General features: G+C 59.0%; 5 protein-coding genes across 15 annotated transcripts; 1 reads left to right on the top strand and 4 right to left on the bottom strand.

Annotated features, from left to right (window-relative positions):
• Positions 1–10,181: 10,181 nt before the first annotated feature.
• Positions 10,182–22,042, bottom strand: CAPN10 (calpain 10). Its single transcript, XM_081242749.1, has 12 exons — positions 21,798–22,042; positions 19,384–19,515; positions 18,049–18,245; positions 17,044–17,261; positions 15,375–15,516; positions 14,705–14,871; positions 14,227–14,447; positions 13,261–13,463; positions 12,920–13,175; positions 11,120–11,319; positions 10,817–10,862; positions 10,182–10,536 (listed from the first exon to the last, which is right to left on the bottom strand). The coding sequence occupies exons 1-12, from the start codon at positions 21,921–21,923 to the stop codon at positions 10,507–10,509; spliced, it is 1,938 nt and encodes a 645-aa protein (XP_081098875.1). The 5' UTR covers positions 21,924–22,042; the 3' UTR covers positions 10,182–10,506.
• Positions 22,043–29,472: 7,430 nt separating this feature from the next.
• On the bottom strand, positions 29,473–39,501 carry RNPEPL1 (arginyl aminopeptidase like 1). 5 transcript variants are annotated; one of them, XM_081243363.1, is made up of 11 exons: positions 38,868–39,501; positions 35,365–35,505; positions 34,689–34,822; positions 34,066–34,182; positions 33,651–33,886; positions 33,311–33,424; positions 32,786–32,928; positions 32,327–32,435; positions 31,161–31,391; positions 30,946–31,088; positions 29,473–30,417 (listed from the first exon to the last, which is right to left on the bottom strand). In XM_081243363.1, the coding sequence occupies exons 1-11, from the start codon at positions 39,393–39,395 to the stop codon at positions 30,124–30,126; spliced, it is 2,190 nt and encodes a 729-aa protein (XP_081099489.1). In that variant the 5' UTR covers positions 39,396–39,501; the 3' UTR covers positions 29,473–30,123. The 5 variants fall into 5 exon arrangements, with proteins under 5 accessions (XP_081099489.1, XP_081099487.1, XP_081099488.1 ...); XM_081243361.1 differs by having other exon boundaries at positions 34,689–34,840; positions 38,868–39,500; XM_081243362.1 differs by having other exon boundaries at positions 29,473–30,463; positions 34,689–34,840; positions 38,868–39,499.
• Positions 39,502–42,345: 2,844 nt separating this feature from the next.
• Positions 42,346–45,157, bottom strand: DUSP28 (dual specificity phosphatase 28). Its single transcript, XM_081243182.1, has 2 exons — positions 44,443–45,157; positions 42,346–44,286 (listed from the first exon to the last, which is right to left on the bottom strand). Exons 1-2 carry the CDS (start codon positions 44,833–44,835, stop codon positions 44,158–44,160), a joined length of 522 nt encoding a protein of 173 aa, XP_081099308.1. The 5' UTR covers positions 44,836–45,157; the 3' UTR covers positions 42,346–44,157.
• ANKMY1 (ankyrin repeat and MYND domain containing 1) lies at positions 44,494–71,544 on the top strand. Of its 7 annotated transcripts, none has more exons than XM_081243177.1 (6): positions 44,502–44,581; positions 60,389–60,557; positions 61,462–61,934; positions 63,622–63,838; positions 64,138–64,384; positions 71,025–71,544. In XM_081243177.1, exons 2-6 carry the CDS (start codon positions 60,426–60,428, stop codon positions 71,099–71,101), a joined length of 1,146 nt encoding a protein of 381 aa, XP_081099303.1. In that variant the 5' UTR covers positions 44,502–44,581; positions 60,389–60,425; the 3' UTR covers positions 71,102–71,544. The 7 variants fall into 7 exon arrangements, 4 of the variants coding, with proteins under 4 accessions (XP_081099303.1, XP_081099304.1, XP_081099306.1 ...); XM_081243178.1 differs by having other exon boundaries at positions 44,553–44,592; positions 64,138–64,302; XM_081243180.1 differs by lacking the exon at positions 64,138–64,384 and having other exon boundaries at positions 44,553–44,592.
• Positions 71,545–72,131: 587 nt separating this feature from the next.
• On the bottom strand, positions 72,132–101,825 carry GPC1 (glypican 1). The gene is made up of 9 exons (XM_081241959.1): positions 101,427–101,825; positions 79,423–79,581; positions 76,944–77,335; positions 76,186–76,351; positions 75,298–75,428; positions 75,092–75,211; positions 74,859–74,992; positions 74,323–74,498; positions 72,132–73,958 (listed from the first exon to the last, which is right to left on the bottom strand). Exons 1-9 carry the CDS (start codon positions 101,590–101,592, stop codon positions 73,723–73,725), a joined length of 1,680 nt encoding a protein of 559 aa, XP_081098085.1. The 5' UTR covers positions 101,593–101,825; the 3' UTR covers positions 72,132–73,722.
• Between the last annotated feature and the right edge of the window lie 35,619 nt (positions 101,826–137,444).

Below are 137,444 nucleotides of genomic sequence, written 5' to 3'. Positions count from 1 at the left end.
TACAAGAGACAAGGAAGGACACTATATAATGATCAAGGGATCAATCCAAGAAGAAGATATAACAATTATAAACATATATGCACCTAACATAGGAGCACCTCAATACATAAGGCAACTGCTAACAGCTATAAAAGAGGAAATCAACAGTAACACAATAACAGTGGGGGACTTTAACACTCACTTACACCAATGGACAGATCATCCAAAATGAAAATAAACAAGGAAACAAAAGCTTTAAATGACAAAATAGACCAGATAGATTTAATTGATATTTATAGGACATTCCATCCAAAAACAGCAGATTACACTTTCTTCTCAAGTGCACACGGAACATTCTCCAGGACAGATCACATCTTGGGTCACAAATCAAGCCTCAGTAAATTTAAGGAAATTGAAATCATATCAAGCATCTTTTCTGACCACAATGCTATGAGATTAGAAATCAATTACAGGGAAGAAAATGTAAGGAACACAAACACATGGAGGCTAAACAATACGTTACTAAATAACCAAGAGATCACTGAAGAAATCAAAGAGGAAATCAAAAAATACCTAGAGACAAATGACAATGAAAACACGATGATACAAAACCTATGGGACACAGCAAAGGCAGTTCTAAGAGGGAAGTTTATAGCTATACAAGCCTACCTCAAGAAACAAGAAACATCTCAAATAAACAATCTAACCTTACACCTAAAGGAACTAGAGAAAGGAGAACAAACAAAACCCAAAGTTAGCAGAAGGAAAGAAGTCATAAAGATCAGAGCAGAAATAAATGAAATAGAAACAAAGAAAACAATAGCAAAGATCAATAAAACTAAAAGCTGATTCTTTGAGAAGATAAACAAAATTGATAAACCATTAGTCAGACTCATCAAGAAAAAGAGGGAGAGGACTCAAATCAATAAAATTAAAAATGAAAAAGGAGAAGATACAACAGACACCACAGAAATACAAAGCATCCTAAGAGACTACTACAAGCAACTCTATGCCAATAAAATGGACAACCTGGAAGAAATGGGCAAATTCTTAGAAAGGTATGAACTTCCAAGACTGAACCAGGAAGAAAGAGAAAATATGAACAGACCAATCACAACTAATGAAATTGAAAGTGTGATTCAAAATCTTCCAACAATAAAGCAGAAACTAACACACCATTGTAAAGCAATTATACGCCAATAAAGATGTAAAAAAAAAAAATCTTCCAACAAACAAAAGTCCAGGACCAGATGGCTTCACAGGTGAATTCTATCAAACATTTAGAGAAGAGCTAACACCCATCCTTCTCAAACTCTTCCATAAAATTGAGGAGGAAGGAACACTCCCAAACTCATTCTATGAGGCCCCCATCACCCTGATACCAAAACCAAAGATACTACAAAAAAAAGAAAACTATAGACCAATATCACTGATGAATATAGATGCAAAAATCCTCAACAAAATACTAGCAAACAGAATCTAAAAACACATTAAAAGGATCATACACCATGATCAAGTGGGATTTATCCCAGAGATGCAAGGATTCTTCAGTATACGCAAGTCAATCAATGTGATACACCATATTAACAAATTGAAGAAGAAAAACCATATGATCATCTCAATAGATGCAGAAAAAGCTTTTGACAAAATTCAACACCCATTTATGATAAAAACTCTCCAGAAAGTGGGCATAGAGGGAACTTACCTCAACATAATAAAGGCCATATATGACAAATCCACAGCAAACATTATTCTCAATGGTGAAAAACTGAAAGCATTTCCTCTAAGATCAGGAACAAGACAAGGATGTCCACTCCTGCCACTATTATTCAACATAGTTTTGGAAGTCCTAGCCACGGCAATCAGAGAAGAAAAAGAAATAAAAGGAATACAAATTGGAAATGAAGAAGTAAAACTGTCACTGTTTGCAGATGACATGATACTATACATAGAGAATCCTAAAGATGCCACCAGAAAACTACTAAAGCTACTCAATGAATTTTGTAAAGTTGCAGGATACAAAATTAATGCACAGAAATCTCTTGCTTTCCTATATACTAATGATGAAAAATGTGAAAGAGAAATTAAGGAAACACTCCCATTTACCACTGCAGCAAAAAGAATAAAATACCTAGGAATAAACCTACCTAGGGAGACCAAAGACCTGTATGCAGAAAACTATAAGACACTGATGAAAGAAATTAAAGATGATACCAAGAGATGGAGAGATATACCATATTCTTGGATTGGAAGAATCAATATTATGAAAGTGACTCTACTACCCAAAGCAATCTACAGATTCAGTGCAATCCCTATCAAATTACCAGTGGCATTTTTTACGGAACTAGAACAAAAATCTTAAAATTTGTATGGAGACACAAAAGACCCTGAGTAGCCAAAGCAGTCTTGAGGGAAAAAAGCGGAGCTGGAGGAATCAGACTCCCTGACTTCAAACTATACTACAAAGCTACAGTAATCAAGACAGTATGGTACTGGCACAAAAACAGAAATATAGATCAATGGAACGAGATAGAAAGCCCAGAGATAAACCCACACACCTATGGTCAACTAATCTATGACAAAGGAGGCAAGGATATACAATGGAGAAAAGACAGTCTCTTCAATATGTGGTGCTGGGAAAACTGGACAGCTACATGTAAAAGAATGAAATTAGAACACTCCCTAACACCATACACAAAAATAAACTCAAAATGGATTAGAGACCTAAATGTAAGACCGGACACTATAAAACTCTTAGAGGAAAACTCTTAGGAAGAACACTCTTTGACATAAATCACAGCAAGATATTTTTTGATCCACCTCCTAGAGTAATGGAAATAAAAACAAAAATAAACAAATGGGACCTAATGAAACTTAAAAGCTTTTGCACAGCAAAGGAAACCATAAACAAGATGAAAAGACAACCCTCAGAGTGGGAGAAGGTATTTGCAAACGAATCAATGGACAAAGGATTAATCTCCAAAATATATAAACAGCTCATGCAGCTCAATATTAAAAAAACAAACAACCCAATACAAAAATGGGCAGAAGACCTAAATAGACATTTCTCCAAAGAAGACATACAGATGGCCAAGAAGCACATGAAAAGCTGCTCAACATCACTAATAATTAGAGAAATGCAAATCAAAAGTACAATGAGGTATCACCTAACGCCAGTTAGAATGGGCATCATCAGAAAATCTACAAGCAACAAATGCTGGAGAGGGCGTGGAGAAAAGGGAACCCTCTTGCACTGTTGGTGGGAATGTAAATTGATACAGCCACTATGGAGAACAGTATGGATTTCCTTAAAAAACTAAAAATAGAATTACCACATGATCCAGCACTCCCACTACTGGGCATATACCCAGAGAAAACCATAACTGAAAAAGACACATGCCCCCCCAATGTTCATTGCAACACTATTTACAATAGCCAGGTCATGGAAGCAACCTAAATGCCCACTGACAGACGAATGGATAAAGAAGATGTGGTACATATATAAATGGAATATTACTCAGCCATAAAAAGGAACGAAATTGGGTCATTTGTTGAGACGTGGATGGATCTTGACACTGTCATAGAGTGAAGTAAGTCAGAAAGAGAAAAGCAAATATCGTATATTAACGTATATATGTGGAACCTAGAAAAATGGTACAGATGAACCGGTTTGCAGGGCAGAAATTGAGACACAGATGTATGGATGTATGGACACCAAGGGGGGAAAGTGGCAGGGGGTTGGTGGTGGGATGAATTGGGAGATTGGGATTGACATGTATACACTGATAGGTATAAAATGGGTGACTAATAAGAACCTGCTGTATAAAAAAATAAATAAATAAAATAAAATTTAAAAATTCAAAACAAAAAGAAAAAACCCCATAAATTACTAATATCAAGAATGAAGGGGCTTCCCTGGTGGCGCAGTGGTTGAGAGTCCGCCTGCCGATGCAGGGGACACGGGTTCGTGCCCCGGTCTGGGAAGATCCCACATGCCGCGGAGCGGCTGAGCCCGTTAGCCATGGCCGCTGAGCCTGCGCGTCCGGAGCCTGTGCTCCGCAACGGGAGAGGCCACAACAGTGAGAGGCCCGCGTACCGCAAAAAAAAAAAAAAAAAAAAAAAAAGAATGAAGGAGGACACACCACTTAGATCCTACAGACATTAGAAGAATAATAGGGAACATTATTAATAACTTTATGCAGAGACATTTGACAACTCAGTTGAAATTCACAAATTCCTTGAAAGTCACAACTTGCCAGAATTTGTACAAGAAATATGAAATTTGAATAGCCTGTACCTATTAAAGTTGTTGAATTTATAATTAAAAATCTTTCCACAAAGAAAACTCCTGACCCAGATGATGTCACTGGTGAATTCTATCAAACATTTAAGGATGAAATAATGCTAATCTTAAACACTTTCTGAAAATAAGGAGGAACACTTCCCAACACATTTTCAAAGACAAGATTTACCCTCATAGCAAAACTAGACAAAGATGTTATTACAAGAAAACTACAGATTAACATCATGTATGAACGTAGACACAAAAATCCTTAATAAAATATTTTTAGCTGATTGAAGCCAGCAATATAGAAAACAAATAATCCACCATGCACAAGTATCCCAGGATTGTAAGGTTTATTTTAACATTAGAATGTCTATCAATATAATTCGCTAGATTAATAAAATAAAGGAGAACATAACCCTCTTAATAGGTGCAAAAAAATCATTTTACAAAATTCAATACCCATTTATGATAGAAACTCTCAGCAAACTAGGAATGGAAAACAGGTATGCTCAAAACCACAAAATATTGCTGAGAGAAATTAAGCTGTCAAAAATGGATAGCTACACCATGCTCATGGATCGAAAGGTCCCAGTTCTCCTCACGTCCATCTGCATAACCAAACCTATTAAGTAAGCATCAAACATCGCGTCCTGCGGGCTTTGTTTGCCAAGCAGCCCACAGCACTGCCCTGTCTCCTCCGCGCCCCCCGCCTGCCGGGACACCCTCCTGTCTCGCTTGCAAGAAAGCAGCAGCCTTCTGGTTGGTCCCCTCCCCGCAGTCATTCCTGAGACTTCAGCCAGAGACAGATGTCAAGTAGGCACACATGGGGCTCACTGCCCAAGACGCGAGACCCCAGCTCCTGGAACGGCCTCGGAACCCTCACATGCTTCTCCAGCCTCAGCTCTTGCCTTGTTCCCCGAGCCCACTCCCCGCGCTGCAGGCACAGAGAGCTTCTTTCCACTCTCTGAGGGTGCCCGGTTCTTCTGCCAGCCCCTGCCCTGCACCTGGCTGACCCCAGGCCAGTCAAAGACCACCCAGCCCCACTGCCACCCCCATGCGTCACCTATCACCTCATTGTCATGACTCTCTGGGTGACCTGTGTGCAGACGGTCCAACCTGAGTAGCCTCCATGCCTGGAGCTGCACATGCTCACAGAGGGGCTTCAGAATGAAGGGACTTGGGGAGAAAGGTGGTGGACAGGGATCGCAGATGCCGGCGGGTCCCATCCGTGGGGCTTGGGGGACGAGGGCTGAGCCCACAGGGACATGCACACGTATGCCCCGGCACCCCGGCATCCTATCTGCCCAGGCCCCGGAACCTGCAGGGGACCTGGCCCGGCGCTCGACAGCGCAGCCCCAGCCCAGCCCAAGCCAGTGCTGGCTCGTCAGCCGGCAGCCTCACCTCCTGGGTGATTTGTGAAGGGACCAGGAGTCAGCTGAGGACAGGTCCTGGCCCTGTGTGGGGGGGGGGGCGGGGGGGGGACGGGGCAGTGGGGTGGGAGGCGGGAGGCTTAGGAAATCGTGCACACGAGTGCCCCTGACTAAACCTCCACGGCCACTGGTCCCAGGGACCCCGAGTGAGCAGGCTCCCAGGCCATACTCGGGGCTGTGCAGTCTGGGCAGATGCAGCCTGTACTTGCCAGAATCAGAGAGGAATGGCCTGAAGGTCGCTGCACAGACTGGACCACCTCCGGGCTGCAGCCAGAACCCTGGAGACAGATAGGGCCCCAGAGCTGCCGAGCTGAGTACCCCTGGGACTGGTGGGCCCAGGCTGTCCCCAAAGCTTGTCCTCTCAACTAGAAAAGACTCTTCCTCTGATGGAGCAGCCATGTCCTAGGCCACGTGCTGTGGTCATAAAAACTCCAAGTGTCCCCAGGAACAAAGTGACTTTTCCCTTCACTTCAAACGGCAGTAAAAGTTAGGTTAAATCTGTTAAACATCAGGGAAGAAAAAAAAATCAGTAAAACTAAAAGAGGCACATGGGACACGGAGCAAGGCATACTTATGAATGGAGAGAGGGAGACAGAGAGAGAAAAGGGCCTGGAGCATCTGAGAGCCTTGGCCCTGGCCTGGCTGGGCCTGTCCAGCTCACTCTGGCCCCATCGTGCCTCCTGCTCAGGAAGCCCTGCCCCGCCGGGCCCCCTCCCTGACAATCTGCTTTCAGAGCACCAGGATCTCGATACTCACCCCAGAAGCTCTGCTGTCCCCAAAGCTGACCAGGCCTAGGGAGGGAGGGAGGATGGTGAGAGAGAAGATCCAGGATCAGGGCTGAGTAGGACTCGGTTCCCACCGAGGAGGCACTGCCTGCTATGCCTGGAGCAGGAAGTGATTACCACAAAACTCAAGCAGGTGGCTCAGGGCAAAGTCTGCTGGGAAAGCCTGGGAAAGGAGGCATCCTCACCTGCACACCCCCTGGCCTGCCCATCTGGGTCATCCAGGGCCACAGCACATGGGAGGGAGGCGGTCTTTACCCAGTGGCATGTCCACAGAACAGGGACCCCAGGCAGGGCCTGGCTCTGGACACAGCCCTGGGCTCAGCACAGGGCACCCAGCTTAGTGTGGGTTCCATGGAGCCCAGGTGGGCCCAGAGTAGGGTCCCAGTCTGTGTCAGTCAATATAGTGGAGGGTTGAAGCAGCAGTGGGCGCCCCTGGGGGCCCAGGCCATCCCAGAGCCTGCGGGGGCCCTGCCTTCTGCAGTCCCCCCTCAACCCGGGGGATCCTGCACTGGGCCTGGGGGGGCCAGCATCAGACATAATATTAGACAAGGCCCGAGGTTTCTAACTCATCAGGAGCCCCACCATGGGCGGGAGGGGGCACGGCCACCGCAGCTGGACGGGCTCAGACCCTGGAAGACCCCAGGGAGCAGGTCCCCTGCCTTCACTCCCCTCGTCGGCAGACCTGGGCTGCGCCGGACCCAACCAAGCAGACGCATCCAGACCCAGGACTCCAGGGCAAACCGTAAGGCCAGAGCACGGACACGGGACACCTGTCAGTGTGGCCAGAGCCTGGACAGCGAGGACACTGGAGCCCAGAGGACAGAAGCTGCTCTGGCGGTGGCTCAGCCAGGAGGTGACCGTGTGGAGTGGAACTGGGCCTGCCTGGCTCCTGAGGCGAAGGGCCCCCTTCAGCTCGGCCGGTGGGCGGCCACTGTTAAGGGAGGATGTAACAGCTGGCACAAGCCTGGGGCCGACGGCAGGAGGGCGCCTGGTGCTTGGGGCACGGAGGGCACCCCCGATGGCGCCCTGCCTCTCAGCGTCCAGATTCTGCTTCCTCTGGCTCGGTAAACAAGGCCAGCGCCCACCATGCCAGCTGTGGCCTAGAAGCCCAGGTGGTGGGCGCCTTCCCATCTGCAGCGGCCGTGGTCCTGGCCTTCAAACGACCCCGCCGTGGGACCCAAACGGGGCCCTTGCCCAGCGAGGGGCCACGACGCTCCCCAGATGGGCACAGCGAGGGTGTCCGGCTGAGGGGAACCGTGAGTCACCCCACAGGCTCCTGGGGAGAAGCTGGCAGCGTCCCGCCCTCTGCCCCGGGAAAGGCCCACCCCTGCCTTCTGGGGTTCTGGGAGCCCTGGTGCCTTGCGCAGGGTGGGAGGCCGATGGTGTTGGGGCAATTGGCAGCATTTTACTTTTCAGGCCCCTTTGGAAGGGTGGAGCTCCGCAGGGCCCCTGTCTGAACCCTCACGGGGTGAGACAGTGCGCTGGCTTTCCCTATTTTCACGTAAATGAAGTGCCTCGAAGCGAAGCAAGTGGGGAAGGGAAGGGGGATCAGTGGATGACAAGAGTTCAGACGCGGTGGCCCAGCTCGAGTGCGCCCCCTGGAGGCCTCCCCAGACCGCCCCGGTGGAGCAGGGAGCCCCAGGCTGGCCAGAGGGAGAGGTGTCCGGCACACAGCAGGGCCATCGGGTGAGCTGGCCGACTGCAGAAGGGCTTTGAGGCTGGGCAGGGACGTGTGGGTCTGGAGGCACCCCTCCACACCCCAGCCGATCTCGGGACCGAGCTCTTCAAGGCAGTGGCGGCTGCAGAGAGCACACGCACCCTGTGAAGGCTTAGAGAGAAAGTCCACTCCAGGGAAGCCTGCGGCCGTGGCTCAAGAATCAGGAGCAGCCTGTCTCAGCCGCTGCCAGGACAAAACACCGCAGGCTCGGAGGCTGAACCACAGACATTGATTTCTCCCAATTCTGGAAGCTGGAAGTCCAAGGTCAAGGCACTGGCCAATTTGGTTCCTGGCGGAGGCCCCCGTCCTGCCTTACAGAAGGCCGCCTTCTGTGTCCTCACGTGAAGCTCTGCTACCTCTTTTAAGGACACCCAAGTGGTAACCTGCCGGGGACACTGAGCCGGGCGGGGTGTAAACACCCTGCATTTAAGCCCCATGTGGGACTCTGGATGCACGTGTCAGACCTCCCCTCCTTCCCTTATAAACATCCTGCACCCAAACTTGTTTTCGTGTTGGCCTCCGAGGTCCAAGAAGAGTTGATACCGTGGGGTTTGGAGCTGGATCACCCACTGCGCCTGGCGACAGAGGCCTGCCTCTAGTGGCACAGGTGGTAGGCTCATACCATCCGGGGGTTTGAGATACACGGACAGCAGGGTGACAGGGCAGGTGGCTGGGGGCCAGGTGTGAGGCCGCCTCTGGTCACTTATGAAGAAGCTCCAGCTGCCGGGCAGAGAGAGCCAGGCCTGGGCCCACTGACTGCAGAGGTGGCCGGGCTCCAAGAGGAAGGACGCTCCCCCAACAGCAAGTGTGCACAACAGACTCCCCCAGATGCCCCCACCCACCTGGCCCTTAGGCCGTCTACTCCTTGGCTGCGCTCAGGGAGAGGGAGGGGACGTCCAGACATCTGAGAACCACTAGGCATTCAGGTCCTGAGTTGACACTGACCTCTGGCGCATCCTCATGGGCCCTGCCAGGGTGGGACACAGGAGGCTGTTGACAGTGGAATCTTGCCAGGACCGGCTCCCAGCAGGCAATGGCATCACTTCCTGGTCTCCAAGCATGTAACTGGGATTCAAACGTGCAAATGACCAACACCCTCTCTGGGGTCAGAGACGCCAGTCAGGAAGGCCAAAGGCGAGACTGAAACCATCACCCACCCCAGACAACAAATCACAAATGGTACCTTGGGGGAGGGTGGAGACTGGGACCCCCCGTTTGAGTCTCCGAAGACCCCGGGGTGGTCCCGTCAGGAGTGGCGGCCCCATCCCAGCTCCACTTGACTCAGAACTCAGGGTTCCCAGGACAACTCCTGCTCCCTGAGGGCAGCATCAGGCCCAGCAGCGCTCCGTGATGGAGCAAGTCAGGAAAGATGAGGAACAGCCCACGTTTTTGAGGAATGGAATGGGCACTGGCAGTTTTTTCCAAGAAACTATGTTGTAATACAGGACAAAGAGACCCAACTGGCTAGACGCCCCAATCATGGTGACAACACGGTGTTGAAGTCAGAGGAGCAAGATGGGGCAGGAGAGAAACCAGGCCAAGATCGGGGCACCAGAAACGGTTAGGGTTGAGGGGTCCAGGGGCCAGAGGCCTGCGGGCTATCCCCTCCCAAGTCAAGAGCAAAGGACCTCATCCTGCACCTCCTAGAAGGAAGCAGGAGGCTGCTGGGCACTGGCAGCAGCATTCGCACCAGAGCCCATCGGCTGGTAGGCCAGATGACTAGAAGGCAGCCAGACGGGGGGCCCAGCGTGGACGGGGAGTCAATGGCACTGTGCTGCTTCGGCCACTTGTGGACTGCCGTGTGCTGCCCTCCAATTGTCCCTTCTCACTACCCACCTCCTCCTTCCCTACACCAGCCCTGCCCCTCTCGGGCCACCTGGTCACCCATCTTGTCTCAGCAGCCGGGCGGGAGCCCCTCACCTGCTCCCCCAGTGACAGCCAATGAAGCTGGCTGCCTGAACCAGGACCCAGCCGGAAGCTGCTCAGTGCTAATGTTTATTTATAAAGTTACATCCTAAAAACGTTTCTAATAAATAGTTTTAAACAAGATCTGTCCCGATGCGCCGTAAGGCCTTTCTCCGGGGCCAAGGAGACAGGGCGTGGAGGATTTCAGGGAGGCTCTGTTGGCTCAGCGGCATGGAACGAAGGGGCCCACCCTGAGTTTTTCTTGCCCTTCCTGCAGCACCTGCCGGGACGGGGGCTCTTTGCCAGGACCCGCTCAGGCCCAGCCGCTGCGGCCCTGGCGTGTGGGCCACTGGGAGCCCCTCAGACCCCTGGTCACCGGAGCCGACACGCAGGGTCACCCGGTTAGGCTTTCATCACTGCCACGAAGGAGGCCTGTGGGAGGAGATGGAGAGGGCTGGCGGCACTGCCCTGGTTGGAGGGGTGAAGGCCCTCCCTCACGTCCTCCGGGGGCTGTCACTGCAGCCCCAGCTTCTGGGCCCCGAGAAGCTCTGCCTGGGGCTCTCAGGGGAAGAGACCAGGGCACCTCGTGTCCCAGGGCACAGCCTAGCCTTCAGGGTGGCCGCTGGGAGGAGCTAGGTGGGGGAATTAAGACCCAGGGCACTAGGAGGCCCCAAAGCAGAGTGAGCTGGGCCCTCTCAGGCCCCATACGTACCTCCTTGAGAAGCTGCCCCAGCATCTCCTGGCTGTGAATGGAGCGCCTGTGGGAGAAGACACCGCTGTCACCCCTCTGGGTCCTCCCCGCGCACTTGGAGAGGCAGCCACGCTCCAGGCCCGTCTGCTCTCTAGACGGCGCACTCTCCTCCCACAGGCCTCTGGGCTCTGCCAGGACAGTGAGAGCTGGGGTGTGTGGGGCAGGTGGGCGAGAACCAGGGGCACTAAGATGCGGAGGACCACGGCCCCCCGACCGACACACACACACACACACACACACACACACACAGCCCCGGTGCCCCACCTGTCTATTCTGGTCTCTACGGTCACTGTGAAGGCCCCCTCTGTGTCCGGCTGGTAGGTGGAGGGCACGATCCAATAGGTCCCCTCGGACAGGTGGCAGAGCCGGCTGACCTCCTGGGCGTAGCAGTGCGGCACACAGCTCAGCAGAGGCTCCTGGAGCAGCCAGGAGGGCGCATCCTGGCCCCCGCCGTCCGCTGGGACCTGGGGGAGGCCCGGGCTCAGACCGGGCGGCCTGCCCGTGGGCGGACCACATCGGCTGTGCCCGCCAGGACGGCGAAGGCAAGTCCCCTATCTCAGCCTTGGCCTCGCTCCCTTCCCAGGCAGCACCGCCCTGGGCTGGGAGCAGCCCGGTGCAGTCTGCTTGGACCCCGTCACACATGCCAGGCCCCCGAAGCTGGACTCGCCCGCCGCTCACCGGGCCCCCACCACCCGAGGGCCCCAGCCTGGGGATCAGCAGAAGAAGGCCCTCCCTCACGTCCTCCGGGGGCTGTCACTGCAGCCCCAGCTTCTGGGCCCCGAGAAGCTCTGCCTGGGGCTCTCAGGGGAAGAGACCAGGGCACCTCGTGTCTCAGGGCACAGCCCAGCCTTCAGGGGGGCCGCTGGGAGGAGCTAGGAGGGGGAATTAAGACTCAGGGCACCCAGGCCCCCACTGCACAAGCCCCTGCCCTGGGACTCATCTCTTTGGCCCTGGCACCGGCACTTTTTCGAAGCGCCGGGGGGGGGGGGTGCCCCAGGGGTGGCCTGCGGTGGAGCGAGGCTCCAGAGTGCGTCCTCAGCCGTTGGGATCCTGAGGGCACAGAACCTTCCCAGAGGAGAGCCGAACCTCCCCTCCCCCACGTCGTCTGTACCGCAGGCTAAGCGTGCCGAGCCCCAGGACGGGCCCCTGATGGCATAGCTCCGGGCCATCCTCCAGCCCATGCCCTCCTCGGGCACCTGCTACTGCCCAAGCCCATCTTGAAGCGGGGTCCCCAGGAGGAGCAGGGGAGCCACGCTGTCACCATGGGATCTGGGTTTGCGACCTCGGACCTCTGGCACTTCACCTCCCCGCTTCCTCCAGCTACATGTGCGCTAGGTGCATCCTGCTCACGTGCCAGGAGGGGAAGAGCAGACTGAGGCCGGGGAAGGCGCTTGGGGCGGCGTTTGTGACTCCCTGGTGCTCGCCTGGCCTCCACTGTCTCCTGCCACCCGTAGGTAGAGCTTCAGGCCCACGTGAGCCCGGGGGGCAGCCTCTCCTCTGCGGGGACAACCGGCACACTCCTCCGAGCTCCCGAAGGCCGCCCCCCACTCCTACTGCCTGGGACTCGGTCCCGCACCTCGGCCTCGCTCTCAGCTCCTACCCCCAGCTCTGTCTTCTCTTTCTGATCTGAAGACCCTCATTCGGTGGCGCAACCGTCCATCGCGTCTCAGCGGGCGTGGGCCTCCCCTCCGTCCCTTTCCTGCTGGTCCCCAGAGCCCAGGCCCTCGCTGGTTCCAGACTCAGGCATGGGATTTGGGGTGGGAAGGATTCACGCGGCTTCAGGGGGCTCCTGCTGGACAATGGCACCCTCTGCGCCCTGGCGGGCCTCCCGGCTGGAGGTGCAGTGCTGGGGGCAGCTTAGGACACAAGTGTCCAGCTCTTCTGAGCCCGGGCGATTGGACGAGGGGCTGCCTGAGCTGAGCTGTGACCCCCAGTGAGCTATGGACTTTAGGAAACCTAGAAATGAGTCTTGCGTGTGACTGGATGACGTGGACAGACCCCGGGGGGCCTCTCTCCCCGACCCTGGCTCACCCCACCCGGACGCCCGGGAGCAGGGGCGCCTACCTGGAAGATGTGGAAGCCGATGGGGAGGCCCTCGTGGTCACGGCAGTGCTGGCGCAGGGTGACGCGGACGCAGCGGGGGCCTGCGCCCTCCGGCACCAAGAGGGGGAAGCGGGGGTTGGTGGGGTAGGAGGCAAAGTTCCGGCTGCCCCCCGCCGTCCGGCCGACTCTCCAGGAGCCACGCAGCCTCACGGTCTCCCACTCGCCCACGGGCAGGGCCTCCCGGGGGGCAGTGCTCTGGGCTGCCGGCTGGATGGCGCTGCCGGGGAGACAAGCACAGGAGGCGGCCGTGGCGCGAACGCACGCGGCCCTGCCCCAGTCCCTGGCCCTCCCGCCGCCCTCACCTGAGGGAGACTCTCCCACTGGAGAAGACCCGGAGCAGGAACCGCCCTGGCATGTCCTTCAGGAAGGTGCTGGGCACGGCCAGGTAGTAGCCCGGAGCGAGCTCACAGCGCAGGTGGACCTCGCGGTCGTACGCGTGGCACGCGGTGCCCGCCACAGGGGGCACGGACAGGGCCCTGGGCAGGCTGACCCGCCGCTTCTCCACCTGCAGGGGAGGCCCGCGTGCACCCGTCACGGAAGGGCCCCCCTCGAAGCACCCAGGCCTACAGGTCCCCCCAACCCCGGTGAACCCAGGGCTTCCCCTCAGCCCTGGGGCCAGCGGCTCCGTCCCACACGGGAGCCTGCAAGTCCTCCTGCTCTGGGAGGAGACAGACAAATCCAGACAGGGCTGCGCCTGCAAAGGCAGGTGGCTGATGCAACCTGGGGACTGCCAAGCAAACGGCTTGCCAGCAGTTTCTGCACGAGGAAAGCAACGCCAGGCAGGCCGTGGCCGCACAGGGACGGGGAACAGTGCGATGTGAGTTGTCAGACCCCGTCAGGACATACAGGGTTAAAAACCAAGCGACTGGGCAAGCCAACAGGCAGCGCGGTCCTCTGTCGGCCACCCTCCTGTCCCCTCAGTCTCCATCAGGAGCCACAGACCTACCCTCAGACAACCTACGAGAGCACAACAGCCCCATCCCCGTTTTGTAGGGAGGGGACCGAGGGAGGTCCCGGGCTGCCCCCGGCAGCTCTCCTAACACCTCTGCCAGCTCTGCTAACGGCTGCTTCTGTGTAGCTTGCCTTTGGTCAAAGGGTACACCCTGGGCCAGGCGGAGGGAGGTGAGTCCTGTGGACTCAGATCTGAGCGGGGTCTGTGGGAGGACAGCCGGCGGGGGCGAGGGGCACGTCGGGGGCTCCCAGGGCTCAGGCCTCCTCACCCCGTGCCTGCATCCCACAGAGTGGGGTGCCAGGCCCGGGCGGGTTACCTTCCAGATGTGCAGGCCCACGGCCTGGTAGTCCCTGCCTGGGTGGCCCGCCGTGCGCAGCTGTGGTCTCTGCAGGACGGCCATGTATACCTCGCTGGGTTCGCAGACCCGCAGCCAGAACTTGGGGTTGCTGGGGAAGCCACTGTTGTTCCGGCAGCCTCCCGCCGACTGGCCCTTGACCCAGGCCCCGGGCAGCTCCTGAGTGTGGCACAGCGCCCTTCCTGGGCGGGGACCCCCACGTCAGCCGCAGGGACAGGGTCCCCCTCACGCCCCCTGCACTAGCAGGGGCCCCCCACCCTGCCACCTGTCCCCTCAGGGCAGGTGGGGATGCGACCATCGCTCCGCCCTGAAGAGAAGCCGAGGGGCAAGAGGGGTGCCCAGGCGCCCCGCGGTGCCTGCTCACCCCGACTTCAGAGGCCAGTCCGTCCGGGCCACTGCGGCCCCACGAGGGCTCCCCCGGGGCGCAGGCCTCCCCTACCTGAGTGGAGGCTCTGCAGGTGGCCAGCCTCCGTGACAGGGAAGCCGATGGTGAGCTCGTCGAACTCCCGCAGGAACTCGTCCTCCTCCACCCAGAACTCCCCGTCCTGGAGCTGCGACAGCAACTCAGACTGGGCCACCGACTCCACCCGGCTCCACCCTTCACCCCTGGAAGGAACCTCCCTTCAGCCGAGGCCTCCCGCCTGAGAGCCACAGCAGCGCCCAAGCAGCAGGGCGGGAGGCGCCCCTGCCGGGCTGAGTGGATGACAGGGCGGCATGGGGTGCTGGTCCCGCTCTGCGACCCTGGGCCGGGCAAGGGGAGCGGTCCCGGGCCAGGTCTCGAAGCTGAGCTGAGGACTGGGCGCGGGCGTTCTGTGGGTCTCTGTCACCCGCCAGTCCGTGGGTGCCCTCAGGACAGGCCCCGACCGCCCCGGGTCGCCTGGGTCGCAGGGCCCAGCGCTAAGCCGGCCTCAACAGGCCATCTGGGGCTGAGCACAGAGCACGGTGGCCCACGAGCAGGAGAGCAACCAAACCCTGTCCTGACCACGGCCCGGCCTCGGACACCAGGCGCGCATGCCGTCAAGGCGGCTCTGGGCTGCCCCTCGGGCCCCACACCCCTCCCCCCGCAAGGCCAGCACGATGACCCAGAGCGCACCCTCGCCCGCACTCACCCCTCTCTCCAGGGCCCCTGCCAACACCGCCGGCCCCAGGGGTTCTGAATCCGCAGCAGCAGGATGCTCTGACCAGCCTGACCCTGGAGCTCTTGCAGGTCCGAGACAATGAAAGCATGAAACTCCCCCAGCGCCCTGGTACCTGGGTGAGGAACAGCCAGGAAGTCCTCAAACCGAGCAGACGCACAGGTCCGCCTCCTTCCGTGGGACGCCCCAGCCCACCCAACTGCGGCTGCACAGGCACCCGGGTCCCCGCGGGCCACCAGGGGCTCCTTTCCTGACCGCTGCAGACAAGTCGGCTCACGAGTGGCCTTATGCAGCGTGAGTCACAGTGAAGGACCTGGGTTTAGACTCTGGCTCGGCTGCCACCAGGCCTGACAAGTCATTCCCTTCTCTGGGCCTCGGTCCTCGCTGATGATGAGGGAGGTTCTCAAAAGGGCTGCTCCCAGCACTGTCACGGGCGGGTCTGTGACGCCAGACACTAGAGAAACCTCTTCTCGGCGAGGCCTGCTAAGGTGTCAGGGGTGTCAGGTAGTGTCTGAGCAGAAACCGGTGGGGAAGGCTGGAGGCCAGCGGGAGACCCTCCACCCGGCCAGAGGCCTTGGGACAGACAGGCGCAGAAGTGGAGGGGCCAAGCAGAGACTGGTGGGAGGGCGGGTGGTGGTCCAGACCACCCTGGAGCTGCCACTCTGGGGGTCCCGCCCACGTCCCCAGCCCCCTGCCACTTCGGTGGGCTCCAGCTGCTCTCCCTCTTTGCCTGGGGGTTCCCCCAAAGCCTGAAGTGCCTAGAATTAGCCCTACCCCACCCTGGGGGCAGCTGATACTATACAGGCCACCCTCTGAGGCAGTCTCGCACAGTGTCCCAGCACAGCACTCTGTGGGCTCCCCTCACCCCCAAAGTGTGCTTCCCCAACCCCATCCTGAGGCCTGCAGGTGGGCAAACCACACCGGGGATGTGTTAACCCTCACGCACGTGCCGGGCAGCGTAACAGTCAACACATGGCAGTTTATTTTGATGTTCTTATTCTTCGGACAAAAATCCCATTAGGAAAATAGTCCTAGATATGAAAACAAGTATGCATAAAGATGTCCACCGCGATGTTATTTATAATAGCATAAAATGGGAAAGGCCTTCAATACCCAACATCAAGGGAAGGGTTAAGAAGAGCGCAGCAGATACACTAATAACATAAAACATTGACAAAGGTTACACAGCGAATGGTATATAATTAATATAGAATATAAAACATATACATCTTTTTGAAAAAAAAAACTGAGAAAGGGGACTAAAAAGTCAAAAGTAGTCAAGTCCGAGTGATTTTTTTCTTTCAACGGATTTCTTTCAATGAGCAGATATATTAACTAAAGTGAAAACCTGAGTGTCGATTTTGCCAGGTTACCAGCTGGGCCAGAGATGGTGCCACCACCTGGTTCCCAGTGACCCCAATAGAGGCTCCCGTCTCCCCATAGGGGTAAGCCCTGGTCAAGGGAAAAGGGGACACTTCCCTCCAGAGAAGGACGGTCAGTAGGGAAGGTCACACACTCAGACACCAGTTCCAAAGGTCCTGCTTTCCACTGAGCCCATATAGGACCACAGTAACAAGCTCCGTACAGGAGGAGAGGGCTCAGGTGTGCAGGCCCGCCAGGCCGCTGCCCGCTCCCGCCCTACCTGTTCTGGGGCTGAGCACCGAGCAGCTCAGCAGACAGCGGTCCTTCAGGCCGAGCAGCTGCCGACAAGTCCTACGTTCCGCGCCCCTGGGCCTGTCCTGCTGGCCGCTGGTTCCTGCCATGTCCTTCAGGTTCCACCTTTCGGCCAGGCCACCAGTGAGGTCCACCAGGGCGTCAGCCACCTGTCCCGCCCACAGGTGCTCATAGGACCCGTAGACCCTGGGGAGACAGCCAGGAGGGCGTGAGGCTCCGGCACCAGGCCCCCTGCCCCTCTCCTGTCCCCTGTGGTCTGCCTTCTACCCACCTCAATCGCCTCTCTCTCCTCCCCTCTTTCGCTCCCACCCTGTCCTCACCAAGTCCAGACACAAGCTCGCCTCCAAGGCCATAAGGGACAGCACCCCGCAGGGCCCTGTGGCCTCTGCCCCTGTGGGGCACCAGCGGGAGGCGGGCACAGAGGCTGTGAGCTCCCACTCCTGCGTCTCTCATGATCAAGGGCCTCGGCCCCGCCAGCGGCAGCAGTGGAGGACCCCCTCCCACCGCGGAGGCCTGCCTACCGGCCCAGCGCCTTTCAGCGCGGCCATCAGCACACTCGGGAGGAAGTCCTTGGTCTCAGGACTACGATAAACGAGCATATGGTACCTCGGTGGCCTCATTCCTTCCCAGCAACCTGCACAGAGGCCGCCTGTCCCCAGTGGTGACACAGATAGACGGAGACATTTCTCTCGCTTGTGTTTGAGGAAAGAGAGAGGAAAACACACACCCTCTTTCTGGAGGCGAGGCCTTCATGCCCGACTTTGAAATGAGGGCAGGGAAAGAGGGAGTGGGCAGAGGGGAGAGCAAACCTCAGGCCAAGCCTCAGAGTTTCTGTCTCTGGACGGGTCGCCCCACCCAGGACTGGCCACCAGGCCCTAGCTGCTGACAAGGACGCTGCAGCCCAGGGCGAGCAGATGTGCTTCCAGGGCCCCCAGCCCGCCTGGCCCGGCCCCTCCGCCCCCAGCATGCGTACTTGGCGTAGACCTTCTCCAGTAAGGGAAGCCAGAACACATCCTCCCTCTGGCACCGGGAGAAGCAGAGTCTCCCTGCAAGACAAGGCAGACGGTCATCTATGGTCACCTCCACCCAGCGTCCAAACTGCCAAACTCGACAGGTGAAGGAGCCGCGGTACGTCTGGTCGAGCCAGCTCGGCTGTCCCGGAGGAAAGACCTGCCGCGCGTGGGGAGAGGCAAAAGGAGATGGTGAGAGAAGCCACCACGCAGCGCGCTCCCAGCATCCCGAGCAGAGCGTGACCGTGCGGAACGGCACCCTCCCGTCACGCACAGGATTCCACCTCCCCCGACGCCTGGCTGGCAGTGCTTGTGCAAAAGCCGCTCACTGGACAGAAGACTAATAGACCTTTCAATAAAAGATGCTAGGGCCACACTGAGCGAGCCCGACTGTCTCCCAGCGGTCAAAGTTGACCATTATGTCCTAGTGTCCCCAATAAGCACGTGACCTGAATCCAAAACAAATGTGACTTTTATAGGCCTGAGTGACCCAGCTCTCGACAGAGTGGCTGGTGGCAGGTCACCACAGGCACAGCGACCCCCTGGCTGGAGCCCGGGACCTCAGAAACTCTGACAGTGCCTGGCCCGCTGTTCACTGCTGGGTTTGTGATTCTGGCCTGATGCTGGGAGACAGAACGGGCTCTGGACCCAGACGGCCTCGTTTGGGCCTGGCTCTGCCCCTTACTAGCTGGAAACATGACAGTGGTTTTAGTGCCCTCGTTTGTAAGAAAGGGTCAAAGCCAGCAAGGCCTGTGAGAATGAAAGCGAGCAACTGGGGTGGGCTTAGCACAGGGCCTGGGACATGGGAGCAGCTCGGAAAGGGGTCACCACCGTCAACACTGTTGCCTGTATTGGTGACACTTAGCGAGGCCGTGAGGGCTCCTGGGGAAGGAGTCTGACAGGCCTTCTATAACTGTGGTACCAGCTTAGCGTCGGAAACAGTTTTAATCACCTTTTGCCAATTTATATTCAAAACCTGTTAAAAAAAAAAGCAACCGCAACTAGCTAGGAAGCTTACTCCAAAGCAGCACAGGACTTCTCAGCCAACCCTTTCCTACCGTGGGCTGGCATGTTTGTCTTTTTATTCCAAATGCCTGCCTGACCCAGGGCTCAGGAGATGGCAGAGCAGGGCAGAAAGCATCCCTGCTGGCCCCTGCGGGAGGGGGTCACTGCGTCTGCGCCTCGGAGCCCCCGCGGGCCGAGCCCCACAGAGCAAGAGCTTGGCTGCCTCCTGCTTCCTTCCAATGCGGGCAGACAGGAAGCAAGGGTCGGAGAAGAAGCCGCACTGTGGCAAACACCTGGTCCAGGAGGTGCTGGCTCTTCTGCAGGGCGGCGCAGGCGCACAGGAACCAGCAGTCCCCTAGCAGCCCTTGCTTCACCTGTCCTTCCTGAGCGCGATCTGCAAACAGCTGGGGCGTGGCGCAGATTTCCTGAAATAAAGAAAATCGTCCAGAATTACTTCATGCCTGTGGCCAGCTTTAAGACTAAGAACACAGGATCTATGTGAGAGGGGCTGGGGAGGAGCTTTTCTGGTCATCCACATTGCCTACGAGGGGACGGGAAGCAGCTGGCTTCTTGCAGCCAGTATCCGTCAGCCCCTCCTGGCTTCAGATCATCGCATCCAACTTAGATTCTGGGGTCCCTGTCTCTGTCCACCTTCCTTAATTGGCAAAACTCCCAACTCTGGATGAATCCTACCCCGCCTTTCATAAAGCAGTGCAATGTTGGTCTAGAAAACAGTTTCACTTTAAATTCATAAAGGCAAGTCTCAAGTGGGTCCTCTATACTGTTTCTCTAAAAGGCTCAATTTTCTACACCCTAGACTAGTTTACCCCTTCTCCTTCCTCCTTCTCTTCTCGAAACACCCTCGGCCCTCAAAGCGGATGGCCTCACCTGACGCTCCATCAGACCCCCCGACCCGACCCCGTTCCTGCCCTCAGTATCTGATCGCTCCCGCGATCCCCGCCTCCTTCCTTCTCTGCAGGCAGGATCCCACCAGCGTAAGGCACGGGAGGGGACATCTCCTCTTCTCTAAGATGCTGTCCCTGGGCACTATTTCCCCTCTAGGCCCCTCACTGACCGACTTCTCAAAAGAGCTGCTGCCCTACTTCCTCCCTCCGGCTTCTTGCCACATCTCGTTGCTTCGGAGCCAGCCGTGCCCCCCAAAGCGCTTTCAAGAATGCCACCTCCGTGTCGTCACCTCCAACGGCCATCCTCTGTCCATCAGAGCAGTGGCTGCCCCCGCCCCCAGCAGTGCCCTCCTGGCTTCCATGGTTCCAAGGGCTTCTGGCTGTCCTTTCCCCTCACCGCCTGCCACTTCTCAAGTCTCCCTGTCAAGGCTCCTGCGGTTCCTCAAGGCTCGGTTCCCAGCTGCCTCTTCTTCTCTGCCCGTGCTTTCTCCTGAGGTACCCTTCCAGGCCCTGGACAGTGAGCCACCTGTTACAGTCCCAGCTCCCAGGGGAGCATCTACAGCCCAGGTGTCCTGAGCTCCCGACGCTCAGACCCACGTGCCTACTGTCCCAGCTCCGCTTGAACCTGTGACAGCAAAGCCCAAGCCTACATTCCCACCCCTAGCGCTGCCCCCACGTCCCAGGTTCCCCAGCACATCAGCCGGGACCATCATCCCCCCAGGTGCTCAGGCTAGAAATCTAGAAGTCACTCTTGGTCGCTCTTTCATCCTCCCTATCTACTGCCAATCGGTCACTAAGACCTATCAATCCCCCCTCCAAAATCTCTCTCAAATCCATCCACTCCGAAGCCCCATCCCAACGGCTGTCCCACTAATCTGAGCTCCTTCACCTTTCTCCAGGACCACTGCAATGGCCACCTGCATTCTTGCCCCAACAATCCATTTCACACCTGGCAGTAAGAGTGAGCTTCTTAAAACATAAATCAAATCGAATCACTCCTCTACTAAAAACATTCTAATGGCCTCCCATTGTCCCTAAAACCCACCCCCCCCACACACACTTTTTTTTTAACCCAAATTCTACCGGCATGGCCGATCAGGCTCTTTGGCCCTTGGCACCTCCATGCCCAACAGGCCCCCTCAGTGTTGCCCACGGAAAGCACCTCAACAGCCAGAGCCAGGTCTGGCCTTCTTCCAGGGCTGCTGCACGCAGATGTCCCCGCTAAGACTGCATACACTCAGGGAGAGACTGTTCCTTGGACAGTCTTATTCAGCTGATACACCGTTTCTAAAGATAGCAGCATAGCACTAGGCCAGAGCATCCCTCTAAACTGCCACCTTAAAATAATTACATCTGAAAGTTCAAGTGCACGAGGTCCAAGACAGGAACGTGCAGAGCAAAACGGCTTTGCTTTGTAGGCTCAGCCTGGCCTTTCCAGAACACCATGAGAAACAGAACGAGACCGCTTGTGGCCAGAAGAGCCATGCAGACTAGAAGCTCTTCAAAGCAGACGCAAGTGGGGCTGAGTTTGCGTCTGTTAAAACGCCCCTCTCGCTGTGCCTTGAATCTCCTATTGAAGGGAGCTCTCGCAGGGAGGGGCCGTAAACTCGGGTCCAGCACACCCCGAGTGGGCTGGGGAGGGGGCCTGGGAGCCCACTCAGGAGGACAGCGGCGGTAGACCCTGCCGACCGCCGTGCACCCAGCCCCGGCTAACCCCGGCCGCCGCGCTCGCACCCCTGCAGGAAGGAACGCCTGGAGGCCTGGCGCGAGACCCGTGAGACCCGCGCGCCCCCCTGCCCCACCTGGGGCCGCCTCCACGTGATTTCCTCCCGGAACTGGGCCAGCGGCGTGGAGAAGCTGGAGAAGAGTGAGGAGTCCGAGGCCGGGAAGGCAGCGTCCCGGAAGAGCTCCCTGGCCGGCACCCGCATCTTGGGCACCCCGAGCTCCCATCTGCTGCCGGCGCCCCGGTGCCGAGCGCAGCCGAGGGGGCGCGCAGCCCCGGAGGGAGCGCGAACCTGCCGCGGCCCCGCCTGCCTCGCGCCTCCCCCGTCCGGCCCGGCCCCCCAGCCCCGCTGGACCCACAGTACCACCCGGCCCCGGTGCCCGCCCGCTCCGTCGCCCCGGTAACCGTCGATCTAGGCTGCAGCCAACCAGGCGCGTAGCCCCTGATCACATGACAGGACGGCCCGATCCCACTTGAGCGTTGGGAAGTCCGCACCAGATTCCCAGCCCCTCAGGGGGCGCGGCTCTCGATCTAGGCTCCAGCAAAGCTTGTTAGCCGCCTTGGCTGCACTTCTCTTTCCACGGCCGGGGGGCTCGGGGGTATCTCAGCCGAGACTCACACCTGGGAGGCCGGCAGAGTCTTGTCCTCGGGCCGGTGTGGTTCGGGTCGGGGCGTCGGGACTACCTCCTGAGTCTGAAGGGACCAGAGAGGCAGTCTCGGCCGAGGCCGGGCCACGAACTACAGGTCCCAGCATGCCGCGCTGCCTCCAGAATGCACTTCTTCCGGCGGGGGCGGTGGGTCCGGCCACCTGGTGTCGGGAGAGCCAATGAGAGACGCGGGAAGGGGAGCCGTGGGCCGTCAGGGACCGTGTGGGGTCCGCCACTGTTGTGGTTGTGTGCTGGGGTCCTGGGGAATGTTACGGCCCCGGAGGGGCCTTCCCAGGCCTGGGAGGCTGCTTCAGGGCAGGCTGGGATCAGACGCGCTAGATCCTGAGCCGGGCAGGCGATGAGGGTGGAGCATCCTCCTGGTCCCCAGATGGCCGGTCATCTGGTCCTGGTGGGCTGGACAGTGGCCCTCTGGTGTTGCGGTTATAGCTCATGGCCGCTCAGTGCTGCGGGTTGGTGAGGGCAGTGACTTAAGGATCTGCTCAAGGATTCACCTTTGCTGCAGGAACCTGCCCTTCCCCGTCCCCGTTCCCAGGAAGGCAGGCAGGCAGGCAGCCAACCAGAGGCTTATTCTCTTGACTGCCTCTCCAAGCCTGCTTCACTGTGGCTGGAGCCTTCACAGAGGGCCGCACAGGGGAGGAGATGGGGTGGGGTGGGGCACAATCCTTCTAGGACAGCTCTCTGATACCTGCTAGAGCTTCTCAGATTTTGTATCCCCAGGCCGCTTTTGCCCAGCCTCCCAGATGGGAAGGGTGGTCAGATCGAAGCCCTTCTGCAATCCGATCCAAACAGTCCCTACTGATGAGGAGGAACGGAGCCTGGCCCAAGAGCCCCTGCCCCGCCCGTCTTGCTCCAGAGCCCCCGGTTGCAGGGCCTGCGCGAGTAGCAGTTGCTAGTGGTGGCGTGATCCGGGCTATCTTGACCCCACCAGGCCCCAGACCCCTGGTTTGGAGGCCTAGGGTCCTCATCTCTGCTGAGGTTCTAGAGAAGGGAGTGACCTCATCGTCTGACATCTCTCTCTGGGATGCTCACTTCATGACCCTTCCCCCCCGTGGTGCTGACTCTCCCAGAAGATGTTTGTGGCAGGCTGGAGGCTGCACCGTGGCTGGATGGAATCAGGAATGGCCTGGGCTCTGCTTCATGTGCGTGTCCTGAAGGACTAAGACAAACTTCCCTGACCTGGGGTGTTGGGCGACTGGTCTGCTCCAGGTAACACGCTGGGGTGGTGAGCAGCGGGCTGGGGCCAGCCCAGGATCTGGACTCGAAGTGGGGGCCTCTGCTGTGCCACTTACCCAGGCTTGCAAGCTCTGGAGAGCAGGCAGTTTCCTGTGGGCATGTCGGTGTCCAGAGCTGGGCCCATGCCCAGAGAAGGGGCCAGGAGACAGTTGGTGCTGGGTAGGCAGCAGCCCAGGTCTGCAGTGTTGCTTTGTGACCAACACTGAGATGGCATGAAGGCAGCTCTCCTGTCGGCCTGCGGGCACAGCTCCTCCTGGGCCACACTTACCCCTACAAGCCCTGTGGTGCCATTCCCCACCTCAGGGTGCAGAGATGACCCCTTGGCCAATTAGCAGTAGTCCCCTCTCCCTGCTGGGCCCACTCCCCAGCCCTGTGCAGAGTGGAGCCTCTGGCTTGTGGGTATCAGGAGGCGTTGGAAGCAGCCTGGGGTGGAAAAATGAGGAGGTGTTCTGGGGGCAGCTGGTGCACAATCCCAGTCTCCACAACCGCAGGTCCTGGGATGGGCAGTTATTTATAAAGTCTGATCTCAGGGCCCTCGCTGTAAGGCGGGAACACCAGCTCCATGTCATAGCGCTGTTTGACGGTTACAAGTGAGACATCGGGAGGCCCCGTGGAGCTGGAAGAAGGATTGGCCTCGGGCCCCTCAGGTTAGGAAGCTCTTGAGACATGTTCTCAGTTACACTGACACGTCTGAATTGCAAGGCAGTTTCAGGCCCACAGAACAGTGAAGGCCACGTGCCACCCCAGGCAGCCCGAGATTGACTCGTGTCCCGGGCCTGCGGGCAGTGGGATGCCTGTCTCTCTGAGCAAGCCCTTCTCTCCGGGACTCTCCTCCTGAGGGGACGGGACAGATGGGAGGTCCCCTACCTTAGCAAGGCCCTGGGCCCGTAGGACCAGCCTCCACCACGCACATCCCGGAGCTAACTCTGGCCTCTGAGCACTGAGAGACGGTGGGAGCACGTGTGTCCGCCCCAGCGGGGCCGGGAGGCATGCAGAGCCACTAGTAGTCCAGGGTCCCCGAGCCAGGAGCACCCTGAAGTCACCTGAGCGAGAATCACCGGAAACCTGGCCCTGCTGGGCAGCTGTCCCAGCTGCTCTCTGGGCCCGTCTCCAACTGCAAAACCCACAGCGCAGAGGCCCTGGGGCGGGCTGAGGATTAAGTGAGAAACAAGGCTGGGCCTGGGCCGAGGGGCAGTCAGTGAGGGCCACAAATGTGGAGTTTCTCTGTGGGATGGTCTTAGCTGGGGTGGAGTGGGAGTGGGTCCTGGAAGCGTGGGTCTCTCCCCTGCCCGTCTAAAGGTTCCAGCTGAAGGAATCTACCCAGGGAGGGCTGGAACAAAGCCATCTGTGTCTTTCCTGCAACCTGCAATCAGTTCAACAGAAGTGAGGAAGGTTCCACCCCGAAGGGCTTGAAGGGTCAAATGCATTTGACAACGATGAGACGTGGAGTTTGTATGATCCTCACGCATCTCAGAGGTAGGTGTCACCGTCCCATTTTACGACAAAGAACCTGAACTTCAAAGGGAGGAGGTGGCAGCCCAGGACCCCACAGCTATATGTGGGACGGAGCCAGCATTCCGAGACCAGGCAGGCTTAGGTCGCTTTGCTTGCTGACAGAGGAATGGATTCTTTTGGGGGTGATGTTTTAGATTAAGTTTGGGGTTTTTTTAAACCTCATTGTTAAAAATAATACATGCAAAAAAATAAAAAATAAAAAATAAAAATAATACATGCCCCTTATAGGAATTTTCCCCCTTAACTACTGCTCCAAAATGGTCCTGTGTTCTTAAATTTTATTTTGAACACAATACAGGTAATTTCTTCCTTGACTTCAGTCCTCTGAGTTAACCGTATTTCCAAAGTGGGATATTTTCTGCACTGCGGGCATTGCATTCACTTCAGGTCCTGGAGTCTGTCCCTCTCTGCTGCTTGCTCATGCGTTTTTTAACAAGGGAGGTTTATCTGGGCCTGGGTGGGTGGGTGGTAGCGCTCTCAGCACCCTGCCCTGTGCCCATTAGAGCCCCTAGCAGATGCTGGGCTAGCCCTGTGGGCAGCCTTGGCACACCCCATGTTCAGGGTCCTTGCCCTGCTCTTGGCCTTCACCCTCCCAGGGTCTGGTCAGTGATTATTTAGAGAGAAAGTGAAGAAAAAAAAAATACAAACCCTTAACAGCTGACATCAGATTGCTCTTGGTGACAGGACAGCCTGTGTTAGCGTATGTGGGTTAGGGAGGCTGCCTGGGGCGTGGCAGCCTCAGGTGGCCCAGCCCTGCCGGGGAGGTCTGATGGTGGGTAGAGGGGGGCAGTGGCTAAGGAAAGGAGGCTGGAGTCCCGGATGTGTTGAGAGCAAGGATGCCTTGATCACTCTGAGCTTCTTTGTGCGGCCCAGTCTTTCCATGACCCCGGGTCTTGGGCGACTTCTACTGCTTCGCTTTTCCTGTGTACTTTCTCTTCGTGAGGCCCTTTGCTGATGCTAGGAGCGCTCTTTGATGCTCCAATCCCTGAGCCCTGTCTTCATTATGACCATTCTTCTCGGGTTGCATTTTTTTTTATTTAAAAAGTTGTCCCGGGCTTCCCTGGTGGCGCAGTGGTTGAGAGTCCGCCTGCCGATGCAGGGGACACAGGTTCGTGTCCCGGTCCGGGAAGATCCCACGTGCCCCGGAGCGGCTGGGCCTGTGAGCCATGGCCGCTGAGCCTGCGCGTCCGGAGCCCGTGCTCCGCAGTGGGAGAGGCCACAGCAGTGAGAGGCCCACGTACCGCAAAAAAAAAAAAAAAAAAAGTTGTCCCTTTAAGAAACTTCCAAGGTCTCTGGTTCTTTTTCCTGACTCCCGGTCATCTCACAGGTGCCTATTCCTGTCTTAGGGTTTAATTCAAACCACCCCCACCCCGCCATTGTGTGGCTGAGACGTTAGTTGTGTTCTGATTACTTTGTTAGCCCTACTTCCCTGGAGGTCAGTTTGGGCCGGTGAGTGTTGGCCGTTGTGCACATGGTTGGTGCTCTCCTGGGTGGGTGCTTGACTGGGCCTTACCTTTACATCTGAAGTTCCACCCAAGGCATCTGGCCTGAGAGAGGGGGGCTTACCCCCAGTAAGTCCCAGTAAGAGTGGGGGAGGGGAGATAAATGCCCCCAAGGCAAGTCTGGACTGCACAGGACACGGCTTGAAGGACTCAAGATGCCCATACCTGGACTCCAGAGAGGCTCCAGGCAGCGCGGGGCTCTAAGCCCAAACCCTCACGCGTCAGCTCTCCACACACCATCTCTCCTCGCTGCCCCACCTTCCTTGGCCCCAGCAGGTCCGATGCTCACGGCCACTCCCATCCCCATCCTGGACATCACCCACCTTGGCCCCATTCTCCTGCCTGACTGCTCCCCTCTCTGTCCCAAAAGTTCTGTCTCCCAGCACTGCCCGCAGCCCCTATGGTGGTCAGTACTGCCGGTGGCCGAAACTCCCCATCTCCATGCACGTGGCAGGAGTGGACAGACGGGGTGCGTGGCCCCAGCGCGTCTGACTGCTGGTGTGAGCCCCTTCACAGCCCCACCTCTGGCGAGGTGCTTTCGTCCATCAGCATGGGTCCTTGAGGAACAAGAGACAGGAAGCCCACACCCCCGCCTGGCCTGAAGCAGACACGAGGCACGAGAGAGAAAACTTTGTCATTTAAAACACTGGTATTTCAGGGACTTCCCTGGTGGTGCAGTGGTTAAGAATCCACCTGCCAACGCAGGGGACATGGGTTTGAGCCCTGGTCCGGGAAGATCCCACATGCCGCGGAGCAACTAAGCCCGTGCGCCACACTACTGAAGCCCATGCACCTAGAGCCCGTGCTCCGCAACAAGAGATGCCACCGCAATGTGAAGCCCGTGCACCGCAACGAAGAGTAGACCCCGCTCGTCGCAACTAGAGAAAGCCCACGCGCAGCAACAAAGACCCAACACAGTCAAAAATAAAAAAAAAATAAAAAAAAAATAAAATAAAACGTTGGTATTTTAGAGCTGTTTGTTGCCAGAACACAGACATTGGCCCCAGAATAGGTGTGAGGCTGTATCAGGACATAGGATGCAGGCTGGGGGCTTGCGTGGGCCCATCACTGGAAGCTGTGGTATGCAGCCACAAAACATTTGGTAAAACTCAACCGTGACGACCCATGAGGCAAACGATGTCCAAAATAACTCACAGGTCTGGTGGAAGAGGTTGGGAAACCCTGGCAGCCTGTGTTGGTCACAGGCTGCATTTGGCAAGACACCACGAGAGATAGGCTGAAAAAACATTCCCGGTTTGCAAGCTGGGAGGAAAAGGAATCGAGAAAGGCAGGAATGCAGGGACTCATGGGGTTGAGAGGCCACCTGCTCATCCCAGAGGGCAGATCAGAGTCAGGACAGTGTGGCAAGGACAACACCGAGGTGTGGGTGTCACTCCGGTGAGACTGTGGGGCTTGCTTCTGAGGCTTGCAAAGTCGGGTGAGGCCGGGGGTGGGGGAGCGAAGCAGGCGGCTCGGGTGTGGCTGCACGCCCACAGAGACCACGTCAGGACCTTGGGGGACCACAGTGCTTTTGAGAGTTGCACTGCCAAAGAAACCAGGAAGCTGGGACTAAAAAGTTTGTGACTAGAGACTAGAAAATGGCCTTGGTGGGGAAGAGGCCGAGGAAGCAGTTCAGCCCCCAAAGAGGGCTTGACAAATGCCACAATCAGGCGTGGCCAGTTAGACAGGAGGAGGACGGATCCTTCCCAGGGCAGAGCCAAGGGCCACAGAGAACCCAGGACTGGGGGAGCCTGGCCCAGGATGGGGTCCCTGGCGGGCCTCTAACACTGCTATGGGGCGGGGGCTGCTGGCCCCCCGTGTTTCTCCCTCCGCAAGGGGTGTTGTTGCTGCCACCCTGTCCCTGTTCCCCGTGGGCGGGTGACTGGCCTTCCAGCTCACGAGTGGCTGGGCCAAGTGGAGCCCCACCGGGCCCTGGTGCTGGGACAGCCCCCTGAGACCTTGGGCCGTGACTGGATGGGGCCAGGTCACCTCCTGGCCGCGGCAAGGGGGTGCGGTGGAGGGGTTGCATCTTGAGTGCAGGAAGGAGAATCAGTGGGACATCTGGTGACCTGGGGGCCGGATGTGGCAGGGCCAGGGTTGCTGGCCCACCATTTGCGGTCCTCCCACGCCCTGGCCCCTTGGGTAGAGGCGGCGGGGGGGGGCTCTGTGACTGGGTCCGTCCAGTGGATCAGGTGACATGTCACTGCGGGGCCAGAGCATGTAATGCTGGTGGGAGACCCACACCAGAGGCGTGCTGCCCCATGAGCCCAACCCTGCGGGCAACCGGGAGGACCAGGGCCCGATCGCTGCCCTTTGTCACAGTGGCTGCATCAATCCCAGCGCCCACAGCTTAGCCATCCTTCGTGGCGATGCCCCAAGTGGAGTCCCCAACCTCACTCCCTCTTCCAAGCCCCACCAGTACCTGCAGCCTCGACTGCACCTGTGCTTGCAGATGTCCCTCCTTCTCCATCCCCCTAAGTCACACTCACCTCTTCCTTTACTCCAGTTTGGGATGGGGGACCACTGCTGAGAAAGGCCCACAGCAAGGGTGGTGACAAGTGGCCTCCCTGCTTTGGTGTTTGGGGGTCCAGGAGGGGAGGGGCTGGGGAGGGTGGAGGGTGCCGCTGGTGCTCAGACCCCCAGGGCTGCCGGGCAGGATTGGGGGCTTCCGAGGGCAGAGCCGGGATGGTCAGGAGGGGCTGGGGGGCAGAGAAGAGCCTCAGCCCTATCCAGCCCCTCCGGCCTCTGGCCTGCGTGTCTGGCGGTGACCAGCTCAGGACCCCGCCCCATGGCAGCTGGGCAGGTGTGAAGGAGCTGGGACGAACAGGCCGGGAGGTAGTTTGCAGAGTGGAGGTTTAATGGGACAGTCACGGTGACCCTGCACAGTGGTCCCCCGGGGGGCCTGGCTCTAAGCACTGGGCTCCCCAGGCCTCTTCCAGCAGGGTGGGCCTAGAAAGAGCACCAGCGCCGCCTGCCCCTCCCTGTGTGTTATTGCTGCACTGGCCCCAGGCAGCCCCAAGACAGACTGTCCTGTCCCACTCCCCCTGGGGCCTGGGATCCCGTGTTCCCTGAGGAGCTAAGGCTTTCCGGGGGGCCCCTCCCCAGGGACATCCACCCTCTCCTCGGTGTCCCTTGCCCCCCACACGGAGGGCATGTCTGCGTCCTCTGCCGGAGGCCAACCGAGGCTGCCATCCCCGGGGGTGGGGTGCAGGGTCCGCGGGGAGGAAGCACGCTGGGGGGACAGCGTGGCCCGGGCCCCTGGCAGATGTAAGGCACGGTGTGGCGGTCGCCATCGACCCAGGGGCAGCGCCTGGCAGTCAGTGTTGAGACAGGAGGGTGTGGCGTGTGCTGGCCGCTCCAAGCCTGCAGTGCAAGAGGGCTGGGGAGACCAGGTCCCCGGGCCTTGGCCGGCCCCGGGGGTGCCCCCAGAGAGCCTGCAGGAGGGGTGCGCAGGCCTAGCAGAGCTCCCGGCCAGGCTGAGGCGCGGTCACGGTGGGCCGGGGCCCAGAAGGCACAATCGTGGTGTCGAGAAGTCAGGGCTAGGCAGACACGTTGACATCCCTGAGAGAGATGGCGCTGCCGGGGGCCTCGTCCCCGAGCAGCAGGGCTGGTGCGTCTGCGTCCGCCTCTGAGTCCGCTCCGGCCCCGCCTTGCTCCACGCTGGGCTCTGTGCCGGGGCCCAGGCCCTGGGACAGGATCTGCTGGATGGTCCGGCGCAAGTTGGGGTGCAGCCGGCCCTGCGTCTGGTAGAAGACCTCCAGGGCGAAGGACTTGAGGGCGCCTGTGCAGAGGTCCTCATACAGCGGGATGGTGTACATGCGGGACATCTGCGGGCGGCCGCTTGTCACACTGGCCGCTCCCCGGCCCCTCCCGCCCGCGGGCCCCAGGGCTGCACTCACACTGCCGCATGGGGGGCCCCACTGTCCTTGCCTCCACCACTGCAGGCCTCTGTAGAGGCCCCATCTCCAGGGAGCTCGGGCTAGGGGGACACTGCCGGGGGACAGCTCTGGGGAGTGGGGAGGCCGGGCCCCTGCAGGCCTGGGGCCCTAGGGCCTCTGAGGAGCTCAGATGCCCCAGCTGTCCATGCCCAGGGCCCAGTGGGCCCAGACCCCCACCCCAGACTCTGCTCCCAGCCTGGCCCTTGGGCACCGCCTCCCCAAGGGCCGGCGGGGTCTGCGCTCTTCCCCCCACTGCCAGCCCTGACGCCACATCTTCCCCCCCCCATTCTCTGGGATGCCCAGTCTGAGTGGGTGGGGGCGGGGGGGGAGGGGAGAGGAGGGGTGGGGCGGGCCCGCTCTGGTGGCTGCACCTGGCTCTCAAGGAAGCGCCGGACCCTGTGGAGGTCGGGGTAGTAGTCGTTTCGGACGACGATCTGCAGCCAGCGGATGCGGATCTCGGCGTTCATCGAGTCCAGCAGGGAAGAGTAGCACTTGGACAGGCTCATCACCACCTCTGCCGGCCACAGGCAGGTCAGGCCAGCCGGCCCCTCCCCTCCCCCACCACCCCGGTGGCTGCAGGACTCACCCTGGGGCAGCGGGGACCCATCCAGGAGCCGGTCCAGGAAAAGCGCCGTCTGGAAGGTCCTCCACTTGGAGATGTCGATGGTGCTGGCAGAGGCGGCCGCCTGGTCCAGGGGCTCCGCGGTCCACAGCTGGAAGAGGGCCTCCACGGGCCGGGTCAGGCTGGATCCCTGAGACAGGTCTGGCTCGGCCAGTGGGGGGCCTGTGGCATTCAGCCAGCGCTCAAACTCCAGCCCTGCAGGGAAGACGCCACCCTGGGGTCCCGAGCAGGCCTGCCCAGGAGACCCCAGACCCCGAGGGTGTGCCTGGGTGTGACTGTTCCGGGGCCTGGGAGCCCCGAGGGCGGGGGCCGTCTGGGGAGGCTGGGGTCACCTCTAGCCCCTGCCGCTCCAAACCACTGCGGTGGCTTCAGCGAAGGGGCACACAGAGGCTCGAGCTGGTGACTGAGGGACCCCCGGCCCCTCCACGCCTCTCCTGGGTAGAAGACAATGAGGCACTGTAAACCCATGGAGGGGAGGTGGCAGGATAGGCTGTGCCCCACGAGTGGGTAGGGAGCACCACCCTGGGTAAAGGATGTTCCTGCTTTAAAACCCTGGAGCTGGGCAGCCGTGGGGGCAGGTTCTGCCCATCGCCCACTCTCAAAAACCCTCGGAGCACTTACCAAACCTTCCCAAACACAGGGTCCCCCTGCCCACACCTCCCAGCCACACCTCACTGTCCTATAGCAAGCCCTGGCTTCTCCCTAGAGGTCAGACGCTCCAGCCTCTTCTTTGGCCCCCAAGCCCTTGGACCAGGGACAGCCCCACGAGCCTCACAAGTAGGCCAGCTGCCTTCAGCTAGCTCTCAGGCAAACCTCTCTCCGTGTCGCAGATCCTGCCCCAGGCCCTTTGCACAGCTTCTGGGGACCTCTTTCTGGGACTGCTTAATCAGGTCTGCCTGGCCTAAGAGCCACCTCCACGCTGGGAAGCACACCCTCCTCTCTGCTCCTATGGTGTCCAGCCCGAGGCCACACTGTCCAGCGAGGGTGGCTGCAGGAAGGACGGATGAACCCGAGGGCATTTCTCCCAGGCAGAGGGGTCATCTTGTGCGGTGGAGCCCACACAGCCGCCGCCTCCCTGGCAGGCCGAGGCGCTGGCCGGCTGCGGACCCGCGGCGGGCGGCGGGCCTCACCTGCCCGGCAGTCCACACTCTGCTCCTTCAGCTCTGGGAAGAAGGTCAGGAAGGAGTCCAGCAGGTCCTGGGCTACCACGCTGGTGAACTTGTACTTCTCCACGTAGGCCTGCTGGGGCAGGGGCAGGGCTCGGCAGGCCTCGGGGCTGGGCACACCATCACCATCCCACCACCCGCCCCACAGCTGGGGCCTGCACAGCCGGAAGGGGCCCCTGCACGGAGGCGTCTGCACAGAGCGGTGCGCAGGGCCCAGGGCGGCGCGGAGGCACCCACTGCTGCCACATGGGCCCTGTCAAGTGGTCAAAACTGGGAGGGAGGGACAGAGAGGAGAAAGCACCCCAGGCACTGCCCGGAGAGAAGGCTGCGTCCTGCTCCGCTCACAGGCCCCCGCCACTCCATCCTCACCACCAGGAGACAAGGGCAGCCCTGGGCGCTGGGGCAGAGATGAGGGGGGCGTACGGGGCCTGTCTCGGGGAGGCGGCTGCTCACTCGGAGAAAGCTGTCAAAGCGCTGGGGATCCCCGCAGAGCTGGGACAGGTAGTACACGAAGCAGTAGCCCTTCTCGTAAGTGAACAGATTCATCAGGTGGCTGGGATTCACTCCTGCAAGGGGAACACCCGTGGCTCTGGGCAGTGCCCTGACCCTCCCACGTCCCGCGGGATGGGGGCAGGATGGTGGTCAGGTGCTGTGTGGAACGGGAAGCACTGAGGGCCTCCGTCCCTCACATCTAGATGTCCCTGGAGTGTGGAGATGGGGCCCGCCCTACCTGGGGGGCCTCAGTGGAGACCTCGGTCCACACACCACGGTGACGGGTGCTCAGAGCCCGTGAGAGGCAGTGGCAGGCTGTGGGGCCCCTGACCTGGCCTCTGCGGGGATGCCACGGTGGGGACAGCGACGCCCGGCCAGAGTTAGCCTGGGGTCGGCAAGGAGGCCCTGCAGGATGACGTGTCCAGGGCCCGGGGCAGGGCCGGCGGGAGTGGGTACCTGGCTCCAGCTTGACCTGCAGCTTGCTGACTGGGCTGTCCTCACCAAGGAGCTTCATCTGCCTGTGCAGGGCGTCCAGGCGGAAGGCTGTCTCCAGACAGGTGAAGGCAGCACCTGGACGGGGCAGGTGCGAGGCTGCTGCCCTTGTTGCTCCCTGCTCTGAGCTTTGTGGAGATGACCCCTGGCCACCCGGCTGGACACACGCACGGCAGGGGGACCACACCCCGTGGGCCAGGCTGGGCTCCCAGCCCCGCACACAGTGCCCAGATGGCCCTGGTAGCCCAGCCTGCATGAGGCCACGGCGGTACCCCCGCCGCCCCTCCCCCGGCCCGGGTGGTACCGTAGGTCTCGGTGGTGATGCGGCGCTGAGCATAGGTGGCCAGGCCCTCACTCAGCCACATCTCCTCCCATGTGGCGTTGGTGACGGCGTTGCCGAACCAGCTGTGGGCCACCTCGTGGATGACGTCGATGATCAGGAACTCGTCACTCTCCAGGATGGAGGAGATGATGAAGGTGAGGCAGGGGTTCTCCATGGCCACGATGGGGAAGGAGGGGGGCAGGAAGACGATGTCATACCTGCCCAGGGTAGGGGGTGACCGTGAGAGGGCCGGGGCCCGGGCAGTGAGCATCACTTCCTTCCCAGGAGGTCAGACAAGGCCCCCCACCATGGGCTCCCGTTGCTTCCCGGTAGGGTGGGGACTTGCCCTCTGACCCCTCTTGCAGTCAGCCAGGCTCCCAGGGGCCCCAGGACGTACCTGCCCCACAGGTAGGGCCCGTAGAGGCGCTCGGCTGCGCTCAGCCACTGCTCCACTGCGCCTGACAGCTTGCTGGTGGCCGTGGGCAGGAGGCACGGCTCAGCCCACACGCGGCTCCTGTCACAGGGGCGAGGGTGGGTGGGGGCTGACCAGCCCCCATCCCTCTCGCCCCACTAGGCCTTCCCTTTGCTTCTGGGCTCAAATACCACCTGCACCTAGTCTGGCCTGGTCCACCGCCCAGCTGCTGCCCGCTGCCCTGCCTTACTCACTGCCACCACGCAGGCCCTTCCCACAGCGGGGGCCGGGCCACACGCGAGGGGCTGCTGGCTCCTCTGTCTCTGAGTCGAGGGAGCCCGCACAGGCGTGAGGCTATGTCCAGCGGCGGCCCGGCCCGGCAGGAGGACCAGCTTGTGCAGCCCAGCCTCCAGGTCTGGGGGTGCACAGGAGTGAGAGAGCTCCTCTCTCACTGGCAGGGGCGGCCCCGGGGAGTGGTGACACGGCACGTGGGGTCCTCCGCCGGGCGGCTGCAGACGCGGGCCGCACACCCGGCCCACGGTAGGACCTCCCTCAGGCCTGGACTCCGGGCAGCAGCAGCAGCTGCAGGAAGCAAGAGGTGGCCCTACCTGGGCCCGATGTCTGCTGGCTGGAGGTCCCCGGCCACGAGGGCCACGAGGTAGGCGGGCACGGGGTGCTCCATGTGGAAGCGGTAGACGCCCTCCTCCTCCACGTAGGTGCTCTGTGTGGCACTCATCAGCACCTGCACCCCCGACGGGGCCTGTGTTCGAGGAGGCCCCACCCATCAGGGCACCCCGTGTCCTCGATGGGGAGCCCCACGCCCTGTCAGGGCACCCCGTGTCCCCAGTGGGAACTCCACAGCCCGGTCAGAAGCCCCACATCCATGGTAGGGAACGCCACGTCCCCGATGGGAAGCCCTGCCACCTGGATCAGGTAGCCACGTCACTTTCGGGGACCCTCTCAGCCCCATCAGGGGTCCCCCCCACTATTCGGGGAAACCCACGCTCCTGGTCTGCACACCTCTTGCCCCAGTCGGGCGTCGGGTGGGCATAGGGTGCTGCCACGCTCAGGCCAGGAGCCCTGGGACCCAGCGACTCCGTCTGTGCCCTCCCCTCATCAGGGTCCTATTGGCTCCTCCTGGGTCCAGGACCCCGACCCTATCAGGCTGCCCCCTCCTGCACAGCGAGGAGGGTGGGCTCCTCCTAGAGCAGTGGTCCCGGTGGCAGCTGGGGCCAGGCTCGGGCAGGTAAGAGTGCGGAGCGGGGCCTGCTGGTGGGCGCTGACCTTGACGACGGCCGAGTAGGTGCACTTGACGGCGGGTGTGTCGAAGCACGGGAAGAAGGAACGGTTGCAGACCGAGTGGCCCTGGGTGAAGACGAAGGGCTTGGCACTGCCGTAGGTCAGCTCTGGGTCCAGCCACCAGATCTGCAGTGGGCGGTGGGCAGGGTATCAGCCGACGGCTCCTGGGCTCTGGCCAGTGACGCCCTCCCCATCATGTGGGCTGAGGTCTCCTGGAGACCAGAGCTGCTGGCTGACGGACCTCACTGTACCAGTGAGGCGGGGGCACCCGAGGCACACAGGGAATGGGGGGAGCCTGGGGGCCCTGCCCCACAGAGAGCAGCACGTGGGGACGCCAGAACACCCCTGCCAGCCCAGCCTTGATTCCTGAAAGCCAGGCAGAGTTCCTGGAGAGGGCAAGGCCTTGGGAAGTGGCCCCAATCCCCCTGTCCTGCTCAGGCTTCCAGGCCCAGGGCTGCTGGGGCAGTGGCTGGAGAGGGAGGGAATAAGGAAGGGCCCAGGAGGGGATGGCCTGACTGGGCTCGTCCAGGGCCAACAGCAGCTCCTGGGCACCATCGCTTGCCCACCCTGGGCAAGCAGGGCAGCTGACACAGAGTGTGGCCTGTGCTTCGCCACCAGGGCCAGGCCTCTCTCCAGGTGGGAGGCCATGCACCCAGGGAGTCCCCCAGCCTGTGCCCCTCACGCCAGCTGCCAGAGGGAAATCGAGACGGTCAGAGCACCCGAGTCCAAACTGTCACAGGCAGGCGCGAACCCGGTCTCAGCCAGGAAAGGGAGCCAGGAATGTGGATGTGTGGGGAAAGCAGTGCTTCCTGGTGACCCCCACGTACGCCTGAGCCCAGGGCCACCCCTGGAAATGGGGCAGCCTCACAGGGAGGGACCCCCCGTGGGGAGAAGGGCTCCCGGCCGGGGCCTGTGGGCAGGGAGCTCAGGCTGGGCTCGGGGGGAGGGCCGCTGGGGCCACGGCCGGAGCACTGTGGACAGACCCCGCAGCGGCCACCAGCGCCCAGCCACCCACCTCCCGGGTGGGGCAGCACTGGTGGGTGCCTCGCTCATCTGCAGGACGGACGGGGACCTCCGCACAGGACCTGACACCACACACGGTGTCCTCGGGAAGGACGGCCATCGGGGGTGGGCGTGGGCTCAGGGCGGGAGTGGGGAGGATGCCCTTCAGGGCTTCTGCGCAAGGAAATGGCCCCCGCCTGGAAGATGCCTCCACTGCACAGTGCCGGTGGCCCGGGGAGGCCACGGGGGGCTGAGGATGGGGGTGCTCTTCGGTGCCGCACCGCCTACCTGCTTCCATGCCTGCCGGACAGTTGCCCTCTCAGCCAACCTCCCCCCAGATGCCAAGGCCAGGCCCCACCCCCACTAGGGAGCCTTCCCTCGCACCCTCGTGCCTACCACTGCCCCCAGCCTCCCTAGGGCCATTTCAAGACACTCCCTCTCAACTCCGGCCAAACATTCCAGTGTCTCCAGGAAGGTCAGCACGGAGCCTGGGGGAGCTCCCCCAACCCAACCACAGCCATTCTGTGGGGCCCCAAATCTGTTCTCACGACCCCTCTACCAGGATGACACGATCATTGAAGCCAACTGGACTGTTCCTCGTCCACTTCAGTGACCGAGCACACGCAGGTTCTCCCAGGGCCGTTATGGAAGGACCCCAGCCCCCTGCAAGTGACAGGTCTGAGCAATCCACAGCTGATGGTATCCACAGTTGCTGGCCACTGGGAGTTGTCCATGCTGAGACCACAGAGGTGGAGGACCCCAGACCCAGTGGGGCTCCCTACCCCGCAAACCCCAGACCCCAGACCCAGGAGGGGGCTGCCTCTCCTGCAGACCCCAGATCTTAGCAGATGCCCAGGCTCGGCAGGGCTGCCTATCCAGTTCCTGCAGACCCAGCCAGACCACTGTCAGCGTTCACAGACGTCTTCAAAACTTCCTTTGGGCCGTTATGTCTCTGTCCTCTCCCGGTGAGGAGTCTGCAGTGGTATCTTCCTTTTCTGCTGACCCCCAGGGCTGCCCCAGATGTTCAGAAGGCCTGTCTGGGGAGCCTGTTCAAAAATGCAGACTCCTGGGCCCTGCCACAGAGCTCCCTGGGGCTGGGACCCAGGAATCCGCATTTAATGAGACTCCCCCCACAGTGGATCCTTCTGCAGGTAGCCCTTGGCTCATGCTGGGGACAGGCCCCCATAGTCAGGCTGCTGGGGATACGGTCAGGCCAGCAAGGGTGGCCTAGTCCCACCACTCTGCCAGTCTTGGGTGGACCAGACACATGGGCTCCAAGTTCGCAGATCAAGGTCAGGGAGGATCATACCCCTTTGTTCTCACGGCTGTGGTGGGAGGCATACATGCCGCTGTCAGAGACCCAGGCTACCCCAGCAGATGCCAAGCCAGCAGGCCAGGGGCCAGGCCAGCACCCCCACGGAAGCTCACAAAGGAGGTGAGGTGGCAGCTGAGGGCTCCTGGGAATCATGCAGGAAGCCCGTAGGTGTGTGTCTGCTCCAGGCTCTTCCTGTCCAGGTGTCACCTTGATGGCTCCTGACCTGATGCCTCTGTGCCACCTGTGCATCACCCTGTCCATTTACCTGCCGTGGGCACTGACACATGGAAACTTCTGCGGGCTCCCAGAGCTACGTGTATGTTGTGTGTGTGTGTGTGTGTGTGTGTGTGTGTGTGTTTGGAGGGGGGCAGTGTCATCAGTGTGCTGTCCACATGGAGACCCAGGAACCCCCATGCTGCCAGAACGGAAGGCCCTGCTCCATCCTGAAAGCCCTCTTATGGTGGAGGGGTGCTGCAGCCACAGCACCCAGCCTGGGCCACCCAGCCTTCCTGCTGAGCCCCTGGGGCGGCAAGTGCTCCACGTCCAAAGCCCTGCAGAGCCTACGTGTGTCTGTGTTGGGGACACGGGGCAACCCTGCCGCCGCACCCGCCAGTCCCCACAGGGCCTGAAGCATTAGAGCCAACCCGGGTCTCTACGCCTCCCACTCCGGCAGGTCCGTCCCTCTTGCTACCTCCAGGGAACAGTCCTCTGAAGGCCAGGTCACACGGAGGCCCTTCCACATCTGACACTGCCTGGCCTGCTTCTCAGTGCCAGGCTCCCTCAGATGTATGGCTTGGCGTGTGCTCACCAGAAGCTCTCCCTGTCCCCAGGCAGGGACAGCCCCTGCACACCTGAAAGGAGAGGCTTCTCGTGGTGGCATGCTGTACCCTGTCCCCACGGTCCAGGGCCAGCACCCAGGCTGTCGCTCGGTCAAAGGTTCCTAAGGGCTCCCCGGGCACCAGCTGGGAAGCACTGCAGGCACCTGGACAGGACTCCGGAGCCAGGTGGGGAAGTGCCAGGCCGGCCCCATCTCTCCGCAGGTGCCTCAGGCGCAGAGCCCACATTAACGCCCCCCTAGCCTGGCGGCAGCGCGGGGAGAGGCCGCCTGGAAACGACCCGGCGACCAGCCCACCGCCCCAGAGCCCACCCGGCGGGGGTGGGGGGAACTCACGGCGGGGGCGTCGGTCGAGGTGTAGCGTAGGATGACCTGGAAGGGCTGGTGCGCCTGCAGTTCAGGCGGCAGTGTGACGGTGAGGGAGGAGCCGTAGTCCGTGAAAGGGTCCACCCTGAAGACCAGCGGGCAGCATGCAGGCTCCGCGCCGGGCGCCTCGGGGAAGGCGGGCAGCGGGGGCGGCGGCGCGGGACCCGGCCCGGGTGCAGCGAAGGCGAAGGCGCAGGGTGGCTCGCCGGCGGCGGCGGGAGCGCGGCGGAAGGCGGCCGAATGCAGGCGCAGGGCCGGGTGCGCGTCGAGCACGAGCGCGCGGGGCGCGGGTCGCCGCGCGCACAGCTCGAGCACCAGGCAGCCGGCCAGCTCGCGCGCCTCGGGCCGCAGCTCCAGGCCCAGCTGCAGGTGGCGGAGGCGGAAGAGCTGCGCGCTGGAGGCCGAGGCCACGTCCAGGGCGGGCGGCGGCTCGGGCGGCGGACGCGCGGGCGCGGCCTCGGCGCCGGGCGCTTTGCGGCAGCAGCACTGCGCCGCCATGGCCGCCGCGCTAGGTGAAATCCATGGGCGGCGGCCGCGCCGGGCCGCGGGGAGCGGGTGAGGGGCGGCGGCGGCGGCGGCAGCGGCGGCGGCGGGGCGAGGGCACAACAGGAAGTCGCGCCGGGAGCCGCCCGGCCCGGCCCCGCGCCGTGCGCCGCCCCGCTCGGGCTCCGCTCGGCCGCCGCCGGGGGCGCTGTGCGCGGGGAGACCGGGGAGCCGGGGGCGCAGTGAGCGGGGGCGCTGTGAACCGGGAGAACGAGGAGCCGAGAGCGGGGCTAGGACCGCGAGCCCGGGGCGCTGTGCGGGGCGGGGGAACAGGGGAGCCGGGGGCGCTGTGTTGGGGCCGGGGCCTATGTGCCAGGGCTGGGGCCGGGAGCCGGGTGCGGTGCATGGGGCTGCGGCTGCCGTGTGCAGGTGGCCGGGGCACTGTGCTGGGGGGTGGGGAAAGCGGGAGCCGGGGGTGATGGGCGGGGCGCTGTGTGCTCGGGGTCCGGGGCGCGCCGGGCGGAGGAGTGGCCCTGCGGTCTCCCCACCCCTTTGCGCTTCCTACCCGGCTCGCGTCTGGGAGACCCCGGGAGTCAGGATGCCCGATCCCTCAGCGATGCTGCGGGCCAGGTTCTTGGGGCAGCGACTGCTGGGACACCTGGGTCAGGGAAGCTGAGAAGTGTGGCGTCTGGAACTCAGTGTTACTCGTCCATTCGGGAACCTCTGGCCCCAGGAATGATGGAATGATTTCCATACACCCGAGCCACTGCCCTGTGGGACCAGTGGTCTGTGTTACGTGCCATATGGTACATGGCGGTGCTCGAGAACCTTAAGGCTGTGCTGTCAGATAAGTGTAGCTGTTTATATTTAAATAAAATTAGAAGTTCAGTTTCTCAGCTGCACTAGCCATATTTCAAGGTCTCCGTGTGTGTTTGGAGGATAGTGTCTGGCTAGTGGTAGCCATCCTCGACCGAGCAGATATCCCATCATTGTAGAAAATTGCGCTGGACAGTGCTGCCTTGAGGCCTGTTGGGGCCCTGGAGGAAGACTGTATAGGTGAGTGCTGGGCAGTAACAGGACCTGGCCTGCCTGTCCCCATTCTACCTCGCCCAGGCCTGTCCGGAGACTTAGGCCCGGAGGGGATGCCTGCAGACCAGCGAGGGTGCTCAAAGAGGGGGATCTCGAAGTCATGGGACCAGAGGGGCCACCAAGATGTTGCTGTCATCACCACATAAGAAGTCAGACCCTTAGGGAGAAGGGGCTTTGTGGCCCGGAATCCCACCCACCTCTCTCCCCTGACCAGTCTCCCTGTGGCAAAGTTGGGGCCTGACTCAAAATGCACTTGACCTCGACGGCATCCCCGAGTAGTGTTTGATCCTTCTGGGCTCAGTATCCCAATCTGTCACCCATGTGACCCTGCCTGCCCTCCTCCCCGGGTGGGGGGCTGGGTGGGAAGGACGCCTGAGTGGGAGGACACATGTTCACTGATTCAGAGCACCGGCACTGAGGCATCTCTTCGGTTTTTCCTATGTGCCATCTTAGCTGGGGGGACACAATCTCCTTGTCGGGGCCCCACCCCAAACTCGCCAGTCACCTGGAGGAGGGGTTTCAGTCCTGCGTCCGAGACTCAAGAGGGAAGAGAACTGGGGGGTCTGATCAGTCCTCGAGGCCTTCAGGTGGCCCAGCGCCTGCCCAGGTGCCAAGGGCAGAGTGCTTTAGATGGCACTTCCAGTTTGACCAGCCTTTTGGAGCCACCCACCCCCACCAGGCCGGTGGGGCTGGAGTCAGAAGACCTTCAAGAGGACTGTGTGTGGGCACCCACACTAGCCTGCCCTAGGCACCCGCAGGCAGGTCTACCAGCCACCTGTACACTCAGGGTAAGTTAACATCAGGGGGCTTCTCGCCCTCCTGGTCCCCTGGACTTGGGTGAGCAGGGATTGGGTCTCATCCCTTCTCTCCCGGGCACCTCCCAGCAGCCAGTTCTGTACACAGAAGGGGTGGAATGGGGCAGTCCTGCAGGTCCAGAGGAGCTGTTACCACTTCTGCCCACCCCCCCAGCGGGGGCGGTGCCTTCCACCCCACATTTTTGTAAGGAACCAACACAAGCCAGTCTTACAGGAGCCAACAGACCTGTTCTATAGTATTAAAGGCAGCCCACCAAGGCATTTGTGAACTGTGAAGGCCACAGGGGTCGTCTCCACTCTCCACCCTGTCCCTGTCCTGCAGAGGACAGTGCCTTCAGTGCTGGGGGACGGGGGCACTGCCTTGCTGACAAAGGTCCAGGGTGGCTGCAGTGTAGTCCTCCTCTCACCCCACCCCAAACCACTTAGGAGGGAGGAACCTGAAAGTCAGGACTGCTAGAGGCTGGGGTATCTCCCATAGGACTTTTCATACACCAGCCTTTTGATGATCAAATCCTGGCTGGCTTGGGTGGGCTGATGCAGCTGACACTCCACCTGCACCCCAGCTTTCCCCTGATGCACGTGGACTAGGTACCCCTATTCAAGTGCGCTGGCACTGGGAGGGGAGTGGGTCCCTGGCCTCACTTGCCAGTGGGTGGACACGGAGGCAGGAGGGCTTCCAGGAAGCCTGTGGTGTTCAGATGGGGGCTGTGTTGTCCCTGGGTCGGAGGTCCTAGGCATACCTGGGCCTCTGGTGGCAGCCAAAGTTGGATGGTTCTCAGAATGGAGCTGGTGGGACAAAAGGCTGATGTGACCCACAGATGTCCTTCAGCCTGGCCCAGGCTCTGACATCCTGGCAGCCCTGTCACCCAGGGCCGGGTCAGCAGGTGAGGGGGTGTGCCAACAAGGATGTCATGAGCACACAGGGTAAAAATGTGGGCTCGGGTCCTGGCTCCTGACCTCCTAGCTGGGCAAACTGCTCAGCTCACCTGAGGTTACAGATGGAGCCACTGGAGCCTCACCTGCCACGTGGAGGCAACAGCAGGAGCTTGTTTATGGGGTTGATGAAAAAGTGACATTAGCTATGAGGGGCTTGTGGGGAGTGAGTGGCAGCTGGCAAGCCTTCCAAAAATGTGTGAAAGTCAGGTTAGCCACGAAGAGCTGCATTTGGGTTATGACGAGGGCTGTGGCTCTTGGACATGGGGGCTGCTGTCTGGTGACATCGCACCGGGCTGGGTGCTGACCTGCAGGGTGTGGTGTATACTCTGAGCCAGGGACCATCACAGCTGGAAGCCCAGATGTGCAAGAGGGTTGGGGAGGAGGAAGACCCTTTCACAACCGCCCCAGTGCCTCACTCACAGAGTGTGAGCTTCCCATCCCCACAACTTTGGGCTCTGCTGGGTCAGAGGTCTTCATCTGCAGGTAGTATGCTTCCATTTGGGGACACACCGGGACAGGAGGCTGAGACACCACTTAACCATTTGGGGCTGCACAAGCCTCAAATCAGGAGTTGTTCTGCTGGGTGAGGTGACTGATCCTGACTTTTTTTTTTTTTTTGGCCGCACCATGCAGCTTGCAGGATCTTAGTTCCCTGACCAGGGATTGAACCTGGGTCCCAGGAGTGAAGGCACCGACTCCTAACTACTGGACCACCAGGGAATTCCCTGATCCTGACTTTCAAGGGGCAGCAGGGCTTTGCTGCTGCTCAGGGGGGCCAGGAGGAGTATGCTGGAACTCAGGGCATTCTCCTGATGCCTCCCAGTACTCCCTGGTTGTATGGCAGAGGTCACAGAGGCCACAGCGCCAGTGCAGGCAGGACCACTCAGGGCTCTTCAGGATGAAGGCTCCAGACACCTGACTAGGAAAGACCAGGACCTGAGGCATTGGCTGAGGGTCAAGGAAAATGATAGACATCAACTGCAGTATTTTATTCATAACCTTGTTATGTATATATTTGTATATTAACCAGGGATTATATTATCTGTAACTCATATGTGTTACCCAATTTTTCCTTTACTCTTTCCCCACTATCTTATTTAAGGAGTGTGGGTGGTGATTAATTTTCTAGTATAGTCTTTAGGCTGTAGTGTGTCCAAGCGGGGTGCCTCTGAACCAGAAGAGGAATCAACAAGCTCAGACCCATGGGTGGTCACTGCATTGTTGACATGACCTTGGCTGCAGGATGTTAGGCTGTGACTCATTGCTATTGCTGAAACTGGGAGGCCAGTAAGGTAGGAGGTGGGTACGACACTGAGACCCCCAAGGGTGCCCACATTGGGTGGTCTGTCACACAGCCTCGAACCCTCACTATGTGCCACAGCAGCTACAGGTCTGGAAACTGGGCCTTCACCAGCTGGATCCCATGTTGCGTTTTGTGATGGGACCAGTGTGAGGTTTTGGAAAGCCACTGTGGCTCGAGCAGGTGGCAGGCATGAGGTTCTGCCAGCAGCCCCCCAGAAGTCACCCACATCAGAGTGGCAGGCAGCCAGGAACAGGGTGGCGGGTCTCCATGACTCCTGTGCTTCCCCATCTCCTGACCTTGGCTCCTTGGCCTCCATCTCTCTGTAGTAAATGTGTTTCTGGCTAAAATTCCTCAAGTGGTTTTGATGTTCCTGACCAAGCTCTGTCTAATAAACCTGCTGACCAGGGGAGGAACGGTTCTCAGTTCTCTCCTCGGCGGACACATCCCTGCCCTACCGTCAAGGGGGGACAGAGACCTTCAGGAAGTTGCAGAAAATAAAAAATCCGTGGGACGTGAGGCAGGAGAGGACAGACCACCCTCCCGTCGGTGCATGAACTACCTCTTCCCACCCCGAGGCTGCAGGAGACGCCAAGCGCCCCGCTTTGGGGCTGGGCCGTCCTCAAGGGCTGACCCATTAGGGCTCAGTCGGGCCCGAGGGCTCCCCGGGCAGGCGGGACCACGACTGCAGGGCCTCCTCGTACTTCTGAAGCTGGGACCAGAAGCCCGGGTTGGGCTCGGCCACCGGGCGGGCGCTCTTCACAGTCTGCAAACGAGAGGCTTTGGCTAGACACCGCGCAGCGTTGGCTGCAAGCTCCGCTGCATCCCCGACGCCCGGAGGCCCCGCCCCAACAAGCGGGCCCTCCTCGAAGCCCCGCCTCTTCCCGCCGGAAGCCCCGCCCACGAGAAAGTCCCGCCCTACCTGGAAGGCCTGCTCCCGCGTGAGGCCGCGATGACGCATGAGGTAGGCGGTGCAGACGGCGGCCGAGCGGCTGCGGCCGTTCTTGCAGTAGACGAGGCAGGCACCACCGGCGCGCAACGCGGCTTCCATGGCGGCACAGGTAGGCTCCAGGTGCGCCAGCAGATCCTCAGCCGGGTCGTCGAATACGGGCACGCGCAGCTCCGTCACGCCGGGCGCGCGGGGGCCGGGCTGCTGGCGCGAAACGTTGACGCACAGGGTGATGCCCGCGCGCGCCAGCAGCTCCGGGGCGGCCGCGGCCTTCGCGCTCCCGAGGAAGAGCGAGGGGGCGACGCGCACGAATGGCGGCGGGGCTGCCTTGGCGGCCCCGCCGCGTCCGGCTCGTTCCGCGTCCATGACCGGCCCTTGGGCCCCCAGCCCGGGTGTCTATTTTAGGCCGTCGGGAGGCCGGCTGGGCGCCCCCGGGTCCTAGAGGCCTCCGAGGGGCGCCCCTCCCCTTCCCGGGGCGGGCCCTGTAGTGGTTGTGCACGAGCGGGCACGCCCACAAAGCCCTGGCCGCCTCCTCATTGGCCAGGTCTAAACGGGAGAGGCCTCCTCTGATTGGCTGAGGCTGGGGGTTGCGGCCATTGGCTGGCCTGGTGGCCATCGGAAGAGTCTGATTGGCCGCAGTGAGGTGGGCGGGTTCGGGTTGCTGGGAGGAATGGGCCTCCCCTCGCTGGATGCCAGAGCCCCGCAGGTTGCAAGCCGGGAGATCTGAGAGTAGCTGGTGCCTGTCCCCGCGAACGTAGAGGTTTCCAGCTGGGCGGGGCTCGGGGAGGTGCGCTTCTCAAGCTGTGACTGATGCGCAGAGGAGCAGGCGACCCCGTCACAGAGTCTCATCTGGGCACTGACCAGTATCCTCCGCAACGTTTTGTAGGTAGGCCCCTTAATACCTGCTTCTCTTGTAACCGCATCGCCAGGTGAGGTGCCCTTTAGTATAGCTTTATGTATATTCCTTTTTGTTATTTGTTTCCTAATAAATCACCCTGTGTAATTTCTGCATTTTATTTTCCCTTTTATTGTAAAACATGGTTCATATAAAATAAAGTATTTACCGTTAGCTTTTCATCATTTTTTCATAGACCAATATTTTTGTTTTTATTTTTCTCAATTATTATTATTTTTTGCGTTACTACTGTAACTTTAAAGAATTAATACCCTTTAATTACACAGTTGCCATGTAAGAAGCCCTCTTCAGTAGATTATTCTGAGGTCCATTGTCTTTCAGGGGCCGGTTTCAGTGAAAAGTTAACTGTCTTCCAGTTCTGCATGCATCTAGTTATTGCCATTTCAATTCTATTCTAATAATATGAAAACATTTTTTCTGGTTCATCTGCATCATTTACTTAAGATTTGCAATCCGTTCTATCAGAAATTATTCTCCAGTACACCCATGCCCACCCCCACCCCCCCACACACACACAGAGTCCTCAATAAACCTGACAAAATGAACCGATACAGTCTCTCTGGGTGACCTTGATTCTCTCCATTCTAGCCAAAGCCACCAAGCATTGGTAACTGTCAGACCTTTTTTGCTACCTGGGGCTCTCCCTTTAGCTAAAGATTCAAATGTTGGTGTGTAACCACGTCTTCACTGGTCTTCACAGGTCCAGACATCACCTATGTAGAGGCCTTCTCAGCATCCATTTCCTTCTTCTGTGGCCTAAGGAAGGATTCTGACTTTCCTGGGATGGAATTCCCATTTTTCCCAGAGTTCCCGGGAGCCATCCAAGTAGGTGGAGATTCCCTGTCCCCCAGCTCCAGAATCGGGCTTCTGATTACGTCCAGTGAGTGACGCCTATACCCCCATGATTGCTTCAGGAAAGGGCTTGGGCTGCCATATGAACCAAAGAGGAAAGAGGGTCTTGGAAACCTCTGTCCCCTCCTTATGACCACAAAGGGAAGCCAGCCTTGGTTGAAAGCACAGCTGAAGAAACGGTCCTCGAAGATATTGTTGGACCACTGACGCAAACCAAACCTGAAGAGCCTCCAACTTCTGGACTGTTTGGTTTCCTGAGCCATCCAATCACCCTTTACTGTTGGATATTTGAGGTGGATTTTCTGTTCCAAGGCCTCTTAACTGCTAACCTCACACTCCTTCACACCACTGAGTTAATGAATCGGTAACAAGTCATTCTGAGTATCTCAAATCCATTCTCTCCACCTTGATTGCTGTGTTTACTTTGGGCCACCCTCTTCTGGGCTTGGCACCAGCCTCCTGAAGGGAGCCTTCCAGCCTTCCTCACTGTAGCCGGAATATGCTTTTTAAAGCAGTGCTTTTCTGAATGTTGGTCCTGACTCAGCAAGTTGTGATCCGTTAGTGGGTTGTGAAATCAATTTTGTGGGTTATGACCTATATTTTATCTTTAGTAAGATGGTATACAAAAGAATAGACTACATGAAAATATTAGGGTGCGTGCAGGTAGCAGAGTGAGTTTTTCCTCATAATTTTTTGAGTTATGTTTGTACTGACTCATGATATGAAATGGGGTATTACAATGGGTCCCAGGCAACAAGTCTTGAAACCTGTCAGAGCGCACATCTGACTGCACCGCCCTCCTGTTTAAAAATGTCTTGCTGCTTCTGTTTTTAATCTGGCATTCAAGGCTCCTCCTGCTTTGTCCTGTCCATCATTCTTTCTCTCTGTTCCCTTGTCACCTACACATTGGCACTGACCATCTACCTCGACAGGGATTAAATTATGAGCCGCTGCAGCTGCTGACCTTCAACACCTCCTGACAGGAATTCAGGGCAGAGATCAGGAATGTGGCGCTCTGTACTCTAGGAAAAACTGGCAGAACAGTTCTTCAGATGGTTAGATATTTTCAGGAGAAGATTCCATGAGCCCGCTTCTTGCATCTCCGCTTATGTAGAAAAGCACTAAAATCCTTCATGGTGACATCTGCTCCTCGCGACGAGCAGAAAACTTCTGCAGAACATATGTGCTTGATTGCATGTACTCCCCCTTCACCAACATCACATCTGTACTGACCTCCCCGCTACCTGTTCAGAGCAGTTTCTCCGAGCTCTCTGAAATGCTGCCTCCTGGGGTATTGTCCTCATTTTGCCCCCCAAAAAACTTAACTCATAATTCTCAGGTTGTGCTTTTTCTTTTTTCAGTCGACACCACCTGCCCACCACACCATGGCTCAGTGGTTTTCAAAGCGTGGTCCAAATTTCAGCAGCATCTGGGAACTTGGTAGCAATGCACATTCTCAGGAGTCCACCTACTCAGGACCTGCTGAACCGGAAACGCTGGGAGTGAGACACAGGAAGCTGTGTGTTACCATGCCCTCCATGTGATTCCGATAAAAGATAAAAACGTAACCATCATTTAGTTGATCTAAAAAGTCATTTAAAGCAAGATTTTTACCCACTCCCTTAAACATTGTATTTTGACCTACTACCTGTCATGTATATCCACTCACTTTCCTCTGATGAGTCATGAGCACACATACACATCCGCTCACTTTTCCCTGTGGGTCAGCTGAGGCGTTACTCAGTGGCACTTGCTGCCCGGCCGTGACTTCTGGATTCCCTTGCTTTCCTTCATGTGAACTTAAAAGCACTTGAGAAGTGATCAGCCAGTAGAATCCTTTTGGAATTTTTAAAAATATTTTTTTACTCACAAATCTTTTACAGTGTCTCACATGCATCTAATTTGATTGCAATTTTTAAGTGGCTTTTGTTGACTTTTCAAAGCCTTCAACTGAATTTTAATAGAAATACCACTCTTATTCCCCATGCACAAGTCATCAGCCATATTTCACTAAATTTCATAACTATGATAGCAGGTTCAGCTGGTATTTTCAGATTTGCTAACACCATCACCGGTCATTTGAACAGCTAACTTGCTGAAAGCCAGTCGTCTAAAGGTCAGTTTGCTGAACTACTAATTTGCTGATTTTTACCAAGTTTATTCACCAAAAGCTTTAAAAACTAATATTCTTGAATATTGTCGATGAATATTAATATATTTTTCCTATGAAAACATTCTTTTGGAATATACTCTTCAGCATCATTATAAGACTTGTATCAATTTGTGGAAATAGGGCTTTTTAATCTTTGTATGCCTGGTTTTTAAAAATACCAGTGCATATATTCTTATGAACATAAGCAGAATTTCAGCATTTCATATTGTATTTTTTTCCAGTTTATAGAATTTTCCAGAACACCTTTTTTGGGCCACATGTTAGTATTTAGAATTGTTTCGCCAGCCTCAGGAAGTTGTCAGATTTGCTGAAACAAATAGTTCTAGCTGCTGTTCAGTCAGTCTTTTATTCTGGGTGATATGTGAGTTTCCTAGAGTCAATGTAACAAAGCATTACAACAAACCCATAGGCTGAAAACAATGGAAGTGTATTCTGCCCTCTGTGTTTGTGTCTCCAGGTCTCCCTCTCCTTGTAAGGGCACTAGTTGTTTGGTTTGGGGCACACCCGAATCCAGTCTGACGTCTTCACTTGATTGCATCTGTAAAGACACTGTTTCTGTATAAGGTCATTCACAGGGGTTAGGACTTCAACTTACCTTTTTTTGGGGGGGGTGGGCACTGCTCAACTCAGCAGGTGGGATGGTTTAACAGGAAGTTTTAGTTGACTGCTTTTCTTTCTCTTTTCACAAACAAATTTTAAAGACAGCACGGTTTGTCTCTGCTTAGCTTCGCAAGCTGCAGTTGGAGCAAAGCAAAGACGGGACCTGAGGGGAAAGGATAAGAGGTAGAGAGGGGATCTAGGAACCAAGGTGGTACTGGGGGGCTGAGAGGGGAGCAAGGGAGAAGAAAGAGGTGAATTGGGAGACAGATCGCAGGGTGGAGGAAGTGCCCCTGGAACCCTGGGATCCTGGCACAGCTGCCTTCTTCCCACCACTCCAGCTTGTGGGGGAGGGCCTGCTCATCAGGTTTTCTTATCCCTTTCCCCTGTTCCAAGGGGCAGTCTGTGTCAAGAACCCCAATCCCTGCGCCTCCAGAGAGCCCCTCCTCGCTCGCTCTCCAGGAAGCCACAACTGCTTCAGTGGCAGAAAGGCCTCATGCTCTTTCCCACCCTTGTATTTTTGCACGTACTAGTCCAGTTCCCTGAAATGCGCTCTCTTCTGTTGAGAGAGCTCCTACTCATCCTCTGAAGCCCTACTTAGGAATCTTCTCCCCATGAAGGTTTCCCCAGTGACCCCTCGGTCCAGACAGCTAACCCTTCTCTCCCAGTGACCCTTGGCGCCTCCCTCATCTTGTTCCCCAACCAGGCTGTGAGCTCCCGCTCGGTGCCTTCCACAAACACTAACTGAACGGAAACGACCGGCTTTGGAGTCAGGCAGGGCTTGATCAAGTATTGGCCCTACTGCGTCCTAGCACGTGACCATGGACAAGTTAATTTATTCCCTGTGCTTCAGTGTCCTCAGGTCTCACACGGGGCCTCTGCGTTCTTCCTGGGGGGCGTTGGGAGCTTTTAGCGCTATGTCCCCTGGGGAGCCCCTGACCCAGAGGCTGACCCGTCGTCCTCTGCTTGACTGCAAGATGGGTGTCCGAGGTGGAGACTGCCGGCCCAGGCTCAGCAAGCCGGGTGTGAGGGTCTGCGGGGCACCGGGTGCAGGCCGGGGTTGGCGGCGGGCGGTCGTGGCCCTGGGAAGGAGGAGCCTGCTGTCTGTGGCCCCAAAACGTGGACCTACTTTAAGGTCGCAGGAGGGTAGCCCTACTTTAAGGTCGCAGGAGGGTAGCCCAGGGGGTGCTTCCTGTGGTTCTAGGGACACCCCCGGGGCGCTGGAGGTTGTTTCCCTGGGCGGTTCCAACAGGATCAGGGCGTCCGCCATGTTAGGGGAGAGGGCCTTGTTCGTCCGAGGCCCATGGTGCTGTGGGCGGTTCTGGGGGCGCCTGCCAGGAACCCTGAGGGCGAATGTGGGTCCCCGGCTTTGCTCCCAGGTTCGAAGAGGAGAGACATGGAAGATCGTTATTCCTCAATCTCACATTACGAAATCCCAAATGCTGGCAATTCTGAAAACCAGGTGGAGGAGGGGGGCAGTGTGTCTGCTGCTGCCGGGACCCCAGAGAGCTCCATGCTCGGCACCAAAAGGCGTGGGAACCCTCCCCAGGGTTGTTCCTTCTGAGGGTGTGGGAGTCTGTCCTGGCCCCTCTCCTTGGCTTGTGGATGGCTGTCTGCTCTGTGTCTTCTCATCATCTTCTCTCTGTGTGTCTCCCTGTGTCCAAACTTCCCCCTTGTAAAAGGACATCAGTCACATTGAGGTCACTTTCATAACCTCACGGTAGCTTGATCGCCTCTGTGAAGATGCCGTCTTCAGATACAGGCACACAGTCAGGTCCAGGGACTTAGAACTCCCAACATATGAATTTGGGTGGGGGGAGGGGGAGAGGAACACAATTCAACCCATAACTACAGGTAAGAAAAAGAAAAACCAATTCTGAGCTCCCAGACTTTATCATTGTTGCATGTGTGTCTCTATCCTTCCTGGCTTCTTTCTACAGACGAATAACGATGTGGCAAAGAGAGAGATTTGTGTTTGCAGCAGGCCAATCCTTTCTTTGTTGGGCAGGTGCTTTGTTAAGCCTCTGTGGCTCGTGGCTGGCATTTGAGGCTGGCTGGTGGAGGGGCTCAGTCTGAGGGTTCCCATGCGTGAGCAGCCCAGCCAGGCCATCAGCCTGACGGAGGCACAGGTCTATAGGCCAGAGACACCCTGGCGCAGCATCCCCCAGAGAGCCCTTTAGCGTTGGGGAGGAGGTGGGGGTGGGTGTGAGGGGCTGAGAGGTGGGTCTTCTTTTAAGTTAGTGCTTTCATCTAGCAAGAGCAGGAAAGAAGCAAACCTACCCTGGCACGTGCTCCGCCCCCTTGCTGTGCACCTGCCCATCCTGGCATCCTCCCATCAGTCTGTCCATCTTGCTAGTCAGCTTGCTGTCCCTCAGGCTGCTCTCAGACCCCTCCCCTGGCCCAAAGCCCCCTGCAGGACAAGGAGAGAGGCCAGGGGAGGGGTGCACTCTGGGCTGGGGGAGGAGACAAGGCCCCCCAGTGCACAGTTGGAGTGGGGCAGCCATTGGGCTCCAGGCAGTGGAGCTGGCCTGGGCTGGAGAGGGCTAACTAGTCCGGGCTCCAGGGCACTGCAGCCGTTACCCTTGTCAGACAGACATGGCTGCACACTTAGTGCACTTTCCACTTCTATGTGACCCTGGGCAAGCACTGTGCCCCTGGTGCCTCAGTTTCCCTCTCTGGAGAACAGGGATAGCTGTGCAATCGGCCTCGGGGGTTGCTGGTTGAAATAAGATGGTGTGTGGATCTCGGTACCCAGTGGCCCTGAGACCTTCAGCCAGCATCGGTCTCCCTTCCCCCTGCTCTTCATCTTCCTAGATTCATCCGGGAGGCCCCGGAGGGAGAAGAGGGGGAGCAGGCCCTGAAGGAGGCCTACATCGAGCTTATCTAGGGTGTGCAGGATGGCAGGACGGCTGCATCTACCAAGGAGAGTTCGGGCTGGACATGAAGCTGGGATGCGGAGGATTCTCCCGGCCCGCGGGTGAGGCAGGTAGTTCCTGGTGCTCCCCTCTCCTGCCCGGTTCAACCAGCCACAGCCTGTCCCTCTCCTTCGAAGAGGCACGTGCTGTGAGCTGGTAGATCCACCGATGGGAAGGATGCTAGGCAGACGTCCTTCCTATTTCAGAAACACCCAGAGAGACTTCTGAGATCACGTCTGAGGTTAGCCTGAGTGTCCACAGGCTGCAGCTCGGGAAACTGTGAGTTCAGAAGATAAATTCTTATTCTAGGCAAATATTTTAGAATTGCGAATTACTGTCGTGAGTGGTATATTGGTATTGATGAAATTGCCTTGTATTTAAGCTCAAACAGAAAAAGTGGATCTTCCTAAAGGTGAAAGTGCATTTTTGCGCCCCTGCAGCAGGCAGTGTCAGGACCTCAGTGGGGACTCTGAGGGGCCCGTGGCAGAAGCTGTTGGCGCCACCTGGCGTCCCCAGGAAGGTGGAGCAGCCATGCGTGTGGCAAACCCGGGCGTGTGCTGTGGCCTGGGGGCTTAGTGCGCCTCCCCCAGTGGGAAGCTGGCTTCTGAAGGCTTCCCAACAAGGTGTTGCATCCCTGCCAGCTGCACGTGCGCTGGTGGAGGATTCTGCCCTGCTTGCAGGGTTGTGTGGCTCAGTGGAGACTTAAGTGCATCTTTTGCTTGCAGATAATAAAAACCGTCTGGAGGCGCTGTAGGGGTGTGTGCATTTGGGGGGGTTGGAAAAGCATCAGAGGGCAGGACACCTGGCACTGAAGCTCTTCTGGGAGGCCAGCGCTGGCTGGCACAACCTCCTAGGGGCTCTGCCCCTCTCTCTTCCAGGCTTGGTTCTGCCTCTGGGGCCTCGGTTCACCTGGTTTTGGTGCCCAAGGCTGGGGGACCTCGCCCAGCCCCTCACCGCCTGCACTTAGTCTCCCGAGTTCAGGGGAGAGCGGGGCAGGGAGGCGAGCGGGCGTCTTGGGCTGGAGCCTGGGGAGCGGTGGGGGCACGGAGGGGGCAGCGGGAGCAACAGCAGGCAGAGGCGGAGCTTCTGGGCCCCCCGCCCAGTCCCACCTGGAATGCGCCCCCAGCTCGGAGGAGCCTCCAGACCTCACGTGAGGACAGAGGCCGGGACCTGAGCCTGTGCTGAGCCTCTGCCAAAGAATGCACGGCATCGTGACCCCGATGACCCAAGCGCGGATTTTTGTTCAGCATCTGTTTCTTTAGTCCTTGGCTAGTTCCTCTTTTACCCAACACTGTGGTGTCCAGTGGCCAGACAGCCCACGTTCCCAGCTATGGTAGGTTGGGGCCCACTGACGGCTCCTCCTGGCCCCAGATCCTCGCCGTGCAGGGGGACCACAGCAGGTGGAGCTTTGTCACTGCCTCGGGGGACGTCTGGGTCCACCGAGCAGATGCTCCTGCAGCCATGGCAGCTCCTGAACCAGAGAGGCCAGGAGGACGAGAGGGCGTGCAGGCCGAGAGCAGCGGCTTTAAACGTGTCAGCTGCCTTTGAGGAACGGGCCCAAGCGCATCAGTCTGGCTGGTCAGATGAGGCTCCGGTGCTGTGTGGAGGAAGGATGGAGAGGTTCCTCCAAAGCTGCGCCCTCCTGGGAGTGGACAGAAACCCGCTCTCCTGCAGGCGAACCTGAGGAGACCCCGGGGGGTGGATTCTCCTTACAGCTCTACACAGATGGTCTGCAAAGTGGGACTTTTTTCGGTTGGGTAGACTCTGATAGGCCCCTCCAAATCATACAAAGGGAATGACTGTGGGCAGCAGATGGGCCGGCCCCCGCCCGGCGCCTCACTGCTCACTGTGTCCCCGCACTGGCCAGGAGGAGTGACTGGCAGGACCAGGTCCCCCCACACGAGCCTGGAAAGGACCCTTGTAGGCGGCTGTGACTGCAAAGTCCACCTGCGGGGGTCACGCAACCTCAGGCTTGGCTGGATCCAGGGGTTCCAGCGACTCTATCAGGCCCTCTCTCTCCGATCTCCACGTGGGCGGCCAAGTTTGACCTTCTGCCGTCAGGCAGAAGAGGGTGGTGTCGGTGTCACCCCTTCCTGCAAGAGAGAAAGGGCCCTAGTGGACACTGGTGAGAGTCGGGGATGCGTCCCGTGGCCAAACCCAAATCAAGGCTGGAGGCGGGGATTGGGAGCCCTTCGCTTCGCCAGGCCTGGTCACGTGTGCCAGGGTCTGGGGTCAGTCCTCCGTCAACCTGTGGGGACTCGTCTCCGTCACCAGAGGAAGATAAGGGGCGCTAAGCGGGCCGCAGTCACCGTCCCGCAGGCACAGGGTGGCCTGTGAGCACGGCTGCCGGCCGCCTGAGTGCTCAGCCTGCCTGCTTCTGGCAGAGAAGGCGGCTGTCTGACTCGCATGAGAGTCAAGTCTAGTGACTGAAAAGTGCTCGGAATGGACATGGCGCTCTGTTTTCCTCCTGGGGCCCCAGTAGAGGGTAACCTGCACCACACTTCCCCCCTGCCCGGGGCTCGGGACTGGAGCACAGACGGCCCACGTCCATGGCCTCAGGAGCAAGCAGTCTTAAGTCAGGGCCATGCCTAGCGGCCCCCCACTCACTGGGCCAGCCTGCTGCCGTGGACCTGAGCGGGGGCGATGGGGTGAGAGCGGAGCCTGGCCTGGGGCTCCCGAGTGGAGACAGCTCCCACCCAAACCTAGGCAGTGCCGACACCTCCCCAGACTCCTCCGCCTGAGCCGGGCAGGAGGGAGCGTGGCCATCGGGGGGCCGAGCGCCTGGCACCCACTCTGCATGATTTGGGTGACCCCTGGCACTTGAGGGGGGCCTGGTGGCCGGCCCTCTGTGAGCCGAGTGCAGCCCCACAGTCCCCGTTCACTGCGGCCCAGGCCTGGAGGCTCAGCTGGGAGGGCATTCTGGAAGGTTCTGGGGCGGGGCGGGGCGGGGTGGCTCCTCCAACAGAGCCTCTACGGAGCTCTCTGTTCACAGTCCTACCACGGGCAGTTCTGCTGGGACCACCGCCACGGCTTGGGCACCGACGTGTGGCCGGATGGCTCCAACACCACCGGCACGCTTTACCTCGGCGCCCGAGAGGGCTACGGCACAACGTACCTGAAGGAGAGGCTCTTCCAGGTGAGGGGACGGCCCTGGTGTTCCGGCCACTGGACAGCAGCACAGGCGCTCCTGGGGAAGATTGTTTATTTGACGAGAAGTAGCTTTCTTGGTCTTAGTGAGTATAATAGTATCGTCATAAGGCACAGTCCTAAGGCGCGTGAAGAGAAAATGAAAAGAACAGGAGAAGAACATGAAAGCTGGTCATTGTTCTGCTCCCTGGAGCAGGGCTGCACTAGCAGCACGTTGTGTATCCTTCGGTTAGACAGGAGACTCACCGAAAATATGTACCTGTTTACACAGAAACTGGCTCAGTCTACACTTACTAGTTTGAAACTTGCCCTTTTTCCTGGAGAAGATTCCTTGTTTTGCAGATAGAGATACCTCCCCCGCCCCCATCTTATTCATTCCAGTAAAAGCCACCCACTTTAGCATACAGTGCTGGAAGTTTTGACAAGCATAGAGCTGTGTGACGACTACCACAGTCAAGGTGCAGAACAGTCCCAGCAGCCCCAGAACATTACCCTGTGTGCCTTTGGAGCAGGTCTGTCCTCCCACCCCCAGCACCCAGCTGTCGCGTTTTTGCCTATAATTTTGCCAGGTCATAAGATTGTCATCTGTGTCTTCTTCTGTGTTTATGGTTTTAGCTCTTACCTGTAGGTCTGTGTTTGAGTTAATTTTTGTGTTTCGTGTGAAGTAAGGCTCCCTCCTCCTCCTGCATGTGTGAACGTCCAAGTGTTCCAACTCCATCTGCTGAAAAGACTCACTTCTCCACCGCCTAGCCTTTGCATCTTTGTGAAAAATCACATCTGGAAACTATAAAGCGTCGGTGGATGTAAGGGATGATTATTGTTCGTAATGGTTGGCTTTTTTTTTTTTTTTTTGAGTTGTAAGAAAACTTAGCAATTGCCTGATCCTTGGATTTTGAACCTGGGAACCTTGGATTGGAGGTGTATATTCCCAAACTCCCTGAAATTGTGTGCAGAAATTGGTGGGAATGGGCATTTTAGGGGAATGAGGATCCATCACCAGCAAGTTCTCAGAGGGCTGTGACCCAGAAGAGTTAAGAACCACAATTCCTTTGCCACAAGGAGGAAACTGAGGCCTAGATGTCATTTGGGACCTGTCACTACCAGTTTGAAATCTCTGTTGAATCCCTGGAACATGTGAGCTGTTCTCTGTGTAGTGGATATTCAGGGTAACGACACTCCACTGTTTGGCTTCTATTCTGAGTCTTTTCACCATGGGTTGCCTGAAGGGTGGTTGACGCATATGGTACGGTGGCCCCCAATATAAAGCAGCTGAAAGAAGGAGTGGATGTGTTCTCGAGGATCAAGAAGGCTGTTTCATCTTTGGGCCAACAACTTACCTTCTGGTGCCTGCTGACCTTCCTGACTGTTGCACCGACCATTTTCCGTGACCACGGTTGCCATCGTTGCTTGCTTCTATTTTATATTCTTAGTTTGTGTGGTTGGTAGCGAGCAGGCTTAGTTTTAAATGGTGCTGCCAAGTCCAGCTAATTAATGGTGCAGGTGGGTTTTTAGCAAGCTGGCTGACTGGACAAACTGAACCATGCATGGAATTCCTGAAGATGTTTGGGGGTTCATCTTTATTAATTGAAGGTTAACATTCTCCGACAACTTTTGTTAGAACTTCAGCTGAACCTCAAAATCAGGTTGCAAGTGTTTCAAACCTTAACTTTTTCCCGGCCTGCTTTGTGTATTTGCTTTGCTTGCAAGTGTGTTTACTCAGATGGCCAAAAGGCCAGTCTTTGCTTCTTTGTTAATTGTCAGCTGCTTTTATCAAATTCCAGGCCATTATCCAGAAAACACCAGAGAAATGTTTGAACACTTGGATTTCAAACATTTTTTTCAGTTTGTGGAGTGGTGCTTGCCAGTGGTACAGTTCTAAGCAAGCAAACACAAACCCACGTAAGTGCTTTGTCTGTTAGGTATTAGCCGGTTCTGCTATTTCATACAAACATCTGGAAAAAATCCATTGGCTGTTCTCTTTACCTAGAGGGCAGAGACAAAGGATCTCAGTTCCAGAGAAGTGACTGTTTTGGAGAAAGATGTGTTGGTCTTTTAGCTCTTCTGTAATTAAATCTGGATGTACCTCAGAAGAATCTTAAGACTGTGGTGATAAGATGCTTACCTCAGGAGAAAGGAGGAAAAAAAACAACTGGAACCCAAAGCTTGAAATTCTGTGACAAAACATGAGCTGTCCAGGATAGGAGGTTGAAAGGGTTTCACTGCAGCGTTCTGCTCTCGCTGGAACAGATGTCTTTCAGTGTAGTCACGGTGTGGACTCCAGATTTCCAGATTTTCAAGAACTGGATCTGGACCTGGAAGAGATTATCAAAGTGTGACAGGAACTTGGGAGCTGGATTTTTTTATTTTTGAATTTGGGGACTGTTGTCCTTGCTCTGAGAAAAGAGACAATGACAGCAGTGCTATTACTGGGAATTCGGGGACCTGAGGTTTCGCCAGACCCTCAGTGCAGACGCTGGCGATGCTCCACCCAAAGTGAACTCTGCCTACAGATCTGGCACCTGGAGTTTTGCCCATGGTGATTCTACCACCTTACTACTGAAGAAGACATCATTCCAGTGGACCAGTGTGACCCAGGAGGCATCCAGCGAATCATCATGATGGGGCCTTCACCTCCACTCCTGTCCTGTTCTACCCAGATTCAGCACAGCCCTTTGTAGGGAAGTCAACTCCTCAAGCCAAATAGCTGAAGCTATTTTATCACAACAAAGGCTCAGTTTCTTCCATGAGTGTGCATTGCGTTTCCTCAGTTAAAGCCTTCAGAGACACATAATAAATTTGGACCAGGGGATTTTTAGTTATCAGCACTGTCTGAAGCATGGCAACATCTTTTTGAGAACCACATCGGACCATGCCCCACTATCTTAACTGATTGAAATTCAGGAAATATCTAACCTGCACCCCATTCTTTTTCTGTGTCAAATCTGTAGTAGCCTGCTGAATGAGTAAGCAGATATTCTGACCCACTGGGATTAAAACAAAGGCACAGTGAACTCACAGCATCTTCTTTGGGATTACTCAGGAACCAGAACTTTTCACACAAATGGAAGAAATTCTACCAAAGAATCCGTTTACCTAACAGCATCTCACAAAGCTCCAATCAGATTCCACAAAAGGCCTCTTGATACATCCAGCACTTTGTGAGCAGCTTATTCTTGTTGTTTAACCAATTCGATGGTTGGTCTTCCAAAGGCTTTGTGGCCATGAAGCCCTTAGAATGAAAACTTTATGGAAGCCCAGAGTAAAAGTGAAGCTGCTCTGGAGGAAGCAGAAGTGGGGGCCTGCAACCTGCCACAAGCATCTTACTTTACCACCATCGCGACATCTAAGGAGACTTCTTTACAACAACTAGAATTCTTCAGAACACAGTTTGAAAACCACTGCCCTAGACAACAGTATGTTCGACCTGAATGGCATTCTGTCCTGTACCTCTACCCAACACCGTCCATGTTCTGTTGATGCTGAACATTCTTAGGAATTTTTACTGTGGGTAAACTCAGAAAAGTGCAAGAAGATGGGCATATCTTTGCCCCCCAGAGTAGTCACATGGGCTGAAGGTGGTATCAAATGGACATAGAGTAATAGCCCTCTACCTGCAGATGGACTTCCAGTGATTCCTGGATTTGATATAGTCAGAGAGCAATTCATACATACTCTACACTGACAAACCCCCTTACCCAGCTTCTTTCACAAACACCAGATGCTCTAGTGGTGCTTGAGATACATGGCCTTGAAGTCTTGATCCTTCTTGGATGCATGAATCACCAGGTATTGAAGCTGATGTTGATGTTGTCTCATTGAGGCCATATTAGACCAGCTGTACATTGGACCTCCCATCCTCAGCCATGGTACTCTACTTTGTGTGCAAGGGATAACCATAAACGATGAAAGCAGAGTTCAAAGCCTGGCAACATTACCTAAAAGGGTACCAGGTTATTATTCATCTTCTCAAACTATGTCACTGTCACTCAACCAGTGGCAGTTACACTACTTCTTGGTTTTTATTCAGTTTAACTGCTCTTTCCAGGATAAATGAACTAATAACTTTTGAAAAATCGCTAAAACAATTCCTCCATCACTGGCATATCTGCCTATTCTCCAAAATTATGAATACTCAGCTCTAACTACATGTAATACCTGATCCACAAGAGACAATCTCTGAACATCCTTTCTCGTGTGTGTGATTTAAAATGTGGCCATTTTGAACATTTTCTTCCAGCCAATGAGAGATTTTAAGATGGGTCTTTTGATGTCTGGTACCATTAACTGTTGGTGTTAATGATGTTTGGAGGTAGGCCTTTTGACCAGGCCATGATGGCTTACTTGGTGGGCATCTCAAATTGCGTATCATCTACCTTTTTGCTGGAAATGTAGACTGACTTGAAATCTACAAAGCCTGCAGCTAAAAAATTTTTTTCTTTTTTTTTTTTGCGGTACGCGGGCCTCTTACTGTTGTGGCCTCTCCCGTTGCGGAGCACAGGCTCCGGATGCGCAGGCTCAGCGGCCATGGCTCATGGGCCCAGCCGCTCCGCGGCATGTGGGATCTTCCCGGACTGGGGCACGAACCCGTGTCCCCTGCATCGGCAGGCGGACTCTCAACCACTGCGCCACCAGGGAAGCCCTGTTTTGTGATTATGGAAAAATATGTTTTTTCCAAGTCAAATCCGGCAAGCAGGGTCCACCCCGAGGAGTCTCTTCTCTTCCTTCTCGGCCCCTCCCTGGTCCTTGGTGATCACCTTTGTAGTTTTATCTTTGTGTTTACAAATGATGGGCAAGCGTGCACACACGATCCACCCCGCAGGCGGTGCGCTGGGCGCCCTGTCCGCCACCTGCAGTTACACCTGGTCCCAGAGGCAGCCTTGCCCTGTCCCAGCGACTCCGGAAGGACTGATGATGCGGGGCTTCCCTGAGTCTCTGGTGCAGCCTTCCTCACTGAGGGTTCCACGTTTTCGCCGGGGATCTTCAGGGTGCATTCCTAGAAGTGGGATTGTTTGGTCAAAAAGAAAATGCATATTAAGAAGAAGTTTTAAGCCAATGGTGTTTTGCTTCCTGTGGACATCTCCTTTATTTAACCGTCGAGGTTCCTGGTGTTACTCTTTGCTGTTCACATACACCTGTGAATATATTACAGCACTGATGAGCTGGGATTACTTCCTGTGACAGACTCCTAGGAGTGGGGCTTCTGGGGCAGGGGTAGGAGCTCCTTTGGGCTCCACAGACCTGGGGGGCAGCCACTTTTCCAACCACCTGCCTCCCTGCCCGTGCCCCCTTTTCATGCCCCACCTCCAATCTTTCTTCCAGGCTCCCACCTCCTCTGGGACACTTCGGAGCTTCCCGGATGAACGAGCACCGCCCCCCTCCACCAACCACTTTCACAGACTCTGGTGGCACTTCTCGCCCGTCACCGTTCTCGTTCCACAGCTTCTCCCGGAAACACCCGCCGCCCCAGCCCAAGCCTTTGCACCATGAGGTCATCCTTGCACGTTTTATTCCTTCATTTCATTTTCTGCCTCTTGGTCTGGACTGCCAGCTTCTTGTGGGCACGGCCTTATCCCCACGGTGCCCAGCCCCAGGCTTGAAGCCAGAGATGCTCCATGGGCCTGCTGAACAACGGAGAGCCCCAAGAGCAGGGCTCACAGGTGAGGGGTGAGGGCACAGCTCCAGGGGGTGACATGTGTGTCCCCAGTTTCAGGCCTCCGTGCCTTTGCCTGGGCGTTTCCTCTGCCCACCCGGAGACCTCCAGGCACCCTTCAACACCACTGCAGGGAAGGTGCAGCCGCTCCTCCCCGCCGTGCTCCCTGCACGGAACTCTTGTCCCCGGGCTCCCTTGCCACTCAGAGCTTCTCCCCGAGGCCCTCCTGGCTCTCCCCGCTCCTCACGTCCTCTGCCCGGCACTGACACCGCCGTCCCCAGCAGAAGCATCAGAAAGGCCCAGCGATGGCTGCACTCTGCTGGGTTCACGGGGAGCAAGGCTGAGCTGCTCTTCCTCTTCTTCCTCCTCGGCTCACACCTGCCGGAGTCTGACTCGGCGCCTGGTGCTTCTACCCCGAGTGCTGCTGTCCCAGCCTGGTGGGTGCCTGGGCTGGGCCCACCATGTTAGAGGAGCAGGGGCTGCCCTGAAACTAGCCCATGCTCGGCATCCCCGACAGGCTTCCCTCGTGAGACCCTCAGTCACGCGCTGCCTTCAGTGCTTTTGTCCTCCATGCGTCCATTCCGACCCTGTGCCTGGTGCATCCTCAGCCTCAGTAAATCTTTGTTGATTGAATGAATACATTTCTTAGGAAGATGCTTTCTTCTTTTGATTTTAAGAAACTGGTCGCAGAGTATAGGCCCTGCTGAATATTCCCTTTTGCCCTCTGGATGTTGTCCTGCAGGGGCTGTACAAAGCAGATGAATGGTTCGGGCCGGGCGTCGAGACCTACCCAGACGGCAGCCAGGACGTGGGGCTGTGGTTCCACGAGCACCTCATGAAGCTGTGCGTGGAGAGGCCCGGCAGCTTCTCCATCCGCAGCTACCCCGAGTTCTCGGGCTTTCTCACGCACATGCCTGCCGGAATCACCCTCTCAGATGAGGAGAAGCTGGAGTGGGCCCTGCAGGAGGGGCGGGACCCGTTCTCCTACGACCGTAAGCGGTTTCTTCTGAACGACGGCCTCACTCTGCCTCCAGAAACGCACATCTGCTCCGCTGACGACAGCAGCCTGCCTGTGACCTCCTCTTTCCGCAGAGACTTGGATGCCCGCATCTCTCTCAACGACCTCCCTCCGTTTGCTGAGGACGGAGAACCCTGGTTTATCAAAAATGAGACCCCTCTGATGGTCAAAATCCAGAGGCAAGCTTACAAGTTCAGGTAATCAGGCCCATCTTCATTCCTCATCCTCACGCCTGGAAGGCCCTCCTGTCCTCTGACAGGTGCGCACTCAGGCCTGGGTTCCTGAAGGCCTCTGGTGCCTGGCCCAGCAACTGTCGGGGTGTTTTGCCAGACTGATCTTGTTTGACTGACTGATGCAGCCCAGTGATGAAGGGGGAGGTGGGGAGCCTGGCCTGGGAGCTGGAACGCACTGCCTGAGTGCCCAGGGCTGAGGGGGAGCAGGGCAGGAGGAGGCCAGGAGGCTGACTGCGCCTCTGGCTTTTTCCAAAGATGGCTGCGGAAAGATGGAGCTTCTCTGTTGGTCTCCAAAGATCACCCCCTCATGCCCCTACAGCTCTGGGAAAGTTAGCAGCCCCTTGAAGAAAACTTAATTTTAAGTTACAATTTTCAAGAATATTTTAATCCCTTTCCTAAACTTTGTCCTCAGATATCTGTGAACTATTTTAGAATGCATGTTTTGTGAGCACAAGTGCCTCCTTATCCATGCATCCATCTACCCATCCATCTATCCATCCATCCATCCATCCATCCATCCATCCGTCCGTCCATCCATCCACCCATTCATCCATCTATCCATCCATCTATCCATCCACCCATCCACCCATTCATCCATCCATTCATCCGTCCATCCATCCACCTACCCATCCATCCATCCATCCATCCATCCACTCATTCATCCATCCGTCCATCCATCCATCCGTCCATCCATCCACCCATTCATCCATCTATCCATCCATCTATCCATCCACCCATCCACCCATTCATCCATCCATTCATCCGTCCATCCATCCACCTACCCATCCATCCATCCATCCATCCATCCACTCATTCATCCATCTGTCCATCCATCCATCTATCCATCCACCCGTCCACCCATTCATCCATCTATTCATCTGTCCATCCGTCCATCCATCCATCCATCCACCCATTCATCCATCCGTCCATCCATCCATCCGTCCATCCATCCATCCACCCATTCATCCATCCATCTATCCATCCATCCATCCACCTATCCATCCATCCATCCACCCATCCACCCACCCACCTGTCTACCCATTCATTCACCTGTTCATCCATCCATCCATCCATCCATCCATCATGAAACATCAGCTGAGCCTATAATTGTTGATGATTGTTGAGTACAGAAGCCACCATTAATCCACAGGTTCTTGACTGTGAAGGAGGTTGTGTGCACACAGGAGGCCCCATGTGTGGTGAGCAGCCCGTGGGACTTGCATGTTCTCTACTCAAAAAGAAAAGTGAATGAGCAGTGATGGGGTGTGGGTGCTTGGTGTTGAGTGCCAGACCCATGTGTGTGCCTGGCCTCCCTCCCACCCAGACGCCTTCTGTGAGAGCCCCTTTCCCAGAGCACATGGGTAAATCATGATGCATGGGGTCTACTTGCAGCTGTTCCTGCCAAGGGAAGATGCTTACTTAGCCAGAGCATCTTCACCTGTGGGCAGCATGTCCCATGGTGGCCAGCTAGCAGTGGGGACCCAGGGCTCAGGGTGCCCCAGGAGCGGACTGCAAGCAGGGAGAAGAGGGCCAGGGTGGTGCCGGGCCAGGCATGAGAGAGGAAGTGTGGAAGGGAGGGTGGGCCCCCTTGGTGGCAGGGGTTGGGGTTCCAGAGCCGGTCTGCCACCACTGAGGCTCTCTGTGCCACCAGGAATAAGAGGGCTCACACCAGCTGGAACATGGGCTCCATCCTGGAGGGGAAGTGGAGTGGCTTCATGCGCCACGGGCCTAAGGAGTGGCTCTCCAAGGACATGATCCTGAAGGCCCAGGAGGGGAATTACGACTGGATTTACGGGATCCTGAGGGACAACCTTGCCAACCCCGATGCGGCCGACGCCAAGGGCTACACAGTGCTCGCTGCGGCTGCTGTGAGTCCTCCCCCGCCCAGCAGGCTGCAGGGTGACCTTGCAGGAGCGCTGACCTGGAGGGTCCTGGGAGATGGGCCCCTCGCATGGGTGCAGCTGTCCCCTCTCCCCTTGCCGCCCTGTGAAGCCCCCAAGTGGGATGGATGTACGGGGTCAGGTGGGAAACGGGTAGGGGCCGCGTGCCTTCTCCAGGCGCAGCCGAGAGCAGGTGTCCTGCCTTTGAGCTGGTGTGGGCCTCCCTGGGCTCCCAGCCCTCCCTGAGGGCGCCTGCTGTCCTCACCAGGTTGGCCTCCTCCCTGCAGGTTCACTGTCACGTTGACATTGTCAGCCTTCTGCTGGACAACGGGGCCGATGTGAACAAGTGCACGGATGAGGGCCTCATGCCCCTCAGCATGTGCTCCCTCCTGTACTACCTGACCGGGTCCTTCAAGCCCAATATTGCCAAGAGGACGGTGCCCAAGCCGCAGGTCAGCTCATGGTCCCCCGCGGCCCGGCCGTGGCCCCTGCTGACAAGGGCACCATGCGGAGGATGGCACTGTCCATGGTCCAGTAGGTTGCGGGCTGGTCGCGGGCCCTGGAACCTTTTCAGGGGGAGCCGCGTGCCCGGTTCCACCGGGAGGGCATTTCTAGACGTGGGTGGTCTGTGGCCCCCATACCCGCTGGTCTGCAGGGATGTCCCTGCCTGCGGCCTCTGTGCCCTCCCTCTGGGCTTCAGGGACAGGTGGATGGACTGGCTGGTTGCCTAGCATGGGGATGGAGGGTCTGGAAGCGGAGAGGCACAGGCAGGCGCTCACACTCACTCACCCACGGACACGCACTTATACACACTTGCGCACACACGGTCACTCCCCATGAACACGAACACACACACACACACACACACACACACACACGGCACTGGGACGCTGTCACTGAAGCAGCTGTGTCCCGTCACCAAGTCCTGACGACACACAATCTCTAGAGGGCCAGGCTCCCCTCACAGTGTGGGCTCTGATGTGGCCAAGTACAGATTTTTCCTAAAAACATGTTCTTTATATGAATATGCAATGGGTTGTTTAGTGTTACTTTTTCCATGTATTACTAAGTACTTAAACACATTTTTCAGTCTTAACTTGTAAGACGCAGACGTGGATGGATAGAACCCACGTAAACAAAGCTCTTTGGGGGCCTCAAAGAAGTTTATGGGTGCCAAGGGGTCCTGAGGGCAGGCCATTTGAGCACCGCTGCTCTAGCCTGGCCCGGCCCCTCTGCTGCCACAGGCTGTGCAGTGGGTCAGCGAGACCTGCCAGGCCCCCGCCTGCCCCAGCACTGGGCAGTTCTCCACGTTCTGCTCTCCGCTCGCCTCCTCCCTGCCCTGCCCCACCCACAGCCCCTGCAGGCCTCAAGGAATGTGAGACAGCACTGAGCACGTCAGCACACGTGTGATGGGGTTGTGGGGGTGGGGGCATGGGGCTGAGGTGGCGGGGGAGAGAGAGATTGAAGAATAGTTGAAGAAAGAGTGGCTGAAAACTTCACAAAAGTACTGAAAATGTTGATCTATACATGTTAGAAGACAAAGGAATTCCAAAGGGTAAATGCAGAGAGATTCACAGACACATGATAGTAAAATTGGAGAAATCCATGGCCCATGAGAAAATCTTGGGAGCAAGAAGAGAAAAATGACTCATTACGTATGAGAGGACCCCATGAGAGTAATTGTTGACTTAGAGGCTGGAAGATAGTGGGATGACATTCAAAGTGCTAAAAAAAAAAAAAAAAAAAAAAAAAAAATTCAAGCAAAATTCTTAAATCCAGCAAAACTATCTTTTAAAAATGATGGCAAAATAAAAGCATTCCCAGTTCAACAAAAGCTGAGAGAATTTATTGCTAGCAGACTTGCTTTAAAAGAGATTCTAAAGGAAGCTCTTCAGGTTGAAAGCAGCCAACTGAGAATCCTATGTCCAGAAAAGGTAACTTTCAAAGATGAAGATGAGATAAAGGCATTCCCAGATAAACAAAACCCACTAGTAGCCTGGCCTTACGAGAAGTATTAAAGGTGTTCTGAAAGCAAGTGATCAGGTGAAAATTTCTGTTTACGTGAACACAAAGCACCAGCAAAGATTATTATAAAAGACAGTATAAATATTTCTTGCCTTTCCTTATCTTATTGAAATAGCAATTATATTAAAAAACAGGTATATAGTTTCTACTTCTGGCCTGAGGTGGTCCACAGACCCACTTCCAAGCAAGACTGTTGAAAATTATGATAATTTAAAAATGCAACCATTTAAAGTCTTGGTAAATGGTCTAAAGATCATAGAGCATAACATTTATTGAAGAAAATCAAATTTGGTAAGAACAGAGAATCTGTGGTATTCAGATCTCCCTTTCCCCTCATCTCTGAATATGAGGGCTGTCTTTCTGGGAAGGGTAGATGTCAGCAATTCTCATCCTGTCCCCAGCCACCTGACTTTGGTGCTAAAAGTTTATCAATTTTGTTTATCGTCTCTAAAACCCAGCTATGTTCTTTATTGATCTTTTTCTTTCTTTTCTTTTTTTTGGTCTCTATTTCATTTATTCCCACTCTGATCTTTATTATTTCCTTCCTTCTACTAACTTTGGGCTTTGGTGTTCTTTTTCTAATCTTTTAGGTGGAAAGTGAGGTAGTTTATTTGAGACTTTTGTTTGTTTGCTTGAGGTAGGCCAGTATTGCTATAAACTTCCCTCTTAGAACTGCTTTTGCTGCATTCCATAGATTTTGGAAAGTTGTGTTTCTATTTTCATTCATTTCAAGGTGTTTTTAATTTTATCTTTGGTTTCTTCATGGGCTCAATTTTTTAGTAGCATGTTGTTTAGTCTCTACATGTTCCCCCCCCCCAAGTTTTCTTCCTATAATTGGTTACTAGTTTCATACCATTGTCAGAAAAGATGCTTGATATGATTTCAGTCTTCATAAATTTGTTAAGACTTGTTTTGTGGCCTAGTATGTCATCTATCCTGGAGAATGGTCCATGTGCACTTGAAAGGAATGTGTCTTCTGCTGTTTTTGGATGGAATGTTCTATAGATATTTATTAAGCCTTTTTGGTCTAATGTGTCATTTAAGGCCACTGTTTCCTTATTGATTTTCTGTCCGTATGATCTGTCCATTGACATAAGTGGGGTATTAAGGTCCTCTGCTATAATTGTATTACTGTCAATTTTCCCGTTTATGTCTCAATATTTGCTTTATATATTTAGGTGCTTCTATGTTAGTTGCATATATGTTTGTGAACGTTACATCCTCTTCTTGGATTAATCACTTTATCATTATATAATGCATTTCTTTGTCTTTTGTTATAGACTTTGTTTTAAATTCTGTCTTGTCTGATATGAGTATTACTACCCCAGCTTTCTTTTTATTTCTATTTGTGTGGAATATCTTTTTCCATTCTTTCATTTTCAGTCTGTGTGTGTCTTTAGTTCTGAGGTGAGTCTCTTATAGGCAGTATATGGATAGGTTTTTTCTTGTAAATCCATTCATCTATGCAATGTCTGTTTAATGGAGCATTTACTCCATTTACATTTAAAGTGATTGATAGGTATGTACTTATTGCCATCTTGTTACTTGTTTTCTGGTTGCTTTTGTAGTTCTCTGCTCTTCTTTTGGTCTCTCTTCCCTTGTGGTTTGATGATTTTCTTTAATGTTATGTTTGGTTTCCTTTCTCTTTTTTTGTGTGTATCTATTGTAGGCTCTTGGTTTGTGGTTACTGTGAGGTTCACGTATATCTCTGTCTCTATGTATCTATGTCTATATCTATCTACATATCTCTGTATTTATCTGCCATCTATCTAATTTGTTTCAAACTGATAGTCATGTAAGTTCAAACACATTCTAAAAACTCTACATCTTTTTACTCCCCCGCTCCACATTTTGTTTTTGATGTCATATTTTACATCTTTATGTGTATCTCTTAACTCCTTATTGTAGTTAATTTTGTGACTTTTGTCTTTTAACCTTTGTACTAGCTTAAATTTTAAGTGGCTGATCCACTGCTTTTACTATATATTTGCCTTTACCAGTGAGAATTTTTATTATTATTTTATTTATTTATTTTATTTATTTTTGGCTGCATTGGGTCTTAGTTGCGGCATGTGGGATCTTCGCTGAGGCATGCAGGATCTTTTGTGGTGGTGAGCGGGCTCTTCATTGTGGTGTGTGGGCTTCTCTCTAGTTGTGGTGTGTGGGTTTTCTCTTCTCTAGTTGTGGTGCACAGGCTCCAGGGTGCATGGGCTCTGTAGTTGTGGCACGCGGGTTCCAGAGTGCATGGGCTCTGTATATTGTGGCAAGCGGTCTCTAGTTGAGGCACGCGAGCTCAGCAGTTGTGGTGTGTGGGCTTAGTTGCCCCACGGCATGTGGGATCTTAGTTCCCTGACCAGGGATCAAACACACGTCCCCTGCACTGCAAGGCGTATTCTTTACCACTGGACCACAAGGGAAGTCCCAGTGAGACTTTTTTCATATATTTTCTCATTTCTTGTTATGGTCAAAATTTTCTCTTTGGCTTAAAGAGGATGCTTTAACATTTCTTTTAAGGCTGGTTTAGTGGTGACAAACTCTTTTAGTTTCTGCTTGTCTGGGAAACTCTTATCTCGCCTTCAGTTCTGAATGATAATCTTGCTGGTAGAGTATCTTTTGTTGTAGGTTTTTCCCTTTCAACACTTTGAATACGTTGTGCCACTCACTTCTGGCTTACAAAGTTTCTGCTGAAAAATCAGCTGATAGCTTTATAGGGGTTCCATTGTTTGTGACTCTCTCTTTATCTCTTGCTGCCTTTAAAATTCTCTTTATCTTTACCTTTTGCCATTTTGATTATGATATGTCTCGGTATGTGTCTCTTTGGGTTCATCTTGTTTGGGACCCTCTGTGATTCCTCGACCTGGATATCTGTTTCCTCTTTCAGGTTAAGGCAGTTTTCAGCCATTATTTTATCAAATACATTTACCGCCCCCTTTTCTCTCCCTCTCCTTCTGGGACCCCTATGCCGTGAACATTAGTATGTGTGATGTTGTCTCAGAGGTTCCTTAAGCTGTCCTCATTTTTAAAAAATATTTTTTCTTTTTGCTGTTCTGATAGGGTGATTTTCACTGTTCTGTCTTCCAGGTTGCTTATGTGTTCTTCTGCATCACCTAATCTGCTGTTGATTCTCTCTAGTGTATTTTTCATTTCAATGTCTTCCTCAGCTCTGATTGGTTCTTTTTTGTGTTTTCTAATTCTTTGTTGACGTTCTTACTGTGTTCCTATATTCTTTTCCCAAGTTTGGTGAGCGTTTTTCTGGACCATTGCTTTGAACTTCTTATCAGGTAAATCACCTATCTCTGTTTCATTAGTTTTTTCTCCTGGGGCTTTATCTTGTTCTTTCATTTGGAACATGTTCCTCTGTCTCATTTTGTTTGACTTTCTCTGTTTGTCTCTATGAAATTATGCAAAACAGTCACCTATGCTGGTCTTGAAGGCATGTCCTTGTGTGGGAGTGTCCCCGTGCAGTCTGTGTGTGCCCAGTGGCTTTGGTGGGAGAGCTGGGTCTGAACTGAGCATGGCCACACCTTCTGGGGTGCACCGGCAGCTGCCACACATAACACCTTATACACTATTCCAGTTACCCCATTGTCCAACGTTCTCAGGGTGCTCTCTCTGGGTGGTAGGTAGTTTTTGGCATGTTGTAATTTTTAAATTTGCTGATTTTTTTTTTTTTGCTTATTTGCTGGGGATTTGCTATTCTCTCTCTCCCTGGGGTAATCACATTCTGCCTTACATTGGGCGAGCTCTGTGGGTGCTTTTGTATCTGCTCCTGTCGTCAGCTGAGGACCAGTGGGACTCTGATGCTGCTGGGAGATGCTTCTGCTCAGAGCCCTGGCAGCGAAGCTTTCTTGGCCCCCACTGGCCAGCAGGGAGAGCTTTTTGTTCCTTCCACAGTCCAGGCCATACAGGGCTGCCAGCTCCAGCTGCCTGTCCCATGCCTGTCTGCTCACCTGTGATGCCCAGAAGGGAATGTTTCTGCATCTGATAACCACTCACACACTCACTACAACCACACAGGGCCTTTCTTTTTTCTTTTTTTTTTCTTTCTTTTTTTAAGTGCATCAGGCTTAGCTCTCCTGTGACCTCAGGTAGCTGTTGATTTTATAAATACTTTGATTTTGCCCAACATTTCAACATGTCTGCCAGGAAGTGGGTCATTTCAGCTGAGGCTACCATGTTGCTGTGACTTCTTCAAAGTAGACATTTCTTAATATTTTCTCCTGTTTCTTGATATTCTCACGTCGGGACAGTCGGTCTGATTCCCCAGGTCAACGCTGCTGCATATTTTGAGATCTTTGGCAAGTTCCTTGCTGGTGTTTCTCTGCTTTCCCAGGCTGGGTATAGAAATGGGTTTATGCTAGAAACTCTGTAGGTACCTGTCCTTATTTTCAGGCCACACGGAGAGGAGGGAAATGTTTAGGGTCACTGAGGTTTCACTTTCGAGGGTGGGGTCCTGTCTAGAAGGAGTCCTTGCTGTGCAGAGGGAGGGTCTGCTGGGGTCTCCCGGGATCCCACCCATGTGCCCCATCTTTGATGGCTCTGTCACGTGTCTTCACTTTCTAGTAGGGACACAGATGCCCTCATTCTAATCCTTCCATTATGCACTAGGGTCTTATGGTTGGGGAGTCACTTCTCCATCCTGGATGTGACTAGCACTTTGATTATAAACATCATTTCTAGACAGAGGGCTTGTCTCCAGGTAAAGGAGTGCCGCATGTCACCTGGAGGGCAGCAGAGAATGCATTCCCGCATGTGTATGCAAACACTGGTGTGTCTGAATGAGTGTGTGCGTGTGTGTGCACTGCAGACACCCACGCTGGCCTTGCCCAGGCCACCCACAGGGAGCTCCCTGTGGAGCTGGCTGATCTCTGCCCGGCAGTGTGGGTTGGTCAGGATGTCTGTGGCTTCCTGGATCCCCACGAGGAATGAATGGGGCCCAGGAGCCAAGGAGGGGGAGCCTGTCACTGCCCAGCACCTGGCCTGGGGTGGGCAGGGCTTGGGAGCTCAAGGGTGGTCCGGGGCCCGGCCCAGGGCAGGGAGGGCCCAGTGCTGCAGGGACAAGGCAGAGAGACCCCCGAGGTGGGCCCCCTCCCTCGTGCTCCTGACCCGTCGGCTGTCACCTCCACCTGCGGACTCCTTTCCCCCACAGGGAAAAGACGTCCAGCTCCGTTCACAAGGAAACCCTTGAAGCAACGTGGCAACGAGCCACGAAGTCTGCGACCCTGAAGCTGCCATGCAAGTCGAGGTGCTTATATTCCACCTACAGTCACAAGTGAGCGTCTGGGCGCCCACCTGCGTATACGGGGCTCTAGGAGGAGCTGGGCCGGCAGGAACTGGGACCGCCCCAGGACTCGTGGAGGGGTGGGCGGGTGAGCACGCAGTTGTTGCCCGGCAGGTGTCCAGGGAGGCCTGAGCTTCGCCCCAGGCCCAGCAGGAGCTGCAACCCCTGCGGGACTCCCTCCGTGGAGCTGCATTCTCCTCCCAGGGTGTGCTGCCTGACCCCCCCACCCCCGCCCCCGCGCTGGGAGCCCAGCTCCCTATACTCGTGGGGCCCAGGGTCCCGGCTGCTGGTCCTTCAGTGCTCCAGGGCCCCAGGTGACAAGAAGCTTTGCGGAATGTTTGACTGGCAGGCCATCGTGGGCTGCGACACCCAAATAAAGTGACCCTCAGTGGCTGCCGCCTCTGTGTTGCAGCCTCTGGCTGAGGTGCCGGGCCCTGCCCTCGGGGTGGTGCTGCAGAGGCCGGTGTCCAGGTGGGGCTGCAGGGCCCCCAGGGGGCAAAGGTGGGTCTGGAAGCGTTACTCAGGGATCCCACGGGACTGCCTGGGGAAGGGCAGGGTGGCTGGGTGAGGGTCCGTGCTCTGGTGAGAGAAGCCAGGTGTGGCAGGGCTTTCTCTGTGGTGCTGGGGGCTGACTGGACCATCAGGATGTCCCGCCAGGCTCGACCTCAGGAGACGCTGGTCCCCATGCTCTGACCTCCTGGGCATCTCTGAGACTACTTGGCAGGAACTGGTAACGGGAACCTTCCTGGGCCATGTGTCCGGATGTGTGTGTACAGGGTGGGGGCGGTGAGGGTGGACGGCAGGGGGACCCCGGTCGGGGGCAGGACATGCACTCTGCAGCCGTGGGCCACACCGCCAGGCGCGATCTGTGTCTGAGCCCCTCCTGACCTCCCAACCAACCACGGCCTGCTGTGCACGGCCCACAGCACACCCTTGCAGCCAGGCTGAGCACAGCGGGATCACTGCAGCCACACGCAGTCTCCAGCCTTTTATTCATACGAGGACTCAAAGAACACACGTCACCTGCTGACGCCGTGCAGCACAAGGAAACAGCAGGCCTGGCCGCTGCCTGGCCAGTGACTGTGGCAGGGCCGCCCCTTCCAGAGATGCAGGTAGGGCAGGGCCAGAGTGCAGACCGCTCTGGGGCCGTCCATGTGTAGCTCAAGGGTGGGTGGTCACTGCCCCAGAGCCCCTGAGAGTTCAGCTAGCCCTCACTCGCAGGGAAGGAGGCCCCAGGCCCAGCCCCCTGCCCAGGCACGACAGGGTTACGATGGGGTGGGTGTGCCTGTGAGGCTGGGCTGCCGGCGCAGTGCAGGACCCCACACATCCCAGAAGCCCTAACCAGTGGCCAGGGGACCCCCAGCCCCGTGAGGAAAAGCAAAGCAGCGCGAAGCAGCCTTCTCAGGGCCCGGGGGCTGGTTAGGACCACTTTCCCTGGCCATGGTGGCTCAGCAACCCCCAGACCCTCAAGGACCACCCTCCCTTGCCCGGCTCCCTCTCTCGCCAGCCCCTCCCCAGGCCCTGCAGACCGGAGGGCCCAGGAGGGTGGGCCCACAGGTGTACGGAGGGGCGTGGACAGCCTGAGTGAGTGGGGGTGCGCCCAGACCCCAGTGCCACGGACGGCGGCCCGGGACCTTCAAAAGCATTTCGGGAGGAGCTGAGAAGGCAGCTCTCGGTGAGAGGACGGGAAGCGCTTGAAGAGCGTACACGTCTGGAGAAGCCCTTAACTGTCCGAGCTCCCCGGGCCCCGCAGCTGGCGGGGTCAGGGAAGGGGTGTCCCTCCGGCCTGCAGAGCCGGGTCTGGCTGGCCCTGAGCTAAAGTTTCACCAGCCACCCAGCATCCCTGTGGCCAGGTGACAGCCAGGGGTCACCTGCAGCCCTGGCCTGTGTCGCCCTGAGCTGGGACTGGCCCTGGGTCTGGGCGGAGACAGGGGCCAGGACAACGGCAGGTGGCGCGCCTGCACAGCCCAAAGTCCCCGTGTGGGCCGCGGGCCCGCGTGGATGGTCAGGAGCCGAGGCCCAGCCCTGCACAGACGCAGCTGAGAGGTGGCTTGGGGGGGGGGGTGGTCAAGGTTCATGCGTGATCTCAAAGGTCCCGTTAGACCCTGGACGGCGGGAACCCCGACGCCCTCTCAGGGATTCTTGGGCGCTGGGGGTGGGCCTGGCTTTCAGACACCTGGAGCCCCCGGTGCTCGGCGGGGCAGGCGGGAGAGGAAGGCACGGCTTGCGCTCCGGCGGGACACTGCTCGGGCCGCCTCCTTGCAGGCCCTGGTGCTGCCGTGATGGCGCAAGAGCTGGGGCGAGAGACGGCACTGGCATCCCCGAGGTCCCTGAAATGCATGGCTTTTGGGGACACTGTTCCCTGCTGACCTGAGGACCTCATACAAAACTAAAAGCCAGGGTGGCTGGCAAAGCCACTCGCCTGGCCCCCAGCACAGTCAATGCCGCGGTTCCTCGCCGACCCTTCCTGTCCCGCCCCGGGGGCTCTCGGCCGAGGGAGTTCAATACCGTCTGGTTCGAGTTTTGGCAAAGTCAGTCCTTGGCCTCGGTCCCTGGGGCCGGGCAGTTACCGCCACCGGGGCCTGGCTGCTGAGAGCACCAGGGGGAGGACGGAGAGGAGCAAGAGGCACGTGCAGGGCTGGGGGCAGCCCGTGGCTGACGTCTTCTGGCCCTCCTGCTCGGAAAGGCCGGGCAGGGCGTGGCTCAGGGGCGTCCGGGAGCTGGAGCTCTTCTTGCTGACCCTCCGGCCACACTCGTCATCTGGGCAGCCCTCGCCGCTGCCTGAGCCGCTGCCGTCATCACCTGGGGAGGAGAGGAGGCTCCAGCGGGCCCGCCCAGCCCTGGGGGCCCCGAGAGCCGCGTTCCTCCACCTGGGCCTTGCGGGCCGGTGATGCCAGCTCCACCCTGACCACAGCACCCCGACCCCCTGGGCCTGCCGAGGCTGGGAGGACATCCGGGCCGGGTCACAACTGTGCCTGGGGACAAGGGGCAGGGGGACTTTGTGACCACACCCGGGCAGCGGCAGTGTTCTCAGAGCCACTGTGGAGGCCCAGGGGCTGGGAGGGCCCCGTCCCCTGCACCCTTCCCCAGCCGGGGGTGCTCCCTGGCGTTCCGGCACCAACCCTAGGCTCTCAGCCCCCAGGCCCACCCTGGGCCCTGCTCTCACTGGCGTCCTGGAAGTCCACGTCGTTGCCGTTGTAGGCGCTGCGCAGACGGTTGGTCATGATCTTCAGCTGCATGATCTGCTGGCGGATGGTCATGTCGGGCTTGGTGATGTCCACCTCCACCTCGGGGTTGTTGATCTGGTTGGCCAGGCCATCACCCATCACCTCGGGGAGGTACCTGGAGGCCGGGAAGGCAGGCCCTGGGTCACTGCCCTGCTCCCCGCACAGGGGCACTGCCCCGGCACGCCTGCCCACTCCCCTCCCCCCGTCAGGGCAGTGGCAAGCCTGAGACCCCCCCCAGAGGCTTCAGGGGCCAACGGGAGCCAGTGCAGACCCCACCGCAGCGGGGCGAGGATGCGCTGAGCACGGCGCCTGCTGTGGGGAGCTGGCACAGGGCGAGGACTCAGCCCTCATCCCAGCTCTGGGTCCCGCTGGGTGTCCCACGTCAGGTATGGCCCTATGCACACAACATCTGGTGCCCCAGACCGGCGAGGGGCCGTGGAGGAGGGATGGACTGTGTCAGCCAGGGGTCACCTACCGACCCTTGGCCACCCCGTTCCAGCAGCGGTCATCACTGGCCGCACTCATGGCCAACTTCTCACTGCACAGCGTCCCCGGGAGGCTGATCCAGAAGTCCTGGGCATCTCGGAGCTGGGCCTTGGCCTCGGAGACCTGCAGGGCAGCAGTCAGGCCACCGGGCACCCCGGCCCAGCCTGCCCTGGACCCCCAACCGCGCCCACCCGGGGCCTGCCCAGCTGAGGGGCCACTCACCAGCTTCTGCAGTGTGCCCACGGGCGGCTTCTCCGGCAGTGCCAGCTTGCCCCGGCGCCTCTTCTCCTCAGGCTCGGGGCCCTGGGGGTTCACCTTGGGGTTCCCGCAGCCCTGGATGACCTGGGGGGAGAACGCAGGGGTCCTGGAAGGGTACGAGGCTGTATCTGGGGCGCCCCCCCTCGCCCACTGCACGCCCCTGCCCGCACCTTGGCCGTGAGGGTGTCGCTGTTGTCCTGTAGGGTGCTGATGGCCTCTGCCAGCCACAAGTGCACGCCGCCGATGACGCTCTCTGCGCCCGTCGGGCCCCAGAACTTGTCTGTGATGAGCACCATGGAGTCTGGCACAGGCGTGAGCACACACACAGGGGGCACTTTGTACGTACGCGCACTGGCTCACCATGTGCTACTATGCACACGGCAGCTTGTACGAGACGATATATCTGCATGCCGGCTCACTTCAGGCCAGCCCGTGTACACGTTAGCGCCTGTGTGTGTCGGCACACGTGCAGGTTGAGCACGTGTGTAAGCTTATACCTGTCGGCACATGTACACCTGGCCCACCACACGCCTATGTTACCTCACACATTTTCATGTTGGCTCGAGGCATGCCATCACACATCCATGTTAGCACGTGTCTCAGCATGAACGTGTGCTGGCCCACGTGTCAGCACGCGTTAGAACTTACATATCTCAGTATACAGGCACGCTGAGCCCTCCCGTCAGCCCACGTGTGTCGATATGGATGCACGCAGGCTCACCTCACAGCAGCAGGTACACACACTGTGGTACATCTGTGTTGGCACAGCTGCTTGGTGACCCACGTCACATCGGCACACCTCAGAGCTGGCCCAACCCAGGGCAGCAACACACACGTTAACTCACGCACGTGTTGGCACGTACGCGCTCGGTGGGGAAGGGCAGGACTGTGACCCCGCGGGGCTCCCTCCCGGGCAGCTGCCCACGTTGCACTCTGTTCGCGACATTCAGGGGCCATCTTGTTCCTCGCCCCAGGGACTGCCTGCTCCAGAGGACAGGCCCGGTTTTGCATGCCCCCAACCCCCCTTCCCGCAGGTGGGGGCGGCAGTGGGAGCTCACCCAGAAGGTTCCTCCACTCGGCATCCAGGTCGGCCTGGTTGGCCAGGCAGCCCTTGAGCACGTTGCGGCAGTAGTCGGGGCATGGCCGGGCGCCGGGCACCCCCAGGCAGTGGGCGCAGTACACCAGCTTCATGACGGCCCGTGAGCACTCCGGGCTCAGGGGCACCTGGGGAGGCAAGGCAGCCTGAGCGCCACCCCGCAGCAGGTGTGCAGCCCCACAAGGCGCGCCGGGGTCCTTCTCAGATGACCAGCAGGTCTGCTGGCCGTGGTGGGGCTCCGTCTAATAAGCGATACGCTCACAGAGCCGCGACTCCCCGGGGCACCGTGGTCACGAACCCTCCCAGGGAAGCGGGAATACCGCCCACCACGCAGTTGAATGGATGGAGGCTGGGGGTGACTCGTTAGGGACCCCAGTTGGGGTGAAGGTGGCTCACGATGCCCTCCCACACCCGACGCTGGTGGGTCTGACGCGAGCGAGCTGCCCGATGGGGCCAGGCATCCCCGCCCCAGCCTCGGAGCACGCATTTCCCTCATCTCCCGTCTCCCGTCCACCTGACCCCTGGAGCTGGCTCAGCATCCAGCCGCGGCCCTCCTCCCTTCCCTTTCTGCCCGGGACCGGCCTGGCAATCGCTGCCCGGAGCAGAGCTCACATGCTGGATCCTCCCACCCGCCCGGGGCAGGGGGCGGAAGGAGGCACGGTAGAGCCCCGGGGTGGGGGCGCGGGGATGTGCGGCAGGGGGCGGGGTCTCCGCGCGCACCTGGGCCACCTTCCGGACCACGTCGCTGGCCACGCCCAGGCCCTGCACAAAGGCGCGCGCCGCCACGAAGGCGCGGGTGGCGCGCAGGCGCAGCTCGCGGGGGGCCTCCCCGAAGGGCCGCAGAGGCTCGGCCTGCTTGCCCAGGCAGTCCAGGTAGTCGTCGGGCAGCAGCAGCTGCGGGTGCAGCTGCCGGAAGAGGCGCTCGAGCAGGCGGGCCCAGAACTCGGCCAGCGTCTCCTCCAGGTGCAGGTTGGCGCCGCGGTAGTAGAGGCGCAGCTCGGCATACAGGTCGCGGAAGGCCTTGGCGTTCTGCACGTACAGCTCTCCGAAGGCGCCCGGGAAGGCCTCGTGCAGCGCCCGCTCCGAGTCGTTCAGCAGGCGCTGGAAGTGATCTGCGCGCGGGAGGCGGGTGTCAGGCCTTCCCGGAGCCCCCTGCCCACCCCGCGTGCTGTGGCAGTGCGACCGGCATTAAGGGGGCTCCGCCGGGGACCCCCGGTGCTCTGAGAGTCAACAGAGCCTGCACGGGCCCTGGGTGCCCGCCCCCACGGGGCTCTGAGACCTCCCCCTCCTGGCCTGGGGCCTGGGCATCCAGAATCCATTTCTGAGCTGGGCCTTGAGCAGGGGACACACGGTGCCTCAGTGCCCCACGAGATCACCTGGCAAGGGTCTGTGTGGAGGGGCAGGAGGGTGCTCTGAGTCGGGGTGGGACCCACTGGGGGAAGAAGGCCCAGGGTGTCCCTCGCCTGCTTTCCCTCCCAGCAGCTCTCCTTGCGTCCCTCCCCCTCCCCCAGCCTCTCTGTCACCCAGCCAGGCCCCCTGCCCTGGGGGTGTGCCTCTGTGCACTCTCCACCCTGCCCACCTCTGAGGCTCTCCTGGGCTTTCTGCCCTCCCCCTCGTCCTTATCTCTTTTGGACACCCTCCCTCTGGTTTTGGAAGCTGGCCAGCCTGAGGGTCTGGAGAGGGTCTCCTGCAGCCCTCGGGATGCACCCAGAGTCTTGGACGGGGGTGCCGAGGCGGGGCATGAGCGTGGGCCGCAGACCCCTGTGGTTTTGGGGAAATACCTCTGTGCCCCGTGTGCTGAGAACGAGGCCCCCAACGCCGTCCACCCCTTTCAGCAGGGAGACTGCAGGGTCCATAAGCACACAGACCGTCCACTCAGACGCTTTCTCGAGAGCTGTGGCCAGCCCTCCCCACACAGGCCCAAACTCGGGTGTCCAGGGACACAGGGCCAGGTTGGCTTTCCTCTGAGGCGTGGTGGACATTAGGCCTCTGGCCCTCGGACCCGTGTCTACACTCACCCCACCCAAGACCCTCCTGCAGCTCCGGGGGTGCCCCTGCAGCTCCCCAGGTGGAAACTGGGAAGGAGCAGACAGTCCAAGTTCCCGTCCGGCTCCCGCCGCGGGACTGCGGGTCCTGGTCCCCACCCCAGCCTCCGGCCCACATGGGCAGTCTGTAGCTCATCACTAGCCCCGCAGCACACGGGGTGGTCACGGGGCCCCCAACCCCATGGCCAGCCCCCAGCCCCATCTTTTGAGCAGGGTCCTGCTCTGAGCCAGGCCCCTGGCAGCCGGCCCAGAAGGTGTGGTGCGTGAGCGTGGGCCCCGCATCCTGGAACACAGCCACCGAGGCCCGGCTAGACGCAGGTCCCAGGCGCACTTCAGACGAAGGCTCTGAGACCCCTGCCGCTGCTGGCCAGGTAAGGACTGCTCCTGAGGCACGAGGGGCGGGGGGAGCCAGAGCAGGCACGGCAGTGGGGCTGAGGCGCAGGGCGGGAAGGGGCACGCAGAGGGGCGGGTGCAAAGGACTCTCGGGGTGGGGGTGGGGCACAAGTGGGCCTGGAAGCGGATGAGGAATCGCTTTTAACACAGATCAGTGTCCCGAATGGATGCTGTGCAGGCTCTGACATCAGCTGTGACTTCCGGGGCCCCTCCCACCGCCGCCCGCCTTCCCCTCCGAGGTGCCTGCTGTCAGCGTCACAGCGTCCTCCCACCATCCCTTGTTTAGGGGCCCAGACACGACGAGAGAGCTGGTGAGGGGCTGGGAATAGATGACTGACACACACAGCTGACCTGGAGGCTCGAGGGCCATGGTAGGGGCCCTGAACTCCTCGTGCCTCCACCCGGCACCCTGCAGTCCCGGCCTGTCCCCCAGACCTCAGTTCTCGCGCTGAGCTCCCCAGCTCCAGACCACCTGGTGGCCAGTGCCAGCCTGTCCCTGGCAGGTGCCTAGGAGAGCTCTGGAGGGCAGAGGGTCCCCTCTGAGGGCCTGATGGAAAGGACAGGCTGGCTCTCCCCAAACGTGCATGCCTCCGGGTGGACAGAGACCTGCAGGTGACTCCGAGTTCACGGATCCCCCGCTCAGGCCCCTGCACGCGGCCAGTGTTCTGCTACTACGTCCCCTCTGACCCTGCCTCACTGCGAGAGGCCCCCAAGTGCCCAGCCCCCCGCCGTGAGTGTCCTGCGGCCCTGGAGCCCCTCACCGTCAAAGCCCCGCAGCTGGGCGGCCAGCGTGGCCTGCAGCGCCCGGCCGCCGTCCAGGAGCGCCGTCTCCAGCTCGGCCCGGCTGCGGTTGGCCAGGTTCTCCTCCATCTCGCTGGTGCAGCAGGTGTAGCCCTGGGGGCAGATCCGCAGGTGCTCACCTGTGGGGAGGGGCTGGCGTGAGGGAGAGGAGGGCTATGGGAGGGAGGCTGGGGGGCGGGGCACCAGGAGAACGGGCCTCGCGGGCGGTGGGCTCTTCTCCACAGAGGGGACGTGGGCAGCACGCAGGTGGGGCTGCCTGCCAGGGTGGGGGGGAAGGTAGGCCCGGCTCGGGGCAGTGCTTAGGGTGGGCCGTGCAGCTCTCAGCACAGGACACAGGAGCAGGGCTTCCTCTGCAGAATCCCACCTCCAGCCCCCTGGGGCAAGCCCCAGTGGGGATGGGTGTAAAGCAGGAGTGCAGAAGGCTGAGCCCCAGGGCAGGGCTGGTCCTGCCCCAGGGGTGCTGTCCCCACTCAGCTCCTTCCAGCCCTCCACGCCCCCTGCGTGTGAGGAGCGCCGCCCCAGGGACCCTGAGCAGCTCAGCTCACGCCTGGACCTCAGCACAGAGAGGCCTCAGGTCCTGCGTGGGGGGCACGGGGGGCTCACAGGAGAAGTGTCCAGGCCTGCCCGGCGCCCCTCCCTGGGCCCAGGCTGAGGACAGGGAGAGGAAGGGATCCCCGAGGGGCGGGGCAGGACAGCCCCAGCCTCCCCGACCCCAGTCCGGGGTGCCGGCTCCCACTGAGGACAGCAGGCCCTGCATGCTGGGCAGGCCACCCACCCAGAGCTCCGGGCCGGCCAGAGGCAGTGGCCCCCCAGGCCGAGGCCCACCCCGTCAGGACAGCCCGGGCACAAGTCTGCTGGGGCCCTGCTGCGAGACCCGCACCCACCCGGCAGGACACACCGAGCCCCTCAGGGGTGTGCACCCTCCTCTGTACCCTCAAAGCCACCATCACCCCCGTGCCACTGCCCGGGCGCGGGCTCCCGGCAGCACTGCTTACAGCAGCGCTAGGACGTGACTGAGGTTGCTTCCACCACTCTCGTGGTGCAGGGCACACCTTTGAAACTGTGCTGGTCCCAGTTCTGAGGTGGGTGTTGTGAACCCACTTTACAGACCAGGAAACTGAGGCTGGCAGAGATGAGAGTTTCTGTCCGAAGTCACATAGTCAGGGGCCAAGTGGCTCAGGCCGCTCGATTTCAGGCCCCCACGGCCACTGGGCTGCCTCAGAGCCCCCCAGGCCCACTCCCCACAGGCCGCAATTCCTGCCTCTAAGCAGGGCAGGGCACGGAGGGAAGTGGACTCAGGGGTCTGACCTGGACACAGGCTGTGTGGGGCTGGGGTCGAGGGCTTGCCCGGTGCAACCAGCATGGTTGCAGGGGGTCGTGGAGCAGCCTGGGCAGAGATCTCTGGGTCCCGAGGCTGCCCTGAGGGGTGGGGGGCTGCAGGGTGGGCAGCGGCCTCCAGCGGAGGCCTTGCGGCGGGGAGAGGGGTGGGTAACACCAAGTCATTCTCCGCAGGCTGAATTAACCCTGAAGAGCCTGCGGGGGTGGCTAGGTCACACTTAAGTCTGAGCGTCTTCCTTTCCTGCACACGCCCCGGGGAAGCAGGGACAGGTGCGGAGAACACAGTCGCCCTATGGCCCCTCTGCAGCTCTGTGCCAGTCAGTGTAACAGCCAGAAGAGGGCAGCGGTGCCCCAGGCGCGGTGGGAGGGGGAGAGGGGCGCTGCACACTCGGGTGGCACTGAGGGAGGCGTCAGGGGTCGGTGGGGAGGAAGGAGGGTGGGGGGGCAGAGGCGGGAAGTGCAGCTCCCTCCCCCTTTTCCCTCACAAACCTGCCCCCAGCCGCCTCGCCCCCAGGGCCTCCAACCCTGCTCCCAGGGCCTGCTGTCTAAGGGGCCCTGTGGCCTCCACCCTGGAACAGGGCTGACTGTGGGGTAGATGTCAGAGCTCGTGTGCCTACGCCCTGCAGAGCCCCAGGCCCGCGGGGTGGGGAGTCAGGGGTCTGGGACCTGCCCCCTGCCCCGGGGCGAGTCAGGCCTTTCTGGCCACGTGCGGGCCTCACGGGAACCAGCTGGGGTGGAGGGACAGAGCCTGGCTCCCCAGGGCCTGGCAGAGAGTAAGCACCCCCATCCCTGCCCTCCTTCCTTCGGGGGGTGGGGTGGGTGGGCACCTCCAGGCAGGGAGGGCTGGAACCCGAGGACGTCCCCAGAGACAGTTCTTCCTCTCAGCTGCCCTTGCTGATGCTGACCCGTGGCCCTGGACCATCGCCAGCAGGGGGCAGCTCACAGAGCAGGACGAGGGTCCTCCACCCGGTGTCCCAGCTGGCAGAGCCGGGCAGATACTGGACCCGTCTCCCTGATGGTGGAGGCTGTGCAATAGGGCCGTGTACACCCAGCCTGGAGGGGCCTGGGCCCCGACCGCCCTCCCCCTGGCCTCCCCTCCAACGGCAGGGGCCAGGAGAGCACCCTTGGCGAGGACCCTCCCCTGCTGCTTGGGACCAGTGGGCCATGGTGGTGCCGGGCTGGGGGTCGGGGGCTGAACTGGGGACATGCCCTGGGGCTGGGAGTGGCTGCAGGTGCCAGCCTGGGGCTTCCAGGTGCCAGCCTAGGCTCAGCTGTGACAGGCACCCAGGCCAGGCTGGATGGGTCACGGGGCAGTGGCGGGCAGACAGGAGAGGCAGGAGGGTGCAGGCTGCCGAGGTGCAAGCACCTGCGGGCCACAGGGGCCGGCGGCCTCCCCAGCTGGCTGCCCTCCCTCCCGAACCTTCCATTCCTGCAGGCAGGAGAGAAGCGAGGACAAAACACCCAGGACCCCCTTTTCTAAGGCCAGCTCCTTGGCACTGTCGGGCCCACCCACCGCTCACAGCCGTGAGCCGCCCCCCCTCACCCTTAGCCTCCCTGCCCCTCCCCCGCCCCCGCCGCCTCCTTGCGGCACCTCCTCAGCCCTGCCTGGCCACCTCGTCCAGCCAGCCCGGTGACCTGCGCTGTTCCGGCCGCCCCAGCACAGCCCCCGTCCCTCCCTCCCTCCTCGGACACACACGGGAGTGAAGACACGGAGCCAGAGCCCGGGCGCCGGCCTGAGGCCCCGGGCAGGCTGGGCTGAGGGTCCCCGAGCCCGCGGCAGGGCAGATGCGGTGGCTGGTGCTAGTCGATGGTCAAGGCACTGGCCCAGCTCGGCCTGGGCCCGCAGGTCATCTGTCGGTCCTGGATATCAGCTGGGCAGAGGTGGGCTCTGCAGGGCACCTTCCCAAAAAGCAAGTCTGTTCCCTGATCTAAGCCAAACGGTTGGAGGAGGGTGGGGCCTGCCAGAGAGGAGGTGAGCTCCCTGACCCTGGAAGTGTACAAGGCAGGCTGATAAAATCCCCCTCTTGTCATTTCAGACCTCCACCCCCAAACCTCACCTCTTCTCGGCTAAATGCCTGGAGAAAGGGGGGCACTCGGGCCAGGCAGGAGGGCATGGCTGGTGTCCCGTGCATCTTAGAGCTGCCCAGTCCACCCCTGCGGTCACCCCCCCTCCGCCCTTTCCCCTCCCCACTGGGAGGCATCAGCCTGTCTGCTCTTCCCACTGACCCCTCCCATCTGCACTGAGGCTTCTCCCCCAGCTGGCCAGTGATGGCCCCTCCTTTCTTCCTCAGTCTGTTGCTGCTTTTTCAACAGCAGACTACATCCTTCTAGAACTCTCCCTTCCCTCAGCCTTTGGGACACCTCCTCCTCTCGTGATCCCGGGTTTTTTGGGGGGAAGAGGGGAGAGCTCTTTCATGGCAGGTTTGCTCCCCCATGCCCAGTCTCTTTAGAGCCTCTCCTCTAGGCCCGGCCCCCAGGTCCCAAGTCTCCAAACCCCCAGCCGCTCTCCCCAGGTTAAAACACCTGCACTCGCTTCCTAACCGCCCCCCCCCCAGCAGTTCCTTCTCTTGCTGTATGGCAGACCACGTATCCGCCTTCTTCCCCCCATACTCAGACCTCCTGGGGTCACCCCAGATTCCGGCTTCTCCTCAGCAAGTCCCATCAGCCTATGGCTTAAACACCTTTAAGCCTCACACCTCCTGCCACCTGCTGACACAGCCGCAGTTCCTCCTAAGGGCACAAGCAGCCTCCTGATGGCGTTCCCACCCAGCAGTCCCCCCACCGGCTCTGCAGACCCAGTGCTTTAGCCCAAGACCCCATCCCAGCAGGGATCCCCATCACCAATGCTGGACGCAGACCTCATCCGTCCGGGCCCAGCCTGGCAGCCGCTCCTGACTGGTGGCCCTAGAGCCCTCCCAAGGAGGCTGCAGAGGGAAGATGGCGCCACACCAAGCCCACCTCTCCAGAAGCTTCTGCAGCTCACACGGGTACGCAGACCGCCTGCTCAACTTGCCTTTAAAACCACGTCCCAGATGCTCCGCACCAACTAATCCTGCCGCCCCTAGAATACTCTCGGCAATTCGGTGTAGGCAATTAGCCGCCCTGGCCTCCCAGGACGGTGCTGGAATGCAGCTCTGTGGACAGTTCTAGGCACCCTGGCCTCCAAAACACGAGGGAGAGGCCCAGGTCTGGAAAAGCAGTTGGGGGGCTGCGTCCCTACCCCTCCCTTCTTCTCAGCTCTGGACCCCAGCCGGCCTGCTGAGGGGGTGGGGCGTGCAGAAGGCTTTCCCTAAGCACGTGACCCTTCTTGGGACAACTGCCCATGCCCACTCCTGCTCCTGGACCCCTTCCAACTCCAGTGGGCGTTGCAGGAGCCTGCTGGCATGTCCACCAGCCTGCTGGTGGGGGGCACTGGACAAATAACCCGAGGTCCCCTGGGCACCACCCACAACCTGAGCTCCAGACCTCCTTTCCTCAGCTCCTCACCCCGCCCCACCCCCACCCCGGCCCCGACCAAGAAGCGTTTGTCCCTGGCCAGTCTCTGTGGCAGGGTCACCCTGAGCACCTAGAGTCTATGCAGGGGGCAGCCTCAGACCCACCCCGGACGGGACATTTCAACCACCATCCTCCCCCGCTCCTGACGCGGCGACAAAACCCGTAGCCCCTCCCGCCCCGCCCCCAGCGCGCTCCTCTTCCCCTCGCCGGCCGCCTCTCCGCCGGCCCTAAGCCCCTCCACCATTCCGGCCACGGGACAGCATCACCAAGGCCGCCCTCTGCCGCCGCTGCGGAGCCTCCGTCACGCACGGGGACCGAAACTGAGGGGTCTCGGCTGCGACACCTCTGCGCTCGGCGGGAGGGGTCCGCCCCTCAGGCTCGCCAGGGATCCCGCTGCCCAGGGGCTGCGTCGCTGGCGGCGGGACAAAGGCCGAGCGCCCGGGCGCCAGTCGCTGCCGGCCAGGGACCGAGGGCCCCACGCCGCGGCGCAGGAGCCGGCGCGCGAGGGTCTGGAGCGGCGGCCGAGCTCCTGGCTCCTGGCGCAGCGAGCGGGGGGCGCTGGCGCAGTGGGCGCGGCCGCGCAGAGAGCAGGGGGGCCGCGCCGCCGGGGCCTGCGGCAGGCGAAGGGGGGCGGGCAGCAGGGCGACGCGATTGGCGGGGAAGGGGCTTGCCGCAGTGGGCGCGGCAGGCCCTGGCGGGGGTGGCAGGAGAGGGGGCTCGCAGGGGCTGCCGCAAGCGAAGGGGAGGGGAATGGGTTTGACGGAAGAGGAAGGGGGGCTTGCTTGCAGGAAGAGATGGGGGCGGGGAGGGGGGCAGGGGCGCTGCGGGGATACAGCGGGAGGCACGCGAAGATGGGGTGAAGGTGGGGAACTGAGGGGAGGAGAGGTGGATTGGTGATGGGCGCACTGACGCTGAGGGATCGATGGGGTGGACACGGACACTGGCGGGGGGCTCATGATGGGAAGGAGGTGGAGAAATGGATGACGGCGCAGACGAGGGCTTGTGGTGAGGGTGAGAGTGAGGGCAGGGTAGCATGGACTGAAGGTGGGGTTCTGGCGGTGGTGATGGGGGACGACAGGGCTGGAGATGAACATGGCTAGGAGGAGGGAGTGGAGGTGAGGGTGGCGGGCCTGCGGATGGAGATGCGGTGGGCCGGCGGAGATGGAAATGGGTATAGGGCGGGCGGCGGACTGGGCCCGGGCGGGGTCACCGGCTTGGATCCCAGCTCCGCGGACGCCGCCCGGGCTTAGCCCGAAACCCCTTCTCGGCGGCGGCTCCGGCGGCGGCGTCCCCAGTGCGGTGGTGGCGACGGCGGTGACGGTCCGGGCGGGCGGCGCGTGACGCCGGGTGCGGGTGCGTGGGGGTCTAGGGGTCCGCCCGTGGAAAGGCGGAGGAGCAGGATCGGGCTGGAGGGCTTGGAGGAGGCGCGCGGAAGCGCAGCCGAGCGGGACCGCCGGGAGGACTCCGCGGCCGCCTCCCAGGGCGGCACTGCAGCCGCACTGGCGCGCACCGTGGAGGGCGGCGGCTCCCCGTGCGGCGACGCGCCTCCTCCCGCAGCCCCCGCCCCGCTGCGCTCGGCACCGCCCCCGTCTCCCAGGAAACCGCCGCGGCCGCCCCGCACCCTTCCCGCCGCCGGCTCGGCAGCCGCGCTCAGCCCCCGAGCTTCCCACGGCCAGGGGCCCACCCGGTGCCCGCCAGGCTCCTGCCGCCCTGCCCTACGGGGGGCTGCTCCCCATCTGGAGTCTAGTGCGCAGGGGAGCCAGGGCCCATCCCAGAATGGTGATGGGAGGGGCGTCAGCTCTCTCCTCCGAAGGAGAGTGGCAGCCCACTGCCTGAGAGTCCCCTCTCCGCATGACAACGACCAGATCCCTACTGCTGTCTGGGCACTCAAGGGCCACCATCGGTCACTCCCGTATCCTCTCCCCGCCCTCTCCAGCCCCCAGCCTCTGGCCTCAGGGACCTGGGCCTCCATCCTAACGTCCTGATCTGCTTCCCTAGGAAATATCAGACCGCGCCTGGCCACGCCCTCCTATGGCTCAGCCACCTCCTCCTCCTGGATCACCCTGCCACACCCAGGACCAATCCCCTCCACTCGCTGCAGCCCCAGCCCTGCTCCTTGCCTCCGCAGTGCCTGACAGACCCACTGGAGAAACCACCCACTGAGGCCCCCCTCCCCGCAGTGCCGCCGCGCCGGGTCCCCCACTCCCCCGTCCCCACCCCGGACAGCCTGCACAGGGACACGGAGACACGTGCTGCACAGGTAGCTCTGGAGCGAAGTGCCCTCTCCAAGGCGGCCCAGAACACTGAGGGCCCCCGAAGAAGGGGGTTCCACCAGGTAACTCACAAGGCCGCTCTCTGCTGCCTGGTTCCTGCTCAGGGACCCCCCCCACCCCAAGCAGGCCACCCTGCCGGCAGGCACCGGGCTTGGGGGTGCCTTGGCGAGGCGGTGGGCCCCCCGGATGTGGGCCTGGAAGCAGCTCTGGCTCAGAGGCCAGGCCTCTTCCCACTGGCCTCCCCACAGTGCTTCAGGGTTCAGGGCTCACACCGTGGCCTCAGAACAAACTGGGGATGAAGGGGCGTCTTCTGTGCCCGTGACCCCAGGTCTTGGTTGCAGGGCAGGGGCCTCTCTCATGGATCCTGGGAGTGAGATGCTCCCTGGAAGCCTCACCCACCAGGCCAAGCTCAGCGCTGATTTCTCATCCTTGGCTCAAGCCAAGCTGCAGAGGACACTCACTCAGGACTCTACATAGCCATCCCTGACAGGGGCTGGGTGGGAACTCCTGGGCTCCGTACAGCTCTCCCATTTAGCTTGTCCGTCCACCCAACCTCTGGGCCAGGGGAGCAGCCCAGGAGATGGACTGATGCTGCCTGCCTCTGCCGTGTCCACCGGGGAGATCCTGGAATAGCAGAAGGGGACACTGCGGCCCAGGGGTCCTCTCAGCCAGTTTCTCCCGAAGACCCAACGTAGGCCCATCCATCCACGCCGGGAAGGCTGAACAGGCAGAGGGCACAGACCCTCAGCTGGGCCAGAATATAGAGCAGACCCCTGGGTGCCACTGAGGGAGCCCTCGGGGGCAGGCTGAGTCCCAGGCCCACGCCCAGCACCGGCTCCATAAAGGGGAAGGAACAGAGAGGCTCAGCCGCTCACCCCCAACTGAGCACCAAAGCCTGGCAGCCATCTCCAAGGTCACGGCCATCCCCGCTGGCATCCAGCTCCGATTGGCTGCTTCTGCTAGCCCCTCGATCTCACGCACCCTTCTCCCTTGCCCTACTCTCTTTCAAGGCCCACTCACCTCTCCCTTCCTCCAGGAAGCCTTCCAGGTCCCTCTGGGACAAAGCACCTGCCTAGCCTCTAACCTCCCTGAGCATGGGCAGCCCTCCCTGGGGGCTTTCCGACTGGCCACCCTTCCCAGCAGCAGCAGGAGAGCTGCTCGGCCTGCTGGTGGGAGCCTCTTCTCTCGCCTCTCTGCCCAGCACCCAGGCTGGACCTGGTGCTGAGTAACAAATATGTATAAAGAAAGGATCTCTGTGCAGTGTTGGCATTCAGGGAAATGAGGCTTAACACCAGCGTTGCCCCAGAGCCGCAGCCTCAGACCTCCCCCTCCCCTGGAAAGCCAGCACCTCCCCGACCCGAACCCTCCCCAGAGGCGGCATGACAGCCAGCTGCGTGCTGCTGTGAGGGGGGCCTGCGGGGGTGACTTCACAGTCCACAAGGACTCCCTTATCCTTCCAGAGGCCCTGGCCACCTCCTGATGAGATGGAGCTCTCACTGGGTGCCTGCAAGGGTCTCAGCCATTTCCGGGTTTGAGAATCCTTTCCTCTTCACGACAACTGCTCTCTCCCATTCTACTGCTGCCGGCGCCACACAGGGAGCTAGAGTGACATGCCCAGGCGACTCATCTTGGAGTGCTGCAAGGGACACAGAAGAATCCTGGCCTCCCCCGCCTCTCCCATCGCAAGACCTCCCTTGATTCCAGTCCCAGGGGAATTCCTGAGCAGGAGGGCGGCGACTGAAGCAGGAGCAGACACGCTCTGCCACCAAGCGATATGCAGACTGAGCCACCCGGAGGGCCCTGGAGTTCTCAGGTGGGATGGTCCCCAGCTGCTGACTCAGCACGCCCGCCCAGGCAGCACCTCCGGGCTCAGCACACACCCAGCTCGCCGGTGCAAGCCCAGCCCCAAAGGCACGACTGTGAGGGCGTGCGCGCAGATACAGCCAGGACACAGCTAACTGTGCATTTCAGATACACGATGCATTATTTTTCAGAATAAAAGTATCTGGCCCCAAAGAACTGAAAGCAGGGACTTGAACAGAATCTTTTCCACCCCTGTTCACAGCAGCATTATTTGCAGGAGACAAAAGGTGGAAAGAGCCCAAGTGTCCACGATGGGTGAACAGATAAACACAACGGGGCACGTCCATGCAACGGACACCATGCAGCCCTGAGTCACGAAGTGCCGACACACACCACAACGTGGATGTACCCTGAACACATGATGCTGAACGCAAGAAGCCCGTCTTGAAACGACAAATACTGTTATGCTTCCACTTAAATGAGGTCCCCAGAGGAGTCAAATTCATAGAGACAGTAGAATGGTGATTACCAGGCATGAAGAGAGGGGGGTGGGGGGGGGCGGTGAGTGTTTAATGGGTACGAAGTTGGGGAAGGTGGATGGTGGTGACGGCTGCACAACAGTGTGAATGAGCCTAATGCCACTGAATGTACACTTAAGATCATTAAAACGGTACATTTTATTATGCATATTTTACCACCAAAAAAGCACACAATCCCCCCTCCCCAATATTTGGGACATACTTATACTAAATATGTGGAGCATACTTATACTAAAAATGTATTTGTTGTTTATTTGAAACTTAAATATTCAGGACATACGCTACAAAATTATTAACTATCTGAAATTGCAATTTAACTGGGTCTCCTGTAGTTTTATCTGCTAAATCTGGCGGCCCGGCCCTTCGTGGGGCGTGGGGAGAAGCCTGACCGAAGTCACTCAGGCTCCCCACCGGCAACTCCCCGCCACACGTGGGCATGCACACATGTGCATTGTCTTGCAGGCTCCCTAGGCGAGGACCTCAGACCCTGCCCATGCCAGCGGCAGGAGGGCAGAGGTGGATGTCAGAGCAGGGTCCGCCTTCCCACAGCCCCCGGCCTCCTTAGAGAATGGTGGGCCTCACCATCTCAGTCAACAGGAAGATACAATTATCCCCATCTCACAGATGGGAAGACTGAGGCTGGGGGGGTTCTGAGACTTGCTCAATGTCTCAAACGTGTTGCCTAGTGCTGGTCTCCTTCCACTGGCCCGAGTGCCTCCCTGTCTTCACTGAAGGGAAGGAAATGAAAGTGCTGGGCGCCTGGGGGCCCACCAGCAGCCCAGAGGTCCTAGGTACAGAGATGAAGGCTCCTGGAAGATGAGGGCAGAGTGGTGGCCTGGCCACCCTGCTAGCCTGCACCACCCCGTCAGTGGCCAGAAGCTGAGACCTAGGACACCATCAGGCAGCTGGGCAGGAGCCCATGGGGCCAGCGGCCATGCCCCCGCCACCCCCCCACCGCACGGGAAGGACACCTGTCGGGACACTCCTGCCAGCAGCACAAACCCACCAGAAAGGGCCCCCACCAGCCAAGCACACAGAGGGCTCCCAACCTGGAGCAGTCAGGTGACCTCGGCATTTGCCCGCTTGTCCGGCTCCCCAAAGATGGGACCCTGGCTTCCTGTGGGTCCTGGGGGCCAGTGGGAATGGGTGGGCCAGCCTATTTCCTGACCTCTACAGCTCAGTTTCTCCAGGGTGGTCAAGCTGACGTATGCATCAGGGAAGGGCCAGGTCTCTAAGCAGGCCGTGAATTCTGCTCCCTTAGGCACCCAGTGTCTTGGTCTCCGCCCTGTTCAGCCACATCCAGCAGGCAGAGGTGGGACGGTCCCGCCCAGGGCAGTCCGATTCCTGGGGCAGACAGCCCCATCCCCAGAGAGGGGTCAAAGGGGCCCCACATGACCTGGGCAAGGAGAGGCCCCTTCTGATGCAGGCTGCCAGGCCCCTAGGCTGGCCGTGGGCTGACCATGAGTGGGGTCCTGCTGGCACTGTCCTCCCCCCACCCTCTAATGTCTCTGTAGAGCCTGCAGGGCCTTCTGGGCCTCTGCTTGGGACTCATGTCTGAATACCAGCTGCCACCCTCCAAGGCTGCCCCAAGAGCCCTCCTGGCTGGCGGCATGGCCCTGTGCTGGGGCAGCACTCCTTCATCGCGGGCTGCCCCTCCAGGAGGGGCCTGCAAGCCAACTCTTCTTGTAGTTCCCAATTTCTCAGGACCAGGGCCAGCCAAGGGGGAACACGGGACACCACGACACAGCACCACCCAGGAAGCAGCAGTAGTGACCGGGGAGCCCCTCCTCTCCCGCCGGATCCCTCTGACCCCAGTGTTGCCCCTGGGCCTGGCCGGCGCAGGCTGGCCGCCCTCCCCACCAGGGGGCACTCTTCCCCACAGCCACCTCTGGAGAAAGGATGAGCCTGTCTCTCCAACAGGCTCCCCCCTGCCGTGATGCCCCCCAGGACACAGCCCCATGCTGAGCACTCCACACGAGAACCCAGTTTCACAACCACTCCACACAGCAGGTGTTGCTACCATCCCCATTTTACAGAAAAGGATTCTGAGGCACAGAGACATTCAGTAATTGGCCCAAGGTCACACAGCAAGGGAGCATGGCGCCAGACCTGAACCCTGGCAGCAGGATGGCCGGGTCCAGGAGACCAGGTTTTGGCTTCTGCTAGGGCTCCACCTCTTTCCTAAGACATACGCCACTGGGAATGGCCACTGGATCCAAAGGACACTGGCCCTGGACTAGGGGTGTGGCCTTGAAAACTCTAGGTAGCAGAGGAGGTGGGGGCTGATTCCTTGGGCCAGGAATGCCTGGGGTGCGGGGCCCAAGGCAAGAGCCCTGCAAGGGCAGCGTAGGACCCTCGGGCCAGGAGGGGAGCTGTGGCCGAGCAAGCGCCTCAAGCCCTCAGGGAGAATGGGGCGAGAAGGCCACGGCTCACAGCGAGGGTGGCCAAGCGGCATGTGGGCCAGGGGCCGCCCCAGGCTGGGAGGTGTCTTCGCTGTGCGGTCAAGGAGGACATGTATGATTGCAAACCGCATGCGTTGTGTCTAAACCCACACATTATTTCTCGTCACTTATAACTTACAAAAGTAACACGTGGTCACCGTGGCCAGCAAAGCTGCAGCTCACGTGAAGCCTCTGACACCCGTCCAGTCCCTGCGCGGATGGCATTGTGGCTGCATTTCAGCACTGAGGACAGCGTCTGGCACACAGTAGGAGCTCAAGGAACACTACCGAGTGACTCAGAGAGACTGATCTCTGTGTCCCTATCACCCCCACCTGCAGGCAGCTGGCCGGGCCCCCGCTCTGCCCCAGGGCTCCCGTCCGGTTCGCTGGCTCTCATGGGGCAGACATGGGGCTCCACCGGCCCTCCTGCCTTGGCTGAGGGCCCAGCCCGCCGCCCAGAGGCCTCCTCTTCTCTGGGCCCTGGGCCTCCTTGACCGCTGGCTGAAGACTGCGGACCTGTTCACAGAATAAAGAAGTAATGAAGTAAAAAATTACGCAGAGGATCACGAAGGAAGCTAGCTGAAGTGCTGCAGCCGTCGGCACATTATAAACAGGCGCGTGAGGTGGTGTCCATACACTTTCCTATGAACATCCTGCAGGCCTGATGCCCATCAGAAACTCAGAGCTGTGGTGCGTGGAAACGGTACTTTGAGATATTTGCTACAAATGTAAAGGGACATGAAAAAATCAGCAGTTTCCACTGGTGACCAAGTCCCAGATTCTAGAATGACATCGTCGCCTTGTTCATAGTAACAAGAAATGCTAAAGGTTAGCAAAAAAGGAGATTAATTTCTTTCTCAGTCAAGTTCATGAACTCCCTGACTTCTAAACCTGGGCCTCTCCAGGGCACCCTGGGGAAGGACCCCAGCCTCAAATGACCTGCCTGCACCCCCACGTCTGTCCACCCCCGTCTGCCCGTCCTTCTGGAGCTGACTCCACCACCGGCCCTGGACGGCCATCCTGGCCCCAACGCAGAGGGGCGCCTCCTCCCCTCCGCTCCCTCGGCCGCTGGCTCCATCCTGCCTAGAGCTTCGGTTCAAGGGCTTCTCATGGGGTGGGACTGGGGTTTCGGGAAGCCACCTCCCGCCTGTTCAGGAGTGTCCTGCACTTCCTGGGGTCCCTGGCCTCCCTGTCCCCTCCCCTAAATGCCGTGACAACCAAAAACGCCCCTGGGGAATGGCTCCCGGTTGGGAACACCCACTTTATCCTGGGGCGCTTAGCTGTGTGTCTGACCTGCAGCAGCTCCCAAACATACAGTGACGGGGAGGTGGCAGTCTCTGGGTGTTAGGTCACTGGAATGGAGACCGGCAAGGTGCCTGGAGTGTCTTGTGGGCAGCCACTGCCAGGCCAGGGGAGGAGGGTCAGGGACGGCGGGGTTAAATGTTTTAAGAGCCTCGTCCCTTTAAAATACCCCTATGGGTCCGGTGTGTCCCGAACTCCATAATGAAGGGAGATGGGAGTGAATACCTCAGCCAGTCCTGAAGCAGGTGGCATCATCTGTCTCCCCAGGGCCTGCAGATGGTCACAGGTGGGTGGGATGTACTTTCCGTAGCCCCAGACACTTGAGGACGCACACAGACGTCACACATGGCTCACCACAGGGCCCAGATGTCCACAGGTGGCCCTAGGCGCCAAGGATGCGCTTAGACACAGACGAGCCCGGACGGCCACCCTCAGGTTCAGAGAGCGGTCCTCAGCACTGGGGATGGTGTCCGAAGGTGTGCACAGGCCACAGACCTCCACAGGTTCTGGTGCTGATGGTGAGCCCAAGAAATGTCCCCACCAGGGAGGCACAGGGCCACAGTCACTGCCAGGTGCACCTGTCCAGGGCCTGGCTGCCCGCCTGAGAGGGAGACGTGTTGGCCTATCCCTCAAGCTGCTGGGAGCACTGCAGCCAAATCCACCCCCAGGGCCAACAGCTGGGGCGCAGACGAGGCTCAGGATATGGCCAGTGGCTGCCTGGCTTTGGACTGCGGCGTCTGGGGGGGCCTTGCAGCCCCAGCTGAGTTTCTCACTAGACCCTGACCTTCTGGGGGAGGGGCCCACAGCCTGAGGGTGAGCACAGAGCGGATGAATGGATGGATGGGTAGGAGGGTGAAGGGCCTTGCCTCCTGCCTGGCCAGCCTCTCCTCATGCCTTCCAAGCAGGCGGGGCGGCGGGGCTCGGGCGTTTGGTGCCCGTCGGCAGGACCAGCTCTGAGCTTAGGAGGCCCTCCTTGAGGTGGTGACCTTCTCTTCTCCTGCCAGCCGGCCAGCCGGGCCCTCCTGCAGCCCGAGTCCTCACGTGCGCCGCTCTCAGGCCGGCTCCTCTCCCGGACACCCCACCCAGCCCCTCCTGGGGCTCGCCCACCTGTCCCAGCCTTGGAGCCCCTCAGTCCTCTGGGGTCTGCCAGGGACCGTCTTTCCTTGTACCTGTGGGAGCTCTGTGGCCTCCCCGCCAGCTCTGTCCTCTGGCTGACCTCACCCTGCAGCCTGGAACACATACCCAGCACCTACGGACAGGGCCACACGGATGCCCCCCAGCGCCCCGATGAGGCAGGCTCGCGTGGGCTCGCCCCTGACCTCCTCCTCTCTGGGGGACCCCCTCAATGGGTGGCACCATTGCCCGGTGCCCACACCAGGTACCTGGGACAAACCTGGGCCAGGGCAGCAAGGCCACGGAGAAGAAGCTACTCCAGGGACAGGGCTCTGAGCACTGAGGACCCCTTTCTGGGACCCAGCTTCCCCACCTGCACACTAAGTGGTTGCACCAGGTGGTACTTGGCCTGCCCTGCAGGCACCCTGTCCTGCTCGCTCTGGGAGGCTGGGAGGGGCTGCCAGGCAATGGGCCAGCGGAGGCCAGGGCATGGCTTAAGGATGCAGGGCCTTGGACTGAGGCCGGGGCTGGCTCTTGGGCACTTCATCGGGTGGGAAGGAGGGGTGAGGAAGGCAGGGCCCAAGCTGGGGCTCCTGCAGGGCCTCCGCTTGCTGGCCTGCTCCAGCCCAGGTGCTTTCCCTGGCCCCAGGCCCTGGTCACCCTGTGCATCCTGTCCACCTGTAGGGCCCTGGGCTCGGCCACACTGCAGACACCCGAGCTGATGGGAGGCCTGCCTCATGGTGCTGCTGGCTGGTCCTCACCATCTCCCGGTGCTGGACCCCATTTTCCATCGCCTCCCTTCCTGCAGCCCCGGACTCGGCCAGGTCGCAAACTGCTTGGCCTCCCCCTGCTGGAGTCCGACCCTGCACAGCTCTCCTCCTCCAAGATGCAGCAGGGGCGGCAGGCAGGGCGCTGGGCCTCCAGGGGGCCGAGGTCGGGGCAGATGGTGAGGGAGCAGGGTTGATGGAGTCCGCCGGGCCTGCCCTGTCATCTAGCCAAGCCTCTAGAACCCAGGGAGCACTTCGCACAAATCGGCAGCCAGCGTCCTCGGCTGGGCCATGGAGCCAGGAGCCAGCTGCCTGCCCACCTCCCCTCCGCACACCCTGCCCCGCATGCTGTGTGCCCTGCTCAGGGGCCCTCGCACTTGTTGGGGGGGACCCCCAGCCTGTCCACGGCAAACTGGTGCCAGCGAGTCACAACTCTCCCAGACAGGTGCCCCTGACCCCCATGAAGGTCTTACAGCTGGGCCTCTCATTGCCCACCCAGGTTCTGGGACGTGCCACAAGTGAGATGCATCAGCGGGTCGGCAGTTACCAGACTCTGAATGTCAGAATGAGTGGCCCCCGGCCCTCCTCTCTGACTCAGTTGGAGAAGTTAAGGCCCATGGGGTGCAGAGCTCTGGCCATTTTCCTGAGAGGCTTGCAGGCTGGTGGGGGTGAGGAGCAGGCTGAGGATGGTCTGACACCCTCACTCCAACACCAAGGCACCGGTGCACGTCTGAGCCGAGACCCTGAGCCTATGGCATGGCCCTGTCCTGAGGAGCCACACACCGAAATACCCAGAGCCCAGGATCCCCGCCCACTGGACAGGATGCGCCCAAGAGTGAGGTGCCACGCCTGCAATGGGCTGAACCATGACCCTCGTTCATATGTCAGAGTCTAAACCCCCAGGACTTCAGGAGGTGACCTCATTTGAGCGTGGGGTCTTTGCAAATGTAACTGGTTGGGCCCCTAACTTGATAGGATTGGTGTCCTCATTTCCATAAAGTGAAATTCAGAAGCAGACCAGCACAGGGACATCTACTCACAAAGACAAACCCAGAGACTACAGACCAAGGACCCCCAAGGATCGCCTACAACCCTCAGAAGCCAGGAGAGGCCCTGGAACAGCTTCCCTTTCACGGCCTCAGGAGGAACTAGCCCAGTGACACCTTGATCTTGGACTTCCAGCCTCTGAACTGCAAGACAATAAACTCCTGCTGTGAGGCCACCTAGCCTGCTGCATCTGTGCCAGCAGCCAGGGGAAGTGGACACATGCCTGACCCCCAGCACCCAGCCCAGCCTGACACCATGTGCGCAGTGTTCAGCACACTTACTGCTGAGGTTGCCCAGACTTGGGGAGCACCCTGGGAAAACAGGGAGAGCCCTGGAGAGTAGTGGGTGTGTTGGGGATGCCCGGGAAGCTGAGCAGCAGGGCCAAGCCCTGTAGGGAGGATAGTGATGGGCGGGTGCCGAGGGTGGGCATGGGGAGGGCCGACCTGGCAGGAGGGGGGGGCACGTGTGCCAGGAAGGTGAGCCAGCCAGGAGCTGGTGGGAGCCAACGCTGAGGCCACAGGCAGACGAGGGGCTGGGGTGGGTATGGCCTGGCCCCCTCAGGGGCTCCTAGATCTACCCAGGATTCCAGGATTCCTGCCAGCAAAGCTGGTATGCACCCCTCACACCCAGAGCTTCCCTTGCACCCATGGTGAGACCAAGAACAGTCAAGAAAGCTGGAGGCCCCAGCCCTGCTCCCAGTGTAGGGGTCACAGCTGGGAGGACAGGACAGCCCCCACCCCACAACTGGGGACAGGGCGAAGGGCCTGGGGTTGGGGAGGACTGCAGCACCTCCGCCTGAACCATCTCCGCCCAGAGACTTCAGGCAGCTCAGAGCACCTGCCCAGGCCTGTTCCTAGACACACATGGCAAGAAAGCTGCCAGCTGGCATGGGGTAGGTGGCCCCGGGCTGGAGCCCTCACCCTCCTGAGCCTGTGTCCTCTCCCGAATGTGGGTGATGACCTGACCCCACCGGGCTGTGCTGACGGCTAGATGCGGTCACAGCTGGTGTCAGGCACCAGGCAAGGAGACATCAGACAGGCAAGGCCTGGGCCCTGAGTCTTGGTCTGAAATCTTCCTGAAGCAAGCCAGGACTCAGGGAGGAGGGTCTGGCTTATAGGAGAGCTGACCAACCTCTTACCACCTGGGCATGTCCAGGCCTGGGCCCGATTTGATACCAGCGTGGCCTTGGGTGAGCCCCTCTCCTGGCCTGTCTCCCTGTCCAGGACCAGCCAGGCTGCCACCTGTGCCCGTGCACGTGGGTGGCCTAGCACAGGCCCGGTGCACCCACACACCCGCTGTGCATTCCTCCCGGCTCCGAAGCCCACCTGCCGCCTGGCGGGAGTGTCCTCAGTCCCTCTCCTGGGAGGCCTCAGTGGCCCTGCAGCCCTGTCCACCACAGGCTCACGCTGTTCCTTATTAGGGCCAGCATGGAACCAAGACCGACCTGTCTTGTCTTCTGGACTCATCTACCCCTGGATGGGACATCTGTCCATGACTCCTGGGGGACTTGGCCCAGCATGGTGCTGGGGACACACCAGGGGCTGCTCTTAGGGTCGGCCAGCAGCACACAGCTGGGCCATCCTCTGCGTACACCCCGGGCAGGGTCGCCTGATTCACGCCCCTGGAACAGCCCTCTCCAGCAGGGCAGGAGCGGCAGGCCTTCACTGGACAGGCTCCCAGGACCAGCTCAGGGTGAGGCCCGGCTACACGGAAGGCCGAGTCACCGGCAGCAGTTGGGGTGGGGGCAGGGCGGCCCCGGAGAAGGCACAGGAGGCGTTCCAGTTAAGAGGAGTTCTAACCCGGCCTAAGCAGTGGAGTCTACGACCAGAAGGCAGCTGGTGGCCCATAAGGGCCCGGCCTCGAGGCCCCATTTCAGGCCTCCAGGCTGGGGTGGCACGAGGCTTCCAGAGAACACAGAGCTCAGGACTGTTCAGCAGTTAATGCCACCGGCTTTGGGGTCAACAGACTGGGCTGTAGACCTCAGAGCTCCATGTGGGCCGAGCCCCCTGAAGAAAGCTGTGGGGCTTCTCGGCCTCAGTTACTTATCTGTGAAGCAGGTCTGCAAAGACCCCTCCTCATCCGCTGTACCAGCTAGACAGTCACGCGGAGGGACCCACGCTGAGTCTGGGTCACGGTGAGGGCTCCCAAGTGCCAGACACCACTGCCTGCAGGCCCTCCAGGGGCCTCTAGGGCAGGGGGCAAAGGGGAGGACACGCCTGAGGCGGCCGCAGAGTGCATGGCGTCCGCGTGCTCCCCTCCTGCAGCCTTCCGGTGGTCGTGACTATTCCCGTTGTCACACGTGAAGAAACAGAGGCACAGAGAAGCCAGGTTGGGGGGTGGTGGTGGCAGGGAGGCTGACGCGGCAGGGCTGGCATCTGAGCCCAGGCCCACGGAGGACGTCCCGCCCCGCCCCTTGGATGTCCGGCACTGCAGCTCCAGCAAGGGCCAGGCCGCCGCATCGTGCAGGTGGCCCTGTCGGCTCCTGGCTCCCCTGGGCCCCCCTACCTGTGGTTCTCCCCCCCCCACCAGCCCTGCCCTCACGCTGGGGATGATGAAACCTCAGCTGTTCTAGTGGTGACGGGACAGGGCAGCAGCTCAGCTGGAAGCCACGGACCACCCTGGGGCCCCAAGCCAGGCACACGGGGGCCTCTGCCCTCTGAACAGGACTGGGTGCACACAACCGCCTGGTGTGAGGCCGGGCTGTATGCAGATGGCCTGCGAGAGCCGCACAGCTGATGGACAGACTCGGAGGGCTCTCTCGGCCTCGGGCAGGAGGGCTCTCTCGGCCTCGGGCAGGAGGGCTCTCTCGGCCTCGGGCAGGACGGCTCAGAGAAGCAGCGGTTTCCGCTGGGAGGCTAAGGGGTGGCCCTCGGTGGGGGATCCACAGCCAGCCGGGGTCCACGAGCAGAGGGGCTGCCCCCGGTCTGTGTCGCACTGACAGGCCCACGCTCCCCTCTGACCTCCATCCCCAAGGTCCAGGCCCCTTCTCCTGGGCCCAGGCCCTCCGTCTCCCAGTGCCCACCCACCACGGCTGGCATACAGCAGGCCGTGTGCGGGTCTCCAGCAAGTTGTGACTGAGAACCTACTTTGTGCCAGGAACTGTGCCAGGTTCTGTGGCTGCTACAGAGGACAGTACAGACAGAGGCGGCCTCTGCCCCCAGGGCCTCAGTGAGGGGTCAGAGAGATACACGACAAACCGTGTCAAGTGTCAGGAGGCTGAGCAGGTGCTCAGGAGACATCTGGGGACCAGAAGCAACCCCACCGGCAGAGATAGAAGATGGCAGGCCCGTGTGCATGCACGCGTGTGTGCATGTGTGCGTGTGCGTGTGCATGTGCATGTGCGTGCGTGAGATGCAGCACGGGGCTGGGCTTTGCCCCAGTGCTGCAGGGGGAGCCAGCTGGAGGGGTCGCTCCCCCTCACCTTCCATACAGTGCTCTGGCCGGAGGGAGGGCTACCTGGGCTGTGCAGCCTGTAAAAGGGGATGACCGTCGTCCTCACCACGGCCACGCCTGGCCGTCCATCCAAAACACTACACAAAGCCACGAACGGAAGCCCCATGCGCGCTGATGGTCCCTCCTTCACGAGCCCACACCATTTCTGCTCTCCCGGGCCGGCACAGGCTGAAAAGGCCACCCAAAGGCCTAGGGCCGCCCTCCCTCCCTTCCAACGACTAGCAAGCATTGAGTCTCTACCCCACCAGCTAGCCCAGGCGTCCACCCCCGGGGCTCCCCAGGCTGGAGAAGTCTGCCTGCCGGCTGGCAGGACAGGAAACCAAAGGCCGGATGCCCGAGAGCAGCGTGTCACCAAGGGGCCACCAGAGGGCGCCCGTTGCACGGAGCCCGGCCAAGTTGCTCGGAGAAGGAGAGGACAGGACTGGCTGTTGCCTTGGGAGGTCACTCTGTTTCCTTCACCCCACGTGGCACCGGCACTCTCCTCGGTGCCTGGGCCCTGCAGGGCACTCTCCAGTTCAGGTGCTTATGGGGGAGGATGAAGCCATAGGGGGTCGGGGAGAGCAGCTTCCCAGAAGCCCCTGGAGCTGGGACAGGAGCCACGGGCGCTGGTGGGGGGGGGCGCAGTCCAGACCCCCGGGGGGGTGGGCAGCACCTGAAGCCCTGGCTGGCGCGGTGCTGGGACAGCTGCTGGGCGGCCGTACAGCCCCCCTCCGTCACGTGCACAGCAAGGCACTCTGCTGGTCCCGGGTCCCCAACCCACTGCAGCCCCAGCCCAAGGAGGCCAAGGCCCAGCCCCTGCGCCGGCCCCACCTCACCTTCTCCAGCCCGCCCTGCTCTCTCCCGGCCCCTGACGGTTGCCCAGACTCTGCCACTCCGTCTCTCAGCCTAACTGGGACAGGGCCTGTGGATGCGATCAAGTTTAGGACGGTCCCGAGGACACAGCGGCCGAGTGGGAGTGGGCGTGTGAAGGAGAGCTGTGGGGTGAGGGGACCCTGGAGCGCCGTCTAAGATCGGGGCTGGGTGAGGGCAGCTGCTCAGCTGCCCTGAGACCCTGGCGTCCAGGGGAAGGGATTCAACCGAAAGGCCAGGAATTCCCAGGCATGAGCTCCTCTGTTCGCATGGCGGGTGGCGGAGCTTATGAGCCAACGTGTGCTGGCCCCAGGCACCCAGATGTGCCCCCCAGACCTGTTCCCTAGGTAGGGTGGCAGCCCTGACAATGACAGGGCTTTGTCAGCAGACAGAGGCACAGGAAGGCCTACCTTGGGGGACTTGAACCCAGGGCAGGGGGCTGTCAAGGTATCAAGGCAGCCTTCTGTGGGTCCCCTGGGGGCAGGGGTCCAGGGCCTGGCTGCCCCCTCCCATTCCCCAGCAAGACAAGGCCATGGACTTGCCCCTCATACTCCTCTCTCACTCAGAACTCCTGTGGCTGTGGACTGACACATGTCCCCCGTGTCAGTACTCGAATGCCCCCTCCCCACCCCCGCCCCAGTTTGGGAGGAGTTCCCCACGGCAGGAAGCTGGTCTGCTCCGCTCTCATCCACCGTGTCCCAGGCACCCTGAACAGACGCGCAGACCCACGGTGGTTCTGGACACGTTTGCAGTTGGAGGAAAGAGCCTGGGGGGTGTCTGTGAAATCCTTAGTTTGCAGTTGGAGGAAAAAGCCTGGGGGTTGTCTGTGAAATCCTTAGACCTCCACCCTCACTCCAGTCCCCAAAGCTCCTCAGAGGCCTGCAGGGAGGGTGTGCGCAGGACTGCGGGCAGCTGCAGGGCTGAGGCCGCCTGGGACGGCGATGCTCTTACAAAGAAATGACACGGCCCCTGGGCGGGATCCAAGGCGCCGACCACCTGCAGCTGGACTCCCCGCCCGAGGCGGCCCTGAGTGCCAGGCGAGCACAAGTTCCCTGGGCAGGAATCCCTGCGAGGTGATGTTCCCTTCCCGATGTCAGAGGTCGAGCCTCTCCACCCTCGCCCCCGCCCCTCCCCGAGCGCACAGTTCGCTCCCGACCTCCCCGGGGCCCCTAGGCTGCCTCTGCCGGGGACCACCGGGAATCCCCGGGCCGACCCGAGGCGCCTCCCGGAGAGGGCCGCACAGCCGGTGGAGTCCCTAGCCCATGGCCGCCGTCGGCTGCGCCCCGACAGCCGGCCCCGCAGCTCAGCCCTGCCTGTCCCGGAGGACGCACCGAGCCGGGGACCGCCCGGTCCGCCGCCCGGCGAGGACAGCTCCGCGGGGAAGGGGCCGGTGTGCGTGTTGGGGGCCGGGGGGCGGCCGAGCGGAGCAGAGGAGACCCGGGCGGAGGGAGGGCGGCTCGGGGCGCGGAGGCGCAGGGCGGACGAGGGCAGAACGGGAGAGAGAAGGGGGCGCAGGGGAAACCCGGGAGCTCCGGGTCACTCACCCGAGATCTCCGCCTGGGGCACGTCGCTCAGGCTGAAGCCCTTGGCCCCGTAGATCTGGCGGACTTCGCTGCAGCTCCGACTCTTGCTGGCAGGGTCCCCATGGGCGCAGGCGGCCAGCGCGACGGCCACGCACAGCAGCCACCAGCCTCGGGCCCGGAGCTCCATGGCGGGGCCGGCGGCGCCCCCGGCCGGGCCCGTGCAGCCCCCGCCCGCGAAGGGCAGAGCCAAGGTCCCGGCGCACTCGGCTCGCGGTCCGGAGGCGCCGGCGGCGGGGGAGGCGGAGACAACAAAAGCCGGCGGCGGCTGGGCGCGGGGCGCGCGGGGCGCGAGGTTCGGCCGCTCTCTCCGGCGGCCCAGAGCGCGGCAGGCGAGCGCGCAGTCCCGGCCCGGCCCCTCGGCGGCCCGGGAGAGGGGCGGGGAGGGCCGCGCGGGGCGGGGCGCGCAGGGGCGGGGCGGGGCGCGGCGCGGGGGCGCGATCCGAGGCGCACGGGGCGCCCCTCCTGCTCCCGGGGCCGCCCGGCTCGCGCGGATCTGTTGACTGCTGGAGGGAAGCGGGGTGGTCGGGAGCGCGCGGGCCGTGTCCGGGGTCCCCGAGGGCGGGCCCTCCACGCCCAGCGCCCGGGGCGGCGGCACCACCTGTGGGGGCGGGGGCGGGGGTGCTGAGGCAGGGCTTCCCCCGCCGGACGTGACATCACGCCTTCCGCGCGCCTATCAGGGGCTTCCCCGCCCCCAGCCGAAGTCGGCATCCCTCCCGTCTTCCCTCTCCTCGGATCAGGCCGTTCCTTGCTGCACCCTGGCCGCGTGCCTCGCGCGTCCGCTCCCACAGCCTTGGTCCCCTTTGTCCCCCGCCCGCACCTGGCCTGCACCCCTTTATGGCCCCTCGCCCCCGCGCCCATTTCAGCCACCTCTCCCGCGGCTGCAGCTCACACTTGATTTTTTTTGTGGAGGAGCGGGGGGGGGGCTGTACGTGGGAAACTATTCAAGAGTCTAGACCTCACGCGCGCCCGTTCCTGTGTAGAGGCAACCAACGAGTTAGTTGTTGGAGATCGTCAGCGGGTTTTGTGTCCCCTCCACGTGATGCTTTGGGAGCTCGAGAAGCGAGCGAGGGGGGCAGAAGCTTGTCCGTTGAGTTGGGCCGCTGGGCGGTGGCAGGTGACCTCTTGGGGAAGGGATGGCGTCGGGCCGACAACAGGTCAGATTGCTGGGGGCTGAGGAGAGCTTGACAGTGAGTGAGGCGGCGGGGGACCGTGCAGGGCAGGTGGACAGTGCTGGTAGCCACAGAGGATGGGGATGCGGGCCGTGGGAAGTGAGGTGAGAGGCCGGGGCGGGGGGAGGGGCGCCGGGAGCTGAGGGCGCCTCCGTTTCTTTCTTCCCGGCTGCTGCACTCCCCCACCCCATTCCTGCTCTCCTGATACGTGGGCAAAGGCCCCAGAGACCACCAGGCCATGACCCCAGATGCCTGATTGATTGAAATGGGGGGAAAGCAAATAGGCGCCCTTGGAAGAGGACCCCAGGATAACCCCCATGTGCCTATAAGGGTGCCCAAACCTTGAACCTGGGGGCTTATTGTTTCACCTCACAGCAGGGGGAGCTTGTCCACTGTGGGCAGGAAGAAGGGCTCCATGTCTCCCCTGGGGTTCCCCGAGTGGTGGGCTCAGCAGCCTCAGAGGGGGCTTGCAGCCTTGTACCCCCTCGCCCAGAGAGAGTCATTGTGTGAGAGAGGGGCTGGGAGGCCCCTACCCCAGTGTGCTGGCCTCTGGCCCTGCTCATGCACCTGCCACCCGGTCATGCTGGTGACTCACAGATCCCGCACAGCGCTCGGGCCAGCCTGTTCCTGCTTGCCTGTGCCTGGCACAGCTGCCTGGATGCCTCCCCTGTGCCTGCCTGGCCCAGGCCACCCCATGCCTGGCTCAGGCCAACGGGCCCCTGCCCCTGCCTTCTCTTTAGGAGCTCACCTCCAGCCACGTGCTTCCGGGTCAGGCAGGAGCGAGACGGCCTGAGGCTCGATGGAGTCACACACACTTACTGTGGTTGTTATGGGGATCTGTCGTCTCCTCTTAATCTGGCCAGACGGGGAGATTTCTCAGGGTGGCGTCGGCGTCCAGTGCGTTTCTGAGCCTCCAGACAGTGGTATGGCCAGAATGTCCACGTGCCATGCTCACGTGGCTGGTTTTCAGGACATGGTGATCACGGGCACGGCCCCTGCACACGCCCCTCCCAAGTGTACGATGACTCCGTCCCCTAGAGAAATCCTCACCACTGCCTGCATGGTCCCTGTGTCGTTCCCCTTCAGAGGTCACGACCCTCGCAGCCAGGGCCCTTCCCCTAGTGTCCCCTAGTGAGGAGACACGCCCCCAGCGGGATCCGAGCTCTCATTTCCCTGACGTCGAGGGGAGCCGGGTAAGTGAGGCGTGCAGTGTCCCTTTGGAGAATGGCTGTAAGGAAAACTGGGAATGGCAGCCGGGCACCCTCCCCTCCCCAGGGGTGCGGGGCTCTGGCTGTGTTCCTCTTGGTCTCCTCCACGTTGGGTGGCTTCGTGGGTGCTCAGCCTCCATGCACTTGAGGGGGCCGAGGGGAGGCCAGGGTCCAGGCTGGGGCGGAGGTTCTTCCCAGGGCACATGCGTGCCTCCCCGCCAGGTGCAGTTTCTTGCCAGTTTACCATCATCAGGACACTTGATGACTGAAAGTGACAGCCAACGTGAGGAAAGGAAATGCATCATCTTGGTAGCTGGCACTAGCTGGCTCGCTGGTCCTGTCCCGGAGCGAAAGGAACAGACCTGAGTTCAAATCCCGGCCCTCACACTTGTCAGCAGTGTGATTCTGGATGTGGCACTCGGCTTAGTTTCCTTATTTCCTCTGTGAGGATCTAGGAGGGAGGTCTGTGCCTGTGCAGGAGAGATGCTGCTGCTGTGACCCAGTGTGGACCCAACTCCTGGGGGGCCCATTCTCAGGGCCTGGGAGGAGGCAGTGATGAAGGCCCTGCCACAGTGTTGGCCTGTGGCCCAGAGGGATGGCAGGCGGGACCATCCTCCCGGCTCTGGATGAGGCCGGCACCTGCCAGAGGGCCTCGATGACAAGGAGCTGGAAGGCCAGGTGTGGAGGCAGCTGACTGCTAGGTGGTCACAGCTCGAGGCGGCTCTGCCGGGTCATGGGGCTTTGGGGGCCTGGAGAGGAGATGGCCTGTGCACCTGCAGTGTTCCTTCACCTCTTCCATCCAGTCGTCTGGCCTGCAGAGCCTCCTTCCTTGCTGCCCCACCCAGGGGAGTGCTTATGTTGTACAGATGTGGACACTGTTACTGGGAGAGTAACACGACCCCATCCTGGGTCGTGAAGCCCAGAGGAACTGCCCCAGTGCCAGCTGCTGGGACTCCGCTCTTCCTGAGACACAGCTGCTTCTGCCAGGCCCCCACTTACTGCCCCGGCCCTGCCGTTCAGATCTAGTGCCCGTCTGGGGCAGCCCAAGGGTGAGGGATCCCCACGCAGCCTGGGCTTCGGGAACCAGGGCCGGGTTACACTGGGGAGGGCCTTGTGAGCCCACATGTGGCTGCTGTGGCTCCAACCAAGACCACCACCTCCTGCTTTGGGGCCCTGGTCTGCCAGAGGTGTGGGCACAGACGTGCAGACACAGACGTGCAATGGAAGGAAGGGAGGAAGGAGTGAGTGGTTTGCTCTTGAAAAGGAAGTGGCAGCGTCCCTGAACGAGTGGGTGTGTGATGGGGGCTGGATTTGCCCTCTGCTTACACCGAGGGAGGGCTGAGAAGAAAGGGACCATTTAGAGTCATCTCGGAAGGGGGCCTGTGCTCTCCCACGTTTCCGTCTTCTCGAGGAGTGACCCCGAGTCCTGGAGGGCAGCACCCTGCCTCCCACTTCCTGACTCTGGAGGGGTCAGGGCACGCTGGGCCCTGGCTGCTCAGAAGACATGGGGAGTGAGTGGGTTGCCGGCTCCACACATTAGGGCTGCCGGCCTGCTGGCCTCCACCCCTGGATCCCCGTGGGCCGGTGCTCCCCGTCCCCAGCTATTGAGGAGCAACAGGGGAGCCCCAAAAGCAAGTTTTCAGATAGATTGAGCAATACCAGCCACGTGTCTGCTGACGACCGTCACTGCCAACCGTGTCCCTAACGAGGGCCCCATCTTGTTGGCAGTAAGGCACGGGGTCAGAGGGCACTGGGCAGGACAGCTAGGCTGCCACACCCTGACCCACTGGGGCCCCGGAGGTGTTGTGATGCCCTGGGAGTCAGTGGAGGACACAGGGTCCCCCCACCTCTGTAGGGCACGGGAGCCCCAGGCAGCAGCCTGAGAGAGGAAGTAGACGCCACGGGGTGCGGCTGATAGAGGGTAATGTGACACTGGCTGAGCAGAGGCTTCGCCAGCGGGGCGTCCTGCAGACGGAATCAGGGTCCCTGACAGAGTTCCCCAGAGCCTGGGGGTGGGAGGGGGAGCCTCGTGGATGCCACTGGTTTACTGCAGCTCCCTGCCTCTGTGGGGAGGTGGGAAACACTTAGAGTCCCTCACTCGTCAGCTCGGGAATGCGTCTCTTGTCCTCATAAAGGGTCTCGGCCCAAGGCCACCCCGGGATTGCCCCAGTGTGGAGACCCCAGAGTTGGCCCCAACTCTGCCCAGACACTCAGTGGGACTCTGGAGGCCCCCCAGACGTGGGCCTCGTCCCCAACCCCCAGAAGATTGACTCTGCTCTGAGACTGAGCTGCTCCCCGAGCCGGGGCAGGGGCTGCCTCTCGGGAGGAGGCCCATGCTGAGCACCGTGGGGTCAGCAGGTCAGACAAAACATGGGTGCTCTTGCTCCGCAAGGGTGGTCCTACCTGTCCCCCTGCGCCTCGCTCCAACCCCTGCCGGGCTCAGACTTCAAGGCAGACTTGTTGGCAGCCTGCTCAGCTCTGCGGGGCCCTTTGATCCTCCAGAAGCCTGGGCAGGCCTCTCGTGCACGCGGGGCTCGCTGGGGAGGAGCTGCGCGGGCGGGGCGGCCCCTCTGCAGCCCGTGCCCAAGTCTGGGGTCTGCGCACCCACTGGAGGAGGAGGCCCCACCCTCAGCCCTGGGCCCGCCTGGCGCACTCTCCCCTGTGCCGCCTTCCTCGCCCCGGCTCCTCGGCCCGTCCCCTGGGAAGGGCTAAGCCGGGACCTGGGGTGTCCAGGCACCGTCTGCCATGTTGGGGCGAAGCTCTCCTGGCAGGCCCAGGCCACTGGGAACTTGCTGCTTTCCGGCTGGGCTGGCCGGCTCTCCCTCCCTGCCTGGTTCTGTGTGCCCCTCCGCACCTCTTCCCTCTTGGACCGTCTCTGGCTTCTCATCTTTTCTTTCTCCAGTCCATGTGGCCAGGCTGCCGGCTCTAAAACCAGCTTCTACCCAAAGTCCGCAAAGACTCTGCCTGCAGGGTGATGCCAGAGAGCGCTCGGCTGCTCCTCACTTTGCGGCTGACCGGCCGACCGTCACATTAAACCAAACCAGGCCACTCCCTCAGCCCCAGACAACCCTGGCTCACTCCCGGAATCTTCCCCTCGTCTTGGGGCAGGTCTGAGGTTGCTTCCAGCCCCAGAGGTTTGGGGCCGAGGATGTATGTGTCCACGCAGATGCAGCACCTGAGACCTCGAGGAACCTCGAGGGAAGTCAGTCTTCCGCACTTGAGGCCTTCCAGCGCCTTCATCACCCGGAGAGCCCTCAGGGGTTGCTGGGTCCCCAAAGCAAAGAGCAATTTCCAGGGCTCGGTCAGGTTCGAGGCATCCTCTGAGAACCCCGTGGAGGACTCGCCTCTGGGAGGAGCTGGCCCAGAAGGACCAGGGTCCACCACGTGGCCGAAGGAGGACCCAGATTCCAGTTGTCATTTTTAGGAAGAGACAAATCGGCATCTAAAACAAGGCATCACCTTGTTCTTCGGATGTGACCTTGCTCACTCACCTAGATGCTCCCTGAGCTCCTGTAGGCGCGGACCCCATGTTCGCCTCGTGGGCCAGGATCCCAGCAAACCCAGGACACGATGCTTCCTCTGCACCACGCGGCCGTTGAGTGGTGCTCCAGGAACGGACCTCTCTCTGACTGGCTGTCCCAATCTTTGCTGCTCCTGACGAAGGTACCCCGGGCTGCAGGGCCGTCGGTCCGAGGGTCTTCCCCAGGGAGTCCGCCTGAGAGAAGGGGCTGAGTCGGCAGGGAGGACAGGAGAGGTGGCCAGGCTGGGGGCCCCTGTCAGCCAGCCTGGGAGGAGCAGAGAACAGTGGGCAGGTGGCTCTGGCCTCAGCGGCCTTGGTGGGCAGCCCACGGGCTGGGGGCGGGGCCTGCACGGCGGGCTGAGGGGGCCCCCAGCCTGTGTGGTCAGGACCCAGCCCAGCCACCCAATGCTCAGACCACCACGCGCTGTGTGAAGCTGGGGCCGGGGCAGAGCCGGGGGGGGGACGGAGTGTGGGCCCACAGGGAAGTGCTTTCTCCTGGGGGGCCCTGCAGCATCCAAGGAGCAGGGTCTTGCAACCTTGGCAGGTGCACCGAGTCCCAGGGTGGGAACTCGGGTCTTCTGGACCCCCAGGGGAGGCAGTGGTAGGTGGGGCTGAGAGAAGATTCCAGCCGCCGTGGTCTGCCAGTGACGCTTACTCTCTGTGCAAGAGTAAAAGCCTCCTGGGTGGGAGGGGACATCTGACGCTGAGCCAGGGACCCCTACCCCTGGAAACGGGCGGAAGGTGGGAGGGAGGGGTAGTCAAGGGGCAGGCTGCTTCCAGAGTCAGGTGTGCGCTGCTGGGAAGGACGGCGTGGGGAGCGGTTTGGCCTCGTCCTGCCCTGCTGTCCTGGGTGCAACCCAAGGTGAGGGAGGGTTCCGGCCCTGGCCCTGCTCACAGGAGGCTACAGCCCCCCATCCCCCAGCACAGCAGGGACATCCCCATGGATAAAAGAGGCACCGGCTGGAGCAACACGGCTGAGGAGTTGGGTGAGAAAGGGGAGGCTGGTGACCACAGCCTGCAGCCATGACCTGGCGTTTGGGTCGTTCCTACAGCCAAGCTCAGCCTGAGTGCCCCAGACCTGGGCCAGTTCTGGATGAGCAGGACATGGCCATGGCCCACCTTTGCTGGGAGGCAGGGGGCACTGGAGGTCAAGTGTCCCCTCTGCAGAGGCAGTTGGTGGCTTAGACCGGATGGTGACATTGACCAGCTTGCCTGTCTCCTTGGTGCCTGCACTTCAGTGAGAATCTGGCAAAGGTGTCCCCGAGAAGGGGACAGATGGGACAGCCTAGCCCTTCCCGAGAGCCCCAGATCAAAGGGCTCCCCAGGCCTGAGGCTGGGGCTGGAGCTGGGGAGGGTGGCCTGAGGTGCCTGCCCACTGTGCCCTCAGCCCCAGGAGCCCCAGAGCCAGGTCAAGGCAGCCCCTGGAGGTGCTCCCTGGCCTGAAGACCCAGTGCCCTTGCCTCGTCCCGAGCCCTCTCCCCTCATCCCTTCCAACACAGCCGGTGCCCAGCTGAGCCACCCCAGGAGGGCACTGTCTTTTGCTTTCTCCATTATCTCATAGAAAAAATGGGCACGATACAAGGTTGTTGCCTGAATAGCCAAATAACCTTAAAAAGGGACAACAAAGTTGAAGGAGTTACATTTCTCAATTTCAAAACCCACTACAAAGCTACAGTAATCAGATAGCATGATACAGGCATAAAGACATAGACCAATGGAATGGAAATTAGCCCGTGCATGTCTATGGTCAATTGGTTTTCAACCAGGGTGTGGAGACCATTCACTGAGAGAAAGAATATTCCCTTCAACAAATGGTGCTGGGATAATGAAGTTAGACCCCTAGCTCACACCATACACAAAAATTAACTCAAAATGGATCAAAGACCTAAATGGGAAGAGCTAAAACTATAAAACTCTTAGAAGAAAACAGGGGCCGATCTTCATGACCTTGGATTTGGCGATGAGTCTTTAGCTAGGACACCAAAAGCACAGGCAACAGAAGAAAAAAATTGATACATTGGATTTCTTCATGAAAATTAGAAACTTCTATGCATCAAGGGACACAGTCAAGAAAGTGAAAGGACAACCTACAGGGTGGGAGAAAATGTTTGCAGGTTACATCTCTGGTACAGATCTAGTGTCTAGATCTAGTGTGTATATAATATAAATTAACTAAATATATAATGTATGTACATATTTTACATATATGTATATATATACAAGAACTCTTACAACACAACCATAGAAGGTCAAACAACCCAATTAAAAAATGGGCAGAGGACTTGAGTGGCATTTTTCCAAAGAAAATATGCAAATAGCCAAAAGTATATGAAAAGATGCTCAGCATCGTTAGTTATTACGGAAATGCAAATCAAAACCACAAGGAAGTACCGTTTCATACCCACTAGGATGGATATAATAAAAAAGATGGAAAATAACAAATGTTGGCCAGGATGTGGAGAATTTGGAACTGCCATACCTTGCTGATGGGAATGTAAAATGGTGCAGCCACTGGGCTAAACAGTTTGGTGGGTCCTTAAAAAGAAAAGGAGAATTACCATTTGACCTAGCTATTGTACTGCTAAGTATATATTTACCCCAAAGAACTGAAGGCAGGTAGGTACACGGATGTTCATGGCAGCGTTAGTCACAGCAGATAAAATGTGGAAACAACCCCAATGTCCATCAGCTAATGAGTGGATAAAGCAAGTGTGGTCCATCTACACAATGGAGTGTTATTCATCCATAAAAAGAAGGAAGTGCAGACACAGCCAACAACCTGGATGAACCTCGAAAGCATTACGCTCAGTGAAAGAAGCCAGTCACAAAAGCCACGTATTGTCTGATTCCTCTTATACGAAATGTCTGGAGGAGAGAAATCCGTAGGGGCAGAAAATAGGTTGGTAGTGGCCAGGGGCCGGGGCAGGTGGTGAATGTGGAGTGGCTGCCAGTGGGTGTGAGGCTTCCTTTTGGGGTGATGAGAATGTTTTAGAACCAGAGAGAGGAGGTGGTGGTTGCACAACATTGTGAAGGTACCAAATGCCACCGAATCGTAGGCTTTAAAATGGTTAATTTTATGCTACGTGAACTCTACGTAACCCGCGCCCCACCAAAAACAAAACCAGGGTCGTCGTTCTTTGTAAGTCTGATTAATTTGAGTGAAGCCTAAGAGCACGCCTGGCGTGAGTGACCCTCCTGGGACATTCTTGTGATAAGCTGTTGTGACAGTAGTTTCCAGAGTGGGGACAGCGAGGGACACTGGAGTGACAGGGAAAGGAGGCAATCGGGTAGTGTGTCCTCGCTTTAACTCCAGCCCTGGTGGGAACCTGCATTTGTCACCTCAAAGGCAGGTCCCCTGGGAGGGAGGGAAGCGGTGGGGAGGGGAAGCGCCTGCCAAGAGAAGAGCTTCTCAAGCTCTGAGTTTTTAGTTTCCCACCCACTGGGAATGGATCTACCCTTTTATAACAGACAAGAGCAATGTCGTCGCAACGTCAGGTTCCCATAGAGGCTTCTCCGGGTGCCACTGACTCGTCACCACCAGGTCATGAGCCACAGCAGGCCGCGGAGCTCACAGCAGGAGCTGGCGCGTCCATCCTCCAACTGCCCTCTGAGCCGGCAGCCAGCCCAGCCACAGGTGAGTGAGGCTGCTCCCCGACATGCCCCTCCCCTGACCCTCCACCTCTGGCTCCCTAGCTCAGGGACTCCCAGGGGGGATAGTCGCCTTGGCTCTGACCAGCACAGGCTGGCCCTCTCCTGAGTGTTCACGCCCTGCACGTGTCCCTTGTGCCCTGGTCCAGGCCACGAAGACCCCCGATGTCCTGCTTCTTCATCCTCAGGGGCCTTTCCTGTGGGGATGGGACACGCCCCTCAGGGCTGCGTTCAGGATGAGGCTCAGAGCAGTGGTCGCCGGCCAGCCTGCTTGCTGACCCTCCCATTGCCTCAGAGAGACCCCCAGCCTCAGGCTCCTTCCCACCCTGCCTGCAGATTTTCTGGAAGGAGCTAGTCTCACCAGATGACCATTTCTACGTCTGAACCTTCAAGCTGTCCAGATTGGGTATTCTGACTTAACTGCAATTGTGGAAAATGCACTTCAGAACCAGAGACCTTGCCAGCCCCCTGCCCACCCGCCGCAGCGGTCAGAAACCCCCGGGGACACCAGGCAGGAGCTGGGTTGGGTGCCCCCGGCGCCGGGAGTGCAGTTGTTATGTACGGGGTAGCAGGAGGGCCCGGAATCCTGGGACTTAAGGTGACACGCTTGGTTTGGACAGGTGGGTCCACCTGTCCAAACCAAGGAGGGTCTCCCGCAGGGCCTTGGGTAGGGGGACTGTTTGCTGCAGCCCCTGCTGGAGTGGGCAGAGGTGCTGGGGTGAGAGGTGGCCGAGCAGGCTGAAGCCCAAAGCTCTCAGCCAAGATCCGGTGTGCGTGACCAACAGCCAGAATTGAAAGCTTCCTAAAAACTTTAAAAAATTCTCTAGTAGCGTATGTATATGTGATTGCTATAACTCCAAATTCAGAAGTGTGTGACGAGAAATAAAGTTCCTGTTCACACCCCAGATCACACCCTCCAACCAGAGTATTGAGGTTAACACTGCAGGCATGCCCTTCTAGAACTTTCTCTGGGTCTTATCTGGGCATCTGAGAGACCCTAATAGTTCACGTCTATCAGGCATATTGTTGTGGAGCATTTTTAACTGAACCCTAAGTCCTGGTGGTCATTTCACATTCGTATGTCCAGATCTCCCTGTCTTCCCTGTTTGTTTCCTCTTTATTCTGAAAAGTGGCTGCATTCTCCTTCTATTTAACCATGCCTCTGCTCGAGAGTTCTGTCATTTCAGACAAATCGACATTAAACCCCACCGGTGAGTCTATGTGAGCACACATGAGTTCTTCTATAGAACAGATGATCAGAAACATGTCTGCTGAGTTATGGGGTGTGCACTTTAATATTTTAAATAAACATGGCCAAAGTGTCCTTCCTAAACACCCAGCCAGGTGAAGCCCCTTGTCATGTGCCCACCTGGACGACAGGTGAATCTCACGAATGTTTCCATCTGTGCTTCCCTAGGACTGGGAGGTTGAGATGTTCTCATAAGTTCGTGGCACCTTGCATGTTTCCTGGGGCCCATCTATCCGAGCCCTTTGCCATCTTCCACCTTTGTTGTTGGTCTTTCTGTAATGATATTTGAGGAGTTCTCTATGGATCAAAGACCGGTCTCTCACCTGGAGTCTCCGTTGCAGATTCCACCTCTACCGCAACCATGTGGATCAGTCCACATGAATTCCCACCCACGCAGGTGTGTTTCTGGACTCCATCCTCCCACCTCTGTGCACGTTTCCGTCTCACTGTTTCAAATACCAGAGTTTAATAGGACACATATTTCTTAAGTTTCAAAATTTCTTGGCTATTCTTTCAAATGTTCTCCTCTGTAAGAACTTTGGGCTCGACCTTAAGTCTCATGAATTGCCCTGAATGTGTAGGCTAATTTTGGAAGAATTGATTTTTTTCCTCAAAATTGAGAATCTTACGTATTTCAAATTTCTCCCTTTATTCAGTTTTTTAAAAAAATTGCTTTTCAATGAAGTTTTATAATTTTTATCATGTAGGCCAGCGGTCCTCAACCTTTTTGGCACCAGGGACCAGTTTTGTGGAAAACAATTTTTCCACCGGCTGGGGGTGGGGGGATGGTTTCAGGATGACTCAAGTGCATTACATTTGTTGTGCGCTTTATTTCTATTATTATTACATTGTAATACATAATGAAATAATTATGCAACTCCCCATAATGCTGACAGGAGGCGGAGCTCAGGCAGTAACGCGAGCCATGAGGAGCGGCTGTAAATACAGATGAAGCTTCGCCCGCTCGCCCCCTGTTCTCCTCCTGCTGTGCGGCCCGGTTCCTAACAGGCGATGGACTGGCAGTGGTCCATGGCCCAGGGGTTGGGGACCCCCGATCTAGGCCTTTTACATTTTTTTGGATTTATTTTAAGATTTGTTTGGCTCTTGTGACATTTTTGACAATATATTTTCATCAGTCATTACTGTACAGGGAAGTTAGTGACTATTGAATGTTGCTTTGGGGCCTCACAACTTGACTAAATTATATAACTAGTTCTAACATTGATATATATATTTTTTTGGGGGGGGGCTGCACTGCGCAGCTTGTGGGATCTTAGTTCTCTGACCAGGGATCGAACCTGGGCCCTCGGCAGTGAAAGTGCTGAGTCTTAACCACTGGACCCCCAGGGAGTTCAAACAGCTTTTCAGTTGGCCCCCTTCTGATTTCTCCATAGCACCTACAGTTAGTCATGGCTTGATCTTTTTATTTTCAAATATTTATGGCTTTCAGTTCTTTTTTAAAGTATATATATTACTGCCTTGCCTATGCTCTCTGGTGTAATATTGGTAAAAGATGAAATGTTGTAAAAATATTGGTGGGACTTCCCTGGTGGCGCAGTGGTTAAGAATCCGCCTGCCGATACAGGGGACACGGGTTCGATCCCTGGGCCGGGAAGATCCCACATGCCGCAGAACAAGTAAGCCCGTGCGCCACAACTACTGAGCCTGCGCTCCAGAGCCCGCGAGCCACAACTGCTGAAGCCCGTGTGCCTAGAGCCCATGCTCTGCAACAAGAGAAGCCACCGCAAGGAGAAGTCCTTGCACCGTGACGAAGAGTAGCCCCTGCTCGCCGCAACTAGAGAGAGCCTGTGCGTGGCAACGAAGACCCAGCACAGCCAAAAATAAAAATAAATAAATAACTTTATAAAAAAATATATTGGTAACGATGGAGACCCTTGTCTGTTCTCCTGACTGTAAGGGGGATGCTTTTAAAGTTTTACCGTTAATCATGACTTTGGCTGAAGGTTTTTAGAAGAAATCTTTATCAAGTTCGGGAGGTTTGCTCCATTCTTTTCTTGCTAAGGAATTTCCAAGTTTTTAGTAGGAAAGGATGTGAAATGCTTTCAACACCTCTAAGATGATCATGTTTTTTCTCCTCACTTCTGAACACAGTGGTTCTGTTTATAGATTCACTGATGCCGAGCCACCCTTCTGTCCCGGGATTACACCCTACATGAAATGCAGGTGTTTTCAACCCCATCCTGGCTGTGGTTTGCTGAGGTCCGCCCCCAAGCCCTCCGGTTCTGATGGTCTGGGTGACGGTCTCCTGCCCCGGGGCTCCCTGCTGGGCTCAGGGCAGATGGCCACAACACTGTGACTGTGGGGTCAGAGGGGCATCAGTGGCTCTGTCCCCCATGTACCTCTGGCTGCTGTTCAGCCAGGGTGTGACGGACAGCACCTGTCGGGCCTGGCCTGCCTTACGCAGCTTCTGGTGCTGTGTGTCCCACAGTCTGGAAAGTTCCCTGTAGAACCCTGGCCCCCTCCTGTCCTGCCCCGGGCTTTCCGTGGCCTGCTTAGTGTCCCCAGTCGTCATTGCCCGTGCTCACGGCGGCACCATCCTGCCTTGGGGAGGCTGGTGTGGCCTTTCCGGGGTTGCCTGGAAATGCGTGGGGTCTCCAGGAGGGACTCCACGTCCTCGGACTCCTGCTCGAGTGAGTCACTGAGCAAAGGCCTGTCTGGGAGCCTCCAGTGTCCTATGTCTTGTATGTCCCAAATGGGTGGAGTCACCCACCCCGGAACCCCCCATGCCCAGCAGCTGAGACCCAGGGGTCTGAAGCCTCTCCCCGCACATTTTTGTACAGTAGGTCCTTTGGAATTTTGAGCTTGGGGGCACACGGCTGAGCGCCATACCAGGGCTGGAGGGCGGAAACCTTCCCTCATGAAGTCTGGGCGCTGGCCTGTGCCTCACTTTGTGGGCCCGGTGTCCCGAGCAGGCCGATGCCCCCGGGCAGATCTGAAGAATGGGTCACATGGTGGAAGTGGAGATGTGCATCCCTTAATCCGAGCAGAAACCACTGCTCAAAGCTGTGGACACTTGGCTCCCGGCCCTGTAAGTGGGCTGGTGCCTTGTCATTACACAGAGGTGTGTGGCTCGGCGGCTCCCTGGGGCATGGCACCCACCCATCTGCAGATGGTATAGGCCCTGCAGGGTCCCTCCTCCGCTGAGGGCCACGGAAAACCCACGGATGGAGGACACACGGGGCTCGGTCAGGGGGAGCCCTGGCAGCACAAGTCAAATGGACCAGACAGCAGATCCTGCCTGCCTGTCCCAAGAGCTCAGCCAGGGGTCCTATCCCTCTGGCGTCTCCCCTGCCTGGGGTCTGCTCACCCAGGAGGCCACCCTTCTATCCTTTGTTTTCCCAGGGAACCCCCCAGAGGGCAAGATGCAGGTCAAGCACCAGCCATGATCCCGAGGACCTCATCCTTCCCCAGACCCCACCGTGGTAGAGCAGCCCTTCCCTGTTAGCCCCCAGAGCACGGAGCAGAGGCCACCAAGGCCCTCTGGGCCCTGTGGGTGGTGTCAGCAAGTCTGCCTGTCCTGGCACACGGAGTCAGGAGACCGTATCGGGTCCCTAGCCTCTGAAGTGGACGGGCAGGGTGGGGGGCGGCAGCTCACAACCCAGGACCCCTCACCGGCTTTCCCCCTTCCACCCACAGCTGGGGTCTGGCCCGCCGGCTCCCGGGTACCGGCCCTCAGGCCTGGCAGCCCTGGGGAGGGGTTCTGGGCAGGGATCACCGGGCCACCTGTGGCCTGGCCGGCTCCCAAATCCCTGCAGAGACAGCACCTCATGGACGGATTAAAATAAAGCGATAAAATAGAAAATGACCAAACTCAGAGAAAGGCTCTGCGAGGCCGTTGGACCCGACGTCGATTCTCCAAACCATGATTTTGATGACGCGGCAGAAGTGGCACACAGACCGAGCTTCCCTTGAAATGCACAGTGGTTTGGCGTCTTGTTTTTTTTTTCTTCTTTAAATTACAGGAGGAAGGAGAGCTTGGCAAAGTATAGTTTGGGACTTGCCAAGCCCAAACTATTTGGAAAGAAGGAAAATCACAAGATTTTTGCCCAAACTCTAAAAAGACTTTGATTCTGTTTGAAATTGAGGTCTGTGAAGATGGCCTGCTGGGAGGAGGTGGAGCCTTGGCCCGGCCCCCCGTGTGGCTGCAGTGTGGCCCTGGAAGGTGGCCTCAGTAAGGGGACCCCGCTGTGCCGTTCTCCAACTAAGGAACCTGAGTCCCAGAGGGCCAGTGGCCAGAGCTTGTTTAGATGTTTACAGACCCTTATCCATCTTCACCGCCCTGCCAGCATAGCCATTTGTGTTCAGAGGAGCAAGTGGGTGACCTCCAGCACCTCCGCCACATGTCGGGGGCCCCCCGGGACAGCAGGACCAGTCTCCCTGCAGCAGCTCTGGGAGGTGGGGTCCAGGATTTACCTGGCACAGGCAGGAGGGAAAATCCACACGACTGTTTCTGACATCAGTGACAAGTCTGCGGTCCCTGAGACCAGCCTCACGTTCTGTAATTCACTAGAAAGACTCTCAGAACTCACCACAGCTGCTACACTCAGGGTTATGGTTTTTCCCAGGAAAGGAGACAGGTTAAAGGCAGCCATGGGGAGAAGCTGAGGGGAGGACCTGGGAGAAACGCTGGACAGGAAGCTTCCACTGTCTTCTCTTGGAGGTAGGATGGCCGGCCTCCCCACATCCACGTGAGATCAGGGCCCGGAGCACAGCCAATTGTGGGCTCACTGCAGCCCGAGTCTGGAGTTTCTCCGGGAGCCCCGCTATGGGAGCACGATTCATTGACTGATTGATGATTGTCCAAGTGGCTGACCTCAGCGTCCAGCCCCTCCTGAGATCAATTGATACCACATGACCCCAAGACTGCACCCCATATCACATTTGTCACCGAGGTCCCCAGGTGAACAAAGACACCCCCACTAGGTGGTACCTTCCAAGGGCTCAGGGCTCACCTCCTGGAAGCTGGGGCCGTGGCCAGACCTCGTTTTGGGCGAGGTTAGATTCTCTGCTACCCGGGCCTGCTCTGGGGCACATCTGAGGGATTCCTGTCCGGACCAGCATGCTCTTTCCGGAGGCATCTCCGCCTCCTGTGTCTTTCCATGTTGTCACCCCAATCCTTCTCTGGGGCCACCCTCCAAGGGGTTCCCTGGATGGGGAGTGGGGAGCAGACCCCTGGGGGTGTGCGTGCGGGGGGCTCCAAAGCCCCAGGGGCCTTGGCCTGGTTTGGGGTTGGCCTGTCTTTAGGGCTGGCCGTGGTGCCCAACTCTGCATCAGCGGGGCGGCGGGCAGGCAGCATCCCCTACGCCCTGAGACCACCACAGCCAACCCTCCTCCCCGGGGTCCCAAATGCACAGCCGATGGAGGTGGGGCTCAGCCTCAGGAGAATGGCCTGGAGCCCCACCCAAGGTCGGCGCAGGACTGGGGAAGAGGAGGCCAACAACAGCTCCCTGACGTCACCCCGCTTCTGGAGAAAGAATGGGAGCAGTGAAGCAGACTGTTCCGGAATCTTCCAGAAGTGAGGCTCCATCAACCCTGGGTGATTGATGACAGACCTGGGACTGCCTGCCAGTGATCGATGCCGGGAGAGGGGCCGGACTGCCTGGCCCGGCTGCAGGGGGTCCCCTGCCATGTCCCTCTACCACCCTGGCCCAAAGCGCCAGACCCAGACAGGGAGAGGCTGAGGCCGCAGGGTGTGTGGGGCTGCCCCCAGCTGGCTTTGCCCTTGACCGGCCCGGCCTCTTCCTCCCCTGGTTGCACTGCCTCCTTCGGGGCATTGATGAGGTTTGGCTCCGTCAGTGGTTTGCAAACTTCACTTTTAGCAGAAGGTGATTAATTGAAAGAAGAGCTTACCTGGACCCCAGCTCAGTCTATAAAATGGACAAGCCCGAAGCTCTTCGGGCTGTTGCAGGAAGGCGGCCCTCACCCCGCCCTTGCAGCCCCGCCGTGCCGGAGAGATGGAACCAACAGCACCTTTATCATCAGCCAGGAGATGTCTGGGGGTCTGCCCGGGTCACAGGGGTCACCTCCGTTACTGAAGCCAGCTGACTCGGATGCTGGCCTGTCTACAACCGGCTTCCCAGCAGCACCTAGATTCCTGTGCGATTGAATCACTGGCACCAAAGGTTAGCCAAGGGTCACATAAACTGACCACTGCCCTCAGGACGCCCAGGCTCCAGAGCACTGGGACCCACCTGCAGATGCCTCTGCTCTCCACAGCCATGGCGTCCCCGCTTACCTGGACCTCGGGACCGGGGGAGGACTTGGCACACCCTGGCCCCATGCTTGCTCAGGGCTCTGCCCAGGAGTGGACTGGGACCTTCGCCCCACCGGGCCCTCCTCCAGGAGCCTCAGCTCTCACACGGGGGAGCAGTCCCCAGTGATAACAGAGAGAGAAGGGACGGGCGGAGGTCCATGCAAGTCCCTGCCGGCCCAGGACGCATCTTGAGAGCCTCTCCCTGGCACGGTGGAGTGACCTGGGGCTCACCCCACACTGGACCCAAAAGCCCACGGCCCCCAGAGGGCTCTGAACCTCGAAACCTGCCCATGGCAGACATCCCAGGGCAGAGGCCTGTGTGTCGCTTGCCTTCCATGTGAGGCCACTGCCTGGTCACAGTCAGGCGAGGGCAAGGCTGGGGTCCAGTGTTCAGACTCAGCCCGAGTCCTTCCAGCCGCTGTCCACCCTGCCGACCATGAGGGAGCCAAGCTCGACTCTTGTGGGCCCCGCCCTCTCCCCTCTTGGACCCCGGCGTCCATCCCTGGCGAGCTGGTCTCGGCCTCTCCCTGAGCCTCCCCTGCCCTGGGGGGTGGGGAGCAGGTGCAGCTGGGCCTCAGGCCTCTCTGCCCCCCGGTGGGAAGGGGAGAGTCTGCAGGGGGAGGACAATGCCTGCGACGCTGAGGTCTTGTGGGGACGACTGCTATGACCTCGTGGCTTCTGGGCCCTTGGGAACTCGATGGCGGAGAAGAGCTGCAGTGGGACTCCGAATCCCAGGGGTTCCTGACGTAGCCCCCCGCCACACACACGCAGGAGATGCGGATACAGGCCACATCCTGCTTGGGAGGTAGGGGGTGGCTACGCCGTGAGGAGGAGGGCTGGGCGGTAGGCCAGGGCCCTCAGGAGCCTGTCAGAGGCTGGGCCCCAAAGCCAGGGCCTGAGCTCGGTGGGAATGAGCCCACAGCCCTGCTCAGGGGTGGCTGCAGCTGTGGCAGACGCCCTCCCCGCTGGGACCCATCTTCCCGCCTGCTCGCCCTGGAGGCCTGGAGGGAAGGAGCGGCCACCCTGTGCCCCATACGTGACGGCCGTGAGGCTGGGGCGAGGGGCGCTCCGGTGGGCGGCCCAGGAGGACCCCTGGTGAGGCAGGCTGCCTTCCCTCTGTCAGGTTGCAGAGAACTATACCCAGCGAGGGACGAGAAAGGGGAGAAATGTGGGAGGGCAGGGGTGCCCCCGTGGGGTGCTGATGGGAGGGGTAGGGACACGCGGCCACCATGGAGGGTCTGGGATGCCATGGCCCTCGTGTGGCCTCAGAGCATGGTAGACTCCAGTGGGGCTCAGTGCCCTGCTCCCCCAACCCCTCCTGGCTGGGACCTGCAGCTGGACGAGAAGGTCTGAACAGGCCACAGGCTCCCAGGGCAGGCCCCGTGGGCCCTTTGTCCCTCCCAGGTCTGACCTGCCCTTCCCCTCCTGGAAGGGCCACCCCTCTGTCTCCAGCCAGTAGCACCGTGTAGAGCTGTGCCGGGGGTCTGCGGAGAAGGTCTCTGGGTGGACCCGGGGGGGCGCGGACCAGAGACAGGGGGCTAGAAATGCAGCTTGGAGGCAGCGGGGTAGGGCCGGGGGCTGGGGGTCATGGAGGCTAGTGCCCCTGAGCGCCTGAAGGTCAGCAAGCGGGGACAGCGTCCCATCACTAAGCTGTGCACAGGTGTCCACTGTTGAGCAGGGCCGTCCCCTCGTCCTGCACAGCCTCAGCCTTTGCTGTGTTTCCAGAGGAGGTGAACAGACCCCTCCCCTCCACGGGGCAGCACCTCAGCACTCCCAGTCCTGCCAGGGTGTCTGGGCCCCAAGCTGTGGCTTAGGCACCCCACTTGCCCTGCCTTCTCCTGGGGTAGGATGGTGGTGGGGAGATACCAGCTAACAGACCCTTCAGGGCCACGCTGGGAGGGGCAGGAGGTTACAGGGGGACCACGAGGATGGCCTGGAAAGAATTGGGGTCTCTGGTTCCCAGGTCTCTGCTTCCCACAACAGAGACGGGCTGGGGTTCCTGGGCCCAAGGGCAAAACGTGTGCATGTGGCCCCAGGGCCAGCCGGGCCCAAGGTGGCTGCAAGGAGGGAAGAGTTCTGCTCTCTCTCCGGAGGTGAGGACAGCTGGTCCCTGCCCTGGGGGGCCAGTGAGGTGAGCCCAGGAGCGTCACTAGGGTGGGTGGCAGAAGGCAGGGCAGGGGGCATGTTGGGGAGCTAGAGGGGGAACTGGGGACATTCCACTGTTTCTTTACTGGTTCATTCTTTCTTTCATTCATTCATCCAGCATTATCTGACTCCTGCTCTGTGCCAGGTGCTGTGAACCCCAAGAGACTCCCCCAGCTGGAACCTGGTCTCCCCAGGAACCACTAAGCATTATTTAAAACGTTTACAGTTAGCGTTTCTGAGTAAAGAGTAAATCCCTTGGTCAGAGTTCAGAGGTGCTGGGGCTTGTGCAGGGCCACGTCTCCTTCCGCTGGTGTCTCCCCTCCTGGAGGCCTCTTGAGGGTTTGTGCGTCTGTAGTGGGGCACACCTAGACCTGGACCTGCAGCCAGGACACACACGCATGGAGCTGTGCACTCGCGCTGTCTGCATCCTCCGCATGTGCACATGCCTGTGCGCGTGTGCACACGGCTGCCCCAGTTGTGGTTCCCCGCACACTTTTGCCCCAGTGTGCGGTATGTCCTGTGCGCACGGAGACATGTGGACATGAGGGTGCTCCCATTTTTTGGGCCCAGAGCCCTCAGCCCCGGGTCATTTCATAGGCACGCAGGGCTGGCAAAAGGATTCCCTCCTGACGGGCAGGGTGGAACTTTGGGCCGAGGTTTCACCGTGGCACCCCCGGATAGAGGATGTAGAAAGGACAGAGCATGCAAACTGCTTCTCGGTGCTGTTGTTTTTTTCAACTTTTTATCCTGAAGCGACTGCTCACTGAAGAGCTCCGGGAGACCCTCACCCCGCTTCCCCCAGGGCTGACAGGATGCAAGGTACAGGCCTTTGTCCCCACGGACACTTACCCTGCTGGATCCTACTGACTAAATGACACACACAGGACACGCTCCCCAGGACGGAACATGCTGGGTCTCCAGGGTTCCCTCTGCTGTCTTTCCCTTCGCCCCATGGTACCCAGTGCAGGGTTTACATGCAATCCCACCCCACGCCCAAAGGCAGTACTCCCAGCCTCATTTTTGGTGTCCCGAAGGCAGGCTGGTCACCGTCCCCTGATGCAGAGGACACCTGCCTGGCATCAGACAGAATCAGGGGCACAGGTGGTTTCTCCTGGCTCACCTGCCCTTCCATCGCCGCCGGATGGGCACCCCATGCCCTGCGCCACAGAGCGGCTCTCCAAGCCCCCTGGGTGGCCCCCAGGACTCGGCAGGGCCTAAGCAAGCATGACCCCTGTGTCTGGACTCCTGGGGCTTCCAAACCGCCACGTCAGCCCCATGGGGTCCTGAGAACTTGTCAAAACGCTGCCGATTTCTGCTTCCCAGCTTGGGGGCAGCTGTACGCCTTGTCCGCTGGATTTTAGCTCCCGGGGCTGTCCTTCCACCTCAGCTCCTCCAGTGGCTCCAAAATGATGATTCTGAAGCCTTATTCATGTCACAGTGGGAGTGGCATTCTCTCGTCACTTCTTCCATCCTAAGCAGAAGAAAACTCCCCCTAAGCAGTTACTTTGTACCATGTTTTTACAGCTTCAGATTTTGTCTTGTGTAGAGAGGCCCTCCTCACCCTGAGATAAGGAAATGTAATGGTCTCCCAGGGATCCTTTGAACATTCATGCTTTCACTGTATTTATATCTTTGACTTTTCTGGTGTCAAATGTGAGATCTATATCTAAGCTTTCCCCCAGCCAGCTCTAGCTGTCCCAGCATTGCCTATCATACACCGAACAACCCAGGTCTCCCCACACAGGTCGTGGTCCGCATGTTTGGGTTGATACCAGGAATGCCTCGTCCAACATTTATCTGCTTACACGCGTGACGGTACCACCTGATTTTAATTATGATGCTTTAATTTAAACTTTTCCTTTTCTATTTAAAATGTTTTATTGGTGTTTTTATTGGAATCACATTAATGTTTTAGATGAAGCTATGGAGAACTGACATCTTTATGATGTTGAATCTGTCTACGCAAGGGCATAGTCTGACTTTTTATTCATTCAAAACATATCTCTGTAAAAATTTTCTTCATGTAGAATTTATTCCTTAGGATTTTATCAGTCTTGTTGCTATTTCAAGTGGGATCTTCTCTTCTATCTTCTACAATTTATTATCAGGGGTATTGATGAAAACTACAGATTTCTATATATTATTTATTTATTTATTATTTATTTATTTATTCATTTATTATTTTTTGTGGTACGCGGGCCTCTCACTGTTGTGGCCTCTCCTGTTACGGAGCACAGGCTCCGGACGCGCAGGCTCAGCGGCCACGGCTCACGGGCCCAGCCGCTCCGCGGCATGTGGGATCCTCCCAGACCGGGGCACGAACCCGCGTCCCCTGCATCGGCAGGTGGACTCTCAACCACTGCGCCACCAGGGAAGCCCTATATATTATTTTTGTACTTAGTCATCATGCAGAATTCTCCTTTGGCTTATAACAATGTTTAGTTGATTTTGTTTGTTTTTCCAAGTATGCAATCATATACTCTGAAAATAGTGTTAATTTTACCTTTCTTTTTCAGTTTGAATGCCCCTGGTTTCTTTCCTTTTCTCACCTGTGCAGCAATGCCAAACAGTAGGGCGGATGGTGGATTTGTCTTGCTTTGGTCTTAGGGACAAAGATATTTATTTCCCCATCAAGCATGATGCTCGTGTGGGGCGGAGGTGTCTTTATCATGTGAGGGAGGTTTCCACCTATTCCTACTTCGTTACCTTTTGAAACTTTCAATGAGAATGAATGTTGCATTTCATTAAACATCTTCATCAAATCCACGAATTGTGTCAGTAACTGCCCCCTGAAATAGGCCCTGCTTCTCATGGAGTCTGATGCTCCAAAAGTGCAAACAGGCTAGAACCTGTTTGCTTGCATTTTATTTAGGATTTTTGCATGGGTCTTCATAGAAGAGATCCATCTTTATGTACAATATACGTTGGATTTTGACATCAGTATCACGTTTACCTTGGATACAATCAGAACCTGTCTGTGTCTGTGCTCTAAAGCTGTGTGAATGATGTTGGAATGATCTGTTTTTCCTGCAGGGGGGGTGGGACGAATTTCTTGGTTATACTGCCTGGGTCTCGTACTTTTTGGGAACATAGCTGCTTGACAGATTTCTCTTTTTCTTCTGGCAATTGTTCTATTTAGGTCTCTCCCTCACCCTTGTTAGTTTTAGTAAATTATGTTTCCTAGGATAAGTGCTCATTTTATCCATTTTCCACATCTATTTGCATAGAGTTTGAGGAGGTAGCAAGTGCTTTCTCCTTGCTGGGACTGCAGGGCCGCTGCTCTCAAGTGCCTGCACTCCTGGAAGGTTCCTGTTTAAAAGGAGAAGGACTCATCTGAGGTGGGGAAACGGGGGTCTCACGCACTGCGGGTGGGGGAGTGAAACGGCTGCAGCCGCTTTGGAAAAGTCCGGTAGTTCATTCAAAGGTTAAACATACAGCTACCACATGACCCGGCAATTCCACTCCACTTGAGTATATACTCAAGAGACATGAAATCACATGTTCCTACGGAAACTTGTACGTGGATGATTACAGCAGCATTACTCACTGCAGCCGGAAGGTGGAAACAACCCAAGAGTCCAGTGACGGATGGATGGATGAACACAGCGCGGTCTATCCATACAACGGAATATTATTCGGCCACAAAAAGGGCTGGAGTTCTGATCCGCGTTACAACATGAGTGAACCTGGAAATCATTACACTAAGTGAAAGAAGCCAGTCACACGAGACCACATGTTATGTGATTCCATTTATATGAAGTATCCAGAATAGACAAATCTAAAGAGACAGGGAGCAGATTTGTGGTTGCCGAGGGCTGGGGGGTGGGGGAGTGTGTGGAATGGCTGCAAACGGGAATGAGGTTTCTTTGGGGGAGCGTGACGGTGTCCTACAGTTACATGGTGGTATTGGTTGCACAACTCTGTGGGTATGTTACGGTATGTAAATTATAGCTCAATAAAGCCATTAAAATGGGGGGTGGGGTGGAAAGTAAACAGCCTCAGCACACGTTCTTATCATCCTAACACGCAGAGACAAGCCAGGGGCAGGAGGGTGTAAGGGGTCATTTGAAACAAAGTGCGATGTGCCCGACTAGGAACCTTGAGGGAAATGGACTCAAAGTGGCGTTTTGGAGACAAATCTCGTAAAATAATTTATTGAAAATTCAAACGAATATAATCGTAATCCATTGTAATCCTCCACCCTCAGCCCTGCACCTCAGGTTTCAACTTCGTTAACGTTGGGACGGGCAGACTTTCAGATACTCAGAAGGCTGCATTCTGGGGTTTCTCAGCCTTGGCACTGTCGACATTCTCTGTGTAGAGACTGAGCCGTGCTTCATGGGATGGTGAGCAGATTCCCTGCCCTCCGCCCACCAGACGCCAGGAGTACCCGAGTCGTGACAATCACACATGTCACATCGTGACATGCATAGCTGTCTGGAGATGTGGCCGTGTCCCCAGGTTGTGCGAGTTGGGTGGGAACCCGTCCCTGGCTGAGAACTGCTGCTACGTCCTAACACAACTGAGATCTTGCTGTAACTTCTGGAACCAAGGGGCAGCTTCCTCTGGAGACATGCACAGGCCAAACCTACCCCACCCTACGGGGGGGACCATATATTCACTCTACCAGCCAGGTTCCGGTGGCTTTTCTGCTAGTTTTTCACCATTATGACAAAGGTTCCTGCCATATGCATCCTTGCGCAATTTTTTCCTTAGGAAAAAATTCTCAGAAATGCAGGGTCAGAGGTCTGCATATTTTAACTTTGGACGCACGTTTCCAGAAGTCCTCCAGGAAGAGTTTGTCACAGCTCCCAGCGTGTGGAGGTACTCTGGGCAAGCATTAGTAACTGCGTAGCCAGTCTGAATTTTGGTTACCTTATTCAAGAACTAAAACACAGCATCTGACGGAAAAGAGCAGTTTCATAGCAAGAGATCACATTGGGTGTTAAAACGCCATTTTGTAAATCTCTTCTTGAATTTTTTCCGTCTTTGATATGCGGAATTGTTTCCCACCTCTCAGGCGCTTTAATTACTCAGGGTTACTTCGACTCTGTGTGTTTTGGAAATAGCTGTCATTCTAATCTTCCTTGAAAACGGCGCACAGAGAAATCTTATCAGTTCAATGTGCGGCTCCTGAGTGCCCAAGGTGCACCGCCTTGTGAGGGCTCCACATTTTGGAAGGAAGTTTATAAGAAAGAGAAGGAAATCATGATATGATTTTTCTCCCTCCCCAGGTGTATCTCAGATGCTCGCTGTGTCGTGTCCCAGCCGTGCTTGTGCACGCGGGGGGCTCACACGCACAGTGCTGCGCCCATGCTGCCTGTTCCCTCCAGGTGCTGCCCACCGGCTCCCCCTTTCCTGAGAGCTGGGGCGAGACTGGGGGGTGGGCGGAGGCTGGGATGCTGAGCCAGCCCAGGACAAGGGATGCCCTCGGCGGAGGCTGCGAAGAGGCAGGAGGGCGGGGAGACCAGGAAGGACGGGTGAAGGTGTGCTCACGCAGGTGTGAGGCTGAAAGTGAGGCTTAGGGTGAGGGGTTCTGGAAGAGGGGAGACCCAGGTGCGTGGGGCGGGGGGGGGCGTACCTTTGGGGAGTTCCTTCTCCTCGGCCTGGGGCCCCTGCCTTGCCCACAGAGGGCCCCTGGGGTGTAAGGGGCGGAGTCCGCTTTTGCTGGGGAGACTCTGCCTGAGCCACTTGGCTCGTCTGACCCCCAGGCTCTGATTAAACGCCTGTGCCCAGGGCGGCCTCTGGGAGACAGCCGGGCCCCCTGCCCACGGGCTCCGGGCTGTACTGCGGGCCGGCACCTCGGGGTCCCTGACTGAGGGTGGGGATGTGTCCCTCGTGGTCCAGGAGGCCATGGAGGTACAAAGTGGGAGCCTGTGCCCATCCGCAGTGGAAGCCCTTGTGGAGCTGGGGTGTGCCCGGACTCCAGGTGTCTAGTCAGCCTCCCGGCCGTCAGAAACCACGCTGAGCTGCCCCCTGCGCCCACCCCCAGCCCCCCAGCCCTCTCTGAACTTACGCTCACTTTTCCTGAAGTGTGAAATTGACGTGTCCAGTGGGTGAGTTTTCACAAGCAGGAAACACCCGTGAGACCAGCACCCAGATTGAGATGCTGAGCACAGCTGAGCCCTTCCCAGGCACGCCCTGCCCCCCGCGGGTGAGGCCGCCCCCGGTCCCCAGGGGTGTGCGCCGCTCTCTGGGCTGCACTTACTTAGGGGAAGCAAATAGCACCAGCTCTCGGGCTTCCTTGGTGGCGCAGTGGTTAAGAATCCGCCTGCCAATGCAAGAGACACGGGTTCGAGCCCTGGTCCGGGAAGATGCCACATGCCGCAGAGCAACTAAGCCCGTGCGCCACAACCCTTGAGCCTGTGCTCTAGAGCCTACATGCCACACTACTGAAGCCCGCATGCCTAGAGCCCGTGCTCTGCAGCAAGAGAAGCCACTGCAATGGGAAACCCACAACACACACCACGACGAAAAGGAGCCCCTGCTTGCCGCAACTAGAGAAAGCCCACGTGCAGTAACGAAGAACCAACACAGCCAAAAATAAATAAATAAATGAAATAAATAAATTAAAAACAAACAGTACCCACTTTTGGCTTCTCCTCCTTCTCACCTACTCTGACAAATCCCCCCAGGTCAGTGGCTTAAATAACACACTTTCATTCTCTCTCAGTTCTGGAGGTCAGAGGTCTAAAATCACTGTGTCTGCAGGATTGGTTCCTTCTGGAAGCTCCACGGGAGAATCCGTTCCTGGCTGTTTCCAGTTTCTAGAGGCACCTGCATCCCTTGGCTTGTGGCCTCCTCACCCCATGTCTGATTCCTTCTCTGACCCAACGGCCTCCCTCTTACAAGGACCCACGTGGTAACAGTGGGACCTCAGGGACCTCCACTTAATCCCATTGGCAATGTCCTTTCTCCAGTAAGGGGACACAGTCACAGGTTCTGGGGCTTAGGACATGCATGTCTCAGGGGCAGTATTCTGTCATCCCTTGGGGGCTGCTACCAGTGCCTTCTTGCCCCTGCATGGGGGACACGTGTGCTGCTGTCTGCTGGCGACACCCTGTGGGTAGAACAGCTGGATCAAAGGCCTGTGTATGTTCAGTTTCCAGGCCTGAGCCTCTCGAAGGCTGGAGGCTGGGACTCCGGCGCCCAGACATCCTGCTGCCCAGGCCTCTGTTGCTCCCGTTGTCCCCTCCCTCCCAGCCCTTCCACACCCCCAGGGTTAGCCTCTGGCCTCCCTGCTGCGCACAAGGCAGGGCGTCCAGATGGTAGGTGATTGCCCTGCCCTGGGCAGTCAGACAGAGGCCCAGGACTCACCCAGCCAGGGACCCCAGCCACCTCACGTCCTTGTCTACAGATGAGGGGCTGTGGGCAGGGGGTCTCAGAGGCCCTTGGGTGCTGCAGTCAGATGAGCACAGATTGTGCGCCTGTGGCCGTCCCCACGCGGGCATGTATATGTGTGTGTGTGTGTGTGTGTGTGTGTGTGTGGTCAGGGCTGGGGGGCGTCCACATCCACACACATGGGGCTCCTCTGGGGCAGGCGCAGGGTCCCCTGGCCACTCCCTGAAACGTGTACTTGAGGCCCCGCGTGTGCTCCTGGGAGCGTCCACTCAGATGGGCTGGCAACCCACCCCCTGCCCCACCCCAGCAGTGGCTCAGCGCCCTGAGGAAGCCCCGCCCCAGGGAGGGTCTCTGCACCTCCTCCAGCCTGTGGGCCTGAGCAGGGATGGTGCTCGGGGGGCCGGGGTGCCCTCCCTCTCGGGGGCAGGTTCGTTGCCTGGCAGCAGGCAAGCACTTGTGGGGCCGCTCGGCCCTCGTGCTCCAGCCTTTCTCCCTCTGCCCACAGCCCGGCCCCTTTGATGCCTGCGTCCTAGGTCTGGCCGGGCGGGGCCCTGTCTGAGCAGGCACGACAGCCCTACCTTCGGGCTGTGGGTCCGGAGGGCAGGGGTGTGGGTGCCAGTCCCCTTCAGGGACCAGGGCTGGGCCTCCTGCCTGTTGCCTGGCTTTAGCCTCCGCCCCTACCAATTCAGACACTCATCTCCTTTGATCTCAGGTCCCTCCATCCACTGCCCTCAGTCCTCAGATGGAGAAACGGAAGCCAAAGAAGGGAACTCACGTGTGGAGAGTGGGCGAGGGGCCTGGGGCAGGGGTCTCCGGCTCCTGGCCTCACCTGGGGGACAGCACGCCTGGTCCTTCCTGTCACTCCCTCTCCTTTCCTGTCCGCGAGGCCAGCTGTCCCGGCGGTGGCCAAGCAATGCTTGTACCAGGAAGGGGAACATCTCATGGAGTGTGGTGTCCACTGAAGCAGGTGCCGGGCTCTGGAGAGAGGAGCTGCGGGCGCTGGCGTCTCGTCGAGGTTCCAACTCTGAGCAGTGCTGGAAGTGGGACTGTCCCCTGAGTGGGGCCACCCTCCCGCAGGGGGTTGGTGGGCATCAGTGTCTGCTCTCCAAACTGGCCTGGTCACCCCTCATCTTCCAGACCGGGCTCCTTGGACCTGGGCCATCCTCGGAGCCACGTCCCTGTGAAAGGATGCGGGGACAGCGGTCTCAGCCCCACAGCCCGTGCAGCTGGCCGTGCCCCGTGGCTGCGCGGTGGCCAGAGCCTCGGCGGGGCGGGAGGCCGGCGTGTGCCATGACCACTTTGTCGCATCAGGATGTTCGGAGGGTGTGAACGAGGGCTCTGTCCTCAAGCCCAGGACACAGGGCCGGCCTGGCCAGGTCCCTCTTCATCAGGCCCTGGCTGCCCTGTGTTGTGGGGGGGGACACTTCCTGTGGCTCAGGGTTTGGGAGGCGGGTCTGAGTCTCCTCCCATTTCTGTGTCTCTGTGCTTCCACATGTGTGTTAGCGGTGACGTGAAATGCAACATTTAAACTTCTGGAAGGACTTCTGAAGTACTGCATAAAAATAAAGAAAGTGGGAGACAAAGAAGTTAGATTAGAAAACCCACATGTTCTAATAAACGTGTGTATTTCAGAAAACATGTCAGCAGAATGAGGTCACTGCCAGTGGGAAAGGACACGTGCAGCCTGTAGGAACTGTAGGCAGTGGGTCCTACAGGGAGAGTCACACCGTGTTTCAGCAACAGGGACGGACGCAGGCAGAGTCCACGCAGGAGGAGTGCCAGCGGCCGTCAGCGTGAGAGATGGTGCAGTCTCATTTTTAACTAGAATCATCACAGATATTCCAAATTGTATTAACGGTGATTTCTGGAGGCTTTTAATCTTTTTCTCTGCTATTATACATTTTTGCAATTTCTAAATTTCCTGTATTTGCTTTAAAATCAGAGAAAGGAGGTAGGGCACATGTGGGGCGAGGTGTGTCCACCTGTCCTCCAGCACCGTCTGAGCTGCGAGTCTGTGGACCAAAGGGCCTGGGAGCGTGTGGGGAGCACCTCCTGTGGGCCAGGTGTGATCGCACGTGGGCTCAGGCCCAGAATCCCACCCGGGGCTCTGAAGCCCAAGCCCCTTCCTCCACTGTTACCCACAGATTCTCACACTCCTGCGTGTCCCTCAGACTTAGGATCAGCCTCGTCCTGCGGAGCCTGTGTGTCTAAGGCTGGGCGTGGCCTGGCCAGGGGGACCCCGAGGTACTGAGACCCTGACTCTAGCTGCATCTTCCCCCTGGCCTGCACTCGGCCAAGAGCTGGGGTCCACAGTCCCGGGCTGGGCTGGCCCCTCTCCTGGCTGTGGCTTGTTGGCAAGTCGCAGGACTCGAATTTCCCTTTCCTCTTCTGTAGAAGCAGTTGATAACATCCACTGTCTCGGGAGGTAGTGGCAATTGGATGATGTGCACAAGTGAGAAAAGGGGGTGCCGTGCCTGGCCTGGGGTCGGGGCTTCTCAGACAGTGAATCCATTAGGAATTGCACGTGGCTGCTAGTAACGGACCTCTGACTACAGTGACGAAAACATCCGGAGCTGATTTTCTCAAGCAGAAGTTTGGGGGTCGTGTGGCAGGTCCAAGCTCTCGTCAGCGGCCGGGGCTCCTCTGTGTGGCTGCTCTGCCGTCTTGAGCACAGAGCGTCCGGGCTCGTGGCTGCCCCCTGGTTGAAGATGGTTGCTGGGGCGCCCTCCTTCACGCCTGCATTCCAGGTAAGGGGAAGGGACGGGCCCAGGGCAGTGGGGACCTTCTGAGTTGAGTTGGCCTCTTCTCCCTGGAGCTCTCCTGGAAGCCCTTTAGCATGACTTTTGCTTCCATCTTGTTGGGTCCCTCGAGCTGCAAGGAGGCTGGGAGATGTCTTTACATTGCTGCCCCATAAAATCAGAATGCTATACTGAGGGTGGAGGGAGGGTGGATGGTGGGGGGCAGCAAGCAGCGTCTGTACAGCTGCTATTATCACCTGCGAAGTGCCCCACACAGCACTGGGCATGGCGGGCTGTCAGGACTCTGAGGGACGCAGTGGGTGCAGCCTGCCAGGATGGTGGTGGCTTCCTGGGGCCACGGGTGCTGGGGAGGCGGGAGCTGGCGGAGCGGGGCTTTGCACACAGAGACTCCTTTAGTCCTCACTAGATCCCGAAAGCCAGCAGCGCTGTCCGCTGCGTGACACAGACGAGATTTGGAGATGTCCAGCTTCTGGCCTGAGCGATCCACCTGGTAAGTGATGAGCTGGCATCTCCCCAGCCGGCCTGACACCACATGCAGCTCTCGCCACAGCCTCCCTGCCCCCTCTGCCCATAGTTGACCATGACCACGGCTCTGAAGAGGGGCTCTCAGCAGAGTCCCAGCCTGGCTGCTCCTGCCCCTTGGCAGACTTGGAGGGGACACTGGGCAAGTCTGCCTCCGCTTCTGGGCTCCAGGCAGGGGTGGGGCCTGAGGCCACCAGCTGTCCTGCCCCTGTGGGGTGGGCGTCTGGGGAGCAGGTCCTGGCTGGAGCTCCCGGCTCCCAGGGGCTGAGCAGGGGCAGCTGGAGGGCAGTGCCTGGGTCTCCTAGGGGTCTGTGGAGGACTGAGTAGCCTGTCAGGAGGACATCTGGACACAAGTGGAGGGGTGGTGCCCGCCTGGCCTGCCTGCCCGAGGCCTCACAGGGAGCCCACGAAGCGGGCCCGGGGCTACGTGATGTGGGCCGTGCCCTGGCCTGGCTGGTCCGGCCCTGACCCTCGGGGAACCTGTCTTTTGGCCCTGGCTCCCTGACGTCCCTCAGCAGAGCTGGCCCCACGTGTTCTGAGCCTCCCCGACCAGCCTCCTCCTGCGCCCCAGGTGATGCCAGGCCTCCACCCGTGGTGTCCCTTCAGCGCTGCAGCTTTGTGTGTGTTTCTGTACCCCTGTCTGTTGTAAAAGTGACACAGACAAGGGTACAGAACATCTGGAAAAGACAGAAGAGAAAAACAAGCAGCCTGGCACCAGCAAGCCTGGCATTTTGGGGTATTTACCGCTAGTCCTTCGCCCTGACAAGGCTCCTTTATTCTGCTCCTGTGGGTGACAGGGGCCCAGCACAACTCCGAGGGCTCCTTCCTCAGCGTCGGTGGACAGAGCGTAGGACCCATCCGGGTCTGGCTGGTCACACCCTATTTTTAGCAGCTCGCGGGGAGCTGGGGCTTCAGGGAGTGAATGTGAGCAATGGGGCTGGAATCCCCCAAGTGGTTCAAGATGTCAGGGGGGTAGGGAGGGACGTGGGGCTGGCATTTCCTGTGCTTGCTTTGAAGATGTGAAGACAAAGGATGGGCTGTGGGCGCGGTTGGAGGGACCCCAGCCTGTCTGGCCTCTGAGCCGGAATGGGCAGGGCAGGGAAGGAGCTGCTCACCCAGGAAGGGCCTGGTGGGGACCAGCAGGCGGGACGTTGCCCGGCGGGGCCTTCGGGCGGGGAGCCCCGGACAGGAGAGCGCTCCCTCCTGGCCAGCTGGGAGGCCCCGCTGCGGCGACGGCCACCCTCTGGGCGCCCTCCTGGGGCCTGCTGGGTGACGATTTCCCAGACCTCTACCTGCGCCTGGGTCTCCCCAGGAGTCTGTCAGTTATCTCAGCTGCCCCCTCTCCCACTGTCACACCTGACCCAGGCCGGGAGGGTGCAAGCCCTGGGGCACTTGCTGAACCCTCCACAAGCACCTGATCGGTCACCTTCCCAGCTGCTCAGGTGGGGAAGGGGCTGCCAGGAGAGGTTCCCCCAGAGGTTCTTCCAGCAGCTGCCCCCATCCTGCCGCAGCTCAGCAAACCCGCCTCGTGTGGGGCGCTGTCAACAGCTACACACACGTGGTCCCCCCTTTCACTGAGCTGATGCGGTCACAAAGGTGGGGTCCCCTCCCGGGTGGGACCCGGGTCTACGAGCGGACTGGACAGGACGGCGCCATGGGAAGTAGAGACAGCGCTGTGGGCAGGCGGGTGGGCGCAGGCACAGAGCCCTCCGGGGGACTGCCCATTCTCACTGCCCATGAGGACAGCCCTGTGCCCTAATGGCCCTGCCAGTCCCTGCCCTGCCGCCGGCTCTCAACACCCCTCCCCTTGAAGATGGTAAAGGCAGCATTGCAGATCCTTTGGAGGGTGAGGGCTTCAGGCTGAGTGCCCTCAGCGCCTTCTCTCTTGGTCGCTCACTGGAGGCAGGAGACAGAACAGGTGAGCAGAATTAAGAAGAAAAACCAATTTCCTAATGAAATCTGTCCACCACTGCCTGCTTGTGCCCCAGCTCCTGCCTGTGGGAATTCTAGGGGGGCTGCCACCGGGGGGGTGCCTCAAGGTGCGGGTGTCCGGGGGGTGAGGGGGCCTGTTCTGGAAGTGGGCGTGGCCCCGGGGCAGGAAAGGTCCAGCCTGGACTTTGTCACGGCGGCCCTGGCCCACGGCCCTCCTGCTTCTGGGCCCTGAGCATGCTCATTCCCGGGCAGCCCTGCTTCTAGAAGCAGTGAGGGCAGAGCCGCAGAACCCGGGTGCTGCCTGCCTGGGCTGAGCCCACGTGGCCTGGGGTGCTGGGACCCACACCCCTCTTTCCCCTGAGGCCCTGTGAGGCCTTGGGATGCGAGGCTGAGCAGGGGGTGCCCAAGGTCCAGTAGGCCCAGCCCTGCTCTCGCTCGTATGGGGCGGGGATACCCCGTCAGCTGCCCGGGGTTTGCTCAGCCCATCCCTCTGGGGTGAGGGTCCTCGATCCCAGAGACAGAGAGGGCAGGTCTGAGGGCCTGGGCCCTGGCTGGCCTCCTCAGAGCTGATGTCCAGGAGAGGGAGAGACTGTGAACCGTCTCTGACCATGTTTCTGCCCCCAAACTTGATTGTTGAACCACACTCCGGAACCCTGAACGCCCTCTATTGCTTCGGATGAAACCTCCCCTGACTCCACCTTCATAAACTGGCCCCAAGCCCCCTCTGCGGAGGGGCAGTGCCCCTGGCCTCACGTCTCCCTAGGGTGGTTCTGTGGAGCCCCCAGTCTGCCGCAGGGCCGGGCCTGGGCCGGGCCTCTGTCCTGCACACCCTGTGTCTGCAAGTCCCCCTGTCTGTGTGGGGCTGGCCTCCACCATGGGCAGGACCAAGGATCTTGCCTGAAGACAGAAATCCAGCTCAGAGGAGCTCAGTGATGGAGAAATGAGTGTCACTCGTGAGACCAAGCCGCCTGCCGGGTGAGCGGTAAGTCACCTCTCCAAGCCCTGGTGGCTATGTGACCTCGGGGCGGTTTGGGGCAGAATCAAGGCAGCGAGAAGATCCCTCAGGGCTGGCTGTGCAGCTGGGAAGGTTCACTGTGGTGGGCAGAGGTGGATGAAAGGGCCACCCGGCAGGAGGCTGCTCAGCGCCCTGGACCAGAGGAAGTGCTGCTGCTGCGATCCCTGGGGCTGCGCTGGGCCAGTCTCCTCCCCAGCTCATGGTCACCCACCCTTGTGTACGTCCCATCCCTGCCCCCTTCGGGATTCTGCAGAGCCACCCCTCCTGGTCCCTGGGGTCCCCGCTCTAGAGTCCCCAACCAGCCGCTGCACCCCGCTCCACCCCGCCTGCTCCAGGCCCTGTGTTACTGTGTTTTCTAGCATCCCCCCATCCTTGCCTCACATACTTGAGGGTGAGATGCAGGTACTTTCTGGCACCTTCCAGCCCCACCCACGCATGTGTCTGCAGCTCCTGGGGCCACGGTAGCCTTGTCGAAGGCCTGGCTCAGCTGGTGTTTATGCAGCGAAGGGCGGGGAGCAGAGGGGAGGGGGAGGGGTGCGGTGTGCAGGGAAGAGCCGCTTCCTCTGCGGTTCCATGGCCTCCTTGGGTGGGGATGGATGAGTGGGTGGGTTGGGCCTCTCCCAAGGAGACTGCCTGCTGGGAGGGACCACCCGCGGAGAGCCCAGTGCCCTCAGCCAGGAGCCCCGGGGCCGGGGTTGGGGTCCCTCCCCGACCCTCGGGCCCTGAAGGGGCGTCCGGGCAGCACGTGCAGAGTCCACTCCAGCGGGGCCACATCGTAGCCTGCTGCAGGGCCAGATGCTCCTGGACACGGCTGGCTGCATGTCCCCGGGGGCTGGGGCGTCGCGTCTTGTCGACTCTCTGCACTCTGTGTGTCACTTTTGTGGGTGGAGGATGCGACCCCATCAATGAGCTGCCCAGGTCACTCCGGCGTGTCCCTATGGTGGCGCTGAGGGTCAGAAGACCCAGGACCCGTGTTAGGGCCCCTCAGCACGTCACCCCCAGTCACTGAGGCTGCAGAAGTCAGTGTCGGTGGGGAGGGGCGAGACCCCCGGCCTTAGCAGCCCCCTGGTTGCTCAGCGTGGGTTCTAGAATTAAAGCAGAAACTCTAGAGTCCCAGCGCCCATCACATGTCCAGTGTAGACCCCACTGGCCCTCGGAGGGGGTGGGAGGGCCTCACCCCTCTCAGCACCAGCCTCACCCCAGGAAGCCCCCTTCCTAACACACCTCAGGCCTGGAGTCGCTTGTGACCTCGGTCTGTTCCCTAAACTGAAGAGGAAACGGTGCTTTCCCGCTTTGCAGTCTCCGGCTCTGCAATATAACTTTCAGATCCGTTAAGCTGTTCAAGACTAAAGATCTGGATAAAATACATTCCGTCTACAGGACGTCAGCTTCTGGGATTCAGGAACACATGGCTGTGGGACCAGATGCTGTATATTTTAGACTTTTTATGAGGCAATTTCTAACAGTGGTGACGCTGCCCTGGGGGTACTTGTGATGCCGCAGCCCTGTGGCCTCTGGTCAGGTGAGGGCCACTGGCAAGGAACTGGACGCCCCCTTGACCCTCCCTGGGGTGACCACAGCAGACAGAATCTTCCGGAAAGCCCCCTCCCCCCAGCTGCTTAGGCTTGTCCTGGACGCTGAGAGGCTTGTCTCCCCGAGGATGCTGTTCCTGTGCCTCAGGGCTCCTTCCTCCTGTGTCTGGACACCTGGTGGGTCTGCGGGGGTGGACTCTGCAGGACCCACCTGGAGATGGCAGGGGGCTGGCTCCCCCCTGGCCCGCCCTGCTCAGCATTCCCGCAGCTGAGGTCCTTCCCCAGAGACAAGCCCCCACCCAGAGCCCTCACAGCAACTCACCAACATCAGACCACATAGCGTGGGAGTCTCCCAGGCCCGGACAGCGGCTCAGAGCCATGGAGTCGGGCAGCACTCGGCGGGTCTCCTCCCCCAGCTCTGTGGGCCTCGATCTTACAAAACAAGTCTGCTGACTCTCCAAGCTCCCTTCCCTGGTTGCCACTGGGGGACCGGGGAGCTCTGACCGGCACCCCTAAGGAAGCGGAGGCCTCTGCGATCTTTGAGGATGCAGGATGCTTATCCCTACACGTTCTCTCTGGCCACACTGAGGCCTCTGTGGCCCTGCTGCCCGTGGTCAGCAGGCAGCCAGACCTGGTCTCTGGGCTACACTTGGTCCCTTGGGGGCCCCTCTCCTGGGCAAACCCGCCCTCCCCCACGGCCTCCAGGACAGCCTGATGCTGAGGACTCCCTGGCTGTCCACACATCTTCCTGGTGGCTGCCAGGATTTTTCCCCAGATGCCCTCAGGGGAGCCAGCACCGCCGGGACCCCAGAGGAGCCCTCCTCCCGTCCGGCCCCAGCTCCTACCTCATGTAGGCCGGGTCATCTCTGTCTGCTCACTGCTTAGTCCCCGGGCTGGCCCTGCCCCTGGCCTTGTCTACGCTGTGGCCAGACAGGTCCTCCCCAAATATGCTGAGTCCTGGGCCTGGGTCACCCTCAAGATGGAGCCCAGTGTTGACCGTTCATAACCCGGGCCAGCGCAGCCTGACCTCCTGACCCCCTACCCTAGTCTGAGGCTTTGTGGACCACTCAGGGCCCCCCGAGGGTCCTGTCTTTCTGCTGCCCTGGCCCATGAACACCACATTCCTCACTGGTGGTTTGGTGGCTGGGCCAGCCCTCTGGACGCCTTGCTCGGCGCTGAGCTTCCAGGTCATGGCTCTGACATCCCCGCGGGGGGTCTGGGCGAGTCTGTCCCTCTGCCTGCCTCCGTTTTCCTGTGTGTCCGCTGAGGAGGCCAGAACCCTGTTTTGCTAGCTGTTTTCCAGGGTGGATGGTGCTGGCTGTGCTGGGGTGTGATCTGTAGAAGGTGTGCAGCTCTGGCTGCCTTTGATCACGTCTTCGATCCCGGGAGGACCTGCCTGTGGGCTGGGTGAGAGGGTGTGAAGGGGAGGTCGGCCAGCAGCCCCTGCTGGGAGGAGCCCACGTCCTATAGGAGGAACAGGTGCTCCTGACCTTCTGGGGCTCGTGCCCTGCCCCATCTTTCCCTGAGCCTGAGGAAGGCTCCTATTGTGTTTTCAAAATGGGCATAGTGCCCAGGGCCCCAGTGGATGCAGAAGAGCCTAGATGGCATTGCGTCAGGAGGTGCTCCTTAGGGCTCCCACTCTGGGCGCCTCCCCAGTCGGGCCAC

This window comes from Mesoplodon bidens, assembly GCF_964165515.1.
Source record: "Mesoplodon bidens genome assembly, chromosome: 8".
Classification (NCBI taxonomy): domain Eukaryota; kingdom Metazoa; phylum Chordata; class Mammalia; order Artiodactyla; family Ziphiidae; genus Mesoplodon; species Mesoplodon bidens.
This window is presented reverse-complemented; position numbering and strand designations above follow the sequence as displayed.

Coding starts and splice junctions, on each gene's coding strand:
- CAPN10 (XM_081242749.1), bottom strand. CDS start 21,923: ATGCGGGTGCCGGCCAGGGAGCTCTTCCGGGACGCTGCCTTCCCGGCC. Junction 17,262..18,048: donor CTGGAGAAGGTCTACGCCAA/GTACGCATGCTG, acceptor CTGTCTCCCCAG/GGTCTACGGGTCCTATGAGC. Junction 13,176..13,260: donor AGTGGGAGAGTCTCCCTCAG/GTGAGGGCGGCG, acceptor TCTCCCCGGCAG/CGCCATCCAGCCGGCAGCCC.
- RNPEPL1 (XM_081243361.1), bottom strand. CDS start 39,395: ATGGCGGCGCAGTGCTGCTGCCGCAAAGCGCCCGGCGCCGAGGCCGCG. Junction 34,841..35,364: donor CCTACTCGGCCGTCGTCAAG/GTCAGCGCCCAC, acceptor CCTCGAACACAG/GCCCCGTCGGGGGTGCAGGT. Junction 34,183..34,688: donor CCAGCAGACATCGGGCCCAG/GTAGGGCCACCT, acceptor CCCCTGTGACAG/GAGCCGCGTGTGGGCTGAGC.
- DUSP28 (XM_081243182.1), bottom strand. CDS start 44,835: ATGGACGCGGAACGAGCCGGACGCGGCGGGGCCGCCAAGGCAGCCCCG. Junction 44,287..44,442: donor CGCGGGAGCAGGCCTTCCAG/GTAGGGCGGGAC, acceptor TCTCGTTTGCAG/ACTGTGAAGAGCGCCCGCCC.
- ANKMY1 (XM_081243177.1), top strand. CDS start 60,426: ATGAACGAGCACCGCCCCCCTCCACCAACCACTTTCACAGACTCTGGT. Junction 60,558..61,461: donor CCAAGCCTTTGCACCATGAG/GTCATCCTTGCA, acceptor GTTGTCCTGCAG/GGGCTGTACAAAGCAGATGA. Junction 63,839..64,137: donor CAGTGCTCGCTGCGGCTGCT/GTGAGTCCTCCC, acceptor TCCTCCCTGCAG/GTTCACTGTCACGTTGACAT.
- GPC1 (XM_081241959.1), bottom strand. CDS start 101,592: ATGGAGCTCCGGGCCCGAGGCTGGTGGCTGCTGTGCGTGGCCGTCGCG. Junction 79,582..101,426: donor GCCCCAGGCGGAGATCTCGG/GTGAGTGACCCG, acceptor CCCTCCCCACAG/GTGAGCACCTGCGGATCTGC. Junction 74,993..75,091: donor TGGGCACACTGCAGAAGCTG/GTGAGTGGCCCC, acceptor GCTGCCCTGCAG/GTCTCCGAGGCCAAGGCCCA.